This window comes from Bufo gargarizans, chromosome 2 (assembly GCF_014858855.1).
Source record: "Bufo gargarizans isolate SCDJY-AF-19 chromosome 2, ASM1485885v1, whole genome shotgun sequence".
Classification (NCBI taxonomy): Eukaryota; Metazoa; Chordata; class Amphibia; order Anura; family Bufonidae; genus Bufo; species Bufo gargarizans.
Window position 1 is genome coordinate 530,284,592 of NC_058081.1, and position 128,973 is coordinate 530,413,564.

Genomic DNA, 128,973 nt, shown 5'->3' on the forward strand with positions numbered 1-128,973 from the left:
ACTTGCATTTTTCCTTCCCATGTGCATAACTTTACATTTATCAGTGTTAAACCCCATCTGCCACTTATCTGCCCAAGCCTCCAATCTATCCAGATCCCTCTGTAGTAGTATACTGTCCTCATCAGTGTAAATTACTTTACACAGTTTAGTGTCATCTGCGAAAATTGATACTTTACTATGCAAGCCTTCTACAAGATCATTAATAAATATATTGAAGAGAATAGGGCCCAATACTGACCCCTGAGGTACCCCACTAGTGACAGTGACCCAATCTGAGCGTGTACAGTTAATAACCACCCTCTGTTTTCTATCACTGAGCCAGTTACTTACCCACATACAGACATTTTCTGTCCGAGTATTCTCATTTTATATACTAACCTTTTATGTGGTACAGTGTCAAATGCTTTGGAGAAGTCCAGATATACGACATCCATTGATTCACCGCTGTCAAGTCTAGAACTTACCTCCTCCTAGAAACTGAATAAATTAGTCTGACATGACCGATCCCTCACGAAGCCATGCTGATATGGCGTTATTTGCTTATTTCTGTTGAGATGCTCTAACATAGCATCTCTCAGAAAACCTTCAAACAGTTTACCCACAACAGATGTTAAACTTACCGGCCTATAGTTTCCAGGCTCTGTTTTTAGCCCCTTTTTGAATATTGGCACCACATATGCCATGCGCCAATCCTGTGGGACATTCCCTGTCAATATAGAATCTGCAAATATCAGAAATAATGGTCTGGCTATGACATTACTTAATTCCCTTAGGATACGGGGGTGTATGTCATCCGGTCCTGGCGATTTGTCTATTTTAATCTTTTTAAGTCGCTGATGTACTTCTTCCTGCGTCAGACAGGACACTTTTAATGGGGAATTTATTTTTGCATTCTGCATGTCATCTGACAATTTTTTTTCCTCAGTGAATACATTGGAGAAAAAAATATTTAACAGCTTTGCTTTCTCCTCATCGCTCTCTGCGACTTCCCCCTCATTACTCTTTAAAGGGCCGACACCTTCAGATTTATACTTTTTAACATTTATATAATTGAAGAACATTTTAGGGTTAGTTTTTCTCTCTATGGCAATTAATCTCTCGGTCTCTAGTTTGGCCACTTTTATTTGTTTTTTACATGTTCTATTTTTTTCCTTATAGTTTTTCAGTGCTTCCGTGCTCCCCTCCTGTTTCAGTGAATGATATGCTTTCTGCAAAATCTTTAGTAATTTGTCAAAATCGTCTGGTCAATAATGGCATTGGCACTTTCTGCCAATGAAGCAACCATAGCCCTAGTTGTGCTGCTACGCAGTTAAAATTTATATAGTTTAATTGGTTGAACCATTCATATATTCTATATTTAGTCATATTCTCCCATCTAGTGGTCGTTTTTGGTATTGCATTTGTTTTTCTGTTATATCTGTGATATATGTCATTCATTTCATTGCTCCACCCCTTCTTCTGTGTACATCACTTCCTGTATATTTATTCTGCTCCAGGGATTCAACAGGTACACATGTATTCTCATGCAAGCTTGCAAAAGCATCATCTTTTGACCGCACAATATCGGAATCTACCTGTTCTGCTGTACTCTGTTATCTGGCTTACAGAATAAAGCAACTTACACAGGATAAACTCGGTGTTGGTGAGTTCAAGCTATCTGATAAGGATTGTCCGCAGTGATTATATCTGCTTATACAGGCCAGGCATAGAGGTCTCACTAGGGATAAATCGCTATTACAACAATCTGAGTCAGAATAGTCAAAAGATGCATAGAATTACTACAGCCTGCTGTGTATATGTGTGTGCCTAGTCGGCAATCAAGCTCAGTGCCATCCGCCATCTTGTGAAAGCACATGGCCGCACAAGCTTACTGCACTTTAAGTGAATGTTCAAAACGGTTTCTCTACATTGCACTGTGTTACCAAACCTGTCTAAGCCACTGTTAGTCTTCCTAAAGAGACAGTACTATTTTTTGCAAAACCGTAAAAAAATGTCTAGACAAGGCTCTGAACACTCTTTTATGGCTGAACCAAAGCAGATACATCATGCCTCTAAACCGGCAGACGTACAGGGAGCAGATTCTGCATATATTACCGAACAGAGTGTAAGAACCAAACGTACAATAAAACCAACACAGAAACTCAGAGAAAACTATCAAGCCACTAGAGATGAATTCTCCAGTAATCTGTCAGACCTCTGGGACAGAACCTCACACTGCATGTCAGTTTTGTCACACGCTAATGATCAACCAGCTGAAATAAGAGACTCTATAAATCACCTATTTGCTGTGTATGTACGCTACCAGCAGCTGTCTGCAAAATACTCAGCCTTCTTGCAGGACTCTAATATAGAGGATTCTTCAGCAGAATTGACCAGGACTGATGCACTGAACCAACAAAGGGATCTCGCAGTGCAAAATGCTAAGCTTAAGGCAGAACTCCGCATTACTCAACTGCAGGAGACCAGATCTCACAGATCCACCACAACCAAGCGCACTGCACTTTCTTCCAGATCCTCTCGTTCCAGAAGATCAATATTAAGCGACAACAGAGGCCCGCGCTGATGCCGAATCAAAAAAAGCGCAAAGCTCCTTTACCAGAAAGCAAGCAGAGATGGAAGCTCAAATGGCAGCTCAACAAGCCGAGATGGCAGCTCGCCAAGCCGAGGTGGCAGCTTGTCAAGCAGAGATGGCAGCTCATCAAGCCAAGATGGAAGCTCAAAGCAAAGCTCTCCAAGCAGAGGCAGATTCACAAATAAAGATTCTGCAAATGGAAGGGGAGGAAGCAGCTTCCATAGCAAGGCTGAAAGTCCGTGAACAAGCAATGGGACAAAGTACTAATTCAGACTGCCTTATCCTAGTAGAACTGGAAGATCCAGCTGAATGCACCAGTGAATACGAGTCATCTCCTGTACCTCCTACTAACAACACTGTTCTGACTCCCAACGCAGAGACCTCTCAGCTCTATATGTCTGAGCCTCTTCAAGTCTACAACGCAAGTACATCTATGCAGCAAACCGGATCAACTCATGTCAACAACAAGAAGAAGCCTCACTCTCAACAACAAGAAGCCTCACCCTCTTAAAAAATGTCGTGGGCTTAGAGCAAAGACTTTACAAGAGCGCAGGGAGATTCTCCAGAAACTTGGCATATGCTGCAAGTGCTGTGCTTATTATAGCCATTTTGATAAAGACTGTAAAGTTGTCATTAAGTGCACGGAATGCGGTAGCGGCAGACATGTTACAGTCATGCATCCTACGCCACTTCCAGACAAACCACAACTTCCCAACGTCCTACCTCCACTCCCGTCTTAAATCATGGCGGGGAGCGACAAGGTCATGCTCCAACCAAAGATAATGTCTCTTCTTCATGTACAGAAGTCTGTGGAGAAGGCAAGGACCACAAATGCCTTGCCAAGATTATGCCTAGTCAAGATATAAGGGATTATCCTGAGAAAGCTGCTAGGATGTATGCCATAATAGATGAACAGAGCAACAGATCCCTAGTTAAACCTAAATTATTTGAGATCTTTGCCATAGAAGGTCACGCAACACCATATACTCTCAGAACCTGTTCTGGTCGTGTAGACACCTTCGGCAGAAGGGTTGATGGATTCATGATCTCTCATGTCAATGAGGAAGAGGGCATACCCCTACCAATGTTAGTCGAAGGCGACCAGATACCAGACGAAAGGGAAGAGATTCCTACTCCAGAAGCTGCGTATCAACATCTTCATTTAAGGCGCCTTGTTGATGAGATTCCTGCAATGGACAAGAGTTCTGAAATCTTAGTCCTGTTAGGAAGGGACATTCTCAGAGTACATAAAGTATGCGACCAGTGCGATGGGCCTGACAATGCCCCTTATGCACAAAGACATGACCTAGGCTGGGTAATAGTGGGTGATGTATGCTTGGACAGGATGTGTACGCCATCTGAGATCCACTCCTTCAAGACTTACGTGTTGGGAAACGGACATGCATCCCACTTTAAACAGTGCCCTCACCATTATGAAGTAAAGGAGAAGCTTCTTGACATCATCCAAGTACCTGATGTTACTCCTGTCCTTTGTGATGACAACCTAGGTACCACAGTGGTTTGTACAAATGAGGACAACAAAATAGCCTTGTCAGTTGAAGACAGAGAATTCATCAAAATAATGGATAAGGAATTCTTTCAGGATGAGTCTAACAGTTGGGTTGCACCATTACCTCTTCGTGCTACAAGGGCCAAACTCCCAACCAATCGTGAACAGGCTTTATCCAGATTCAAAAAATGCGAAAGGACGGCTCTGGATGCGTATAAAGATCCTCTAAAACTTCTCCTTTATTTGTAGATAATGATAACAGCAAACATATCCACCAGTACACAAGTTCAGTTGACGCGTTTCGGAACTATGTCCTTAGTCGTGGTTGTTACGACTAAGGACATAGTTCCGAAACGCGTCAACTGAACTTGTATACTGGTGGATATGTTTGCTGTTATCATTATCTACAAATAAAGGAGAAGTTTTAGAGGATCTCTATACGCATCCAGAGCCGTCCTTTTGCATTTTTCTAATTGCAGCGGGTTCACACCCCTAGGCTCTTGGAACCGGGTCTACATGTATCGACCAAAGAGGTGAGCTGGAACAAGTTTGTGTGTTTATCCAGATTCAACTCACTTCAACGAACACTAAGGAACATACCTGAATTGAAGGACCATTTCATCGCCTTTATGAAAAGGATCTTTGACAATGATCACGCCGAACCAGTGCCACCACTTTAAAGACACGATGAGTGCTGGTATCTGCCTTTCTTTGGAGTGTATCATTCACATAAACCAAAACAAATCAGGATAGTATTTGATTCCAGTGCCAAGCATCAAGGTGTATCCCTAAACGATGTTCTCACTGGTTCGAATCTAACCAACAACCTTGTAGGTGTACTTATGAGATTTAGAAAAGAACCAGTTGCCATAACTGCTGATATTGAACAGATGTTTCATTGCTTCATTGTACGTGAAGACCATAGGAACTTCCTAAGGTTTCTGTGGTACCGTGATAACATGGACAATGAGATTATTGAATACCGCATGAAAGTACATGTTTTCGAAAATAGTCCCTCACCCGATGTTGCAACATACGGTTTACGAAGGACTGGCATTTATGGAGAAAAGGAGTATGCGCGGATGCTCGACACTTCGTTGAGAGACTTTTATGTTGACGATGGACTTAAGTCTTTACCTACAGATGAAGAAGCCACAGACCTGCTCCAAAGGACACAAGGTATGCTTTCTGAGGCTAACCTCAGACTACACAAAATTGCCTCAAATAGTGTTGCTGTTATGAAAGCCTTTCAACCTGGCCATCATGCCACAGGGTTTTAGGACTTAAATCTGGGAATGGACATGCCACCTATACAAAGTCTGGGCCTACGGTGGGACTTAATAAAGGACACTTTCAGCTTTCAAGTCAGCTCTACAGACAAGCCATTTACCAATCGTGGTGTTCTGTCAGTGGTAAACAACCTATACGATCCAATGGGATTTGTGTCTCCCATTACCATACAAGGTAAAGCCTTACTTAGACAGCTCTCAGAGTCTATTAAAGATTGGGATGCTCCACTGCCATCTGACAAGCTTTTAAAGTGGGAGTCCTGGAAGCAATATCTACACGCCTTAGATGGAATCCATATACCACACTACTACACCTTAGCTTCCCTTGCTACGAGCCAGAGAAAAGAGCTTCACATCTTCTCAGACGCGTCTACTGAGGTCATTGCGGCTGTTGCCTACTTCAAGGTGAGAGACTCTTCTAATCAATCCCACATAGAGTTTCTGTTTGGGAAAGCTAAATTAGCACCTAAGCCTGAGCAGACAATTCCTAGGCTTGAACTTTGTGGGACTGTGCTAGCTGTAGAAATCGCAGATTTCATATTACGCAAGCTAGACATTCAGATAGATGACACCAAATTCTACACAGACAGTAAGGTTGTTCTGGGCTACATATACAACCAGACTAAACGTTTCTATGTCTACGTCAGCAACCATTTAGAAATAATCAGGAAATCATCTAAATCTGAACAATGGCATTATGTCCCATCTGAAATTAATCCTTCAGATCATGCTACTAGGCCAATGTATGCAAGTGTATATGCAAATTCTTCCTGGTTAACAGGTCCGGAATTCCTGCTGGATCACACAGAAGAGACCACTGCTGACGTCTTCGGTCTTCTAGAACCTGACAAAGATCCAGAGACCCCAACTATCCTTACCCCAGCTACCCTGCTTACCCAGAAGCTTGGGTCCGTTCCTGTTCCACCTGGAAACTTTAAAGACGGAAATCTGTGCTATGATCAATGGAAGCGAGTACAAAACCTTATATGGAAAACTCAGCGGCTCAACCTCTCACCGTATGGAAAAGGTGCTCACCTACAAGTCCCACCCTAAGGACCAAAGTGAAAACGTGGATAGCAAAAGCAAAGAAGAGGCACACTCAAAAGGGCGCACTTGAAAGAATAAAGATGCACAATTTATTCAACCTAAAAACATATACTCCCCTAAAAATAGATATACATAAAATGCAGGCTCTATACGGATTTATGACCTCTAAGTAGATAGGAATGAGTCCCGTATATAAATCAATGCGCTAGTTCCAGGGTGATTCCTATAGCATGTATGCCAGCTGTATAAAGTTGAAATGAAGCCCGTGCTGATGAATAGAAAAGATGGTACATATATATAGCACTGGGAATGTAGCACCTGCGTTAGTATACCGCAGCCAGATATATGTCAATGGAAATACAACACGTGTACAGGTGTAATGGTGAAGGCTGTGTAGCGCTTAATACCAATGGTTAAGTCCAATTCATATATGCGGCAATATTCATAGTTGGTAATACAGCATCACACAGCTTTACCCGGTCTCCGAGGCAACCAGGTCACGTGGGACGCCACGCTGAGGTCTAGCAAACCACGTGGGACGCCGCTGGTGTGCGGCTTCCAGAAATCAGTGCTGCAAAGAGGCAGTGAAGACGGGTAAGACCCAGTTCCTGGGGAGCACCCATTATGGTATATATATTGCTGCATATATGAATTGGACTTTAACTGGGAACAACAAGAAGTCATTGGTATTAAGCGCTACACAGCCTTCACCATTACACCTGTACACGTGTTGTATTTCCATTGACATATATCTGGCTGCGGTATACTGACGCACGTGCTACATTCCCAGTGCTATATATATGTACCATCTTTTCTATTCATCAGCACAGGCTTCATTTCAACTGTATACAGCTGGCATACATGCTAAAGGAATCACCCTGGGACTGGCGCATTGATATTTATACGGGACTCATTCCTATTTACTTAGAGGTCATATATCCGTATAGAACCTGCATTTTATGTATATCTATTTTTAGGGGAGTATATGTTTTTAGGTTGAATAAATTGTGCATCTTTGTTCTTTCAAGTGCGCCCTTTTGAGTGTGCCCCTTTTTTGCTTTTGCTATCTACGAGTACAAAACCTTGCCAACCGCTTCTGGAATCGTTGGAAGATGGAGTATCTTTCCACTCTGCAAGGACGCAGGAAAGGTCAACGACAGTACCCTAACACACAAGTTGGAGATCTCGTTCTGCTCAAGGACCAGCAAGCCGAAAGAATTGAGTGGCCTATGGGAATTATTCTGAAGAGCGTTCCTAGTGATGATGGTAAGGTACGCAAGGTGGAGTTTAACGTTGCAAGGCAAGGGACTGTAAAGACTTTCATCAGGCCTATCACAGAACTTATTCTGCTCTTGCCCTTTAGAGAATGAACTTATTGCCTAGGCTGCTGAATCCTACTTGAAACTTCAAGGAAGAAGTGTTTGAACTTTACTTGATACACTTAGGCCTTACATTTAGTTGTTGCATTATATGCATATTCTCTTATGTTTTTCAGGTCCTCGAACATCAAGCAAATTGCAATTGTTTATTTGCAATTTTATAACTACCGTTATGGTTTAAATAGTGACATTTTCAATGCCAGACGGGGAGTGTGCTGCTACGCAGTTAAAATGTATATATAGTTTAATTCGTTGAACCATTCATATATTCTATATTTGGTCATATTCTCCCATCCAGTGGTCGTTTTTGGTATTGCATTCGTTTTTCTGTTATATCTGTGATATATGTCATTAATTTCATTGCTCCACCCCTTCTTCTGTGTACATCACTTCCTGTATATTCATTCTGCTCCAGGGATTCAACAGGTACACATGTATTCTCATGCAAGCTTGCAAAAGAATCATCTTTTGACCACACAATATCGGAATCTACCTGTTCTGCTGTACTCTGTTATCTGGCTTACAGAATAAAGCAACTTACACGGATAAAGTCAGTGTTGGTGAGTTCAAGCTATCTGATAAGGATTGTCTGCAGTGATTATATCTGCTTATACAGGCCAGGCATAGAGGTCTCACTAGGGATAAATCGCTATTACAACAATCTAAGTCAGAATACTAGTAGAACTGGCGCACCGCTCATATGCCCTCCGTTCCTTCCTATTTCTATTTTCGGAAGTCCCATTGAAATGAATGGGAGGTGCACCGCCCAAGCGCAGCCACCGCTCCATTCACTCGTATGAGGCTGACAGAAATGGCTAAGCCAGTGCTCAGCTATTTTTTGGCTTTTCCATAGGAATGAATGAAGGGCAGCTGTGCAAGCAGTGCGTCCTCCAGGACTGCAGACTCCATTTGAAGTATAGGTGCGGGTCACAGAGGAGGAACACTCACTTATCAGACATTGAGGGCATATCCTGGCGCTATGCCCCCAATGTCTGAGATGGGAATACCCCATCTGTAGGCCTCCTTGATTGTTTCTTTAACCCATAGAGCAACTTGCGATATTCACAGCCTGACTGAATTCATCAGACCTGGCGCTGCAAGTATAATGGAGTCTGCCAGACATTCTGTCTGCATCTGGCTAGCGAGTGTAGAACTTGCCAGACACAAACCGATGTATGCTGCTGTTTTTGTCAGGCCGATCCTCCGCTTGCCTGCTTAAACAGCCTGCTGGACGGTTACTACTTCTGGAGTGAAGGTAGCCTAACTTTTTTTATTTTTCTGTTCACATAGCCTTATGATGGTTTCTTTTTTTGGGGGACAAGTTGTATTTTCTAATGGCACCGTTTAATGTTCCATATCATGTAGTGGGATGCTGGAAAAAAAAATCCAAATGGGGTGGAATTGGAAACAAAAAACTAATGCAATTCTGCCAGTTTCCCTAGAAAGAAAAACCTTGAAAAAAAGTTTTTTTCTTCACATCGCCATATTCTGACACCTATAACTTTTTTGTAGTTATCTGTATACAGTGCTCATATTTTGCAGTGTGATCTGTGCTTTTCATTGATGCCATCTTGACGTGTGTGTGACTTTTTCATCACTTTTTATTAAGTTTATTTTGTTTTGGGGGTGGTGACAAAAAATGTCGAATGCCATTTTGAACTTTTTTTTTTTTTACAATACACCATTTGCAGTATTGCTATATTTTAATAGTATGGGCATTTTTGTGGCGATGCCTGTAATTTTTTTTAATTATTGTTTATTTTGTTTTTAAGGAAAGGGGGTGATTTGAATTATTATTTTTTTTTAATATTTTTTTTGTCATCCTTGGTAACTATAATTGGCAATCAGATATCCATCCATCCAAGAGAACACAATTTATTATATACCAGTAGAGTGCTACCACCTTCTGGCCTGTATTGGTATATACCAGTGATGTGTATAGGAGCCTGCTTGAGGCGAGGAGCCATCACTGGGATATTACAGCTTCCCCCTCTCTCAGCTGGGGAGTGCTGTTACAGGCATGGCCCCCACGTCTGCACCGTTCAGATGACATGTACCCATTTGACCATGGCATCTGAGGAGTTAAATGTATGCAATGAACCTTATGGCTGATTGCAAACATTCACCGCGGGCCTCTGCTGTTTTAAACAGCAGAAATGCAGAGGCTATGGTGAGCGGGCGCTACCTTAAGCCGTACATGTACAGCGGAGGTCGCCAAGGGGTTAATCCTTCTGGCCAGCATCTGTTTAGAGACTTCCCTTTGTTTCTACCTCCATATTTGATGAAGAGATTTGAGTCTCCTCCAGGATTCTGTAGTTTTTAGAAACTTCAACACAATTCTCCTTCCATCCAGATAGTAAAACAGTTGCTCCTGCTGATTTCTGGAGGAAGCACAAAAAGGAGGTAGCATTATCTCCTGTTCTTGATAAGAAGAGGAAGCTACTTTTGGTAGAAATGCTGGATCAATTCTTGGAACAATTCTGTCCTCTAGGACTCTCAGGTGTAAGGTTCCTTAATTGAAAAGGCATGTAAAAGCCACCCAAAATTAGTTTTTAGGGACAAGTATTTTAAAGATATTTTTCTAAAGGTTCAAAGTGGGGATTACAAGGAGCATTTAGGACTAAAGCTGGATTTACACAGGCCTACTAAGTGGCCGATTGTCGGGAAGGAAGCTTTCCTTCCAGACAGTCTGCAACTTGCTTGGTGAAGGAGACTGTATGATGATGAGGCATAGCTATTGTGATCCCTGGTCCTCATACAGAATCATTGTTTCTGAGCAGCACGACAGGATCACCTGATGAACGAGAGCTTAACTCATTCCTCGCATGATCAGTGGCACATTTACATGGCCAAATTATCGGGAATGACCGTTCACATCGGTCGTTCCTGATAATCTGCCCCATTCTCGGGCTGTGTAAATGTACCTTAAAGTGAGATTCCAAGAAGGAGCTGTTTATTTTATAGTTGGTCTCATTCACAATACTGTATTGGAGAATCTTTTGATTCACCTATGCAAGGCTAATGGGAAGTCTAAAATGACTCAGAGCTGAAATCCGCACTTTCAAAGTACTGGATCTTAGTCCTTTGTTCAACCCCATCTGGAGAAAATCCAGAATATCTGCAATACCTGGGGAAAGATGATCTGGATGTTTATATTTTATCTAGGTACTTTGCTATTTACTTTATGAGAAAATCTGGAAAAGTAACTGGTTTATGGCTACACTGTAAAGTAGATATTACTTTATCTGAAAGACCTTGCCTTCTTAGGATTTGCTTTCAGGATCTAGGCAGTTAAATACAACTTCTAGATGTCTGAGAGGTTCCTGGAGAAGAAGGTCCTCTCTCCGCGGTAGTATTATTGGATTCTCCAGAAATTAGGACTTCAGGTCGGGAAACCAGCTTCTGTTTGGCCATGGTGATGTAATCAAAAGCATTATCGCTGAGCTTAAACACATTTTTTCTAGCTTAAACTGGCTAGAATTATTCTTTGTAAGTTACGGGAATGGAATTGAGCCCATGGGATGATTTGAATGCACAAGGTCATTATGCAGTATGCGCATTGCTACTCTTCTTTCTGGACATGTCAGAATCTTCTCCTGTTCGACAAGTGGGAGGAATAACATCTCATTCTCTGAATCGAGAAGGATACCTAGAAAAACCTTCCTGGTACTTGGGAGGAGATTTGGAAATCCTATTTTTATGTAATTGGCAATCAAAATGAGTGCTATTTCTAAATAATTCTAGAGCAGCTGGTCTAATTTTGCTACTAGGAGAAAGTCGCATGAGTCCGGTACTATTACACTGATTTTCCTTAAAAAGGCCATTATTTCCACCACTAGTTTGGTAGACCCTCGATGTGCTGAGGAGATTCCAAATGGCAGACACAAATTAATAATGATGAATCTTTTCTCCTACTCTCCTAATCTTTACTCTATCGCTTATAGGAGAGTCAACCCCACAATGCGAGTCCTCCATCCCAGGACTGCAGAATGACCACTGTTGGTCACACTTAACTACGGATGCCGATACAGGCACTTCCAGCATCCCACTGTTGTACCGCAAGTCACGTCACTGCTCCAGAACCTTTGCATGAGGAATATGATGGAACCGCATAGCCCAAAACCCCTGGAGGGGAAGCATTATCAGCGCCCAGAGACCGCACCTACAAAAAGAGAAGGCCACATCTTAACAGAGAGGTTCTAGCTAGGACCTTAAGGAGCTGGGAGTAGAGGCCAAACCCAGCCCTGGCCTGATGCAAAACCCCCAAGTGGTATCCTTTATCTCATGCATGGACTCTCTGCAACTGTCCTCTGTAGGGATAGGAGGAACACTGGAGAGGGGCTTTTTAATCTAAGTTCCTGTCCCTGCAGACAGGCCTAGAAGAGCAGCTTCCTGTGGTGCTGTAACGGGGGACGTCCTGGAATTATTGTGTTGCATACGCAGCACACGGATGATTGTTAATATGCAGTCACCTGTGGTCTTCAGGTTTGTGTTCCAAGAGACTCTGATCAGAACAGTGCATGCGTGAATGCAACTGCATACAGCTGTAAATTATGTCTGTATTATTAAGGCCTGATTTTAAGTCATCTCATCCACACGCTAAAAAAATAATTAAAAAAAAATAACAAATCAGAAGAATGTCAATTTATCTTACAGATATCCACCACAGGTTTCCCCCTTTGGAAAGAATCGGTTGAAATCTATAGCAGAAACACATCTAATCCACTCCGTATAGCTGTACCCTGTAGCTGGCAATACATAGTAGATGAATGAAAGCTGGACCTGCCAATGGTCTAATGTATATGGGGCTGTTGGATGTTGGCATGCCCAATCCTTTGTCGAGGGAGTTAAGCTGTCGCTAGAGGTATCTGGAGGAGACAGGTGTCTTGCAGCTGCTTACTCCCCTCTTCGTTGAGGTCACATGCATGCAAGTGATTTTCTGTCAATCTGTTTCACAAACCATTGGTCCATTTAGAGAAAATCGCAGAATGCTCAATTCTGGTTCTTTTTTCCCACTAAATTAGTCTATTCAAATCAATCTATGAAAAAATAGCTGACAGCACAGGGATGCCATCAGGGAGCGGGTGTGTGCTCTTCAAATTTTTTTTTTTTTGCTGGATGTGAAAAACAGATGACATACAGATTCCATGTAAATAGAAAAAAAAAACAGATAAACACAGGCGGAGACAATCCTGTTTAAACACGGAAGGAAAGTAGTCCGTTTTTTTAGCAGGCAGAACATGAACAGGTTTTTACATTGCTCATAAGATTTAGCCCTAATGCCAGTTTCACACCATCTTATCCAGTCCAGGAAACATGCTGTGTGTGATGGCTTTATTTCAGGAATTAAAGGGGTTGTCTGGGATTAAACACAAAACACTTTTTTAAACATGCAATATCACCTTGTCTAGCAGTTTCAATGTCCCCCTGTTTGTTTTCAATATTTTCAGCACTTCTCCAGTGCTACTACGGTCCCCCATGTAATGTTTACATTTCTGAAACTGGGTTATGTAATTTCCAGCCGCACTGCCTTGTGGGTCCCATCGCGCTGCCAGGCTATATGTCACAGCAGTCTCCACTACTCAATGTATCCCTCCCCCTCATTGCCATTTCGCCTCCTGCCACTTATATGTAATGTAGATGGGAGGTGTGGACTATGCTAAATAGCATAGTTCTCTGCCTCCTTCAGAGGATAATGCCCCTGAATGCCCGGTGATGTCACCGGCCCAGAGGGGCGTTACCTAGCGCTGCCAGTTACCACCTACTAACCTCCCTCCCTGCAGAACACCCTTGTGTGCCTGTGACATCACCGGGCATCTTGCAAAGCGAAAGAAGAGGCTTCACTCTCCACAAAGGAGCCTAGTACGTCACTCACATTTAGAAAATCCTCACTTCCGGCTAGCAATTTGGATCTGAAGAATCGGGGAATAACAATAGAAAAAAAGTAACACACAGATATATATACACTTAAGGTGACTTTGGCGCTAGTAAACAAATATCACCAATCCCGGAAAACTGCTTTAACGCTGCTCCTCTTACTTTTCACAGCATCATAATGATTTATGACACTGTGTGTTCCCGTCTCACCACGGCTCTACAGAACCGTAATCACTGCTTTATGTGAGTATAGGCAGGAACACACAGCATAATAAATCACTATTATCTTGTGTGTTTGGTCAGAAGAGCAATGTTCAGTCTGGCAAATACAGCGTGTTTCCTGGACTGGATATGCTCGTGTGAAACAGACCTAAAAGTACCTAATGTGACAGCTTGAGAAAGAGAGATACCTAACCGTATGACCAACATTTATAACTTACAAGAGGGATATGTAAAGAGACTTAAAAGGCCATGTACACCTTTGGGGGCATTTTTTTTCTTATTATTGCATTGTACTTATTATTAGGTAAAAATTTCTTCAATTGGTCTTTATTAAAAATATAGATTCCTTTTCTCTGTACAGAGCTGAGATGGTCTATTAGCAGGATCTGTATTTTCTCTCTCTTCCATCAGGCAGGGAGCTGACGGGCTCCTTATCGCTGACCTTCTAAACACTCATTAACACTCATTCCCATCCTCAAAAAGCCTTCACTTGACCCATCTGCTTTGTCCAGTTATCGCCCCATAACACTGCTTCCATTTGCCTCAAAGCTACTTGAGCAACATGTCCATTCTGAACTGTCCTCTCACCTCTCTTCCCTCTTTGACCGCCTACAAACTGGCTTCCGACCCCACCACTCAACTGAGACTGCCCTTACCAAAGTCACCAATGACCTATTAACAGCTAAAACCATAAAATATTACTCTGTCCTTCTTCGCCTTGATCTTTCCTGTGCCAGTGACACTGTCGACCACTCCCTTCTGTTACAAATTCTCATCTCTTGGCATCACTGACCTGGCCCTCTCCTGGATCATACCAGAGCGGACATTTAGCATCTCCCACTCTCACACCACCTCCTTGTCTCATTCCCTCTCTGTTGGTGTCCCGCAAGGCTCTGTCCTAGGACCCCTGCTCTTCTCTATCTACACTTTTGGCCTTCTCCTCTCGCTTTCTAAAATTTAACATGGATAAAACAGAATTCATTATCTTTCCCCCATCCTGCTGAACCCCTCCAACAGACTTATCACAATTAATGACTGCACACTCTCCCCGGTCAACCAAGTCCGCTGGAGTGACCTTGGATTCTGCCCTCTCCTTCCGACCACACATCCAAGCCCTTTCCACCACCTGCCGCCTCCAACTCAAAAACATCCCCCGCATCCACGCTTTCATCAACTTTGAGTCTGCGAAACTAATTGCACATGCTCTCATCATCTCCCGCCTAGACTACAACATTCTCCTCTGTGGCCTTCCATCTAGCACTCTCGCATCCCTCCAATCTATCCTTAACTCTGCTGCACAACTAATCCACCTCTCACCCTGTTACTCTGCCTCTCCTCTCCGCCAATCCCTTCACTGGCTCCCCATTGCCCAACAAATTCAGTTAAAAATACTAACAAATACATACAAGGCTGTCCACAACCTGTCCCCCCTGCCTACATCTCTGAGCTACTTTCCTGATACATCCCCACACGCAATCTCCGATCCTCACAAGACCTCCTTCTCTCCTATCCTCTTATCACCTCTTCTCACAAACGCCTCCAAGATTTCTACCATGCATCCCCCATTCTCTTGAACTCGCTACCTCAACATATCAGACTCTTACCTACATTGGAATCCTTCAAAAGAAACCTAAAAACCCACTTCTTCAGACAAGCCTACAACCAGTGACCTTGCTGCCATGACCAGCTTCACCCTCACCTACTGTGTCCTTCTCCCATACCATGTAGATTGCAAGCCCTCACGGGCAGGGCCCTCTCTCCTTCTGTACCGGTTTGTAACTCGTCTTGTTCATGCTTAGCGCAACTGTATTATGTATGTATACCCCTTTTTATATGTACAGCGTTTGGAATGAATGGCGCTTTAATAATAAATAATAATATTCCTTATCTTACTGATAAGAATGTGGCTTAACCGCTACAGGACCGCCGTACGCAGGATTGCGTCCTGCCGGCGGCCCTGCTCTTCTGGGTGGACGCATATACGCGTCCTCCCGCGATTTCCTGTGAACTCGCGCGCACACAGGAACGGAAGGTAAGCGAGTGGATCTCCAGCCTGCCAGCGGCAATCGCTCGCTGGCAGGCTGGAGATCCGATTTTTTTAACCCCTAACAGGTATATTAGACGCTGTTTTGATAACAGCGTCTAATATACCTGCTACCTGGTCCTCTGGTGGTCCCATTTGTTAGGATCGACCACCAGAGGACACAGGTAGCTCAGTAAAGTCGCACCAAACACCACACTACACTACCCCCCCCCCCCCGTCACTTATTAACCCCTTATGAACCCCTGATCACCCATGGTCACCCCATATAAACTCCCTGATCACCCCCCTGTCATTGATCACCCCCCTGTCAGGCTCCGTTCAGACATCCGTATGATTTTTACGGATCCACGGATACATGGATCGGATCCGCAAAACACATACGGACGTCTGAATGGAGCCTTACAGGAGGGTGATCAATGACAGGCGGGTGATCACCCATATAGATTCCCTGATACCCCCGTCATTGATCACCCCCCTGTAAGGCTCCATTCAGACGTCCGTATGATTTTTACGGATCCATGGATCGGATCCGCAAAACACATGCGGACGTCTGAATGGAGCCTTACAGGGGGGTTATCACCCATATACACTCCCTGATAACCCCCTGTCATTGATCACCCCCCTGTAAGGCTCCATTCAGACGTCCGCATGTGTTTTGCGGATCCAATCCATGTATCCATGGATCCGTAAAAATCATACAGACGTCTGAATGGAGCCTTACAGTGGGGTGATCAATGACAGGGGGGTGATCACCCATATACACTCCCTGATCACCCCCTGTCATTGATCACCCCCCTGTAAGGCTCCATTCAGACGTCCGCATGTGTTTTGCGGATCCAATCCATGTATCCATGGATCCGTAAAAATCATACAGACGTCTGAATGGAGCCTTACAGTGGGGTGATCAATGACAGGGGGGTGATCACCCATATACACTCCCTGATCACCCCCTGTCATTGATCACCCCCCTGTAAGGCTCCATTCAGATGTCCGCATGTGTTTTGCGGATCCGATCCATGTATCCATGGATCCGTAAAAAAAACCAAAGGACGTCTGAATGGAGCCTTACAGTGGGGTGATCAATGACAGGGGGGTGATCACCCATATACACTCCCTGATCACCCCCCTGTAAGGCTCCATTCAGACGTCCGCATGTGTTTTGCGGATCCGGTCCATGTATCCATGGATCCGATCCATGGATCCGTAAAAATCATACGGACGTCAGAATGTAGCCTTACCAGGGGGATGATCAATGACAGGGGGTGATCAGGGAGTGTATATGGGTGATCACCCCCCTGTCATTGATCACCCCCTGTCATTGATCACCCCCCTGTCATTGATCACCCCCCCTGTAAGGCTCCATTCAGACATTTTTTTGGCCCAAGTTAGCGGAAATATATATATTTTTTTGTTTGTTTTTTCTTACTAAGTCTCATATTCCACTAACTTGTGTCAAAAAATAAAATCTCACATGAACTCACCATACCCCTCACGGAATCAAAATGCGTAACATTTTTAGACATTTATATTCCAGACTTCTTCTCACGCTTTAGGGCCCCTAAAAAGCCAGGGCAGTATAAATACCCCACATGTGACCCCAGTTCGGAAAGAAGACACCCCAAGGTATTCCGTGAGGGGCATATTGAGTCCATGAAAGATTGAAATTTTTGTCCTAAGTTAGCGGAAAGTGAGACTTTGTGAGAAAAAAAATAAATAAATCAATTTCCGCTAACTTATGCAAAAAAAAAAAAAATTCTATGAACTCGCCATGCCCCTCATTGAATACCTTGGGGTGTCTTCTTTCCAAAGTGGGGTCACATGTGGGGTATTTATACTGCCCTGGCTTTTTAGGGGCCCAAAAGTGTGAGAAGTCTGGGATCCAAATGTCTAAAAATGCCCTCCTAAAAGGAATTTGGGCACCTTTGCGCATCTAGGCTGCAAAAAAGTGTCACACATGTGGTATCGCCGTACTCAGGAGAAGTTGGGGAATGTGTTTTGGGGTGTCATTTTACATATACCCATGCTGGTACATATCGGCAGAAAATAGCGGGGAGGGACTGGGAGGAGGAGCTGGGGGCCGGTGCGTTCACTGTGCTCCGGCCCCCAGCTCCAGTAGTTATAAAATGTGTACAATTAATAAGGATTCTATTCATGAGGCCCCCTCTGCAGTAGAACATTCAATATAGCCACATCCTACTCACAGGGCTGTTATCTTAATGCTGGCCGGCCGGGCAGACGAGCGGCAGCGTCACGACTGACGTCATGTGCCCGGCCTACTTTCTGAATGAAGGAGGCGGCGCAGGCATGCGACGTCAGTCGTGACGCTGCCGCTCGTCTGCCCGGCCGGCCAGCATTAAGATAACAGCCCTGTGAGTAGGATGTGGCTATATTGAATGTTCTACTGCAGAGTGGGCCTCATGAATAGAATCCTTATTAATTGTACACATTTTATAACTAGTCTGTACTGGAGCGGCAATGGGGGGGGGGGGGGGGGGGTCTGTGGATGGCACTGTTATGGGGTGGGTGGGGGTCTGTGGATGGCACTGTTATGGGGTGGGTGGGGGTCTGTGGATGGCACTGTTATGAGGTGGGGGGGTCTGTGGATGGCACTGTTATGGGGTGGGGGGTCTGTGGATGGCACTGTTATGGGGTGGGTGGGGGTCTGTGGATGGCACTGTTATGGGGTGGGTGGGGGTCTGTGGATGGCACTGTTATGAGGTGGGTGGGGGTCTGTGGATGGCACTGTTATGAGGTGGGTGGGGGTCTGTGGATGGCACTGTTATGAGGTGGGGGGTCTGTGGATGGCACTGTTATGGGGTGGGGGGGTCTGTGGATGGCACTGTTATGAGGTGAGGGGGGTCTGTGGATGGCACTTTTATAAATATCATTAAAAAAAAGTATTTTAAAAGTATTTGGGCAAAAAGGCAGTTTCGGTTTCGGTTTTCGGTCAAGGGCATCCTGAATTTACGGTTTCGGACCAGAATTTTCATTTCGGTGCACCCCTAGTTTTACCACAATACAAACATATTCTCTATCCACAGTCTTTTACAGACTGCAACCTAAAACCCACTTATTTATCGCAAAATGCTAACAGGGCAATTTAACCTGAATACCAATATAGTATACCCATACGGATGGTCAAAGAGGGACACATGGTTCATTAAGTGAAAGATCCATTTTTCCTGCATAATTATACACTTTAATAGTTTTCTTAGCGCACAATAGCGCAAAAATTATCTTTGTATAGAAATTTCTAAAATCCAAGGCAGGGTCTAATATATAGATAGGGACCAGATAAAAACTTTCTGGAGCAATATTGTACATGTAATATGGAAATCTATACCTCAGATCAAAAAGAGGGACATTTAAGGGGGAAAGAGAGACTTGGGTCAAAAAAGGGACTGCCCCTTAAAAAGTGGGACACTTGGGAGGTCTGATATATCTTCTATGTACTTTATCATTTAGCTATGATGGCCGGCCTACATTTAAACGTGCTGCCTGTGCTGCTCATAGTCCGTCCTGCGCTGATAATTGGCAGGAAAAGTCTATTGGTACACCATAGACTTTTTCCAGGGTGCGGGTGCCCACAGAAAGGGCTCAGAGTGCCATATGTTCGCCACCACTGGTCTACAGGATAAGTATCTGATTGGTGAGGGTCTGACTGCTGGGACTGTCACTGTGGGAGGCTGCCTTGATCCCCCAAATGAATGGAGTAGTAGGTCAAGCATGCACTGTAGCGCTGTACTCAGCTATGTCCAAAGTCCCAATAGACAGCGAATGGAGCGTTCTCATGATTGGTGGGAGTCACAGTTGGCAGAACCCCCAAGCTATCAGATTCTTATCCCCTATACTTTGAATAGACGGTAAGTTTGTATTGTGAGAAAACCCCTTTAACACGTTAAACACAAAGAAAACTTTAAACTGACACTTAAACGGAATCCTCCCGCTATAAAGTGATCATTACTCACCTGGCAGGGCCCGCACTGCTTCTCCAATTCTCCCAGACGGGATCTGTTTAACCAGCTGCAGAGGGGATGTCACAACAATATGCGACCGTTGCAGTTATTACAGGTCATCGACGTGTAACTGCTGCAGCCAGGTGAACAAGAGAGGTGGCATGCTATCTGCCAGGTAAATAATGATCTTTCCTTTGTGGCAGGGGATAAATGAGATAACCAGAATACCCCCTTAACACGTATTCAGTATAAAAGGTAGAGAATGTTACATCTGCTGGATCCTGTCTCTTCAGCAGAAATGGAATTCTTCATTTTCTGATAATCTCCTGTTTGGAAATACCAGACTATCAGACATGAAATGGCGAACTAATAGTTTACACTGGTCGGACTTGCTCAGATTTTAGGAGCAGAAGGCGACTGTAGGTTCTATTCACATAGTCATCCTCACAAAGTTAATGAGCGAACATGGGACAGATTGCTTGGGGGTGATATCATCCCTCCCTCAAAGACATAGTAGGCAGGGTTAAACAACATTGACATTTATTTGACATGTTATAAAAGGCATGAGCTCCGGCCGTCTCCTGAATATACAATGAACATAATTACATTTATACAGCTCGTTATTGCTGGACGCCCCTGGAAGAATCGCAGAAAACATGGCGGCGAGGGTGAGAGTGCAGAGAAGAGTGGGGGATGTGTGGCAGGAACCTCCTCTACCCCTCCACTCTACCTCTTCATGTGCAAGTAGAATGTAGCAGCAAGCGGGAATCCAAGTCACACAGGAGCGCCATTCCGGATTTGGTTATAAACTGTACAGTAACGACCATCCTCCATCCTACAGGACAAGAAAACAGAGGGCAACACTGAGTGTAAGGGCACATTCACACGACAGAGCCGTGTTTTGCAGTCCACAAAACATCGATGCCGCCTGTGTGGGTTCCTCAACGGAACGAGCGGTTCATTATAAAAAATACTTATTTTTGTCCGCAACACGGACAAGAATAGGACATGTTCTATCTTTTATGCTGGATGGAGCATCTTTTGCGGCCACACTGAAATGAGTTGTGTGAATGAGCCCTAAGGGGCATCCAGTCCCAACTAGTTCTGCAGCAAATTATAAGGGCAAGTTCTTTCACTCAAATTTTGTTCCTCCCTGCTTTTCACGCTGTGTTTGCTGTCAGTGAATGGAGATACATTCTCACTTTCCAGTACTGAGATCCGTCATAGGGGCTCATTACAGGAAAAAATAATGCTTCCGTTTTGTCCCCATTCATTGTCAATAGGGACAAAACGTAACTGAACAGAACGGAATGCTCCAAAATGCATTCCATTCCGTTTGGTTGCGTTCCCATACCGGAGAGAAAACTGCAGCATGCTGTGGTTTTCTTTCCGTCATGAGGTGCAGAGCAAGATGGATCCGGCATGACCCACAATGCAAGTCAATAGGGACGGATCCGTTTTCTCTGCCACAATAGAAAACTGATCCGTCCCCCATCGATTTTCAGTGGAGTTCATGACGGATCCGTCTTGGCTATGTTAAAGCTAATACAACCGGATCCGTTCATAACGGATGCAGGCGGTTGTATTATCAGTAACGGAAGCGTTTTTACTGAGCCCTGCCGGATCCAGCAAAAACGCTAGTGTGAAAGTAGCCTTAGACGTTGTGAGAATTGAATGAAAATCATAACATCGTTCGCAAAAGAGCGATCTTTGCTCTGTGACATTTTCCTGCAATCGCAAAATTGTTAGATTCTCGGTGATCGTGAACTTTTAGGATGCTTAGAAATTCTCATTCATCGAATGCATATCTGAGTGTGTAATAAGTCGTCACCCGCTTTCTTTGTGTGTAATATATGCATTGACAAACAGTTAGCGAGCTTATGATTGAATTACACATTACTAGAGCAACCATTGCTTTGTACAATGTGAGCACTTCTGAACCGCTAGCAAACTGCTAACTATTCCATCGCCATGGGTATAAAATCTACTTGTTAATACAGCCCTCATCCCGCTCATGCAGCTGAGAGCGATTCAGCTTAGACTCCAGGACAGAGATTTGTGCTGCTGCTGTGTTCAGCTCACAGAGGATTGTCTATACTGATAACACTGTAACAAACCCTATGTTGTGTAAGCCAGACAAACTCAGTCTGAAGAATGTAATCACTATTTGTATTCACTGGCAGCAAATAGAAGATGGTGAGGGGGATGAACGTTTCAGAACTTGACATGACACTGATGAATCTGTATACAATGGAGACTGCGCTGGCCCTTCATCTGCATCTGGTTTGGCGCCTCCTGATCTCACATGTAAAAACTAATCCGGGATGCCCTCTTTGGGATCTAGAATACTGGGGTAGGTACCTTCATTATATACAGGACCTGTCATGTCATCAGATGGGCAGAGCTCTCAAAGACCTGACGCAGGAACAGAAACACTCACCAGAGAAGACTCTTCTCCAGCTACACACACATAAAGTGTGAGCCTTCTGTCAGCTGCGGCTGCACCGGTAACTCCTGCGCTTCAGGAAGGGAAGGAAGATTTCCAGCTGAAAGATGAGGAAAAATCCTGTAATTAAGCGTAAAACTGCCGTAATTTGCCATCACTAGGAGCTGCCAGGTGCTGGCTTATCAGATATACGATTAATACTGATGGTGTCTGAGCTGCACCTACCGTCTAACACAGTCTGTCTCCTCAGAGTATCCGCAGAGAAGTCGTAGGAGAAGAGGATGCCGCTGCACTCCGCCTCTCTCGCCGTGCTGCTGACACTCTCACCGCTCTCAGATTTGTGTTTTGGAACAGAGGCCAAAACTTGTAAACTAAGAAACAGAAACTTCTATCATTCAGGGCAAGAATACTGCCAATGAGAAGGCCTCCTGACTATACAAAAAAGCATCCCCCATGGCCTCCAACAATATAACCTGTCCTGACCTGGTCCTGGTCACCCAGCTGAGCTTTCAACATGGACTCCATGGACTTTTCTTCAGCTCATAGGGGTTTGTCTACATGGGTACATTATTATGGACCCGCAGCTGTGTGAAGTATTAGGACAGGATAGGTGTGATGTAAACTGGGAATTTCTCTGTTTACGGACAGCAGAATTTTTGGAGAAGAACAGAAGCACAAACTCATAGTATGTCCTCCAGGGATGTATTTTGCAGCAGAAAAGCTTTGCAGTTACAGGCAGATTTTCCTGCAGATTTCCCTTTATGCATTGTTTGAAAACAGAATGTGTCGGCAGATAAGAACCATTTGGCCCATCTAGTCTGCCCAATATACTGAATACTATGGATAGCCCCTGGCCCTATCTTATATGAAGGATGGCCTTATGCCTATCCCATGCATGCTTAAACTCCTCCACTGTATTTTGAACATTTTGTTTTCATTTTGTAATTCTGGGGTATTGAGTGCAGAATAAAGAGGAAAAATTTAAATTTTTTTATATTATTTTTACACCAGGCTGAAACGTGAAAAAAGTGAAAGGGTCTGAAGACTTTCCAAATGCACTTTATATATCCATACATTAACCACCCAGAAATTTTAAAGAGATATTCCAGGATTTGGATGACCTATTCTCAGTACAGTCCATCAATATCACAAAGGCAGGAGTCTGACAACTTCACAGATCTACTGATCAGCTGTTTTAGACTGGCTCTGGAGCTGGTAACTGCAGCAGTGCTCCCAATGAAGTGAATGTGGGGAGAGCTTCAGTTTTCAGTGCCTTCGACTATTTAGAGGACGGAGCTGTGCAGCTCTGGCTATAGAGTTACTCGTTATAAGTTCTCTCCAAAATGATATTGGTGGCCTATCCTAAATATAGGTCAATACTGAAATTCTCAATTACCCTTTTAAAGGGAATCTGTCACTGCGATCTTGGACTATTATCACAGTAATACATGAGTAGTAGTACTGCAGATATGGAGTCCCGATTTCCCTACTGCCTCCTGTTCCTCTGCAGTCAGCTTTTAAAGCTGCACTGAAATACACTGTTAGGATTGCTTAGCATGTGCACACGAGTCCTCTCCATTATGTTAGCACAGAAGTCCAGACCATGTATTTCAGTGCAGCTTTCAAATCTGACTGCAGAGGAACAAGGAGCAAAGTGGTGATCTTGACTCCTTATCTTCAGTACAACTCATGTATTACTACAGATAATAGCCGTGGTTTGGGAGGTTACTCTCTCTCATTGGGGAGAGCGAGCGCCTTAATCGGCGCGAAGAGACTTATAGGCCATTCATGCTCCTGGGAGAGAAGGGACGCAAATGAGCTCTTAACAAGCTCTGCCTCTAACGCCACCAGATGTAAGGCAGCTATCCTAAAAGTCAGTGTTCAGCTCTTTAAATAAGCCTTGAAACATCTCATCTGCAGACAGCTGTTTCAGGGTGATTGCCCCTCATGAGCGCAGAGCAGAGAGTACTGGCTTAACTGGGTGAGAGGCCTGTCAGGATTTTGGGGGGGGGGGGCTTATTTAAAGAGCTGAACATAGACTTATAGGATAGCTGCCTTACATCTGGTTGCATTAGAGGCAGAGCTTGTGAAGAGTTCATTTGCATCCTTTTCTTCCCAGAATTCCAGAGGAGCATGAATGGCCTACATGTCTCCTCATGCCAATAAAGGCACTCTCTCTCTAAGGAGAGATGGTAGCCCCCAAATCCTGTCAGGCCTATCACCCCAAAACAGCTGTCTGCAGATGAGGTGCTGCCTTATTTAATATTCCAGTCATGTCTCTAGGCTTCTTTAAAGAGCATTGACTTTTAGGATAGCTGCCTTACATCTGGTGGCATTAGAGGCAGAGCTTGCAAAGAGCTCATTTGCATCCCTTTCTTCCAAGAATCGTGGTGGAAGATTTCTTTTAAGCCCCCCAAGCTTTGCTGTGAATGCCCTTAAAGAAGCCTGAAAAGTTCCCTTTTTATGCACATTTGAACACATCACTCCCTTGTGCATTCTGGTTGTGTTTGTTTCTGTGTGCAATGCATGTGAGTTATATAGTTCTCCGCTTCCATAGCAGATAGCAGTGCACTGACCCCCCACCTATGTGGCAGCCATACTGTGGAATCTCGGAGGGTGTCACTGCAGGTTCTCCAGTCGGGTGCTCACCAGTTTCCGAGGGTTTCTGGCGTTGTATTTGAAGTTTCTGCTCTATCATCTTTGGCTTCATGTGCAGGAGACTTCTCAGTAGTGACCACATCTCCTGACTGCAAAGAGAGAGGACAAGAACTGTACAGCATGGTGTCCAGCAGTCAACCACCTTCCTCACTGTACCCTGCTCGGTTGCTTATTGATGTTTGTCACCTATATATCACTAACCATTAACCAGCGACACCTATCACTGATTGCTCTACTCCACTCTTTCACTAATTGCCATGCCCCTTGGACCTGTCCGTTACTTATTACTCCATCCTTCAGTATGACTGAATGCCTGCCTCCATCCTTTCCCAAGAAACTAATTTCTTTATCATTAATCACTCCACTCCTTCCCCTAAATCTGCCCCTCCACTATCCTTTCCTGAGGCACCCAACTCCTTCCCATGGATTTCCACCCCTCGCCATCACCGATTACTTCCCTTACTCCACCCATCTCCCACCATCCTTTCCTGAGACACTCACTTCTTTATCACAGATTGCTGGAGAGCTCTGTAATTCAGTCACCTCCTTCAGTCTTGAGACGTCTTGAGCTGATGATTCAGCGTTTCTTTCCTGCACAACATTCTCCATATCTTTGATGTTACTGAAGATTTTTTCCTCCTTCTTCTGGAGCTGGAAATAGCAGAGCTGTGTTAGCTGGGGTCAACCGGACCAGCGTCGGGGTAAGAATAATTTTTAACCCCTGTACCTGCACCAGTTTTACAGAATTTTCCCCGGAGAAGGAGGGACTCCTTGACGGAGATTGGTCTGAGGAACCCAGGAAACTAAACCCTTTCTTCTTTTCCTTCAGACATGCAGCCTGATGTCTGCGCATCCTCTCCAACTGCTCCTCCAGTGTCATGCGTGGTCGTGGGCTTTCAGTTAAGCAGAGATGTTCCACAGCACTCCGTGGCCGCTCCTTACAACCAGAGGAAGGAATAAATTGGAATTAGCACAACTGTCTAAAGATCCAAGTATCACAGACCCCATGTAAAGGTGCAGTGAATGAGCTCCACTGGACAGAACCAGGACCCCAAAACTGGCCCCAAAGTAAAGATCTTGTCCCCAGCTCATGGCCATGAGATACAAAGCTCATGTACCGATTTGGTGTCCAGCTTCTTGTTCTTGCGTAAGGTGACATAGGATGCAATAGTACTGGATTCCATCTGTGGAGATTTGGTCCTTGGGGGTACAACTCCCACCGGAAAGTGTGAACCTGAAGAATATCACAGAGGGATTATTACCATACATTGTACTCTATAGGATCTACACTATAAGCAGCCACCATAGTCCCTATATGAGAGGCAGGAACCTTTGTTGGCTGCAGCCTCCATGTCCAGCATCAATTCAGCCTTGTCTTCACCATTGGACTCATCCACCTCAGCCACGGTGGTCAGCTCGGGCTCGCTCTTGTACAATCTGTAATCGGGTCCCTGAAACACAGTAATGATGAGGAGGATTATACAAAGAAACTCGTAAAGGAACCAGGACATGGAAGGAGATGTTACACTAGGAATGAGCAAGATGAAGCACTAATCTAATGACCCGGACCCTCAAAATGCCTGCAGAGGGCAAGAACCCCCAACAACTAATCCACAATCACAGGAGTATGGTGAATTACATTCAACCCACAGATCCTCCTGAGGTTATCATCAACTGGGGTTCATCCCACTTAAGTCCTTGAAGCCCTGCAGCCCGTGTGGTCTTCCCAACTGAATGTCAGGTCACAACCTTTGCTACATAACCACAACCCCCAGAGTGGGGTGATGAAATGCAAATGATGAGACAGACAAGGATGAAGGTCAGCACTCTCCCTTACAGAATAAGATCCGTTTCTTTGATAGATCTGGACGTGATGGGTGCTCTTGTCGTCAGGAAGGTGGACGGGGCCCCTGCTGTAACACAGCAAGGACGAGCTGCTATCACTTGGTAAATGGGGAAGAGAGGGAGCTGCATCAGCAATGTCATAGGAGCGAGGGAGCGGAGGACGCGGAGGAACTAGCTCCTCTTCCTGGAGATTACAGAAACGCATGGAGGCGTCATACATTCATCTTAAATGCTGCATCCACCGGACTGGTCAGAATCTACAACATGGGTCCTACAGGTTCTTATATTTCTATGTGCTCTGCTGAACATTATTTCTTTTGTATCTAAATAAGTCCAAACTTCAGATATCATTCACATTAGCGCCTGCAGAGACCATAGAGCAGTCAGTCATATGATCATAGCATGTAACCGCTGATGTCAGAATTTGCTCCCATACCATACAGTGTCATCATTATCCAGAATGCTGCACTACAAATATATGTGGCATGTCAGTAACTTCTCAACCTCAATAATAAAGAAATCCGAACCTGGAGAACCCTAATAAATGACTACAATGATGTCCCCACAAACCCCCAAATTATCACAAAGCTCTGATGTTTCAAGACAGATCATATCTCTGGTTTCCATCTGTCTCAAGCGCTGAAAGGGGGATAAAGACAGACAAGAGCCCGCAATGGCAGCCAGTATTGTGCAGAACCGGATCAATGAGAAGTGTCCGGGGTCAGAGACATAACCATTATATGGTCTCTGCTGCATGAATGACATTTCTAATGCACAAGGGGATGACATTTCCCAGCATGTACCATGAGGAGAAGGGTTCATCCTGCTCGGCCATCCCCCAGTGTATCATTCAGAGGAGATGATTACAGCTCTGGCTCCTGCAGAGTCATGCTCTGAAGCAGGATGGAAACCTCCCGTTATCAGGACTAAAAGACATGGACGGAGTGCAGACATCACTCACCTCACCCGGACTCATTCCTGAAGACAGCAGCTTGGGGTCAGAGTTATCTGAAAAGCAGAATATAAATGACATGTGATGACTTTCTTCTACATTCTGGATTCTCCAGTTTCACCTTCAGTCTGTAGTTTATCTCTGCTCCACCAGGACATAGCCATTGTCAGCGACTCCAGCTCAGCTGCATTGTCTGTTGGAATCAGCGCTAGTTGCAAATCTACATCCTGCCTTGCTAGAGGCATAAGCACTTCTCCATACTTTACAACACAGCTATGCTCCATTAGGGCACATCTGTAATAAGTGACTCCAGCTCAGCTGCATTGTCTGTTAGGCCTCTTTCACACAAGCAATACGGAACGTGTCAGGATCTGTGCAGGAAAAAAACTGGTGGTTTTGCACGCAAGTTCAATCCGCATTTTCTGCAATTGCGTTCAGTGTGAGCGTTCCTGACTGCATGCGTTTTTCACACATGTGAAGAAAAATAATCTACATCTCCCAGCAACCACTAGTGAAAAACGCATTGCATTCGGATGCCTTCCGTTTTTCATGCAAGCCCCATTCACTTGTATGGACCCAGAGCTGTCAAAAACTAATATAGAACACGCTGGCTGTTTTCCTAAATGCAAAGATAATATGTAAAAAAAAACTCATGTACACAGACCTACTGCAATGAATGGGTCAGGATTCAGTCTGGATGCTATGCGTTCACAACAAGCATTGCATGCGGATGGAAAACTTGCTCGTGTGAAAGAGCCTTTAGGGTCTGACGTAGTCATCAGTGACTTAAGCTTCTAATATGTCCTTTCCCAAGCTTCACACTGTAAAGGTCCCTTTACACAGGCCGATATTACAGCAGATAGTAAGGAGGGAAGTGTTCCTTCCTTCCCGACAATCTGCTGATCGCTGGTGGAGGAGACCTCTGCATTTCCATGCAGCGATCTCCTTCAGAGTACGGGGAGCAGTGATCGCTAATGATATCGTTCTTCCCCATACTGACTCGTTGTTTGCGGGCAAGAGATGCTGTTTACACAGCACAATCTGCTGCCGGTAAATGATCATTTTTGCATGCGCATAAACGATCGGCGGCACATTTACACCAACTGATCATGGCTAACGAGCGTTACTATAACGCTCGTTAGTAATAAATCAGTACGATTCTTGGCTTTTGTAAAGGGCCCTTAAAGGGGTTTTCTCATCACAGACAATGGGGGCATATCGCTAGGATATGCCCCCATTGTATTACAGGTGCAAGTCCCAGCACCTATATCAGGAACGGCGCCCCACAAGGTGGTGGCTGGAGGACTCCGATCCGGCCACCACCAAGCCGGCTCCCCATAGAAGTGAATGGGTGCGCACCGCTCAAGACCGGGCACCGCTCCTATTCACTTCAATGGGCTCAACGGAAATAGCCAGGCCAGCGCTTGGCTATTTTCGCCTTTCCCATAGAAAATGAATGGAGTGCGGCTGCGTATGCACAGTGTGCCCTCCTTCACTTTCGGGGCTCCATTCTCTTTATAGGTGCGGGTCCCAGTGGTGGGACTCGCACCTATAAGACAATGGGGCATATCCTAGTGATATGTCCCCTTTGTCTATGATGAGACAACCCCTTTAAGTAGTTTCCATTAGCACACAGCCATGAGCTGATTTCCTTCACATGCTTATAAACAAGATACTAAATCCCCAGTGAAAATACAGTAGATCGTGAAGTATCTACGGTATATAGAAGAAGTGGAGGTCACACCATATCTCACCTGTCTGTGGCCTCTGCTGCTTGTGTTTACTAAGTCCTTCCACCACATCTTGAATCCTCCAGATCTCTTTCTGCATTTGTGCCCGCTGGATTCCAGCTGACTCCGTCTGAACATACAGAAGACAATATGAGAATCTGGCCTTGTGGCACTGAACGGCACGCTATGCATGTGCCCTGCACCAAATGGGCTGTGACATCAGGGACTGCAAGTGACAGTCATGCAGCAAAGCTATTCAGTGATAAATGATCGCTCTGCAGTTCTATGGATGCAGCCAGCAGTGCCCGATTCTGGAGTGGCTGATATCTTGTTTTTGAGTGGAGGATGATGACCCTGTAGAGAAGCAGTGAATGTGACGGCTGTACATCTTACCTGGACCTCCCCCAGTCTTTCTAAACGCTCCCGCATCTGGTTTCTTGCTGTGGTGACATCTCTCTCTAACTTGTCGTACTCTCTCCAGGATCTTTCTAATTCCTGCATTAAAGGGAACAACAAGAGTATGTTCCAGCAATGAACTATGCACTAAAATGTGATTTATGGGGACAATATGATTATTATTATTATTAAAGCACCATTCATTCCATGTACATATGAGAAGAGGTATATATATAATACAGACAATTGCACTAATCATAAACAAGACGAGTTACAAACTGGTACAGAAGGAGAGAGGGCCCTGCCCGTAAGGGCTTACAATCTACATGATATCTGAATAAACCTGCAGCAGGAATCCTACTTAGTCATAACATTTTGCTGCCTGCTCGTACACGGCACCGATGCCCTGCTGCTTTTGACATACAGCTGCTGCCACCACTAGGGGGTGATACACCTGAACAGAAGTGACAAATAGTGGTGGCAGCAGGAAAACCTGCAGGGAGGTATATCATTTTTAAGAAAATGATCACTGATCCTTAGAAGTCCTTACCGCTGTGGCCCGGGACACTTCTCGACAAGTACTGAGCAGCCCGCTCTGCAGCTCATCCCTCTGTAGAACTACACTCTGAACAGTGGCTGGATTGTCTGTATTCATCTCTATCTCCTGACTGGCGGAGAGCAGAGCTTGTTCCAGGGTGTACTGCAGGGACAAAACACAAGTCAGTGATTCAGATGGACAGGGAGGTTGTGAAGAGGAGGACCGCCACTGAGGGGAAGGGGGTGATCTTACCTTCTCCTTGTGCAGCTGCTGCAGCTTCTGCTCCAAGGCCTGCACCGCTTTGTCTTGCTCACATAATCTGCTCAGCTTGGCCTGGGGGAGATGGAGAGAGAGAAGAGAGAGAGAGAGAGAGAGAGAGAGAGAGACTGTCAGCAAGGAGGATAGCACAGAGCGTATTGCAAATCACTGCATCATATAGGGGACAAATCATCTCTGAGCAGAGCAGAAGCCAAAAGGCATGGCTGCAGTAGCACACAGGACCCTGTGCTTGCGGATGTTAGGTTGGACAGATGGGAACTGGAAGAACAGTGAGAGTCAGGGAGCTGGAACTTGCCAAGTTGAACATGGTGTCTGAGCTGCAGGAAGCAAGTTATAGAGCAGGAGGAGCTGAGCAGAAATATGTATAGTTTTATAGGAAAAGATTCAGTAAAACCTGTAATTTATACATTTAAATTCCTGCTCGTTCTGAGCTATGAAGTCAAGGAGGTGTCCTATTAGTGATTGAGAGCTTTCCATCTATGACAGTATACACAGATAGCTGTCAATGGCTGATAAGACGCCTCCTTGACCTCAAAGCCAAGAATCTGCAGGAATTTAAATGAATGATATACACTGACTTTTCCCATAAAACTATCAATCTGCTCAGCTCTTCTTGCTCTATAACATGTTTTCTGCAGATTAATTAGCATTTTCAATGTGACAGATTCCCTTTAAAGATCAACCTCATTTTGGCAGTGATGTTTTCATTTTTTTGTCCCACCTTCCAAGAACCATAACTTTTTAATTTTTCTGTCAACATAGCCATATGAGGGATAGCTTTTTGTGGAACAAGTTCCCATATAATGCATTTAGAAACTGTAAAGGAATATGTGTGCAATTAAATGTTTTTCGGGTTTCGTTCCCATAGCCTGGGAGATGTTGGTGCAGAGTTTTGACTTTTAGGGCAGGGGCGGCACTTTCCTCCATACGGACAGACTAACCCCTATTACTGCAAAAACAGCAGCTTGTGTACTCACATCAATGTCCAGCTCTTCAGTCCGGTGTTTGTACACCGTCGTCCTGCAGTCATCCTGAGTCATCTAAGAAGGAAACGACACAGTTACACCACACATAATTATGTCCAGGCTGATGGTGTGAAAATGGCGGTTGGTGGCAACGAGAGACAACCCCTGGAGCCCAGAGGAGCGGCTCATAACACCCAAAGTCCATCAATGCTCCCCTCCCGACACCTGCATCCACTCTTCGTATAGAGCGATCCACAGCACAGAGCGACGTTGTGGAGATTCTGTCATAACCCTGGACAGGGACGGCTGCATTACATGTATAGGACGGTGCCGGACATTGAAGGGACTGAAGCTCCAGTCTTTCATGGTCTTCTTTTAACTCACTTCATTATAATCAACCTGTATTAGGAGAATCCTGACAGATGCATGATGGGAATGTGTCCTATATCTAATGGCAGGGAAGTTCAGCTTCCACCTTATCTCCAGTCTTCAGGGTATGCTGACCTGGGAAGCCCCCTCCTGTCATAAATGTAGACATTCCACATTTCCATGCACATATCCAATAAATGAAGCAATTACACAGAGGAGGGTGTGCAGCCAGGACACACAGTGCCGCCACATCATGCAGAGGCTGGCAGACAGCCCAAAAGGACATGTCACCAAATGTGCTGTATGTGCAGTATGACAGACGCATGGACTGGGACCATGCACAGAGATACACACTGACCCAATAACCAGCACAAGATCCCATAGTGGCGTATGAGCGGTTCCCGACGCTCCAGTCTTCCCTGTCTTGGTCAACGTGACAACACTTTCTGCTCCAATGTTCTAGCATCATCATAGGGGCACTGGTGCTCGTGGCACTCAATCCACAGTTTATCATTTATTTCAGCACAGGTAATAGAAGAGGAGACAGATTGATCATTAGGAGGCCCCCTGATCTGCCAGGGCACAGGCTCAGGAAGGTGTTATCATGGGCACAAAACACAAAGCCTAGGAGGCCTGTAACTATTAAGAACATGACAGCTCTTCCGCAGGCAGCATCTTATAGCAAAATGAGCTGAGCAGATTGATATGTAGTTTCTAGAAGTCATGTCTCGTGTTGATTCCTACTCTTCCTATGCTTAGGAGCCCAGTGGTAGTTCCTATTCACTGACTGATAACCTTCCTTGTATAAAGGGGTTCTCTCACTTCAGCAAATGGCATTTATCATGTAGAGAAAGTTAATATAAGCCACTTACTAATGTATTGTGATTGTCCATATTGCCTCCTTTGCTGGCTGGATTCATTTTTCAATCACATTACACACTGCGGTGGACATGCTTGTACACTATAGGAAAAGGCGCTAGCTTCTCTAGTGGCCGGGATGTTGGGGGGCTGGATTGGTTGTTATAGTGTGCAAGCACAGCCACCGCTGACGGATTGCAGGGTGGTTGCAACAATGGAAACGAGCAGTGTAAGATGTGATGGAAAAATGAATCAAGCCAGCAAAGGAGGCAATATGGACAATAACAATACATTAGGAAGCGCTTTGTAGTAACATTCTCTAAATGATAAATGTCATTTGCGGACATCAGACAACCCCTTTAAGCATAGAAAGATTAGGAATTAAAATTGAAAAATGAAAAGTTATACTGAATATAGACAATATATCAGCCTGCTCAGCTCCTCCAGCTCTATAACCTGCAGATGAGACACCAAGTTAAATGTGACAGGTTCCTTTTAAAGGGGCAGTAACATTCTAAAATATTCAAGTTTTAATGGTACAACTAAAAAACACATGAAGCCCCTTACAAACAGAAACAGACAGACACGCGTGGGACCCCACGAACACGTGAACCGCCGAATAGGCGGATTGCGGCAGATGAGGCCCCTCGGGCTGACCCTTATTAACGTAGAGTGAGCCCCAAGGGTCAAGGGGAGTCACACTAGGTGGTGAGAATAAACAAAATGTCCTGAGTTCCGGGAAAGGGACACCAGGACAATGCCTAATAATGGTAAGAAGACAGTGGGTGGATCTTACCGGAACCAAGTTGATAGGTGCGTTTATTCGGCAAGTTCAGGAGATCACCGGAAATGATGGTCCTTTCTCGGCGCCTTAAGTGGTGTCCTTTGGGATAGGGTTGTTTTGGACAGGGTCATGTGTTTGTGGAGTACTGCAGGGAGTAGATCTATCCCTGTTGCACCCTACTTGGCCTAGTATGACCCTGATAACCTAACACGGGATCCGTGCCCCGCAAGGGGTGGTCCCGTCCGGAACCTCGCCCTGGTCTAAGGTCCCTGTAAGACCCTGCCGGGGTGATGAGGAGGACACCTAGTAAAGTGAAAAATAAGAAACGTGGGTACCAAGAGTAGGGTATGTTCACCTGTCCCTACGCGTTTCTTCGGTGGAACATACTGTAAGGTAATTATAATAAACCCCTCGAATCATCAGGGGACGGGGGTTTAGTACAAGTGGTAGTTGTCCTTGGTAGCACGGTGGCAAAGTTATTGCTGGGCGTGATAGAAAGGGCAAACTAAGTTAAACCACTCGTGGTACATGGTGTATTAACACTAGGATTAGCCTCAACTGCATCTAGTATGAGGATAATGATAGGCAGTTGCGGTGAAAAAAGCGCAGACTTGCTCTAACCACTAGTTGATGTGCGGTGAGGTAACTATATACCCAGAATGCATGTGGCAAAAAGGGGTCCAGGTATACCTGTAACACACAAACACAAACAAGGGAGCGCCCGCTAGACACGTCTCTAATGATGAAGAAGCATGCCGATCCCCTAACACAGGTAAGGACCGGCAGGCAAAACACTAATATGCATCTAAGTATACAAATAGCAGAGAGTGTCGTTACTTACATGCAGCCTGGGGTGCGTATGGCAAACTTCCGGCTGGGCCCGCATCAAACAGTTAGTGTGAGGTCGGGTCTGTGGCGTCTGGCAGCGCTATGTGAGGCGCTGATGCTGTTTTGAAGTGAAGGGGGGCGGAGATTTAATCCGCGCATGCGCGCACGGGACGCGGTCGCATTGTGATGACGAGGTATCACATGTTGCGTCGCGCGTCACGTGAGTGCGCGTCATTGCTTGTTTGAGCGCTGAGGCTGACCCATTCAGTGCCTTATGTGGGCGGACACGCTGGAGAACCGTGGGCGGACACATCGGGTGGGCACGTGATGGGCAGATGCAGCGATTCGCTCAAAGGATAAGTGGGTGGAGCGAGGCAGAGATACACTGTCCGGCTACTACAGACCACTTTAATAGGATGTGTGTGGAGGGTCATGATCACAGATCCTACAATAAGGACAACACAGTGGACATTAAGGGGCAGGGAAAAACCATGGTAACCGAGAATGGGACAATAGTGGAAGTGGGATGAGTAACGTTACATTCTCCCAGACCTCGTTTAGAGAGACTGATGGAGGGAATATTGTAACATAGAGCATATACTGGACTGAGGGCCTATCAGAGAAAACATCCAAACTGTAATTGGTCGTTGAGGCCATGGGGATTGGTGGTTTTAAGTTTAAAAATCCACCAACACTCACGTTGCAATATGCGTTTGTCCCAGTCACCCCCACGTAGAGGTTTCTGGACGTGTTCGATGCCCATAAAGGTCACGGCTGAGGTGCGTCCGCCGTGGTCAGTGTGGACATGTCTGGCCACCGGCGTATCTCTATCGTTGCGGATATCTCCGATATGCTCCCCCATCCGCTTACGCAGTTCCCTACTGGTTTTACCTACATACCTCTTGCCGCATTCACAGGTGAGAAGATAGATAACACCCGTGGTGCGGCAATTGATGAAATCACGTATGTGGTAAGACTGACCCGCGGGGTCCGGCGCAAAGGATTTACCCTGGGTGAGATAGGAGCAGAAGCTACAGTGTCCGCATTTATGACAGCCCTTGACCGGGCTATCTAGCCATGTACGTTGTTTCTCTGGTGGGCTATAGTGGCTATTGACCAACCTATCTCTTAGGTTGGTTCCTCTCCTGAAAGTAACAGAAGGTTGGGGGCTCAGGACTGCAGCTAAATCTGGGTCCATGAGGAGAGTGCCCCAGTTCCGACTTAAGATTTCCCTTATTCTTGTAGCTGCTGAGTCGAAGGTCCCCACAACCCGTATCAACTTTTGAGGGACTGTGTTAGAGTTTTTAGTAGGGTGTAAAAGGGTAGTACGCGTCTCGGCACATGCTCTTTGATAGGCCTTTTTAAGTGCCCTATCGGGGTAACCCCGTTCCTGAAAGCGTCTTCTCAGGTCGTTCGCCTGACGCTTGAATTCACCTTTTTCCGAGCAGTTACGTTTGAGCCGCAAGTATTGCCCAACTGGTATACCGAGCTTCAAAGGGGTGGGATGGCAGCTATCCCACCTAAGGAGGGAATTCGTGGATGTGGACTTACGGTAAATGGTGGTCTGTAGGCCGCCATTGTCGCCCCTGGATATGGAAATATCCAAAAACGGGAGGTGATCCCGCACGATGGTGGAAGTAAATCTAAGGTTAAGACTGTTGTGGTTGAGGTTATTAACAAATTCCGTAAATGCGTCCTCTGGCCCGCTCCACAAGATGAAAATATCATCTATGTAGCGGGACCAGAGGGCGACGTGCTCCGAGTGTCGTCTTGGTGTGTCACCGAAGACCACAGTCTCCTCCCACCAGCCCAGGAGCAAATTCGCGTAGGATGGCGCGCATGAACTGCCCATCGCGGTGCCCCTGAGCTGGTGGTAGGTACGGCCGTCGAAGAGGAAGAAATTGCTACGGAGAACGTAATTAAGTAGATTCAAGACCAGGTTATTATGTGCAATAAACTGTAGGCCCCTTGCTCTCAGATAATGTGCCGCAGCCTCGAGCCCTTTGTCATGCGGGATGGACGAATATAGGGCCTCAACATCGATTGATGCCATGAACCAGTGTGGTTCAATCTCTATATTCTCCAGTTTCGTGAGGAGATCTCCTGTGTCCTTCACATATGAGGGCAGTGATTGTACAAAGGGGCAGAGGATGTGATCTACATAAATGCCTACGTTCTGTGACAGGTTCCCCACCCCTGAGACGATAGGACGCCCTTTGATAGGACGAGTCTCCTTATGGACTTTTGGCAAGCAATAGAACGTTGCTATTACTGGGTGGAGGGGATAGAGGAACTCAAATTCGTCAGCACTAATGAGCTTGTCAATTTTCGCCTTTGTAAGTATTTCCAGCAACTCTTTTTGGAATCTGGGGGTGGGATTACAGGTCAAGACTTCGTACCCCTGGCTGTCCTGGAGGATCGCTAGACATATCTCCTTGTAACTTGGGGTGTCCATAACAACCACGTTGCCCCCCTTATCTGAGGGTTTGATCGTTACTTGTTTGTCTTTTTCCAGGACCCGGAGTGCACTCCTCTCTTCTTTACTACAATTGAACCTCATATAGATGGGGTCCATGGTAGAGAGTTCAGAGAGGGTATGTTTCAAGAAGACATCAATGCACGAAATATCCCCTATTGGTGGCATTTTAGTGCTTCGGTTTTTGAGGCCCGTAAAGGGACCTATGCCCTCTAGGTTGCTGGGTATATTGTCCAAATTATACAGAAAGCGGACGTCACCAAGGATCTCCACCGGTATCCCTAGTTCTCGGCTTTCTTTTTTATCTTTTAGCTGGAAGTGCTTGTGCCACTTTAATTTCCGGGCAAACAGGTGGAGATCCTTGGTCCAACGGAATGAGTCAAAACCTGTGGTAGGCACAAACGATCGGCCTATCGTTTGTGCCTACCACAGGTTTTGACTCATTCCGTTGGACCAAGGATCTCCACCTGTTTGCCCGGAAATTAAAGTGGCACAAGCACTTCCAGCTAAAAGATAAAAAAGAAAGCCGAGAACTAGGGATACCGGTGGAGATCCTTGGTGACGTCCGCTTTCTGTATAATTTGGACAATATACCCAGCAACCTAGAGGGCATAGGTCCCTTTACGGGCCTCAAAAACCGAAGCACTAAAATGCCACCAATAGGGGATATTTCGTGCATTGATGTCTTCTTGAAACATACCCTCTCTGAACTCTCTACCATGGACCCCATCTATATGAGGTTCAATTGTAGTAAAGAAGAGAGGAGTGCACTCCGGGTCCTGGAAAAAGACAAACAAGTAACGATCAAACCCTCAGATAAGGGGGGCAACGTGGTTGTTATGGACACCCCAAGTTACAAGGAGATATGTCTAGCGATCCTCCAGGACAGCCAGGGGTACGAAGTCTTGACCTGTAATCCCACCCCCAGATTCCAAAAAGAGTTGCTGGAAATACTTACAAAGGCGAAAATTGACAAGCTCATTAGTGCTGACGAATTTGAGTTCCTCTATCCCCTCCACCCAGTAATAGCAACGTTCTATTGCTTGCCAAAAGTCCATAAGGAGACTCGTCCTATCAAAGGGCGTCCTATCGTCTCAGGGGTGGGGAACCTGTCACAGAACGTAGGCATTTATGTAGATCACATCCTCTGCCCCTTTGTACAATCACTGCCCTCATATGTGAAGGACACAGGAGATCTCCTCACGAAACTGGAGAATATAGAGATTGAACCACACTGGTTCATGGCATCAATCGATGTTGAGGCCCTATATTCGTCCATCCCGCATGACAAAGGGCTCGAGGCTGCGGCACATTATCTGAGAGCAAGGGGCCTACAGTTTATTGCACATAATAACCTGGTCTTGAATCTACTTAATTACGTTCTCCGTAGCAATTTCTTCCTCTTCGACGGCCGTACCTACCACCAGCTCAGGGGCACCGCGATGGGCAGTTCATGCGCGCCATCCTACGCGAATTTGCTCCTGGGCTGGTGGGAGGAGACTGTGGTCTTCGGTGACACACCAAGACGACACTCGGAGCACGTCGCCCTCTGGTCCCGCTACATAGATGATATTTTCATCTTGTGGAGCGGGCCAGAGGACGCATTTACGGAATTTGTTAATAACCTCAACCACAACAGTCTTAACCTTAGATTTACTTCCACCATCGTGCGGGATCACCTCCCGTTTTTGGATATTTCCATATCCAGGGGCGACAATGGCGGCCTACAGACCACCATTTACCGTAAGTCCACATCCACGAATTCCCTCCTTAGGTGGGATAGCTGCCATCCCACCCCTTTGAAGCTCGGTATACCAGTTGGGCAATACTTGCGGCTCAAACGTAACTGCTCGGAAAAAGGTGAATTCAAGCGTCAGGCGAACGACCTGAGAAGACGCTTTCAGGAACGGGGTTACCCCGATAGGGCACTTAAAAAGGCCTATCAAAGAGCATGTGCCGAGACGCGTACTACCCTTTTACACCCTACTAAAAACTCTAACACAGTCCCTCAAAAGTTGATACGGGTTGTGGGGACCTTCGACTCAGCAGCTACAAGAATAAGGGAAATCTTAAGTCGGAACTGGGGCACTCTCCTCATGGACCCAGATTTAGCTGCAGTCCTGAGCCCCCAACCTTCTGTTACTTTCAGGAGAGGAACCAACCTAAGAGATAGGTTGGTCAATAGCCACTATAGCCCACCAGAGAAACAACGTACATGGCTAGATAGCCCGGTCAAGGGCTGTCATAAATGCGGACACTGTAGCTTCTGCTCCTATCTCACCCAGGGTAAATCCTTTGCGCCGGACCCCGCGGGTCAGTCTTACCACATACGTGATTTCATCAATTGCCGCACCACGGGTGTTATCTATCTTCTCACCTGTGAATGCGGCAAGAGGTATGTAGGTAAAACCAGTAGGGAACTGCGTAAGCGGATGGGGGAGCATATCGGAGATATCCGCAACGATAGAGATACGCCGGTGGCCAGACATGTCCACACTGACCACGGCGGACGCACCTCAGCCGTGACCTTTATGGGCATCGAACACGTCCAGAAACCTCTACGTGGGGGTGACTGGGACAAACGCATATTGCAACGTGAGTGTTGGTGGATTTTTAAACTTAAAACCACCAATCCCCATGGCCTCAACGACCAATTACAGTTTGGATGTTTTCTCTGATAGGCCCTCAGTCCAGTATATGCTCTATGTTACAATATTCCCTCCATCAGTCTCTCTAAACGAGGTCTGGGAGAATGTAACGTTACTCATCCCACTTCCACTATTGTCCCATTCTCGGTTACCATGGTTTTTCCCTGCCCCTTAATGTCCACTGTGTTGTCCTTATTGTAGGATCTGTGATCATGACCCTCCACACACATCCTATTAAAGTGGTCTGTAGTAGCCGGACAGTGTATCTCTGCCTCGCTCCACCCACTTATCCTTTGAGCGAATCGCTGCATCTGCCCATCACGTGCCCACCCGATGTGTCCGCCCACGGTTCTCCAGCGTGTCCGCCCACATAAGGCACTGAATGGGTCAGCCTCAGCGCTCAAACAAGCAATGACGCGCACTCATGTGACGCGCGACGCAACATGTGATACCTCGTCATCACAATGCGACCGCGTCCCGTGCGCGCATGCGCGGATTAAATCTCCGCCCCCCTTCACTTCAAAACAGCATCAGCGCCTCACATAGCGCTGCCAGACGCCACAGACCCGACCTCACACTAACTGTTTGATGCGGGCCCAGCCGGAAGTTTGCCATACGCACCCCAGGCTGCATGTAAGTAACGACACTCTCTGCTATTTGTATACTTAGATGCATATTAGTGTTTTGCCTGCCGGTCCTTACCTGTGTTAGGGGATCGGCATGCTTCTTCATCATTAGAGACGTGTCTAGCGGGCGCTCCCTTGTTTGTGTTTGTGTGTTACAGGTATACCTGGACCCCTTTTTGCCACATGCATTCTGGGTATATAGTTACCTCACCGCACATCAACTAGTGGTTAGAGCAAGTCTGCGCTTTTTTCACCGCAACTGCCTATCATTATCCTCATACTAGATGCAGTTGAGGCTAATCCTAGTGTTAATACACCATGTACCACGAGTGGTTTAACTTAGTTTGCCCTTTCTATCACGCCCAGCAATAACTTTGCCACCGTGCTACCAAGGACAACTACCACTTGTACTAAACCCCCGTCCCCTGATGATTCGAGGGGTTTATTATAATTACCTTACAGTATGTTCCACCGAAGAAACGCGTAGGGACAGGTGAACATACCCTACTCTTGGTACCCACGTTTCTTATTTTTCACTTTACTAGGTGTCCTCCTCATCACCCCGGCAGGGTCTTACAGGGACCTTAGACCAGGGCGAGGTTCCGGACGGGACCACCCCTTGCGGGGCACGGATCCCGTGTTAGGTTATCAGGGTCATACTAGGCCAAGTAGGGTGCAACAGGGATAGATCTACTCCCTGCAGTACTCCACAAACACATGACCCTGTCCAAAACAACCCTATCCCAAAGGACACCACTTAAGGCGCCGAGAAAGGACCATCATTTCCGGTGATCTCCTGAACTTGCCGAATAAACGCACCTATCAACTTGGTTCCGGTAAGATCCACCCACTGTCTTCTTACCATTATTAGGCATTGTCCTGGTGTCCCTTTCCCGGAACTCAGGACATTTTGTTTATTCTCACCACCTAGTGTGACTCCCCTTGACCCTTGGGGCTCACTCTACGTTAATAAGGGTCAGCCCGAGGGGCCTCATCTGCCGCAATCCGCCTATTCGGCGGCTCACGTGTTCGTGGGGTCCCACGCGTGTCTGTCTGTTTCTGTTTGTAAGGGGCTTCATGTGTTTTTTAGTTGTACCATTAAAACTTGAATATTTTAGAATGTTACTGCCCCTTTAATTTTCAAATAATACGTTTTTCAGCAGTATCCAGGTGAGAGGTGCGGAAGCACCATTCTCCCTTGAAGGGACAACCCTTCCCTCTTTTTGCATTTTTGACAGGTTCCTTTTAAGTCAGATCCTTCTTATGCAGCTGGAGGGACTGTGCTAAATCTTGTCCTACAGTATTCAGCAAACCCATGTTCTGCATTCATGTCCAATTCCTTCAGAATCAGCTCTAAAAGCATTTAAACTATGTCATGCTGCATTCCTGCTGGACCCCAAAAATTGTGATCTTGATCACCCACCCAATCTCTTTCAGAAGACTGGCCACTGGTGACAAACAACTTGGGGTTTCAAGATATGCCACTTGGTTCAGCTGTCATCAGAAGTCTGGGGTAAGAGCTATGACCCTAACCCTGTTGGTCTACAGAAGGAGCAGACGATAAATCAGTGGTCACACACAACTAGCACACAGTGCAGGGTTTCCATCCAGTACTGGAGCAGATACATAGAGGAAGGGTAGTGATCATGGACAGCCCAACACACAAAGCAGCACAGTGAGGCTCGCATACGATGTTGCAGGGGGAAGAGCACTTTGCATATGAAGTCACTAAGGGAGGAACACTTTACATATGATATTGCAAGGGAAGGAGCACTTTGCATATGATGTCACTGTGGGAGGATCACTTCACATATGATGTCGTAAGCGGGTGCAGACTCTGCATATGAAGTGGCCAGGGTGACAATTGCAGATGAGGACGTTGTCCTGTGGCTTACTTGCTGGTATAGCTGTGGTCTAAGCGCCAAGTTCTCAATCATAGTGTGAACCATGCTGATTAACGGCTCATTGTCTTTCATCTATGTCAAACACGGAGGAGCACAAGGTTTAGTAGACAGCTGCAGCTGAAAGATGACAATCACAGCTACATAAACCATTTAACCCCCGAAAGCATCAGCTGTTGCTTCACCACCCTAGGGGGACACCATCATTACTCCTTATAGAGTCCACGCCAACCCTGGAAGGACAATGCACTGCGAAACACTAGGAACCCTGGGCTGATGTTACACTACCAGTGATAGAACAAAATCAAGGAATTTTGTATTATATCACAGATGACACAAGGGCTGGAGGAGCGCCAAGTATAATGCCCCAAGTGTGTCTTACTACCGCATGATGCAAATATGATCGGTGATGACCCAGCGGTGTGAGGGGATGACCCAGCGGTGTGAGGGGATGACCCAGCGGTGTGAGGGGATGACCCAGCGGTGTGAGGGGATGACCCAGCGGTGTGAGGGGATGACCCAGCGGTGTGAGGGGATGACCCAGCGGTCTGAGGGGATGACCCAGCGGTCTGAGGGGATGACCCAGCGGTCTGAGGGGATGACCCAGCGGTCTGAGGGGATGACCCAGCGGTCTGAGGGGATGACCCAGCGGTCTGAGGGGATGACCCAGCGGTCTGAGGGGATGACCCAGCGGTCTGAGGGGATGACCCAGCGGTCTGAGGGGATGACCCAGCGGTCTGAGGGGATGACCCAGCGGTCTGAGGGGATGACCCAGCGGTCTGAGGGGATGACCCAGCGGTCTGAGGGGATGACCCAGCGGTCTGAGGGGATGACCCAGCGGTGTGAGGGGATGATCCAGCGGTGTGAGGGGATGATCCAGCGGTGTGAGGGAGAACTGAGTTGATGACCATGAGAACTGAGTTGATGACCATGAGAACTGAGTTGATGACCATGAGAACTGAGTTGATGACCATGAGAACTGAGTTGATGACCATGAGAACTGAGTTGATGACCATGAGAACTGAGTTGATGACCATGAGAACTGAGTTGATGACCATGAGAACTGAGTTGATGACCATGAGAACTGAGTTGATGACCATGAGAACTGAGTTGATGACCAGGACAGTCATGAAAAGGCACACTAGCTAGTAGGTCCCCTTACACTTATTAACCATGTCCTCATGCAGAGACTCTAGATCCTCCCCTCCTGAATCTACCCTGAGAGTCTTCTCTTTAATGACTGCACCAGGTTAGAGCATGCACCACTAGGCTTACAGGTGGCTAATTAATAAGCAAATAAAAAAAGATAAAAAGCTGAATCTACAGAACAGGATTAACGATATCAGAATTCTGCTCAGGCACAGACATGGTTCAGCTCCAGTTCACAGAATGGAATCTAAACTTCACAAATACAAAGAAAAACCACCCAAATCCCACCTGGTGATCCACATAGATGAGGTTCCTTTGAAGATGATGTGAGAGAATCTCATTCTAGCAGCAACGGAGGGAGCATTAAAGAGTAGAGAAAGGACAGAGCAAGTTTACATCAAGACTAGACATCAGCAGGAAAACCAATACCTAGTATCAGCATGCATAGTAACTTCTACATGACGAATCACACATACTATCACACATGACAAACATAATATCAACCCCCTAAGACATAATACATAGTATCATCACCTTCACGTGACATACTATGCATCGTCTTTGAAAGCAATACATTTTTTGTTTCTGTTCGGTTATGTAAATAATTTTTCCTTTTAGGGCTTTATTTTTATATAGTATTTATTTTAGCTTGTCTTTTTTTCATACCCAGGAGTTTTCTGACTTTAACATAGATATCTGAGATCCCTGCTGATCAGGCCTTCTCTCCACCTCTCCTAGGCCAGTGATGACACGTTCATCGGTCACATGGCCTAGGCGCAGCTCAGTCTCATTCAAGTAAACGGGGCTGAGCTACGATAGCAGGCACAGCTACTGTACAATGTGTGACACTGGGAGGAGGCTGCAGCACCAAAGGAGCTCTGGTGGCCGCTGCGGCTTCCTCAATCAGCTGTTAAGTGGAAGTCCCAGTTTGTCAGACAACCCCCCCCCCCCCCTTGATCAGATAATGATGACCTATCCAGAGAATGGGTCATCAGTATAAAAAAAAAAAAAAAAAAAAAAAAAAAATCATAAAAACCCTTTAGTAAGAAAATACTTGTTTATGTATGTCCCCTTCCATAATAGGCATTTTGATATAGGGGAGATATGGGTTGTGTTTTCAATTTTAATTATTTATTTTACAATTTGTGTCTCCCCTTAAGATCATACAAGATTTTTGGGGGACATTACTGTTACTGCTGATATCTCCTGTAACTGGGGCCGACATAGAGAGGTTTTACAGCAGAATACTATGCTTTACAGCCTCACTGCAGGGCTGATCTGGGTCTTTTAAAGGGATTGTCCGGGTTCAGAGCTGAACCCGGACATCCCTCCATTTTCACCCAGGCAGCCCCCTGACTTGAGCATCGGAGCAGTTCATGCTCCGATGCTCTGCTTTGCCCTGCGCTAAATCGCGCAGGGCAAAGGCATTTTTTGGAGATCCGGTGACGTACCGGGGCTGCCAGGAAGCCAGATGATGTCACCGGCACTGATGGGCGGGATATAGTAAAGTAAAACAGCTAGGGCAGCGCTAAAGCGTGCAGCCACCCAACCTCTAGGACCCCAATTTTCTAGGACTGGAGCAGAAAGCTGCATTGCCACTTTCTGATCTGTATACACAGCGCAAAAAAAAAAAAAAGTATCTATGGCTTCTCTGTGGGTAATCCTGCTGTCACTTAGAGGAGACCCCCCCCACTCCTGCAGCTGCGAACTCTACAAGGAAGTTCAGAAAATCCCTTGCAGAGATAAGTGCCGACCGTCTAGACGAATATAGTTAATGGATAGTCAGCAAGCGGTTATAAAAAAATAAATAAAAAATAAAAATAAAAAAAAGGATATAGTCAAAAACACACACAAACTGGGGAATAAAAATGGCACTAGAAAAAATGCATGTGTCTTATTTTTCCCAATTTAGGTGAATCAATAAAACACTCCAACCGTGTGCAAGATACCCGTTAAAAAAATGCTAAAGTTATGAAAAACGCCCGATCACTCCATTCTTAAGCCTCATTCACACGTCCATGCTCAAATCCGTGAGCAGGTGGTCAGTGATGCATCAGTGAAGGATCTGTGTTGGGTTAGTGTGTCTGTGTTTTGCTGTCCGTGTTGCATCCGTGTTTCACTGACACTGAACAGCTGAAAAATAATTTTCAAAACATCTCTTCCTAATGATCTGTGATACGCGGTTGCAACACGGATGGTATCCATGTTGCATCCCTGGTTTTCACAGACCCATAGACTATAATGGACGTGAGGGATCCGTGAACACGGACAAAACAGAGCATGTATCCGTGCTAAAAACACTGACCCACGGACTGTGCTAAAACACTGATGTCTGAATACACACATTAAAATGAATGGGGACGTGTGCTGTTCATGGAGAACATGTACAGCACACGTCCGTGAGACACTGACGTGTGAACGAGGCTTTATGGAGAAGACTTCAACACCTATGATGAAGTTGTCTTCCCCCACAATGGAGAGAGACACCTCGAGCTGATCTCCTTGGATCTCCCAGACACACCACCTTCAGTCCCTTTGAACTGATGGACACTGTTCTGGTGTCTTACCACATCTTCTGATTCTGTATTATCTTGTAATGGATGATCTGACTAGGAAAAAGCTCTGCGCTAAAGTCCTGGCAGCCATGGTAAAGTGTAGTGGGGAGCAGTATACTTACCGTCCGTGCGGCTCCCGGGGCGCTCCAGAGTGACGGCAGGGTGCCCCATGCGCATGGAGCGCTCTGACGTCATTCTGGAGCGCCCCGGGAGCAGCACGGACTGTAAGTATACCGCTCCCCACTACTACTATGGCAACCAGGACTTTAATAGCGTCCTGGCTGCCATAGTAACACTGAACGCATTTTAAAGACGGATCCATCTTCAAATGCTTTCAGTACACTTGCGTTTTTCCGGATCCGGCGTGTAATTCCGGCAAGTGGAGTACACGCCGGATCCGGACAACGCAAGTGTGAAAGAGGCCTAAGGTTTCCAGCAGCCCCAAGTGACTGGCTCAGAGGTGGACTACCCTTTAAATAAAGAAAACTTCTGCACAGTCCTGTATATGAGCTGCAAGAAACCATGAAACATGTCCCCCAGGAGTCCAGTGCAAGGGGTGCATCACACAGTCACACTCCAGGGCATACTCCCCCAGCCCCCTATCTCGCAGATGACACACTAGAATATGGAGTCACTACATGCAGGATGGTGGAACGTGTTGAGCTGCCATTGTTAATGCTGACCTTTGGGCTACAAGCCTGCTTTAAATGCAAGAGCTGGGTTAAGGTGTGTTCCCGGATACTGCTCAGCTCCGCTTGCTGTCTCCGCAGTTTGATTAATAAGATTGTCAGCTCCTCAGGCTGGAGTGCAGCATAAAGAAGGGAAGAGATGTTAATCTCAGTGTCCGACATCTCCCACACAGCTCAGAAGAAAAATGCATCACTGAAGAGAAATACAACTATCTAGATGCTACAACTGGAGCAGAAACTGGCGGAGCTACGTAGAGTGCCTCTTCCCAACCATGTAACACCAAGTACTAGCGTCCCTCAGGACGCACTAGGTGTGAAGTGCAGCAGATGTGTCCGTGCTCTCCTCCTACAAAACACCTGCAGATCCTGATCACCGTTTCCAACAACAAGACAAGACATTTTATTCTTACAAGTGATCATGTCCTGGAGGAATTCAACAGATCTCCCAGGAGCTTATCAGAGAGATATACCGCCTAAGTTCTCTTATCTGGGAGTTGTATATTTGGAATGACCCTCATCTTTATTTTGAAGATATACCTCTAGTTCTTTATCTGGGGCTGTTTATCTGGGGCATGTAGCCCCTCGTTCTCTATCTGGGGCATGTAGCCCCTCGTTCTCTATCTGGGCTGTATATCTGGGACATGTACCCCCTAGTTCGCTACCTGGGGCTGTTTATCTGGGGCATGTACCCCCTAGTTCGCTACCTGGGGCTGTTTATCTGGGGCATGTACCCCCTAGTTCTCTACCTGGGGCTGTTTATCTGGGGCATGTACCCCCTAGTTCTCTACCTGGGGCATGTACCCCCTAGTTCTCCATCTTGGGCTGTGTATTGGGAATGAACCTCAGAGAGGTAGTTCTCTTATCTGGGAAGCTATGTATTGGTAATGTCCCCCCTCTTGACTACACTGTGACTGGGAGATGTGTATGGGGAATTACCCCCAGCTGGTTAACTGAGAGATGTACCCTCTAGCTCTATATCTGTGGAGGCTGTGTATCAAGGGATGTTCCCCCACCGATTCTCTGGGAGATGTACCCCTAGTTGCCTATCTTGGGGCTGTGTATAAAGCTTGTACTCCCCCTCCCATTTATCTGGGAAATGTACATTTGGTGGTGTCCCCTTTGTGTATCTGAGGTGCAGGTCATTACTCTGGAGCAGCTACCGAAATACATGGCCCCCTGTGTTGACAGCAGCTGGACCCCAGACCAGCTGTCATGCTTGTATTATTTCCAGGAGTCGGGGCAGATTGTGTATGGTAGCGGAGCTGGGAGTAAACGCTGCTATTACAGATAAATGCACCACTCACAGTTTTGCCTTGAAGACCCTGTGGTGTAATGGGCTGTACAGACAATCCTGCCGGCACTGACCTTCTCTCAGCAGCAAAGGCGAGCTGTAGAAACACAAGGTATTCTCATCAACCTGACCGCAAGCGCCATACATACACAAGAGCCAGGAGACAAGGGGTACAGGACCACTTTAGAGATTATCACTGCAGGGAAACAGAGTCCGCAAGATGTCCTAACAAACTACGGGATGGGAAATATATATATATAGCTGCTTCACTATACAGGTTATATAAGGGGGTATAGTGCTGTCCAGTGATCCATATACAGTATCCAGGAAATATTATACTACCCCGTATATAGGATATCATATACTACTTGCCATATATATTACATTACATGGTACGTATGGATTATTATACAGGACATGAGATCACTGCTCTCCGGGCGTAAGTTATATTATGCAGCAATGACATCTCCTTTTTCAGATATCAGTTATATGAAATGTGAAATAACTTCAGATATAGTTACACAACAGCGGGCATCACTGCTCTTCAGATATAAGCTGTATTATACAAGCAGTGACATAGATAAAACATCACATAAAAAGAGGTGCTGCTTACACAGCCTGTCACCAATGGCATCGGACCACAGTGATGATATTATCTATAGAAGTTCCACAGTAATATGTCCCACCGATCAGCTGTTTGAGAAGGGGCTGAGCTGTACCTAGGCCACGTGACTGAAGGTCGTGATGTCGGTGGCCTAGGGTAAGCAGCAAGAAGGCCACAGCACTCACAGGAGCACCAGTGCCCTCTCAAACAGCTGATCAGCAGGGGTCCCAGGTGTGGGACTCCCACCGATCAGATGCCGATAACCTATCCAGAGGACAGGTCATCATTTACAAAGAGTTGGCTTAAGGCTGAAGACCACGGATACACTAAAATGATGCAAATAATGCTGATATGAATTAACTTGTTCAAAAGGAGAACTCAGCAGCCTCTCTTTAGGTGACTTTTTATGTCTTGTGATATTTTATCCATATTTTTATTTATTTTGACATGTTCTATTTATTATAAAGGAGACAAACATCACCATTCTGCAGATATATAATATTATACAGGTGGTGACATCACTGCTCTTCAGATATAAGTTGTGTTATGCAGCAAAGACATCAACTTTCTCCAGATGTAATTTATATTATACAGAAGGTGACATCACTAGTCCAGATACAAGTTACATTATAAAGGATGCAATCATCACCACTCTTACTGTACAGCAGCGACATAACCTCTCCAGATATATTATATTCTACAACAGTGACATCACTACTCTCCAGATATATACTGTACAGCAGCGACATCACCTCTCCAGATATATTATATTCTACAACAGTGACATCACCACTCTCCAGATATATACTGTACAGCAGTGACATCACCTCTACATAAAATGACGGCACCATTCTCCAGATGTTATATTATACTGTATGGCAGTGACATCACCACTCTCCAGATGTTATATTCTACAAAGGTGATAGCACCACCCTCCAGAAATGTTATATTATACTGTAAGGCAGTGACATCACCGCTCTCCAGATATTATATTCTACAGTAGTGACATCACCACCCTTCAGAAATGTTATATTATACTGTACGGCAGTGACATCACCGCTCTCCAGATATGTTATATTCCACAGCAGTGACATTATTGCTCTCCAGATGTGTTATACTATACTATACAACAGTGACTTCATCACTCTCCAGATACAAGTTATATTATGCAGCAGTGACATCACTGCTCTCCAGATATTCCAGTAAGTTATATTCCACAGCAGTGACGTCACCACTCTCCAGATATGTTATAATCTATAGTAGTGACATCATCGCTCTCCAGATACGTTCTATTATATGGGAGGTGACATCAATGCTCTCCAAATCTATAAGTTACACTCTACAGCACTTACATCACTCCTCTCCAGATATTCCGGTAAGTTATATTATACAGCTGTGACATCACTGCTCTCCAGATATAAGTTACTGTATATTATATAACAGTGAGATCTCAGTCTCCAAAGTTAAGTTATAAAGCAGTGACATCACTGCTCTTCAGGTATTATACACGTGGTGACATCACAACACTCTAAAAAGAAGTTATAAAGATGGTGACATAACCAGTCTCCAGATTTAAGTTATATTATACAGCAAATATATATTTAGTGCTGTATAGAGATGCAGTTCTCACCTTATTGGACTGTGGCTTCTGTCTGCGTTCTATAGTCAGGTCACCCCTCTGCACCGGCGAGGACACTTCTGATCGGTAGGCTCGGTGAGGGGAATATGTGTGGTAGCCAGAGATGGAGCCATGAGATGGTGACATAGGGATGGAGTGAATGGTCTGATCAGAGATATGAACCATGGTCTTGGGACTGGTCAGAGAAGAGTGTCGCCGCAGAGTGCTCTGTTTATTGTAAAACTGCCTTTGTTGCCATTCATACAGCTGCCACATGGTATCATCCCGCACTGACCTCCGCTTCTCCTCCAGCGGGGCCGTTACCGGGACCAATGTCCGTTCATATAGCATGCCAGTGGTGCTGCAGACACTGTCTGGTCGTGTCTTGAGATTCCGCGGCAGCGTCTTGTATCCCTCAGGGTAACGTGGCACCACCGGAGCCCGGTAGCTTGGCATATTCCGGGGTAATGTCTGATAGGACATGACACTGTGTGAAAATAGAAAACCATGAGATACAAGACGTCAGTGGTATTATACAAGCCAAGACGACCCCCTAACTCACCCGCCAGTATCCTCCTCTGGACTCTTCTCTCTCTGCGTTCGGATCCACTGCTCAAGCTGCAGCATGGAGTTGGTTCGCTGGATGGCTCTGTCAGTCTCAACCTGCTGGGACACAACACTTCTCTGGTGACCCCTGAAGTCCATCTCTGAGAGGTGACCCTGCCCATCGTGTAATCTGCTCTCTGGGCCATTCACGTGGGTTGCTCTGTACTGTGCAGTGTTTGCCGCCAGGAAGTCATAGTCAGATATGTAGGAGTGATGCTTCACGCTGCTTATCTTGGTTAGAGGGCGCTCCTGGCCATCCTTCTGGAATCCATACTTCTCAGCTTCTCGAAACACTTTTTCCTCCCCTCTGTTGATCATCATCTCTTGATTCTTCTGGTTGTTGTTGGTCTCTGGTCGGATCAATAGTCTTTGGTTGGCCACATGGTTGATTTCTTGTGGGGGAGGGTGATCAAGTTTAGTGATATCCGTTCTGAAGAGAAACATGGGTTAATATGACTGCCCTGGAAAAATCACAAAAAAACGCCCATCCTGCCACTCTGCAGCCTCAGCACATGAGAAACCCCAAGATGCCTGTGGGAAATACCTGTGGTCACTTCCCGAAATGATTCCTATACTCACATCATCTGTAATCATCATGTGGTGGATCCCAAAATATTCAGCCTATAGTACATGATTCCAGAACATCCTATGCTAATACTGACTTGGGTATACTCCTGCCCCAAGTATACACACTGTATACAGCAGGCTACACATACCGTTTTGCAGGCTCAGAGTGTAAGAGGGAGGCCGCAGTCATCACCCTCATCCATATGTCCATCTCTTTACTGGTGTCACAGCAGAAATAATAGGTCCTCATGTTTGAGTGCGCTGCCTGATGGAAGGGATAGGGGAGTGATAGAAACAGTTATATCTCTGGAAAAAAAAGAAAAGACACAATCAGTGGGCAATCTATGATAGCCCTGCAGATGGCATTGGGTGCATCACTCATTATTTGTCTAGGGAGAGGAAGTCTCTTAACATGACAGGACTAAACCGAGGCAGCAGGGTCTACTGCAGGTCACGTTGACCTCTTATGTAGGGAGCAGTTTGTGGGCCTCTGTGCTGTTAGTAGGCGGTCAGGCTGGGTTGTAGGGCTCCTGTACCATTATTTTGAGGGTCCGGTGGTGGCGCCCCTTTGCTGTTAGGGAATCAGCATATGAGGCCCCTTTGCCATTATGTACGGTATCAGGTTTGTGGGGACCCTGTGTCATTACATACATTATCAGCTTGTGGGGCCTCTCTGCAGTTATGTAAGGGGTCAGCTTCTGAAGCCCCTGTGAATTTGAACTCACCATGACAAAGTGATGCAGAGATCTTCTTTTTCCTCATGAGACTTGTAACTCATATCAAACCCCAAGGAAAGAAGAGACAGAGATCCTTAATATATAGAGACATAGTCTATAGTCAGACATGAATGATTGTATTACTACTCCCATTATTCCACCTCTGACTTCACCTATGAACAGGCTCTGCAGAGGCTGCACACTAAGAAACCCCCCAAGAGGGCGATAACATCCTTCTACATGAGGTACAGCCTAGAGACACTCTCACCTTGAAGGCATGAGCGCGGTTAATATGGTCATCTGCAGTTACCAGTGATATCTGGAAGCTGGGAAGTAAGATACTGCCAAGGACACCTTCCTCCTTATCATCTGCAGAAACAAAATAGGCAGTCACCTCCAGACCCCCTCTCAGGGTGACAATCCAACAACTTACCACCTTTCCTCCAGTTACCAGAGGCTTCGATATTGAAAACGTGTGGAGACTGGAGACAAAACATTGGAAACATGGCCACAAACCCACAGATCATTCAGTGTGTGAATAGTCCAGGTGCAGACATACATGGACTGTCAAGTGGATCAATGTCATTTATCAACAGGATAAGTAATTAATGTATGATCACCCAAAATTTGACCATGCTAATCCCACTTAAAACAATGGGAGCCCCTAAGTCCGTTTGGGGATAGAACAGTAGTGCACATGCACACGACCACCACTCCAATGGTTTATTTAGCACAGTTTTTATTTTAAATTTTTCACGGTGTTCATCTGAGGGGTTAGGTCATGAGATATTTTTATAAAGCTGGTCGATACGGACGTGGCGATACCTAATATGTATACTTTTTTTTATTTATGTAAGTTTTACACAATAATATCATTTTTGAAACAAAAATAAATAAATGATGTTTTAGTGTCTCCATGTCTGAGAGCCATAGTTTTTTCAGTTTTTGGACGATTATCTTAGGTAGGGTCTCATTTTTTTGCGGGATGAGATGACGGTTTGATTGGCACTATTTTGGGGTGCATATGACTTTTTGATCGCTTGCTATTACACTTTTTGTGATGCAAGGTGACAAAAAATGGTTTATTTAGCACAGTTTTATTTTTGTTAATTTTTTTACGGTGTTCATCTGAGGGGTTAGGTCATGTGATATGTTTATAGAGCCGGACGATACGAATGCAGTGATACCAAATATGTATACTTTTTATTTATTTATGTAAGTTTTACACAATAACAGCTTTTTTCAAACAAAAAAAAAAATGAGGTTTTAGTGTCTCCATATTCTGAGCCATAGTTTTTGAATTTTTTGGGCGATTGTCTCAGGTAGGGGCTCATTTTTTGCGGGATGAGGCGACGGTTAGATTGGTACTATTTTGGTGGGAAAACGCCTTTTTGATCGCTTGCTGTTGTACTTTTTGTGATGTAAGGTGACAATTTTATTTTTAATTTAGCACAGTTTTTATTTTTTACAGTGTTTATCTGAGGGGTTAGGTCATTTTATATGTTTATAGAGCCGGTCGATACGGACGCGGAGATACCTAATAGGTATACTTATTTTATTATAAAAAAAATTATTCCCTATTTTTTTTTTTACTTTATTTGGGAAAAATGAAGTTTGTTTACTTTTACTTGAAACTTAATTTTTTTTGGGGGGGGACTTTATTTTTTCAACTTTTTTGGGATTTCAACTTTTGGGGGTCTAATCCCTTTTACAATGCATTCCAATACTTCTGTATTGGAATGCATTGGCTGTATGAGTAATACTGTGTGTATTACTCAAACAGCTTTCGGGGCCTGTGAGATCCAGGGGGCTGGATCTCACAGGCACGTCACCGGAAGGCAGCGCAATGCCTTCTTTAGACATTGCGCTGCCTTCCATGCCATCGGGTCCCCCCTATAGCCGCATGGGGACCCGATGGCACCGCCCGCCGCCGCAACTTAGAAAAGCCGCAAACCGCAGGTCTGAATTGACATGGGGGGAAGTGGGTGTCACGGGACCCCCCCGGGCATTTAGCCGAGGTGCCTGCTCAATTATTTGAGCAGGCACCAGCTTACGCCCTGGTACGCCCTGTGTCCTTAAGTACCAGGACATAAGGGCATACCTGTACGCTCTGTGTCCTGAAGAGGTTAAAGACCGGAGTAGATGCTTTCCACCACATTTATTAAGTGATTATACACAAGGGTCACGGCTTAGCAGGAAAGGACTGGGGCTTTATCAGAAATGGCTCGGCTTAATATGCACCAAAATTGTACAAAAACTTTGGCCCAAAATTCTACTGCAATAAAAGCCAGCCTAATTGTTAGTATAAAGTTACACATATGTAAAGATAAACCAAATTCAGATTGAAGATCAGTAGCCCACTGCAGCAACACTGCCATTTCCATCAGCAACGCCATGTCCACTACCATCATCCACAAGTAAGATGCCTATGGTCACAATTCCATGGCAACGTCCTTGCAACCGCAGTGGTCATGTCACTCACTGGAGCCAGAAAGAGCTATGACAAATGCTAAGACAAGTAAACAGGTAATATCCCTTTAACCGTTCTCCCTATTAGGGTATAGATTATTTTAAAGCTGGGCCAGGGGCTTACCTCTGTAATAGAAGAGACACAGGTCCGAAAGCACAAACCAGCGCTTCTTCCATAACTTCATCCCCGAATTGGCCTGCAAAAAAACATCACAAGGAGCTTATTAGAGAGAAAGCTTGTCCTGTAAAGTGGAGCGAGTGTCCAGATTAGGAGGGAAAAGCTTCATCCACCTTTGGTGATTGTGGTTCTGCTACCACTTTAGGTAGCACCAGAGCGAAGGGTGACAAACACATCAAGTCCCAGGTCCTCTCATCAATGGCCTAGAGCTGGAGATGTACTGCAGCTGTGATGCATGCTGGCAGTGACGGGGTTACAGAGAAGCTTCTACAACCTCTGGTAATTAGCGCTTCGCACAGGTTCAGCAGCAGGTGTTGCTGACACGTTGTGTGAACACCATCCCTACAGTGACGCTGCCAGATTAACCCCTCTGTTGTCAGTCTACTGTCACCCCAACAGAATCAGCACTCGTCAACATTGAAAAATGACAACACCAAGAAGGACAAGCTGTAAGAACAAACAAATAAAAAAAGTAGCAGGTGTCGCTAAGAACTGTAAATTATATAAAAAAATTTTTTTAGCAGGTAGCTCCAATCTGTGGCATGTGGGAGGAGCATAAAATGCAAATTGAAAGCAAAGGTTTTTTAGTCACATGAAACCTCCAAAATGGGATCACGTAGTGTGGGATGATTGTGCGATGCCTCCTGTTCATCTATGTGCCAGCCATCACTTGTCCCAATCTGGGAGGGACCGAATCCTTGAACCGAGACACCTTGGTTTATTACTCTGGTAGATCGTTACATGCCTAGGCCGAGATGTCAGCACTGTTCTATGCTGTGTATACCATGGTTGGGATAACAATGACAAACTGGAACGCCAGCAAGAGGTGCACAGAGGTGAACTTCTGCACAGATTGATCATCTGCTTGGAGGAATGGAGCACAGTGATCTATTCTGTACTGCAAGTGAAATTGGACGTCACATCCCAAGCCCAGGGCGGCAAACAGTGTCTACACAAACCATCAGAAGCCGCTTGCACAACATTGGGCTGCGATCCAGACAGCCAGCTACAGATGTTCCATCTACCTTACACTGCCGCTGTCAAAGGCTATCATGGCGCACAGCAAGATGGCACTAGAGGCTGGAATGGAGATCTAACCTCTTCAGTGACATGTCCTGCTTTGGTCTCAGGTGCAATGATAGCTGGAGATTGTTCTGGAGGCCATGTAGGCAATGCCATGAAGAGGCCTTTACAAGGGTCCTAATCCCAGGATTATGATGTGGGGTGGCATAATGTATAATTAGCTAGACCCCTCTAGTCTTCATTTTAGCTATACTAACAGCTCAGCATTACATGGATTTAATTGTGGAACCAATCTTGATGATTTGTGTGCCCAAGTGCTTTCAGTGTGGCAGAACATTTATCAGAAAACCATTAATAACCTCATTGATAGCATGCCAAGGCGTGTAAGTGCATGTATTTCTGCATGTTGTGCTCATACTCTATACTGAATAAATAGAGAGGTTTTGAATATTTTGATTCAATTTTTTTATCTTTTGCATATGATTAACATGTCTATACATCCTGTGATTTCCATAATTCCATGACTTTTCCTTCTTGGTTTAAACGTTGAGTGTATTATTACATGGCTGATGCAGAACAAGCACATATCATTGACCACCAATCTGTGTGGAGCTAAAAGTACTGACAGATGGGTAAATATAACACTTGTGACATACCTTTTTATACAGCCAGCCATGCATCGTCACAGGGGCATTGGGGTTTCTCTTTATGGAATTTGATCTTTTCCCAAAGTTGTGAAGCTTCCCGGAGGATCTCGAGGGCTGAGGAGAAGAACCAAGTGTAAGAAATATCCTAGGCATAAACCCTGGTTATAGTGCCCCACACGTCATACACTGACCCACACATGCAGCAGAACAGCAAAAGGACACGGACACTACAGATGAGAGCGAGCGTGTCACCCTAGATAGGGGGCTGGTGGGGAGGAAACTCACCCTGGATACAGGGCTAGTGGGGTTTGCAGTGGGCATAGTGTTGCAGTTGGAGTGGTCACTCGTCATGCTGACCGTTCTGTCCTTTGTCTCCTGAGACGTCATCGCTGATGGCCTTAAAAAAAAACAAAAAAAAAAAACACTTTCATCGGATCATAGAGATTCATCATATAACTTTAGCTAACCATCCCCTCCTATAGGTGGCATACGAGGTGCTGAGGAAAGGGGGGCTTCACAGTGGGGTGATTAGTCCAGAGACTCCAAAACATAATAAAACCGTCTAGTGGGTCAGAAAAATAAAGGATGAAGAGTTAATACTCACTGGTCATTCACCACAAAGATGCAGTTGTCCTGGGAGGGTTGGCCGCTCACCGGGTGCTTACAGGTCACTTTCCGCTCATTGTGGCTGCAAGAAAACACCAGAAACTTTAAGAGAGAAGGAATCCAATATGGAGCATGAGTACAGGAAGCGGGGTGTCTGCAGCCACATAACGAAACTATGGCGCCAAAGAGGAACGAAAACTATATGTTGTGCAACGGCCTTACTACTGGCAACAAAACAGAAAGTCACAAGCACCATGTAGGACATGATCATAATATATTTCAAATATACTGAATGAAGCGTCAGATGACCAAATGTCTGCGTGTTTCTGACATGGTGGAGGTTACGGCGTTATAATCCAATTATTTTTACTTCTGTGCTCATCAACACATTACCAGAACAGAGGACCACGCTACCCTGACCATTTACAGATGTAGGATAGGATGTACCGTGTACGGCTGTAGGACATGCAGGGTGTGTGGAAAGCTGGGTGACAGTAAAAGCGAGGTCTAGTGGTCCTGGTCCTGTGCTGATCATTTCACTTCCTGGAAACTTGAGAACCCACCAGACCAAAGTCCCATACATGGCTGTCTTATCATGACATATTAAACGCGGGATGCAACACAACTTCACCGACATCTGAGGAGAAGGATAAGGATGAGGGTAGTAGTACACCTAACAAACCAGATGGCCGTAAAAAGGGGAGCAGACGGCCTCTGGATTATAATGACAGAATGCTGCCTCATGTCTCAAGGTTTGGCAGAGATTTCATAGAACTTCTTGGTTAAATCGGCGCCGGCAAAGAACCCACAAAGAATCTGTAGGCAGAAAATCCGCCAACACCAATAAAACCCCACACAAAATAAATTCGGTCCACACAGCAGCAGCAGCAACGCACAATGAAATATCACTGTCACATTGTGTCTTATACTCTAGTCACATTCAGAGCTGCAGTTGCTAGTCTGTATCATACTCAAGTCTCATCTAAGGTGCAGTTACAATTATGCGGTTACATCATGTCTTACACTCCAGAGCTGCATTTACAATTCTTCTGCGGCATAATGTCATACTCCAGTCCCATCCACAGCTGCATTCACAATTCTGCTTACATAATGTCTTAGGTTTTCCTTGCTGACAGTCAACTGCTCGTTCAGTGAAGGAGACATTTACATGCAGCGATCTCCTTCACTGTCCCTCGTCCTCATACAGAACTATGGTTTTTGGGCAGCAGAACATTGTTTAGACAGCAAAATCTGCTGCCCATGAACTGATTGGTGGTGCCTGCACGAACCACAATCACCTGATGAATGAGTGTTTCACTCACTCATTGGGTGATCGGCAGCACATTTACACGGGCAGATTGTCGGGAAGGAGCGTTTGCAGGAATAATCATTCCCAATAACTGGCTTGTGTAAATCTCCCTTATACCCCAGTCATATCCCCAGCTGCATTCACAATACCAGCAGTGGACAAAGCTAATTTATCTCTGGGAGAATTAAGATCTTAATCAGGTAAATGAACTATACAGTTAACGGAAGGAAGTCAATTACTAACCTGGAGGACACTTTGGCGCCAATTACATGGCACACTCTCCAAAATTAATTAGCATCTATTTTACATTCAGGAACCGATGAAGGGAGAAAGCAGCAGAAAGATTGGAGATCACACCTGTAATGGTGGCCATCAGCAGTGAGAGCTCAAACAGGTCAATCCTCAGAATAAGACTACTCGGGAGGGCGGTGTGTTTAGGGAGATTTTATATTTTAGGGAGAAATGCTCATCAGTCACACTATAATTAGGGGCGGTCAACGTGGTGGTACAAAAATGACTGGGTAATAGCGTTAGCAAGTAGTGGTGGCATATAAATGGCTAGGTAATCGTGTTGGTACATCGATGGTTGAGTAACAGCATCAGCAGCGGTGGTATATATATATGGTTGAGTAACAGCATCAGCAGGGGTGGTATATATATATATATGGTTGGGTAATGGTGGTGGTATATATATATATATATGGTTGGGTAATGGTGGTGGTGGTGGTATATATATATATATATATATATATGGTTGGGTAATGGTGGTGGTATATATATATATATATATATATATATATATATATATATATATATATATATATATATATATATATATATGGTTGGGTAATGGTGGTGGTATATATATACACAGGTCCTTCTAAAAAAATTAGCATATTGTGATAAAGTTCATTATTTTCTGTAATGTACTGATAAACATTAGACTTTCATATATTTTAGATTCATTACACACCAACTGAAGTAGTTCAAGCCTTTTGTTGTTTTAATATTGATGATTTTGGCATACAGCTCATGAAAACCCCAAATTCCTATCTAAAAAAATTAGCATATCATGAAAAGGTTCTCTAAACGAGCGATTAACCTAATCATCTGAATCAACCAATTAACTCTAAACACCTGCAAAAGATTCCTGAGGCTTTTAAAAACTCCCAGCCTGGTTCATTACTCAAAACCGCAATCATGGGTAAGACTGCCGACCTGACTGCTGTCCAGAAGGCCATCATTGACACCCTCAAGCAAGAGGGTAAGACACAGAAAGAAATTTCTGAACGAATAGGCTGTTCCCAGAGTGCTGTATCAAGGCACCTCAGTGGGAAGTCTGTGGGAAGGAAAAGGTGTGGCAGAAAACGCTGCACAACGCGAAGAGGTGACCGGACCCTGAGGAAGATTGTGGAGAAGGACCAATTCCAGACCTTGGGGGACCTGCGGAAGCAGTGGATTGAGTCTGGAGTAGAAACATCCAGAGCCACCGTGTACAGGCGTGCGCAGGAAATGGGCTACAGGTGCCGCATTCCCCAGGTCAAGCCACTTTTGAACCAGAAACAGCGGCAGAAGCGCCTGACCTGGGCTACAGAGAAGCAGCCCTGGACTGTTGCTCAGTGGTCCAAAGTACTTTTTTCGGATGAAAGCAAATTTTGCATGTCATTCACAAATCAAGGTGCCAGAGTCTGGAGGAAGACTGGGGAGAGGGAAATGCCAAAATGCCTGAAGTCCAGTGTCAAGTACCCACAGTCAGTGATGGTCTGGGGTGCCATGTCAGCTGCTGGTGTTGGTCCACTGTGTTTTATCAAGGGCAGGGTCAATGCAGCTAGCTATCAGGAGATTTTGGAGCACTTCATGCTTCTATTTGCTGAAAAGCTTTATGGAGATGAAGATTTCATTTTTCAGGACGACCTGGCACCTGCTCACAGTGCCAAAACCACTGGTAAATGGTTTACTGACCATGGTATTACTGTGCTCAATTGGCCTGCCAACTCTCCTGACCTGAACCCCATAGAGAATCTGTGGGATATTGGGAAGAGAAAGTTGAGAGATGCAAGACCCAACACTCTGGATGAGCTTAAGGCCGCTATCGAAGCATCCTGGGCCTCCATAACACCTCAGCAGTGCCACAGGCTGATTGCCTCCATGCCACGCCGCATTGAAGCAGTCATTTCTGCAAAAGGATTCCCAACCAAGTATTGAGTGCATAACTGAACATAATTATTTGAAGGTTGACTTTTTTTGTATTAAAAACACTTTTCTTTTATTGGTCGGATGAAATATGCTAATTTTTTTAGATAGGAAATTTGGGTTTTCATGAGCTGTATGCCAAAATCATCAATATTAAAACAATAAAAGGCTTGAACTACTTCAGTTGGTATGTAATGAATCTAAAATATATGAAAGTCTAATGTATATCAGTACATTACAGAAAATAATGAACTTTATCACAATATGCAATTTTTTTTTAGAAGGACCTGTATATGGTTGGGTAATGGTGGTGGTATATATATATATATGGGTGGGTAATGGTGGTGGTATATATATATGGGTGGGTAATGGTGGTGGTATATATATATATATATATATATATATATATATATATGGTTGGGTAATGGTGGTGGTAGTCTTTAAATGGTTTGGTAATGGTGGTGGTCTTTAAATGGTTGGGCAATGGTGGTGGTCTTTAAATGGTTGGGCAATGGTGGTGGTGGTGGTATATAAATGTTTGGGCAATGGTGGTGGTGGTGGTCTTTAAATGGTTGGGCAATGGTGGTGGTGGTGGTATATAAATGTTTGGGCAATGGTGGTGGTGGTGGTCTTTAAATGGTTGGGCGGTGGTGGTGGTATATAAATGGTTGGGCAATGGTGGTGGTGGTATATAAATGTTTGGGCAATGGTGGTGGTGGTATATAAATGGTTGGGCAATGGTGGTGGTGGTATATAAATGGTTGGGCAATGGTGGTGGTGGTATATAAATGGTTGGGCAATGGTGGTGGTGGTATATAAATGGTTGGGCAATGGTGGTGGTGGTATATAAATGGTTGGGCAATGGTGGTGGTGGTATATAAATGGTTGGGCAATAGTGGTGGTGGTATATAAATGGTTGAGCAATGGTGGTGGTGGTATATAAATGGTTGAGCAATGGTGGTAGTATATAAATGGTTGGGCAATGGTGGTATATAAATGGTTGGGTAATGGTGGTATATAAATGGTTGGGTAATGGTGGTGGTGGTAAATAGATGGTTAGGTAATAGTGTTAATATATGTTTCGCGAGGTAACAGTGCTGCCATTGGTGGTTAGGTAATAGTGCTGACGATGGAGTTATACAGAGCTGGAGGACAGTGGTAGATAGAGCTAGCTGGTGTTAAAGGAGGTACATATTGTAAGGTTTGGTTATTGTGTCAGTGGTGTATAGGGTCGGGTGTATGGTGGTGGCATATAGGATTGGGTGGCAGTGGTAAACAGCGTGGGCTGCAGGGTAACCACTGTGTCCAGGGAGGTCACAATATGTTCTGTGTCTGGATTTAGAAAAAACATGGAAAATCTTTGACAGAACAGACAAACAATTGAGAATTTTCCGCACAAGACGTCCATTCAGAACAAGAACAGTGCACCATTCACAGCCTCCGCCCATATAATGCACATTCCTATAGACAGACCACTGTCCTGACTATATACGGTACATTATAATATATATATATCCTATATAAAGACAAACAAAAGCATGCCATGCACCTCGAGGAGAAGCTGCGCTCCTGGCGTTATCACATAGACCATCTCTAGTGTTTGGGTTACCGATAAGACAAGCATGTGAGACATTTCAGGTATGTGAAGGGAAGGTGTCCTCCTGCACGTACAGACATCAGGGAGGTCACCCAGCTTTCCTGGACACAGACATATGTAAGGACGGACTTTTCTGCTAAATTCTGTAGTGCAGGCGTTATTCAGGATATGGCTCTTATGTAACGTCATGAATCAGAGGTTTGTCTTTATACAGGATCAGAGCTCTCAATATAACAATCCTGCTGTTCTGAGTGCTGAAGGAGTGGAGAATATCAATCACCAGAAACCCACTGCCACTTGGCATTATAGGAAACACCGTGTCACTCCACTCACACACTGGAGTACCTAGGGGACAACAGACATGATGACATAGGGCGTAAGCGGTTTTCACAATGAGTTAGTGGCCTGCGTCCGGGGCTACCATGGGGAAATCCTTTGGCACGTGTTTAAACAGATTTCACTCAGTGGCCTCCGGCACCAATAGGTGCCCATCAGTATACAATAGTGCAGTTCCATGCAGTAAAATTTCGGAAACCCCAGCAGATACCGAGGGGCCTATGGGACCATTTAATGAATGTACGAATGCATACAGTAAATGTACACTGAAGACCCTTACTAAAATGACCAGCATCCAACATCATGAAGAATTCTACAACTTTCTAACAGATTTTTCATCATTTTCAAGATCTCTGTTTCGGCTCTTTGAACGGTAACAGACCAAAACCTTCTGTGACCTAGTACTGCTAACACAGCTGAGGGCTTGTTACAATGTAGCAGTGCAGTGCAGGTAAGGCCACTTTCACAGTCACCGATTACCACCAATGACTGATCAAAACCAGGTGCGGGACAAACACAGAACAGGAGCAGATCATCTTTCCCTTATATCTTCTCTTTGGCGGCTCCGTTCCTGGTTTTGGCTCAAGTCACTGATGGAAATCACTGATCAAACACTGACTGTGTGAAAGCCGCCTAAGGTCAATTTCACATGAGCGCACTCAGTGCGAGAAATACGCTCCGTGTGTCAGAGGTATTTCCTGTCCTGAATGCTGCTTCTATGGCATGGACCCACAGCGTTATAATGACTTACAATGCTGTGTGTTCCTGCCCGACCTCAACTCTAATGATTTGTACTCCCATAATGCTGTCAGTACAAATCTGGCAGTAACACACAGCATTATAAATCATTATAATGCCACTTGTCCATGTCATAGGAGCAGCATTCAGGGCGGGTAATACCTCTGACAAACGGGGGTCTTTTACGAAGATTTTTACATCCGTTTTTGGCATAAAAACTGTCACAAGAACCATTTATGCAACTTTTTAAACGCTGGTGCTACAATGTTTTGCCACATAGGCGGTTTTATGCCATGTTCACCACTTGAGAGTGGCGAGGGAATGGCGTGGGCCAAATTTACTAGCTTTGATGCCAGGCATAAGAGAGGCGCAAAAACTACTCCAGTCAGGGAGTTGGTTTCACTCCAGGAGCACGTCTCATCATAAATCAGGCGAAACGTACGGCAGCGTGGGAAACAAAGACCGACGTTTTTTGTAAAGCTGATCTCTGTAAATGACCCGCACGGAGTGTATTCCTCACAATGAATACGCTCGTGTGAAATAGGCCATGGAGTGCAGGACAGGGGAGAGATTTGTGCTGCAGGTGCGTTTAGGGAACAGAGAATTTTGTGCACCTGATACACTGCAACAAACCCAAAGCTGTGCAAGCAGGACCAGGTCAGGACAGGTTGAGTGTTCCCATACAGCATGATGTGACATCCTGTCTGTATTACAGTGCGGGGCTTCTATGTATCACAGGCAGCCGCACACTGACCCTGTGACTCCCTGAACAAAAGCCACTTATAGCAGATTAGGCAATAATCAATATTACTACATCTACATGTCACAAGACACCTACAATATGTACAGATCACAAGAAAAAGGGCTCCAACGCTGCACTCGGATCTTCAATGTAGTCATGCACCCACATCGCAAACCAATAATGCCCCCAGGGTAGGCAGTGTTTGGAGGCTTTTTCCGGTTTAGTCAGCTTCACCTCAATTCCAGAACACAGCTCGGTGCAGAACCAGACGTGCACCTCCCCCCCTCTCCCCCCACCAACACTGTCACTTCAGCAAAATGAACAGGGGGGGAAAAAAAGATAATAATCTAAATTAGCAATGCACACCCCTCAAAGTCACTGCACAAGAGAGCCCCCTGAAATCACCACATCTTCAATGTTCATCAAGAACTCCTTACATCCTATAGCACTCCAACTCTGCCCATGAGGGTGTGCCAGCCACTTACCTCAGTAAGGGTTAAACCACCCACTTGTAAAGAGACAGAAAGAAGACACTCACCAGACGGACAAGCGCTGCACAATGATTATCTGTCCACTGAGGACCCCAAGTATGAGGAGAAGCTGTGAGCCCACCCGCCACTGCTGATGTCATCAAAGCCAACCTACCACCTCATCACATTACACTGAGCTGAACACTTAGGGCTGCAGTAAACAATTATTTCATTTCGAGTATTCTATGGATTATTTTTTACGATGAATCGAGTAATCTAATAAAAAAAATGAATTAATAGACTGTTTTCCTTTAAAGAAACTCATTAGACCACCTGTCCAACACCCTTTGTTCCCTTCTGTGCGATCAGCCCAAGTGCATCAGCTGCCCCCCCCCAGTGGCATGGGTTAACATTTTTTATAAATTTATAAAAAAATCTGTGTGCCGTGTATTTATAATCAGTCCCCTGTACTCCGATACCTCTAAATAAAATCCAGTGTGATGTATTACCTTCAGAAGACACCTAATTAAAAGATAGAGTCCACCTGTGTGCAATTTATTCTCAGTATAACTATAGCTGTTCTGTGAAGGCCTCAGTTGTTTGTTAGAGAACATTAGTGATCAAACAGCATCATGCCAAGGAACACACCAGACAGGTCAGGAATAAAGTTGTGGAGAAGTGTAAAGTAGGGTTAGGTTATAAAAAAATATCCCAAGCTCTGAACATCCCGCAGAGCACCGTTCAATCCATCATCTGAAAAAGAAAGGAGTATGGCACAACTGCAAACCTACCAAGACATGGCCGTCCAGCTAAACTGACAGCCCAGGCAAGGAGAGCACTACTTAGAGAAGCAGCCAAGAGGACCATGGTCACTCTGGAGGAGCTGCAGAGATCCAAAGCGCAGATAGAAGAATCTGTCCACAGGACAACTGTTAGTCATGAACAATGATGAGAGAAGCGAGCTTCGGATCCTAGATCAGATTAAATGCGATATGGAGATCCATCTTTGGATTAATGCTGTACGGCCATCCATCTCTGTACAGCATTAAAAAGTAAGGCCTCCAATAAGGTGAAGTGAGTCATTTGAAAAAAGTCTCGGGAGACTTCATTGAATAACTTCGGTATTTGATTTTTAAAGTGGAAAATCACTTACAAAAATGGATCTGAACTCCACTTCAGTTCTAAGGTACCAGTCAATTAGTGATAAATCTGGTGACCAGGCAGGCCAATGAAGTGAGGGAACGCCTTGCTGTGTGTGGACAAGCATTATCCTGCTGAAAAATGCCAGTTAGAAGCCCTGCACTGAGAGAACATAAGTGGCGAGTTATTAGTGTCCCTCGTATCACTACTAGGAGTAACCTATGTGTCATATGTAGTGGCTCCCCAGATCATCACACCAGCAGATAGGGCAATGTATCAACACAGCAAAGGCAGCGTTAAGGCACTTACCACGAGGCCCCCAAACTCAAACCCGACAGTCTTCATACATGGACCACTGCCTCAAACAAAATAATATACTGCACCCCCCCCCCCCCCCCCCTTTGTACTTCACTGCCCTGGCTCAATATAAAGTATCCCAAACTATACACCTACCCAGACCCTTTACCTCCTATATATACACACAGACACCACTGCCACAACCCTATATACTGCTCCCCATTTCTTAACCCCTGCCCGACCCAATATACTGTAGCCCAAACATATACACCTACTAGAGATGAGCGAATTTCATATTTTAAAATTCGTTCATGCTTAGTTTGGTGGTAAAAGCAGAACTGCGCTATGGATACCGTTACCACAAACCATAACGCAATTCTATGACGGAATGCATAACGGAATGCCTTTAGGGGCATTCCGTTATTCATTCGGTCTTAATAGAAGTCTATGGGCTGCAAAACGGATCTCTCCTGTTTCCGTTATGCAACTCAGACTTCTATTATGACGGAATGAATAACGGAGTGCCTCTAAAGGCATTCCGTCAAAGAGTTGCATTATGGTTCGTGGTAACGGAATCCATAACGCAATTCTGCTTTTACCACCAAACGAAGTGTGAACGAATTTCATAACATGAAATTGGCTCATCTCTAACATCTACCTCAGGGTGGACTGGCCAATGCCCAGAAAGCCGCCTAAGCCCTCCTCAAGGCTGCCAGCTAAAGTAGTAACGGTCTGATGCTCAGACAGTTAATTAAAACTGGGAGCACTCAAGTACTTGGCCGGTGACTGCATGCTCCCTCCCAGACTCCTGAATTTAACTGTACTGCCATCCTGAGGCAAATGGAGTAGGAGGACGGAATGTAGCAGCTGGCGCTGACCACCACAGAGGGGCAGAATCTTTGGAGGTATTTTGTGCTTCTTCAGCATTATTTTGTGATGCACTATAGTATTTAGTTCTGTTGAATCAGTATTTTGTGCCGCTACATGGTATTGCTGGCCCAGACTACATGTGTTGGCCCTGCCTTCTGTCAAGTTGGATCCATCTACAACTTGAGGCCACTTTTTTTTTTCCAGCGCCACTTTAAAGGGACACTGACAGGCCCAATTAGCATATTTAGGTGTATATATATATATATATATATATATATATATATATATATATATATATATATATATATATATATATATATGTCAGTACAGGTCTTCTAAAGTCTATTAAAATCATCTAAGTAGCCCCCCTGTCCACCTTATAAATACCGAAATATAAAGTTTTATAACCTGCTTGTCCGGTCACCAATCTGCCCAAGGGGCGGCGTTTCATGTCAAAATGCGCCCAGCCAGCCGCTCCCAACTGCCGTTCTGAAGCCCCGCCCAGCTCATCAATATTCACTTAGCTGGGAGGCGGCTACAACTCTCCCGACTCAAGTGCCCGGCGCATGCGCATAAAGCAGAAACTGCAGCGCTCTGTACGCAGGCGCGATGTGACCCAGGCCGGGCGCATGCGCTGAAGATTGGACGGAGGACGTGCCCAGAGGATTGAATGGGCCATGCGCAGGATCGTGAGTCGGGAGAGTTGTAGCCGCCGCCCAGCTAAGTGAATATTGATGAGCTGGGCAGGGCTTCAGAACGGCAGTTGGGAGCGGCTGGCTGGGCGCATTTTGACATGAAACGCCACCCCTTGGGCAGATTGGTGACCGGACAAGCAGGTTATAAAACTTTATATTTCGGTATTTATAAGGTGGACAGGGGGGCTACTTAGATGATTTTAATAGACTTTAGAAGACCTGTACTGACATATATATACCTAAATATGCTAATTGGGCCTGTCAGTGTCCCTTTAAATTCACAGTCTGCCCCTGACCCTATATATTATACTATACATATGGTACCCCCTATAAATTTTCTTATATAGCATAGTAAAACAGAATAGCAAGGTGGTCAAAAGAGCACAAAAATTTGATAACTGAGCAAAAAGGAAAAACATTGTTCAGGCGAATCCAGATTTCAGATGCACCATCTTGTCAGGTGTCAACAAGTTCAGGCTGGTGGAGGTGGAGTAATGTTGTGGGGGATATTTTCTTGTCACACTCTGGGCCATCTGATACACACACCCCTATATACACTACTCACAAAAAGTTAAGGATATTTGGCTTATGGGTGAAATTTCAAGACAAGCCTAAAATGCACCCTAACCTTTACAGATGAACTTAATGTAACCTTCTCTAAACTTTTGAATGCACATGTCCAACTGTTCAATGTTTCAGTACTTTTTGCACAACTTGCTGTTCTCTAACAAGGAGCTTAACAACTAAATTTACAACAGGTGTTTGATCCATGAATCGCCCAATAACTTTCCTGGTTGAATTAGAATTCGTATTTAAACAGTCCTCCTCATCATGGTGTTCACAATTTGACACCATGAGACCAAGACGACACAAATTATTAACAGTACCTTGCCATTGCGAGGCTTTAAACAGGATGTTCTCAGACGAAAGTGGCTACTGAGCTTAGAGAGTCACAAAGTGTCATCAGCAGGTTACAACAGAGATACATAGAGACTGGAAGAGTCACAGAAAGGCAGAGAAGTGGACGTCCTTTGGTCACATCCCACACATTGTGAATAATGTCCTGCAGAACTGGCTGATGAATGCCACACAACTATGGGCACATTTAAGGGAGGTGAGAGGCACCCAAGCGTCACGTCAGACCATTCAAAACAGTTTACGTCAGCGTGGTCTACGTGCTAGACGACCTGCAAGGGTACCTGACCACAGGCGCCCTCATCTTGCATGGTTCAGGGAGCATCTACGCTGGACGAGGGACCAGTGGGCCTCAGGGCTGTTCAGTGATGAAAATCGATTCAACAGAAATTATGGCTGCCATTGATGTTGGAGACATCAAGGAGAGCGTTATGGTGGTGGTGCTACAGTGTGGGAAGGTGTGTCTAGTCAATCCAAAACTGCCCTACACTTTGTGAATGGTACAGTGACAAGCCCATACTACTTAATCATTAATCCAGTCATTGTGCCTCTGCATGAACAACACAGGTCTGATTTGATCTTCATGGGTGACAATGCACCAGCTTACTGAGGTCACATCATTAGGGAACGGCTGCTGGAGACTGGGGGTACATGAAATAGAGTGGCCTGCACTTTCTCCAGACTTGACTCCCATTGAAAACCTATGGGATCAGCTGAGTTGCCATGAAGAGGCTCAAAACTCTGTACCCCAGAACCTCAAGCTTTATCCGATGCTCAAAGCCACAAGACAAGTTTTTGAGACATAGACATTTTTTGTAGGGGTGTACCCACCACTGTTTTTGGCCTTTGTTGCAATACATTGTTTGAGTTGAAGAAATCACCATTGCATGCTTCTACTTAAATGCCTTACTTTCATTATATAATATTACTGTAGCGGGAACTTTAAGTTTTCCATAAATTTCACCCGAAAGCCAAATATCTATTTTTGTCAGTAGTGTGTATAGGTGCCTAGTGTCTGTATATACATCACACAGAGGTCGAGATTGAATACTGTGTATGATCTCTGCCATATGATGACCAGCTGATGTGGCCCCAGGCTCCTATTATACGCTACATAGAACTTTACAGTTCAGGGTGGAGACCAGTGGTCACATTGCTGAGGCATGTAATGTGTTGGTATGGGGCCCCAGCTCCACACTGCATAGTAATGTGTACACTCTATATAGTAATGTGCACACATAGGGCCATAGCTCCACCCTGGATCGTAATGTGTTGGTATGGGGCCCCAGCCCTACCCTGGATACTAATGTGTGGATGTGAGGCCTCAACTCCACTCAACTGTATAAATGTAATGTGCAGATATAGGGGCCCAGCTCTACTCTGTATAGTACTGTGTAAGTATGGGGCCCCAGCTCTGTGCTGCACTCTGAGAACACACACAGCACGGCTGCTTAATGTGATGTTAAGGAATTTTTGTGATGGTAATTAGCAGTGCGTATCGGTATGTAGGTCAGCGCTGCGCACACTGTCCACTGGCCCCCAGGCTGGAGCTTCATTCTGATTGGACCATAATTAAGCACAAGTGAAAATAAGTGATTAGAGCAGTAATGTGTAGACATGGGTGTTAAAAAAGACGCAAAAAACTGTGTCCTGAGAGTTTGTCTGCTGTAACGTCCGTTGTAAATGACCCCCTGAGCTTTTTTCGTCCATGCAGAAATTGAACTGCCATGCAGATTTTGAAATCTGGAGTATGTCAATTCGTTTTTTTATTCTCTGAAAGGGACATGAAGAAAACCGTAGTGCAGGTAATCTTCTTACCAGTGACTGTAAGTTACAACCTCCCTTCTGATCCTCAGCTGTGTCATGTGACCAACACTCTGATTTCCAGCTGAGACAGGACAGGAAGTCAGTTACTTCTCTATTCATTCCTATGAGAGTAACATTGAGGCTCCCATAGGAATACATAGGAGAAACTGACTTCCTGTCCACACATAAGATGCTGTGTTATTTGAAGAGTCAGAGTGTTGGTCACATGAGACAGCTGAGGATCAGTAGGAAGGGGATAACTGACAAATACAGTCATTGGTAAGAAGATTACCTTCACTACAGATTACATCATGTACCTTTCTGAGGAATTAGGTGTCATGACACAATTCTGAAACTTTACGTATTGGAAATGTCTGACCTTTTATTCTAGGGTGTCCGAGGGGCCTCACACTATATATCTCAGAGGCCCATCAGCATTTGTGTTACTTCTGCCACCACTAAAACTGGCATCCGATCTTGCATCAACCCCAGGATTCCAGTCTGGATAGGAGAGAGTTAAAGGTGCAATGCTCAGCGAGCGCTTGTATGAAAAACACCAGCTGCTGAGGACGTGATGAGTGGGAGACTCCCGAAGAGATGAGCGACATATGCGCCTCGTTACCTTGTATCGCTGCATAATTAACATGTCATCCACAGAGTGCAGGAACATGCAACCCAAAAGTAACTACAACACCCACAGCAGCCAGATCATCCACCGTTATACCATAGGAGCCAGAAGGGGGCCAAGAAAACACTACTATACTGCCTCCCTGCATCAGTCTGCTCACACACCTCACAGGAGCCACTAGGGGGCAATACAACCACCACTATACTGCCTCCCTGCAGCAGTCTGCTCACACACCTCCTCACAGGAGCCACTAGGGGGCAATACAACCACCACTATACTGCCTCCCTGCAACAGCCTGTTCACACACCTCCTCACAGGAGCCACTAGGGGGCAATATAACCACCACTATACTGCCTCCCTGCAACAGCCTGTTCACACACCTCCTCACAGGAGCCACTAGGGGGCAATATAACCACCACTATACTGCCTCCCTGCAACAGTCTGTTCACACACCTCCTCACAGAAGCCAATAGGGGGCAATACAACCACCACTATACTGCCTCCCTGCAGCGGTCTGCTCACACACCTCCTCACAGGAGCCACTAGGGGGCAATATAACCACCACTATACTGCCTCCATCCCTGCAACAGTCTGTTCACACACCTCCTCACAGGAGCCACTAGGGGGCAATATAACCACCACTATACTGCCTCCATCCCTGCAACAGTCTGTTCACACACCTCATCACAGAAGCCACTAGGGGGTCTGCACACACGCCTCATTATCACAGGAGCCACTAGGGGGAAACATAACCACCACTATACTGCCTCCCTACAGAATCAGTCTGCACACACAACTCATCACAGGAGCCACTAGGGGGGGGGGGGGTGCAATATAACTACCACTATACTGCATCCCTGCATCAGTCTGCACACACGCCTCATTATCACATGAGCCACTAGGGGGCAATATAACCACCACTATACTGCCTCCCTGCAGCAGTCTGCTCACAGACCTCATTATCACAGGGGCACTAATGGGCAAGCTTTAGCACTGCCCTAGCCTGTAAAACGGCTAGGGCAGCGCTAAAGTCTGCCCACCAGATCCGGTGAAGTCACAGGAAACACTCCTAGGCAGAAGCCTCCACCAAGCAGTGTAATAATATAAACAAGAAAAGCCCTTGTCCTGTGCGATTCAGAACAGGGCAGGGGAGAGCTTCAGAGCATGACATTTTCTGATACTCATATCAGGGGGGCTGGAGGGGTGAAGATGGGCATATGGCCGGTTCAGTTCTGAACCTAGACAACCACTTTAAACTTCAGCTTCCAGGACGTCTGATTGTACAGTTAAAGGTGATCTCTGGAAATTAAGAAAATAAAATTACAGAAAAGACTTAAATATTACTCTATTATAAACCTATTCCCAAATACCTTACATTCGGTATAATGGCTCGTTTTGTCTGGGGAGCAATCATCAGGAGAAAAAAAATACAGCCGATATGATATTCAGCTGAATCTCTGTAGGAATAGAGTTCATAAGGAGACATGAAGTACAGAGAGAATGGACAGGACAGACTGTGGTAATGGAGACTGCATACAAGTCCTGCCACTCATTACCCACACACCCTCCCTCGGTGTTGTGAAGTAACTTGTCCTGCTGTGTGATTAGGACAGGTTTTGTGTGTACTAATAGGACGGCGGCCATTTTGTTACTTCTAATGATTTCTCCCCAAATAAAACGAGCAATTATAACTAATGAAAGGTATTTTGAATTCTATTTATAATAAAGTAATATTTAAGTATTTTGAGTTATTTTATTTTCTTAATTCCCAGAGAACCCCTTTAAGGGGTTGGCATGAGATAATTGGACAGTCATCCCTGAAAGGAAAAAGTAGTTGGAGCCCCGCTACACAGAGCAACAGATCATTGAGGAGATTACTACATCCTGCATACCCATGTGAACACACCCGATACTAAACCTGTATGCAGAAAGCTCCTTCTAGAGGTGGCTGCAGCCAGAGAGACAGGATAAGAAAACATGGCAGATTTATCACAGTGCCACAACTGCCCACAGGTTGTGTATGGTATTGCAACCCTTGGAGCTGGAAGAACACGCCATGTTTTGCTAAATCTGGACAACTCCTTTTAGATAATGCTTCAGGAAAAACAGGCCAGTATGAGACCTGATTCTCAATTTGGCATTCTTTGAAACCCTGTGTCATGCTCCGCCTCCAAAGGGAAGTAGATCAGTTATGCTTGTATAGTTTCTTCAACACTGGGTCAGCCTTGCCCAACCATAAACAGGTTTCCTGGAACTTTACTATTGACCACGTATCCTTAGAATGGATCTTGAAGATCAGATCAGAAAGGATTCGGCTCCCAACGGCTTTCAGGAGCTGCTGTGGCTGAAACAAGAAGTACACAGCTCTGTACACCATCTGGTGGCCATGTCTGGTTACTGCAGCATATAGTATCATTTAGTATTGGTGCCTCGTTACAGCCACCAGAAACCAGGTAATTGGTGGGGATGCCGGTAATCGGAAAACCCTTCTATTTTGATATTGATGACCAGAGGTGCACCACCAATGAGGCCAGGTGAAGCGAACGCCTCAGGCAGCACCAGGTAGGGGCAGCGGAAGGGCCATGGGGAATGAGCGCTTTCATTGTAGCATAGAGGTTAGGTTAAGAAATTGGCATTGGAGGGACGCAAGTGCCGCTTCAGTTTTTGCCTCAGGCAGCATAAAGGCTAGGTGCACCCCTGTTGATGACCTATCCCAAGGATCAGACATTGATAATAAGGTCCCCTACCCCACCCAAAACAAAAATTATAAAAAAAACTCTTAAAACTATACCTCTCACCCTATTCAGGAGCCCCACAATCCAAGCCTCAGAAGCAGCACTGCTACTGATGACAGGACTTCAAGAGGTGAAAAGACCACAATCATAACCCTAACCCTTCTGAAACCGGGCACGACTCAATCCTTTGGGCAGATTAACCATGCCATCACTAAGCACCGTCCTTAACTCTTCCATCACCAGGCAGCACTCTTTACCTTCCACTCACAGCCCTAAAGCCCTTCATCCTCAGGTAAAACATCTAGGACGCGGTACAACCAGGACTCCTTCCATTAACCCATCTAACTCCAGGAATCGAGAAATGATATTGACTGCCGAGTGCAGACAGCAGTGCCGTGGCTCCCCTAATAACGGTATAAGAGTGGCCAGGCCTCCCCTGCGCCCACACAAGCTGCCCCCATGTACGTGGCTCAGGGGGATCACTCACCAGAGAGGAGAGGCGCTGGAACATGAGAATCGGCGACTGCCTCTGCTGAATGACAGATGGAGCGGTGTGTGAAGAGAATGAAGGAAGAGGCTGGGAGCAGAGCATGCTCACTGCACACAGCTCAACATGTGATGGCCTCATTCCAGGCACACAGAGCTTCCTTCTCCAGCAGCACCTTCCACCTGGAAGACACCCGGCCCGGGGCACTACGGATGGCAGCAGAGCCCAACAGTAAGCGGCACATCATCACAGAGCGTGTCCCCCTCAAAGACAGAGTGGTCGTCTAGTGTGCGCTCTTCTGTTTTTCTATTCCGGGATGTCTCCGTTGTCAGAGTGACAGACGCAGAACGACGACCATTCTGGCTGCCATTAGACCGCCCATAGGGGCTGCCACGCTGCTCACTGGTCACTGACTGGTGTAGAAATCTTCAGTGCTATAACAAATTCACCATCTACTACTGACCTACTCTTGTGCCAGTCTTCCCTGTGGTTATGTCATTCTGTTAGTGAACTGGGCAGCTCTGGACGAACACAAGCACAGGACAGTAGAGCCGGGGAGCCAGGAGGACCCAGACTACAGATGATGAGAAGAATCCATGATATATAACAACTCTGCATGGACTGTTTGTACAAGGGGAGGTTAATGCCAGGCTGACCTTAGATCAGACGCTGGCACAGGCAGACCATGAATGGTTAATAGTCTTCAAGTTTCGAGACTTTAGTCTCATTACACTATCTGCAGACTACTTCCACGTTTTCATGGCGGATCTCATTTACAGCGCGGATGACGCGCAGCAGATTTACTGGACTAATTAGTTTCAGTGCCGAGAGACTGAAAACGGACATCGCCATAAACAAGTCATGTGACGGGCAACCTATAAATAGCCAGCACCGGGGCATCATGCCGCTGAGGCCTGGCACACAGGGACGTGTAAACTTCTGCAGCAAGCACAGATCTGGTTGCCATGACTCCATGGTCGGGAGATGAACATAACAATCAGGAAGGTGTGGGTGGTGGCGGAGAACCGGAGTATATAATCAGGAACATTTTAAAGTGACAGGATCATAAGTGGGGACTGTGCACGGGTTCTAGTGGGAGTAAGGTGGGGTTCTGGCTGCTCACAGGGAATAACAGACCATGGAGTTTCTGTGTCCTCCCGCACATACTGATGGGGTGGGCAGTTAGCGGTGGCCGTCTATGTACACTGCTGCGGAACGGAACAGATACATGAGGAGAACAGACTGCAGGGCCGGGGCCCTTTAATGCTATGCTGCTGCAGTGGGACTGCGTTATCCTGATGATGGGTTCACGCTGGGAAACAATCTTTACAAGAACCATCCAGCAGAGCTCAGGATCCGCGGTACACTGGATGCACGCAGTGTGGACGCCCCCTACTGGCTCTGAGTAAAAAACTCATTGTTTCACGCAGTATCAGCAACCAGAGAGGAAGGAAAAGTAGGTCAGAGCCCCTCCATAAGGATAACCCCTCTCTATAGAGCCCCAGGCAGTGCACCTCCGATGACTGAACACAGCAGAGAACCAGCCAGGAGACTACTTTCTAATAGACGCTGGGTTTCATTCTTCCCTACCTTTAAAGATATCTGCTTGCTGTCAGAGAATGGAAACACACACTATTTACAGAGAATGAAATCCCATCCAGACCTCTTCCTGCTCACAGGGGAGATCTGTTACAACCGTCTGTGACATAACTTTCTATTTTCTCCTGGGCTTTAAGCTGATGGCTCTTACCTGCCCTGGCACATTGTAACGCATGTCTCCAGCTCCTTTCATCTCTATGGGACTGCTGGAGACAGCTCAGTACAAGCACCCAGCTATCTCAGGCAGTCTCACAGCGGAAAAAGGGAGAGGCGCATGCCCCCCCCGCCGATGAGATACTTATCCTATATTCAGAAAATAGACAATATATTTTTTCACAATACAACAACTATTCTGTGTTTTTCCACACACACCTGGCTTTGCCTGACAGTAACTGATCAAAATAATCACCAAATAACTGAAGTGTTAACTCAACAGGCAGTTAGCTGTGGCAGAGATGGGAGCGTTCACAAAGCCCCCAGGCTGCTATAGCACTCAACTGTAACCCCAGCGATTTTGCCATGGGGCTTCGATCAGAGAACAGACAGTGCCCCCTCCCTCAGTCTGACCCTTTCTGCCAGCACAGCCACATATGGAGTGGGCTCAGCTCATGAGCCCGCTCCATGCATCTCTTTAATGCTAATTATGTACATGTATGTGATTTTGCATTAACCACCCCAGGACCGCATAACGCACGGATGCGTCCTGGAGGCGGTCAATTCATTCATCCTGGACGCATCCGTGCGTCATCTCGCGAGAGGCGAGATTTCCTGTGAATGCGCGCACACAGGTGCGCGTTCACAGGATCGGAAGGTAAGAGACTGGATCTACAGCCTGCCAGCGGCGATCATTCGCCGGCAGGCTGTAGATGCGATTTTTTTTTAACCCCTAACAGGTAATTTAGATGCTGTTTTGATAACAGCGTCTAATATACCTGCTACCCGGTCCTCTGGTGGTCGATCCAAGCAAAAGGGACCACCAGAGGACACGGGCAGCTCAGTAAAGTAGCACCAAACACCACTACACTACACCCCCCCTGTCACTTATTAACCCCTTATGAACCCCTGATCACCCCATATACACACACTCCCTGATCACCCCCTGTCATTGATCACCCCCCTGTAAGGCTCCGCTAACTTGTGCCCAAAAAAAAAAAAAATTCTATAAACTCGCCATGCCCCTCATTAAATACCTTGGGGTGTCTTCTTTCCAAAGTGGGGTCACATGTGGGGTATTTATACTGCCCTGGCTTTTTAGGGGCCCTAAAGCGTGAGAAGAAGTCTTGGATCCAAATGTCTAAAAATGCCCTCCTAAAAAGGAATTTGGGCCCCTTTGCGCATCTAGGCTGCAAAAAAGTGTCACACATGTGGTATCGCTGTACTCAGGAGAAGTTGCGGAATGTGTTTTGGGGTGTCATTTTACATATACCCATGCTGGGTGTGAGAAATATGTTGGTAAAATGCCAACTTAGTATTAAAAAAAAAAAAAAAAAAAAAAGGGAAAAGTTGTCTTTTGTCGAGATATTTCTCTCACCCAGCATGGGTATATGTAAAAAGACACCCCAAAACACATTCCCCAATTTCATTGCTGCTGACATTTTAACTTTTTTTTGATATTAATCGAAATTGACCAAAATTTTTGCCAATAAATGACATTTTTCACTTTGTTGTAAATGTTTTCAAATAAAACTACATTTCTATATACATTTTTCTTGAAATGTATTGTTCTACATGTCGTTGATAAAAAAAAAATGCAATAAGTGTATATTTATTGGTTTGGGTAAAAGTTATAGCGTTTACAAACTATGGTGCAAAAAAAAAAAAAATTTACGCACTTTTACTTTCTGAGCACCTGTCATGTTTCCTGAGGTTCTACAATGCCCAGATAGTAGAAACACCCCACAAATGACCCAATTTCGGAAAGTAGACACCCTAAGGTATTTGCTGATGGGAATAGTGAGTACATGGAAGTAGGGGTGCACCGAAATGAAAATTCTGGTCCGAAACCAAAAATTCAGGATACCCCTTGACCGAAACCGCCTTTTTGCCCAAATACTTTTAAAATACTTTTTTTTTTAAATGATTTTATTAATAATTCTTTTTCATGAATTTAATAAATCATATTACCCACCCACCCCATAACAGTGCCATCCACAGACCCCCCCACCTCATAACAGTGCCATCCACAGACCCCCACCCACCCCATAACAGTGCCATCCACAGACCCCCACCCACCCCATAACAGTGCCATCCACAGACCCCCACCCACCCCATAACAGTGCCATCCACCCACCCCCATAACAGTGCCACCCACAGAACCCCCCCCCCCCCCCCCCCATTGTCGCTCCAGTACAGACTAGTTATTATAAAATGTGTACAATTAATAGAAAATAGCGGGGAGGGACTGGGAGGAGGAGCTGGGGGCCGGTGCGTTCACTGTTCTCCGGCCCCCAGCTCCAGTAGTTATAAAATGTGTGCAATTAATAAGCATTCTATTCATGAGGCCCCCTCTGCAGTAGAACATTCAATATAGCCACATCCTACTCACAGGGCTGTCATCTTAATGCTGGCCGGCCGGGCAGACGAGCGGCAGCGTCACGACTGACGTCAAATGCCTGCGCCACCTCCTTCATTCAGAAAGTAGGCCGGGCACATGACGTCAGTTGTGACGCTGCCGCTCGTCTGCCCGGCCGGCCAGCATTAAGATAACAGCCCTGTAAGTAGGATGTGGCTATATTGAATGTTCTACTGCAGAGGGGGCCTCATGAATAGAATGCTTATTAATTGCACACATTTTATAACTACTGGAGCTGGGGGCCGGAGAACAGTGAACGCACCGGCCCCCAGCTCCTCCTCCCAGTCCCTCCCCGCTATTTTCGGCCAATATGTACAAATATCGGCAGAAATGGATTAGGTGCATTTTCGGACGATATTTTCGGTGGCCGAAATTTCGGTGCACCCCTACATGGAAGTTTTTATTTTTTGTCACAAGTTAGCGGAAAAAGATTTTTTTTTATATATTTTTTTCTTACAAAGTGTCATATTCCACTAAATTGTGACAAAATATAAAATTTTACATGAACTCACCATACCCCTCACGGAATACTTTGGGGTGTCTTCTTTCCAAAATGGGGTCATATGTGGGGTATTTATACTGCCCTTGCATTTTAGGGGCCCTAAAGCATGAGAAGTAGTGGGCCCACATTCCAAAGAGCACGTTTCGGATTTCACAGGGCATTTTTTTTTTTACAGATTTTGATTTCAAACTACTTCTCACGCATTTGGGCCCCCTAAAATGCCAGGGCAGTATAACTACCCCACAAGTGACCCCATTTTGGAAAGAAGACACCCCAAGGTATTCCGTGAGGGGCATGGCGAGTTCCTAGAATTTTTTATTTTTTGTCACAAGTTAGCAGAAAATGATTTTTTATTTTTTTTTCCTTACAAAGTCTCATATTCCACTAACTTGTGACAAAAAATAAAAACTTCCATGAACTCACTATGCCCATCACAAAATACCTTGGGGTGTCTTCTTTCCAAAATGGGGTCACTTGTGGGGTAGTTATACTGCCCTGGCATTTTAGGGGCCCAAATGCGTGAAAAGTAGTTTGAAATCAAAATCTGTAAAAAATGGCCGGTGAAATCCGAAAGGCGCTCTTTGGAATGTGGGCCCCTTTGCCCACCTAGGCTGAAAATAAGTGTCACACATGTAGTATCGCCGTACTCAGGAGAAGTTGGGGAATGTGTTTTGGGGTGTCATTTTACATATACCCATGCTGGGTGAGAGAAATATCTCGGCAAAAGACACCTTTTCCCATTTTTTTTTTTTATACAAAGTTGGCATTTGACCAAGATATTTATCTCACCTTATTTTTTTACATCATCCATGCCATGACCCATTATAATGCTTAAAGGGGTTGGCCCATTTCATACATTGAGAGTATATTAATTTCTATGGGACTTCCGAAAATAGAGAGCGCCGCTTGGCTATTTTCGGCACTCTCATAGGAATGACCGGAGGACAACGACATATGTGTAGTCCACGCTACTTCATTTGCAGGCTCCGTTCTAGAGATGGGTGCAGGTCCCATCTCTAGGACCCGCACCTATCAGACATTGAGGGGCATATCCTAGCAATATGTCCCCAATGTATGAGATGGGCCACCCCATTAAATACCAAGGCAATACATGGTAGACTCTAAAGAATCTGTAATTTCCACATACTTAGACTGTACCATCTTAAAGCAATGCATTTACGAGCTATGAATAAGGATCTACAGGGAACAATTAGCAAGTAACGATCCCATGTCTCTTTGTCCAACAAACTTCAGGTGTACATGGAACCAGAACCGATACTAATGTGGACAGAAAATGAGTAACCCATGCCCAGGTCCAAATCATGTGCCAGCAGTCTGTGTCCAATTCCAGATACCTGGGGCACACGGTGATGGGCACTCTGCCCGTTCTGTACAGCCTGGTCAGGGCGAGATACGTATAAGGTCGAATGCACACTCGTATAGTGTATTACTGTAGTCCAGCGGCTGCATGAAGCGCACGGCGTCATAGCAACCAATGACGCCGTGCGCTCCTGCTTGCAACAGGATGCCAAGCCGTGTTACCATGGACCGCTCTTGGCCGCGGACACGGCCATGTGCATTCGGCTCAAGCGAGTTGCTAATAAATCCTCTATGAAGGACTCCGTTGGTATTCATGATTGCAGTTTACCTAGCACTTTTGAGTTTAGGGTACTTTCACACTAGCGTTTCAGTTTTCCGGTATTGAGTTCCGTCCTAGGGGCTCAATACCGGAAAAAAAAAAACTGATCAGTTTTATCCTAATGCATTCTGAATGGACAGCAATCCGTTCAGGATGCATCAGTTCAGTCCCCCTTACGTTTTTTGGGCAGAGAAAATACCGCAGCATGCTGCAGTTTTCTCTCCGGCCAAAAATACTGAACTCTTACTGGAATCATTAATTTACACTGAAGTGTATTAGTGCCAGATCCGGCATTAAGTGTTCCAGCAAAACAGATCCGCATACCTTTAAAAATGCAAAAAATAAATAAAATTAATACCGGATCCATTTTTCCAGATGACACCGGAGAGACGGATCCGGTATTTCAATGCATCTGTCAGACAAATGCCATCAGTTTGAGTCCGGATTGCCGGATTGTTTCGGCGACTGAACTGCCTGCCGGAATCCTCTGCCGCAAGTGTGAAAGTACCCTTACTTTGAAGTACGTGCGTGTAAACAACTTATACTAGTCCTCTTGGACCCTGAGATTTAAAAAAGGCAATCAAAAAGTAGCATGAAAAGAGCCGGAAGCACCGAAAATTGGACCGCGGGGGCACACCGTAACTTTAAATAGGCAGTGGGAGCAGAGGGGAAGGTATTCCGATATTTACCCCATCACGTCAGTAAAAGACATTAGCACATCCGCTTTAAGCTTGGTGATGCTGGTGAACTTTTTAGCATCACTCCAAACCACTTGGGCAATCGGAAGCAAAGAAAACTGTTAGGAAATGGAGCAGATTGCTCTAAAAGTGGCCACAGAGTCTGAAGATCCAGCAATGTATGTACACTGACTGCACCAACAGAATAGTGAGGGCAGCTCTGAAGTGTAATACAGGATGTAACTCAGGATCAGTACAGGATAAGTGATGTATGTGCACAGTGACTGCACCAACAGAATAGTGAGCGCAGCTCTGGAGTGTAATACAGGATGTAACTCAGGATCAGTACAGGATAAGTGATGTATGTGCACAGTGACTGCACCAACAGAATAGTGAGCGCAGCTTTGAAGTGTAATACAGGATGTAACTCAGGATCAGTACAGGATAAGTAATGTATGTACACTGACTGCACCAACAGAATAGTGAGGGCAGCTCTGAAGTATAATACAGGGTGCAACTCAGGATCAGTACAGGATAAGTGATGTATGTACACAGTGACTGCACCAACAGAATAGTGAGGGCAGCTCTGAAGTGTAATACAGGATGTAACTCAGGATCAGTACAGGATAAGTAATGTATGTGCACAGTGACTGCACCAACAGAATAGTGAGCGCAGCTCTGAAGCATAATACAGGATGTAACTCAAGATCAGTACAGGATAAGTAATGTATGTACACAGTGACTCCACCAGCAGAATAGTGCAGGCAGCTCTGGAGTGTAATACAGGATGTAACTCAGGATCATTACAGGATAAGTAATGTATGTACACAGTGACTCCACCAGCAGAATAGTGCAGGCAGCTCTGGAGTGTAATACAGGATGTAACTCAGGATCATTACAGGATAAGTAATGTATGTACACAGTGACTCCACCAGCAGAATAGTGAGGGCAGCTCTGGAGTGTAATACAAGATGTAACTCAGGATCATTACAGGATAAGTGATGTATGTGCACAGTGACCTTGCCAGCAGAATAGTGAGCGCAGGTCTGGAGTGTAATACAGGATGTAACTTTAATGGGAGATTCAGCATGGATTCTGCCTCAAGACAGATTATGTTTTGTTTTTTTTTTTTTTTTTTTTTTTTTACACGTGTAAAGAAAATGAAAATACAAATAAAAAATGTAAAAAAGTGTTGTTTCCCATTGAAATGAATGAGGAATTAATTTTTTTGGGGAGTTGATTTATAGGCAGAAATGCTCCAAAATCAGCGTAAAAAAACCCGGTGTGAACTGGCCCTAAGGGGGTCATGCACACAGCCGTTGTGCGGCCGTTCCGTGCATTGGTGACTGCAATTTGCGGTCCCCAATGCACGGGTAACATCCGTGCGGCGGCCAGGACGGATCGAGACCCATTCAACTGAATGGGTGCCCGTATATTGTGGACACGCTGTATGTGGGCTGGACAACGGCAGTGTGCATGAGCCCTAACTCTGGATTGAAGGCCTCAATTCATGTAAAGGTCATTATTGACTGCTGCACCTTCATTAACAAACAGCATAAGTCTACTGCCCCCCCTCAAGACATGTGGGAAGTTGTAGTTGGAGCTACAGGTTGGGTAATATTACTACATCAATCAGAAGTGCACTTGACTGTTGCAATACTGCTCAGCCTCCTGTAGATGGAGCTATTGCTAATCATATCCTAGATGTAAGACTTCACCGCAGAAGAGACCTCATCCTGAGGATGATCGGAGGCCTGGTCTCATTGTCAGAGGCAGACAAAGAAATACAGCCCAGGTTCTGACCAGTGCCAGACAATTGCCGAGTTTCACTCACTTTATATTTATCAACATGCAGCAGTCACACCATGTATCACATACCAATATACAAGAAGTGGTACCACAAATCCCAGCAGTCACATCACAATATCCCCTTATGGTAAATGAAGCTAGAATGAGAGATTGTAATATCCAGATATGAGCACAAAGCTCATGGACTACACTACTGCCTGCAGGTGGAACAGTGACATCTACAGCCGCAGTACCACAAGAAACCTGTAGGTGGAGCAGTGACACCTGCAGTTGCAGCACCACTGAGAATCTGTAGGTGGAGCAGTGACCTTTCAAGTGATTTTTCTTTTTAGAATAAGCTGTCAAGCAAGGTATGTACACAAGGACCAACCCTACATCTGACCGTTATAGAACTTGTACCCTGCATTTATCAGAACAGGCTCCATCTGTAAGGCTTCATGTACTCTGCCATCTTTTTCATACGTGTGCTAGCCGCATTTTTTAAGGATAGGACACTGGCCCATTCATTTCTAATGGCCACACACAGAATACACACTGAATGTGTCCATATTTTGTGGATTTTTTATTTGCAGAATAAAATACAGATACAGCCCTAGGTGAGGCCTGTCCGTTTTACTGGAGATACAGGATGGAGACTGTGGGGCAGATCTATCAAAGCCCGGTGGTGTACGCTGGGCTACGATAACCGGGCACGCTGCTGGATGCTGCTCCTGATTTATGACGAGGCGCAACATCCAGCAGTCTGTGTGACTGAACTGAAATCTACGCCAACTTATGATAAAGGTGCCTGGCATATAAAACAGCCCTCCCCCTTCCAGTTAGCTACTTTTCCCACTGCAGAGCACACAGGTATCCTGCTCCTGTTTATCTACTGCACACCCACAGGAGTAACTGCAGCAATGAGAAACATTAGCAGAACTGCCGCAAAAAAGAAAGAGAATCCTTTGGAACTCCCTGGATTTGTGCATCGATTGCTAATAGTGTGGGGTCTGACTGTAAGGGTCCATTCACACGTCCGCAATTTCGTTCCGCAAGGAATTGCTGACCCATTCATTCCTATGGTCCGCAATTCCATTCCCGAAAAAAATAGAACATGTCCTATTCTTGTCCGCAATTGCGGACAAGAATAGGCATATTCTATAGTGCCGGCAATGTGCGGTCTGCAAAATGCGGAACGCACATTGCCGCTGTCCGTGTTTTGCGGCTTCGCAAAACACGTTGCAGATGTGTGACTGGACCCTTAGCCAAATCATTAAAGGGGTTGGATAACCCCTTTAATGTGACAGGAGCAGGCTAATGATTCCACTGTGGGATCGCCTGTGCTGTAAATGATACTGGTTTCCACTTGTGGAATTCTGGACGACGAGCAATGATTTGGGGTCTACATCAGCGATTGCAAGAACGACAAACTAAACAATTGTTGTTTGTCATTCAATCGATCAACGCTTTTACACTAATACATAACAAATCACTTCTCGATTATATATATTTAATATATATATATATATATATATATATATATATATATATTAAAGTGATTATCTAGTCAGAATAGGTCATCACTAGCAGATCGGCAGGGGCCCGACTGCCAGCACTCGTACAAGCGATGTGTTCTCTTCTCCATTTACCTGCCCAATGTCGGCATTGCAATTACATCTCCACCGCCCCTATTCACTTCAATGGGACTATTAAAGTGACTAGGAAGGAGCGTCAAATTGAAGTGAATAGGGGCGGTGAAGATGTAAAACATCCGCGAGGTCTCGAGCAATCTTCAGATGGGCAGCAGTGCATTTTTTTGGACAGACTCTTTGGTGCTCATGGGAGGATGGCACGATTCTTGTCCAGTAGTTTTCTATTAGTGGACACGTCAATGCAGGTTTTTGCAGTTTGTAGAGTCTTGAGTAGCTCTTTTGGGGTCATCTTTGCATACCTCCCAAGTGTCCCTCTTTACTCCTTAAATATCTCCCTTTTTGATCTGATGTATAGATTTGCATTAATACATCTAAAATATTGATCCAGAAAGTGTTTAGTTCAGCTCTGTATATTAGAGTCTTGTATAATATTTCATTATTTGATGCACTAGTGTAAAAGGAAAACCATTGAGGTGCATGAATACACAGGGAAAATTGATCTTTCATACAGTGAACGAGGGGTGGGCGAAATGGCCTACAATTTATATTGCGATATAATTTGAAGCATATACGATATATATCGCAATATATTATATTCTTCTGTATGTATACAAAAAATACAAATTACAAAACTGCCATCAGACATGTCCCTAAGAGCCAGTGCCATCAGACATGTCCTTGTCCCCCAGAGCCAGTGCCATCAGCCCCAAGTCCATCCTTTGCAAATAGAACCCCCCCCCCCCCCCCCCGATCCGCCAGCCTTCCCCCCAGAATAATCTCCATACTTAACTTTCCTGCAGGGCGCTCGGCAGTCCGCAGGTATTGCGTCTTCCTCCCAGCATGCATTGTGGGCGGGACCTGACATCACACACGGCGTCAGCCAGCTGGCCAATCCAGCACAGCGCGGTGCGGACTGCCGAGTCAGGAGCCGGAGCCACGGAGCGGTGAGAAGCTTCTTCAATTTACTACCGCTCCGTGGTCATATCGCGGTACGGCGATATGGACAAAATCTGTATCGTTGCACAGATTCATATCGTGCATATCGCATATATCGCCCACCCCTACAGTGAACCATAAGTGTCTTTCTTTGACTGTCCAAAAACTTGGGAGGTGTGATCTTTAGGTTTCCTCACACCTTTTTTCAATGTTTGTTCATTGTGCTCTTGGAGTGATTTTAACAGCATCTCCAGGTCTAGGGAGAGTAGCAACTGTCCCAAATCTTCTCCATTTGGAGGTAATTTGTCTAACCATGGACTGATGTAGGGCTGGGCGATATGGCCTAAAATCTATATCACAATATAATTTGAACCATGTGCAATATAACGATATCGTGATATATTTTCTTCTGTATGTATACAAATGACATGGCCATCATCATCCATGTCCCCCAGCCAGTGCCAACAACCCCATGCCATTGCCACCATCATCATGTCCCCCAGCCAGCGCCATCAGCCCCATGCCATTACCACCATCATCATGCCCCACACCCAGCATGCACTGGGAGGGACCTGACGTCACATACAGCGCCAGTCAGTGCGCAAAGAGTCGGGAGGCCACAGAGCGGCGAGTGAGAAGCTTCTTCAATTCACTACCGCTTTGTGGTCAAACTAACTAAAATCTATATTGTGGCCGGAATATCGTAAATCGCCAACCCCTAGACTGATGTACATCCAGGTCTTTTGGAATGTGTTCAGACATTGCAGGTGCATAGCACAGGGTGCCGTTCTTGCTATGGTTGTTCCAAAGGTCTTATGTCAAAGCACAGCTGGTAAACACAGCCTTGGCAATGCTACAGCAGCCTTTTTGGGCTTCATGTCATTCTACAAGGTATCCTGTGAGGTCTTTTAAAAGTGGGATCCACATGCGGATTGTTTCCAATACCTGGTACAGGCCTCGCCCAGCAACCAGCAGTAAGCGGCACACAGATCCCACAGCCGGACCAGCGGCAGCCATGGGCAACCTGTGTGTCTTTATTTCATGGGCAAATAACGTATAAAGCTCACACTTCCAATGTTATCTCCTTAAGGCACCTTTCCTACAAGCGAGTTTTCCACGTGAGTGCGATACATGACGTGAACGCATAACACCCGCACTGAATCCTGACCCATTCATTTCAATGGGTCTGTGTACATTAGCGTTTTTTTTTTTTCACGCATCAGTTCTGCGTTGCATGAAAATCGCAGCATATTTTATATTCTGCATTTTTCACGTTGCCCTGGCCCCATAGAAAAAAAGGGGCTTCAGTGAAAAACGCATTGTAATAAGGACGCAGTCTGGGGGCAGGTTGCTAGGAGACTTATTTGTAAACCTTCATTTTTTTTATCACGAGCGTGAAAAGCGCATCAAAACGCTTTGCACTGGCGCTGAGAAAACTGAACAACTACCGCAATCGCAGACAAAACTGAATGAACTTGCTTGCATAATTGTGCGAGTTTCACTGAACGCATCCGGACCTAATCCATATCGTTCCTAATTCAAACCCCTTTAGACATGTAGCTCATGGAGACGTCATAGGTTCACTTACTTTTTCTCCCTGCACTGTGGATGTTTCTCAGTGGGATCAATAAAATACATGAACGGTACAACTGCGCGTAAATTGTGTTAGTCAATAATAGTGACCACAATATATTAAGAATCAACGCACAAATCCAGGAAATTACAAAGGGTTCACTTACGTTTTCTTGCAACTGTGTAGCTGTGACATCCACACAGCCCTAATAAAGTAAATGGTATAATTCACACTTCTCTTTATTGGCATAGCATGCACCACGCGTTTTCCGTTTTCCATTCAATATTCACATAATAAAAAAAAAAAATGGAATACCATACAGACGTCCAGGTAAGTCCATGTTTTAGGGACGGAAATCAGGCCATACTAAGTTACTATCAATCAGCACCATGTCTGGGTATCTTTCTGCTTCTGTCTCTCCAGTATCTCCTCCCTCACCCCTTCTCCATAGATTTCTATGGGCTGCAGATGTAATCTGATCCCTCAGTGAGGTGCTAACTTGATGGACTTGCACACTAAGTAAGGCTACTACTTTCACACTGGCGTTTTGGCTCTCCGCTTCCGAGATCTGTTTAGGGCTCTCACAAGCGGTCCAAAATGGATCAGTTTTGCCCTAATGCATTCTGAATGGAAAAGGATCCACTCAGGGGCGTAGCTAAAGGCCCATGGGCCCTGGTGCAAGAGTTCAGCTTGGGCCTCCTACTTTGTGGCAAGGGACGCGGAAACACATCGCCTTCGTGCCACCTGAGGCAAAAATTGAAATAGCTTCCCCCCTCAATCCAAATTCTTGACCTAACCCCTTCCCTTCAGCCAGAGGTGTAACTTGACCAGCATGTACTTTCTATAATACCAGTGTCTTCTTATATGGCACAAGGGTCTTTGGGCGACTGCTACCTCTGCACCCCCTATAGCTACGCCCCTGGATCCGCCCAGAAAGCACCAGTTTGCCTCTGATCAGTTACCATTCCGCTCTGGAGGCTGCTTGCAGCGTTTTGGTGTCCGTCTGACGAAACTGAGCCAAACGGATCCGTCCTGGCACACAATGTAAGTCAATGGGGACGGATCCGTTTTCTCTGACACAATCTGGCACAATAGAAAACGGATCCGTCCCCCATTGGCTTTCAATGGTGTTCAAGACGGATCAGTCATGGCTATAGAAGACATAATACAACCAGATACGTTCATGACTGATGCATGCGGTTGTATTATTGTAACAGAAGCGTTTTTGCAGATCCACGACGGATCCGCAAAAAACCGCTAGTGTGAAAGTAGCCTTAGTAAAGCAGGGGGAAATGTAGAAGTGTCTGATCAGTGGAGAAAGAAGAAGCTTTATTCTGCTGGAAGATACACCCTGTTAAAGGGAGTCTGTCACCACATTTGAGCATATTAGACTGATCAAATAGCGTTATATGTGCCACCGAGAACTTAAAAACTGTATCTTTGTTGGACCTAATGGAGTTGTCTTTCAGCCAAAAATGAACTTTTAAGATTCTGTAAATGCGCCCTCTCAAGTGCCCAGGGCGGTGTCTCAATCGTCCGAGCCCCAGGCAGCACCTCCTCAACGGCTCATAACCCCTCCCTCCGTGTGCCTCTGCCCGCCCGTTTACTCTCCTTTTCCACTGCGGCTGCACGGTCAAATTCGTAGCGGGCGCAGTGGAAAAGGAGAGAGGAGGAGAGTAAACGGGCGGGCAGAGGCACACGGAGGGCAGGGTTATGAGCCGTTGAGGAGGTGCTGCCTGGGGCTCGGATGATTGAGACGACGCCCTGGGCACTTAGAGGGCGCATTTACAGAATCTTAAAAGTTCATTTTTGGCTGAAAGAAAACTCCATTAGGTCCAACAAAGGTACCGTTTTTAAGTTCTCGGTGGCACATATAACGCTATTTGATCAGTCTAATATGCTCAAATGTGGTGACAGACTCCCTTTAAGAGGGAGGCGCAGTGACCACAACACAGACAGTCACCATCGGACAGAGAGGGGACAGCTTCACTCCAGGCCAAACTCCTCTTCTGTGTCTCCAATGCTCTCAGGCCTCCTGCCCCTTCTCTCTCTGCCGCCTTCCCAGCCTGCTGCCCCTGCACCACCCTCCCATCGTCTACATCCAATATTTGCAGATCACTTCCCCTTTAATTACTGACTTGATCCCGGGAACAAAGAGAAGGAAAGCTCAGGCTGAAAACTCATCCAACCGGTTGTACAGAACGTGCTGCAGACGTTCACACACTGTAAAGGATCCTCACACCACAAACCACCGATTACAGGTCACCCTGAGAGCTGACAAGCCCAGAGAGCATCTTGTGTGCGGTTTTATTTTAACCTTCTGTCACAGTCGGTGGGTGACAACCACTAGAGGCCCCCATTACACTGTTCACATTAGGAGTCAACCAGCTTTCCACAAACCATACATGGCATAGAGACCCACACTGCCATGAAGGGTTACATTTCTTCTGTACTTCCACCAACTGCAGTTCTAGCATTCTATCCAGGAAGCAGGAGGCTCAGGATGAACCAAACTGTAGGTCCCATAGAGTGCAGCAGAGTGGGGGACACAAGAGAATGACTATGACAGAAAATGAGAACACGACCAGTTACAAGGCTGTGTCTGCAGCACGATATATATGGGGGCCCTTATGCAGCAGCGAGGGGTTGGGGTACAGGCGTTACAGGGAAAAATTGTGAATATATAGAGGCCTCAAGTGTCACCTGCTGTAATATGTGACATGACTTCAGACTATACAGGATCTGTAGACCAGGGAGTCCTCAATCTACGGGAGCCCCAAAATCTAGAATACAAAGATGTCTGTGCGCCCCCAGTAAAACACAAATGGCGACCCTTCCTTGGGTGATGGAGAGGAGCAGCAGCTGCATCAGTAGGGGCATCCGCTTATCCCTCCAAACTGCCTCCTCCATTGCACAAACCTCACAAGTGATCAGATGATAGGTCACGGTCGGCCCACCACTGGAACATCTCTAGAACTGCCTCTACTTGGAGCCTCCACCTGATGCTATGGACATCCTGAGAGGAACAACGGCTGCACCCATGATCATGCGACGCCAGCTAACCTCCAAACACAATGACGCATTACACCTGCAAGTGCACGCACTCCCTATGACGACTCTCCAACAGTTACCAGCAATAAGGGCTGGATTACACTGCCCAATATTCAGGCAATGCGAGCGCACATCCACTGCCACTTGTTGGCACCTGCCTGATGCAAACTGAATGTGGGAGGAAATATTGCTGTGATGGCTAAAACTACAACTCCCAAGATGTACACTCGCTTGGCTGTTCTCAGAACGCCATAGAAATGAATGGAGAATGCTGGGAGTCGTAGTTTCACCACCGCTGTAGTGCCGGAGGCTAGCCATCACAGAAATACTGCTGCCGCAGTCCTGCCTCCCGTGTTCAGTTCAGCATCACATCTCTGATTACACAGGAATGTGCTGCCGATAATTGGGCTTCTTTCATCCTGATATAAGATAGCCATGAACGGTACGCTGAGCACTCGCTCCTGATAACTGGCCTGAAAATCACGCAATTTACACACGCTGACTAAGCAGGCAAGTATCAGAAAGGGGCAGTTCTGCCGCACCTTTACAACTAATGGGAATGAGCGTTCGTTCCCGATAATCGGCCTTAACTCTGTGCAGGCAGAACCCCACCACCGTCGTCACAACTAGAGGGGAACAGAGCTCCCCAAGAGTCAACATGTGAACAGGCTGCCATAAAAGCCTCTGCCTGGACTTCAGTGACTACATGCTCCGACACTGCAAGATGGCTGCTGTAACTGAGCTTGGGCCAAGAAGGAGAGGCTGATCCAGAAAGAAGACAGCAAACAGAAAGTCATACAAGGTGAGAATACAGCTCTAGATAAATATAACAAGTGTTGGGCGCTCACACCGCGACAGCAAAGAACGCAGTGTGGAGGTGTAAGCATGATGTCTCCCACATCAGCTCCCGAGGTTATATTCTGTCCTGCAGGTTCTTAGCAACATCCCTTCCTGGGAAAGCTGGGTACCAAGCAATATGGCCACCGAGGCTGCTCTCCCTGGGACTGCCACCCTGCTTTCCCATCTCCAGGTCTACAGTGATGGGGCATCAGCAAGACATCTATTACATAAGGATCTCCCTGCCTGGGCCACACTGGAAGGAGCGGATAGACCAGACCGACGTCAGTCGTCTTTAACTACACCCCCCAATATCACCATAACACATGATCAGTCTGCTCCAGTCAATGCTAAATAAGGCTGCAGTGTCAGTAGAGAGTAGCCACCCTCCATCAGTGCACACACCACCTCCTCTCCACTGCTCTGCAGAAATGCCGGAGGTCGGGAGCAAGCAGACACCATTCCCCCTTTAGAAAGAAGATGCCCCCCTCCCAGACACAACAGAGCAATGCAGCACAAGACAAAAGAGAGCAACAACATCCCACCCCAACACAGAGCAACGAGACGTCCAACAATCACAAGAGAGCAAAGACTCCCCACATTCACCACAACAGAATCAGTAACACACTGACTAAAGGGGTACTGAACTGGCAGTGCTTGCCAGTTGTCTAAACCCCCCCACATGGGACCGCCAGCTCCCTACGTTACCATTCCCCTGCCTTTGGCAACACGAGCAGGTACAACACTATGACAGCAGAGCACAGAGTGGAGCACCATTACTGTGTGGGTGGCATCACTCCGTGGATGGCACTTAAGTGGGCATCACTTGCATCATTGTAACCATAAGATAGGACGCAAAAGAGCAGGTCACTGCTGCGGTCAGTGACTGGCTGCAGCGGCATTAAACCAGAAGTTTACATCCAGGGACCTGAGTGGAGCAGCAGAGGGCGGGTAGAGCAGGAGCCGGGAGCCCGCATCAGGAAGCAGGTAAATAAGCTTCCCTTCACAGGTTTGCCAAGGTTTGTTGGGAGCCGCTTAAGGAGGCATCACTGTGAGCAGGGCACTTAGGGGATCACTATATGGAGGTTGCATAAAGGGGCCTCACTCGGTGAGGGGGCACTTAAGGGGCCATCACATTGTGTGGAGGCAGTTAAGGGGGCCATATTCTTTGTGGGGGCATTAAGCAGGCAACATACTCTGGGGGCACAATTATTATTGTAAAGCATCACTAAGGAGACATTCTTAATACATTGGGGCACTAAGATGGCTTCATTATGGTGTGGGAGGCACAAAGGTGATTGGGTGGGATTAGAGGCATGGTTTAGGCTCCATTCACACGTCCACAATTTTCCTTACGGTCCGTTTTTTTTTTGCGGATCTGTGTTTCCGTAAAAACCTTCCTTTTTTTTACAAAAGTGCATCCACATCCGTTCCGTGTTTCCACAGAAATAAAAAAGGAAGGAGGAATACATGCTGCTAGGGTAATGCGGATGACATTTGGTGTCTTTCCGCATGTCATCCGCTTTTTTGCGGACCCATTGAGTACAATGGGGCCGCGGACCGCAATTTGCGGCCAAAAGTAGGACATGCTTCATTTTTTTTGCGGAACCGCATCACGGAAGTGCTGATGCGGACAGCAATTACTCCCCCATTGAAATGAATGGATCCGCACCTGTTCCGTAAAATTGCGGAACAGATGCGGAAGAAAAATTGCGGACGTGTGAATGGAGCCTAATTGTAGAGAAAAAAAAAAATGATTGCAGCAAGCTATACAACTCTGGTGTCTACCTCCTTACTATTTTTTTGCAGACCCAGGTACCTGGACCTTTACAAAAAGTACTTGAGTACCCCCTGCCTAGCTCATCACAGCAGAGAGCAATGAAACATCCCACCCATCACAACAGAGAGCAAAAGGACCCCTACTCATGACAACTGAGAGCAACGAAACCCTCACTCAACAAAGAGAGCAACGCAGGACCCCGCAACAAAACAAAGTGTAATGGGGTCCTCTTCATCATTATTAAAGTCCTGTGAGGCCTGGACTTCTGGTTATTCTGGATGAAGTCCAGATGTGGAGAACCTTCTACTCTGCCAATAATGACAACAAAGTAAGATGTGACCTGGAGTAATACTGAGTAATCAACCTAAGGCCCCTTTTACACAAGAGAGTATTCCGCGCGGGCGCAATGCGTGATGCAAGCGCATTGCGCCCGCACTGAATCTGGACCCATTCAATTCAATGGGTCTGTGTACATGAGCGTTGGTTTTCTCGCATCAGTTCTGCGTTCGTTGCGTCAAAAATCGCAGCATGTTCTATATTCTGTGTTTTTCACGCTGGCCCCATAGAAGTGAATGGGGCTGCGTGAAAATCGCATTGCATCTGCAAGCAAGTGCGGATGCAATGCGTTTTTCACGGATGGTTGCTAGATGTTGTTTGTAAACCTTCAGTTTTTTTATCACGAGCAAAAAAAAACGCATCAAAACACATTGCACCCGGTTGATAAAAACTGAACGCGATCGCAGACAAAACTGAATGAACTTGCTTGCGAAATCGTGCATTTTTCACTGAATGCATCCGCAACGCATCTGGACCTAATCCGTTCACGCTCGTTTACAGGGTGTGGCACACGATGACACTGTCACCACTACCATCATTAATGCTATACTGGTCTGCATAGTGGCATCACTAGCAAAACTGCATCTGACCATAAAAGTCCAGGTCCAGCATAGTGGGTCAGCTCCTGGCCCAGAACCTTTTAATACAGTGTCCCAAGCTTCTTCTCAGCTTTCTATAGGCTGTTAATGCACTGTTATATAGACTAATCTTCCGCTAGATATGGGTCTTCACTGCAGTTCGGGTCTTCTATTCATGAACTAGAAGGATCTGGGTGGACAGAGCACTACGGCCCTATGTATGCAGGCTGCAGAGCAGGGGATTGTGAAATGAAAAGAAAGGTGAGAAAACTTCTGATGATTCCTGTCCATGTGCGACGGCTTCTGCAGGAGATGGTGAACAAAGTTTGTTGAAGTCGATAACCTTTGGCCGGCAACCTATGGACAGTGCTTTTGGCGATACTGTACCAGCCACCCGTCTCGGAAAGTCTAAAGAGGTCAGCCCAGCAGTAAGATGGAAGGAGCCTGGAGAAGCTGATGTCCTTCATCGTCCTCCTGCAGCACATTAATAGTCTGAATGCATTTTAAGTCTCATTACAGCACAGCAAATACTAATATGATGAGAGCGCTGTGGACGCCGCCACCGACTAACAAAACTTATTTCACTAAACGAGGCAGGATTTAGCCGATCAATGCTTGGAGCGTGAGCAACTGACACCTGAAAATAACCTTCACAGCCCCCAGCTAGGCCAAGGACACCAATAGTACAGCAGATCACCTTTTATCACCTAGTCGTTCTTAGGTCCAGCACCATATGCCGATTACTGTTCTTTTCATATATCCTTATAGTGGTCAAATATGTTTTTTTGATACAGAGCTCCTTATCCCCTAGATGGACAGTTACACAATGCAATCCTGATACCCACAACTACCACTGGGGGGGGGCCTTACTGCGTACTGTTTATATGTAGCAGTCAATAATACCAACCTATGCAGTGAGCTTCCTCTAGTGGAGGCTGATAGCAGCAGTAAAATGGTGTTCAAGGTTGGACATTGGCTTTAAAGGGGTTGCCTATCCTAAGGCACCCCGCACTCCCACCCATCAGCTGTTTTGCAGTAGTTTAGGCACTGTAACTACATAACTCTGTACTTTGTGCAGTGGATGGAGCCCATAACTGAAGTTCGGCTCCCACTTCACTGGGAGCACCACTGCAGTAAACCGCTCCTTCTTCTACACAATGGATTGAGCTGTCCGATTCTGGCACCTACTTTCAGGGTCAGAGTTACAGCAACCCCACCAATCTGATATTGAGCATAGGGCATCCCTTTATGGTGGGTCTACACGACAACAATCATCGTTACGATTCATTACGTTTAGAGATCTTCATATCCAAGATTAATCATTGAGCAAAACTGATCTTCATTCCCCGGTGTTCAGAAATGTAAATGTGGAGCGAGTACCATTTCAAGTGTCACTACGATCAAAGTTGTAATAGTAAATGGTGACGTATATAGCAGGATTACACTGAAGGACATGTCCATCACATACTTGGAATGCTCCATGTAAGTGGCCATAACACATCCACACTTACTCTGAATTCATGGAGCGGTCAGGGTCCAGGGTGGTCATCTATCAGTCAAAGCAGAGAGCAGTTGCTAAGTGTCTCTGGAGGACCCATCATCATTACACAGATACACCATGGATTTTGTGAGGATTGTGCAATGCTTCATTTTCCATGTGGTGGCGCTGCTGGGACATTCAGCAATCGCCACTGGTCCCCCAGAGAATCCAGTATCCGGAGCACGTGATATCACATGATAAGCTTAGAGATATTGCCTGCAGTGGAGCATCCCTTAAGGCGTCACAGTGGGTTATCATTATACACTGATCGTGCCAATAGACCTTCAATAGATATTGGCAGAACATTCCTCATACAGATATGTGCTCTGTTCAACCAGTAGGGAGAGAGGGGAAACCCACAGCCAGAAAACTCTGTGGTCAGCTTATCTCCCGAGGACACAAAAGGATCAGGAGAAAAAAAAAATCCAGTTCACCCGATCCTCCTCTCATCATGTATCGGGGAAAGTCTGAAGCTCATATACACATTACATATGGCTGGTCCTGCCAACAATACACTAATGTGTATGAGGGCCTGTGCAGCATTATATCATTGATGGTTTCTAATGCTGTAATGTGTGCACACTGCGCCATATGACCCCAGACATACCCTTGGACTCCAAAGTGCCCGGAGCACTTCTGCTGGCACCTGGCTGTGTGCTACACATGTGAATACAAGCGTTCTCCAGTCTATCCTATAGAAATCTTTGTAGGATTATAAAAAACTAAAATGGATCGTATGGTGCCCACATGTCACTGACAGGGGGCTCATAAACCATTAGGCAGTCACGGCAGATGTCCACATCAGGAGATGACAAGTTCCTGCAGCTTCACAACACCGCACCGGATCAGAAGCAGGAGACGCTACGTTGTACAAGCAGACGGTGGTGGAGGTGTCAGGGAGCCATGAATGAGAACAACGCTGTATAAAACACTGATTATCCAATCTGGTAATGGACTAATGGTGCTCATGATACTATCAAATCATTCATGGAGAAAAATGTACCTCCCCTAAAAAAATCATGATGTTCTAGTGGAGCACAACTACCCCCCTCTCACAGTTAGGCCGAATGCACACGGGCTAGAGCGGTCCGTGGAACCACAGCCTGGATTCCTGCTGAGAGCAGGAGCGCACGGCGTCATTGGTTGCTATGACGCCGTGCGCTTCCTGCTGCCACCGCAATACAGTAATACACTGGTATAGATCATACCAGTATACTACTGTATTGTGGCGGCAACAGGAAACGCACGCGTCATAGCAACCAATGACGCTGTGCGCTCCTGCTCTCAGCAGGAATCCAGGCTGTGGTTCCACGGACCGCTCACGGCCGTGTGCATTCGGCCTAACTCTCACCGTTACAATTCATAGGCAAGCAGTGACTACACATGAACCCATCAGCAGCGACTTACAATTCAGGTGACCACACTAGAAAACCCAGGTATAGGTAATGTGTACTAGAAATGGTGACTACCCCTGCTCCAGAACTCACCAGACCCTGGACCATACTGGTCACACACAGTGGCATCAGATGTAGCTTCCATCCATGCTGACCATACAAATCACCCCTAGTGGTACACTGTGACCTCACAGACACAGATCCAATCCATACTGATCCCACCTAACACGGCTCACCGACATCACAGACGTAGACGCTATCCATACTGACTACACACAGCGCCCCCCAGAGAATTCCTATATCATCATTAACACCCACAAATTACCGTAGGCTCGTTTCTGCAATATTTAAACATGAAGGTTTAGGTAACTAATGCTGAAGGCCATTATCACCATTTTAACCTCCTATGTATGAAGCCCACGACATGGAGAAGAAGCGATAGAGGATGAGGACAAGGCAGGTTCCCGGACACCGGATCTGCCAGCCCAACAATGGACAAGCTTCATGTATTCATCTATGGCAAAGAACAGGCATCTAAGCCAGGGGTGCACAACGTTTTCTGGTTGGGGGCCACATTGCCAGACTGAACCAATGACGAGGGCCGAAATAAAAATTTAAAGGTGTATTAACAACTGAAATATTGTACTTATGGCATATTGGACACACATTATATACCATTAATATCGAGTTACACTTCCAGGACTCCCATCTAATGGGAGAAATACATGAAAAATACATGTGAGCAGCCACAAGACATAGGCATTCATGTCTGTTACCAGATGGTTGGGGGGCCGCACAGAATGGTTTTAAGGGCCGCATGTGGCCCCCGGGCCGCAGGTTGTGCACCCCTGATCTAAGCAGTCCAAATAATTCTCTATGGTTATCCTTGTCTATGGGATTAAAAATGACCAATTCTGATCATGTTCAAGTCAGTCAGAGGTGCCTCAGGTTCTCTATACACGGGGTGAGAGTAGAGGATGGAATTTTGGATCAGCAAAGAGGCAAACTATTTAAAGGCAAACTACAGGAAAAGGGGATGCACTAGCACTAATGCATGAGTTCTGCTTAGTGCAATGCCTGGGTGGGTGGGGCATGACAAAGAGACTCAAAAACTAAACTCACGTCATGTCCTCTTCAGGCTCTGCACCAAGATTATCACAGCGCATTAAATTTTTCTGTAGGGTTACTTTAAGAAAATAAGGAAGAAAAATCACAACTCGACAAGCGCAGACCTCAATTTACACTCATCTGTGAGCACAGGGAGCGTGAGATAATCATACTGAAGGACAGCCCCCTCGTGGGAGCACCCGTCCTGTGAGATATCAGCACGTTGTATGTGACATGACAGGGCCTGGGAAAGCAGAATGTGACAAACAGGATGTAAGTATAAAAATATGAAGAATCCCAAATAAAGCCAGATGTCCCGAGTCCGAGAGAGGAGACAGTGGGTACAGCAGTGGGGGAGGGGGTGTAATGTACTGTCACTACAGAAGATATGTTATATGAGGAATGGTCTCTAACTATGGATACAGCACTGAGGAGGGGGCTACATATAACTTGTGTCTCCCTACAGCAGACACAAGTTATATGAGAAATAGTCTATAACTACGGATATTGCACTAAGGGGGGCTCTCAGAGTTAAGGGTCACTACATAAGACATTTCATATGAGGAGTGGTCTATAACTAAGGACACAGCACTTTAGGGATTACAGCTGGCATAGTTCAGCGGCACACAGCCGGCAGCCTACTCCTTCTTCCTCTTCAGGTAAGTGTAGCCTCTCGGCAGATGTTTGACATGTAGAAACATGAAGTGATTGCTCACAGAGATTTTAGCAGGAGCATCCCTGAGTCACGGCTTCCTCCCAGGAGGTGAGTACGACCAGCAAGCGCAGTGAGCACCAGGTGTCAGAGAAAACAGGAAGAACAGGAGAAACCTGTGCCACAGACCTCAACATCTTACTCCAGGACCATATTCACAACTAATAGAGAGAAACATTAATGGAGAGGACTGGGGGGGGCAGGTGAACAATATAAACAGGTGACCAAGGGAGGGAAGCGATACAGACTGGGACAGAACAGAAGGGCCAGCGATACAGGTGGGGACAGGAGAGTAGAGGGGCCAGCGATACAGGTGGGGACAGGAGAGTAGAGGAGGCAGCGATACAGGTGGGGACAGGAGAGTAGAGGAGGCAGCGATACAGGTGGGGACAGGAGAGTAGAGGAGGCAGCGATACAGGTGGGGACAGGAGAGTAGAGGAGGCAGCGATACAGGTGGGGACAGGAGAGTAGAGGAGGCAGCGATACAGGTGGGGACAGGAGAGTAGAGGAGGCAGCGATACAGGTGGGGACAGGAGAGTAGAGGAGGCAGCGATACAGGTGGGGACAGGAGAGTAGAGGAGGCAGCGATACAGGTGGGGACAGGAGAGTAGAGGAGGCAGCGATACAGGTGGGGACAGGAGAGTAGAGGAGGCAGCGATACAGGTGGGGACAGGAGAGTAGAGGAGGCAGCGATACAGGTGGGGACAGGAGAGTAGAGGAGGCAGCGATACAGGTGGGGACAGGAGAGTAGAGGAGGCAGCGATACAGGTGGGGACAGGAGAGTAGAGGAGGCAGCGATACAGGTGGGGACAGGAGAGTAGAGGAGGCAGCGATACAGGTGGGGACAGGAGAGTAGAGGAGGCAGCGATACAGGTGGGGACAGGAGAGTAGAGGAGGCAGCGATACAGGTGGGGACAGGAGAGTAGAGGAGGCAGCGATACAGGTGGGGACAGGAGAGTAGAGGAGGCAGCGATACAGGTGGGGACAGGAGAGTAGAGGAGGCAGCGATACAGGTGGGGACAGGAGAGTAGAGGAGCAAGCGATACAGGTGGGGACAGGAGAGTAGAGGAGCAAGCGATACAGGTGGGGACAGGAGAGTAGAGGAGCAAGCGATACAGATGGGGACAGAAGAATAGAGGGGCCAGTTATACAGATGGGAACAGAGTACAGGGGGCAGCGCTGCTATAATTGTCTGCAGCGGTCATGTGTCGAAACGAGCCACCCCGCAGGCACGGGGCACTGATCGGCTACCATAACAGCCTGGGGCCTCTGAAGGTTCCCAGGCCTGTCATGGTTAAATGCCTATAAAGCCGCGCTCGAGGCATGGCTCAACAGCCAGTGTCTGAGAATTCTATAGACTGCAATAGTATTCTTTTGCAGTGTATGGGATAAGTCCAGTCCCCTAAAAGTAGTAAAAAGGAAAAAAAAAAAAAAAAAAAAAAGTTAAATATATAACAAATTCAAATCGCCCCTTTCCGAATCTTACATATATATATATATATATATAAAAAAAAAAATTATCAAAAAAAATTTATACAGGAATCCCAAAATGCTCAAAAGATTAAAATATACAAATATTTTTCCTGCTGCCGAAGCAATAAAAAAAAAAATCTATGATTCACCATTTTTTGTTCACCCCCCAAAAAAACTAATAAAAGTGATCAAAAAGCCAAATGGCACCAATAAAAAACTAAAGATTGCCCCGCCCAAAAAAGTTATGACTGTCAGAAAATGGCGGCGTAAAGATATATATTTTTTTAAGTATTAAAACAAAATAAAAACTATACAAATTTGCTTTCGCCATACTTTTATTGAACCGCAGAATAAGGAGGTCATGTCATTTTTAGCGCACAGGGAACACTATAATATGAATACATTTCTTAATTTTTTTTATTTAGAGACATTTACAAATGTTAATTTATTTTATGAAATATTATTCATATATTTTATGTTCTATCAATTTAAGGTCTATTGTTATCAAAATAATAAGAAGGGGGTCCATTTGGCAACTGTATTGCATCTTTTTTTTTGCGGATCCATTGCAACAATGCCTATCCTTGTCCACAAAACGAGCAAGAATAGGGCATGTTCTATTTTTTTGCGGGGCTACGGAACGGACATACGGATGTTAATAGTACACGGTGTGCTGTTCGCATTTTTTGTGGACCCATTGAAAGGAATGGTTCCACATCCTATCCGTAATAAAACCAGAACGGACATGGAAACAAAATACGTTTGTGCACGTGAGGCCTTATATTTGGTATCTTCATGCTGCCTCAAGGCCGTTTACTACATTGCCTGAAACAGAACAGGAACACAGTATTAAAGGTGCTGTCCGGCGAATTAGTATTTTTTCAGAGCAGCCTGCATCTGCTATGGAAAGATTCCTACCTGCCCACTCTCCACAGCTCTGGTCCTGCCTGCCGGCTCCCGAGTGTTCATCACCCGGTCCGCGGCTCGTTTAATTCTTCCCTGGCAGGTGCTTAATCATCTGTTCTGCTGCAGCCAGTAACTGTCTTCATCAGTGACGTGTCTCTTGTGGACACATCACCACCGATTCCAGTCACTGGCTGAGATGATCAACCCAATGCCCGAGAGGAAGTAAAGAAGCCATGGGCCGGAAGATGGAGAAACAGGAGCCAATAGCGGGTAAGAATTCATCTTTCCATAGCGGAGGCAGGCTGCGGGCACCTGTGAAGTTAGTTCTTTCCAGACAACCCCTTTAAGGCAAGTACTGATTATAGTAGTTACACTATTTAAAGAGGACCTTTCACTAGAATAAAAAATCTAAAAACTAACTATACAGACATGGAGAGCGGCGCCCAGGGATCTCCCTGCACTTACTGTTATCCCTGGGCGCCGCTCCGTTCTCCCGGTATAGCCTCCGGTATCTTCATATGTTAGGCTCCGCCCAGTTGAACCTGCCGGCGTCTCCTACTCCCAGGCTGTAGCGCTGGCCAATCGCAGCGCTCAGCTCATAGCCTGAGAGAAAAAAAAGCCCCTCAGGCTATGAGATGAGCACTGCGATTGGCCAGCGCTGCAGCCTGGGAGAAGGAGACGCCGGCAGGTTCAACTGGGTGGAGCCTAACTATGAAGATAACGGAGGCTATACCGGGAGAACGGAGCGGAGCCCAGGTATAATAATAAGTGCAGGGAGATCCCTGGGCGCTGCTCTCCATGTCTGTATAGTTAGTTTAGATTTTTTATTCTAGTGAAAGGTCCTCTTTAAAGGTTTCTTTTTATTCCCATATAGACTTGCAAATGGCTCTCTGCGTCTCCAGGACATACATATATAGCTTTTCTATCTTTGAGGACAAATTCATGCATTTCTTAAAATTATTAAGTGTATAACAGTGCTTCTAGTCACTAAGTGGATAGCACATTGCCTATTGACTTACAGGAGTTTAGAAAACTTCAAGAATTTCAGAAATCCCATTCCAATAAATATTGTTCAAGTTCTAAGCAGCCTGATTACTTACATGATAGTAAGTAAAAAGCCCAATATTAGCATTTCACTACAGTAAACTTATTATTGGCCATTTATGAAGGAGCTGGAGTCGGAGTATGATAAAATGCCAGTCAGAATTTGGGCTTACCATCTGCACAGCCATGATTCAGTTGATTGGACATAACTTGGAAAGATACACTCCTGTCTATATGAGGTCTCACAACGGAAAATGCATATCAGAGCAAAAACCAAGCCATGAGAGGAAAGAACTGCCTGTAGAGCTCAGAGACAGGATTGTGTGGATGCACAGATCTGGAGAAGGGTTTAAAAACATTTTTGTGGCACTCAAAGTTCCCAAAAGCATAGAGGCCTCCATAATTCTTAAAGAGGACCTTTCATGGGTCCAAACATTATAAACCATCAGGATACGTAGGGCATAGTGCAGGGATCTAACTGCACTTACTATTTTTTCTGGGTGGCGATCTGTTCGCCCGCTGTGGCCCCCGTTGTATTCTCCCGCCTGGTATGCTAATTTTAGCATTGGGGCAATGAGGAGGAGACTGAGTCTTTCTATGTGGGAGAAAAAAAATAAAAAAATAAAACTCACCTTCTCCCTAGCTGTGACGCTCTCCGGAACAGGTACGGACCTATTCATTTTCAATGGGGCCAGAATGTACTGTCCACATTTGTGTATCCGCACTACTGTTCCGCAAAAAAAATAAAATAGAAAGTCCTATTCTTGTCTGTGATTTCGGACAAGAAAAGGCATTTTCTATGAAAGTGCCTGTGATGTGCGGTCCGCAAAATGCGTAATGCACATTGCTGGTGTCCGTGTTTTGCGGATCCGCAAAACACATGTGATGTGTGAATGGACCCTAAGGATTCTCAGACTGTGTTCAACCAGATCCCCTGGTCATGCTGGGGGGGGCCTGGGACAAGGAGACTGGGTCTGAATACTTGTTTTTCCTTTTCAATAAATTAGGAAGGATTTTGAACATTCTGTTTTGTACTTTGTCATAATGGGGTAACCACTTCAGAATGATGGGGAAAACTCTTAATTTTATTTAGCACAAGGGCGAAACATAAAATGTGAAAAACTTTAAGGATCTGAAAAGTTTCCAATGCATAAAGCATTAGCTGAACAACTTCCCTTCTTTCCAGCATCTCAGCACATCCAGCGCTGACCTGTCATAGGAGTGCGACCGCCACAGATCTGCTGCTAACTGCGCCCAGATGAATCACAGCTGGCACCGTATTTTAGGACACTGTCCAGATGTCATAAAAGCACCGTCAGGCCCTGACAACAAGCGACGGATTTACTGCAACATGGCAAGAACCTTAAAGGGCCAGCCCCATCATTTAAGCATAATCACAGTGTAACACATACTGCAATTAGTAGTTTGTGCTTCAATGTTTAAGAATTTCCACGCTTGCTGTCAGTAAACAAGGCTGCAATCATATCCTATGAAGCCCTGTTTATAAGGGCGCATGAACGTATGTATTTTGCGGTCTGCAAATTATATGGATGACATCCTTGTGACATATGTGTTGTATCCCTTTTTTTTCTTCTGCGGATCAATTGTAACAATGCATATTCTTGTGCGCAAAATGGACAAGAATAGGACATATTCTATCTTTTTTGTGGAACGGATGTACGGATGCGGACAGCATATGGTGTGCTATTCAGATTCTTTGCGGACCCATTGAAATGAATAGGTCTGCATCCAATTCGCAAAAAAAATGCAGATCGGATGCAGACCAAATGAATGGAGCCTAATGCTAAGGTACTCTAAAGTACAGAAGATGATACAATCTGGATACACTACTGGAATAGCAAATAACAGCCCTCAGCTGTAAGGCCACATGCACATTAGTGTATGGTCGACCAAAGCCGCCGTTTTCAGTAGGACCAGCCAACCATCTAATGTATATGGAGAGCTCCCAACTACCGATAGACGATGTCGGAGGAGACAAGAAATGGGAACATTTTTCTGCCAGATCCTTATTTTCCCAGGAAATAAGCCACCACCGGAGGTGTCTAGCAGAGGTTTTTTCCTTTCTCCCCCATTGAAAACCACATACAAGTCAAACCAAAGGTGGATGTGGACTGGGAGACAACTGTCGGGCAACTTTAAAGCAGGGCCTGGTCAAAGTAAATGGTGAGGTGACTATTCCCAACATGTGCTTGTGCCTGAAAACTCGCAAGTCAACCAGTGGGTGGTACATAAGTCAGACAGTCTAAATGTCCACCAGATATATGATCCAGCATCAGCCACTGTCTGTAAGGTGCTGAACGGACAGCACCAGGACTGAAAACTGACCCATTAGGCGGGTTTCACATGGCCGTGTGCGGTCAGTTCAGCTCAAAAGGATAGCAGATGGTCTGGGATAAGTGACCATACTTGGCCACCATCCATGTACAGTTCGTTTGTGACTGATGCTTCGCTAGGAGATGCTAGGTGTGAATTAATTCTTCAGTTTTATTCACTGACATGAAAGAAGGATGACATACCAATGTGACAAAGATGGTAAAGGCAGATAAACTGAACACAGTCAAAGACTATCCAGATTCAGCGAGGTAGGAAAATCATCAGTTTTCCACGGACAGAGCTTGGGCCAGTTTTACATCGTTTGTCTAAATAAGACGGGATTAGCAAAATCTGCCCCACAGTCTATTAGAAAGTTTCAAAACTAAACAAAGAAGACACCGGCCCTTTAAATAAACCACTACAGACAGCACTCACTTGATGTAGTATCGGGCACCTTCAAACGTGTACGCCTCCTCCCAGCCGGTAGGTAAATCTGAAAAAGAATACAGAGACTATCAGCGGGATGTTCTGGGGTCTGGAGTACGCAGGACTAAAACTGTGGAATGTGGGGGTATGGTCAGCCCCCTGAGGCTGTGCACCCCTAGAATCACAGATCTGCCTCTTGCTGGTTTCCTGCACTGGCAGCTCCTTGTTATTTATAGTGGAGGCAAACGTGCCATCTGGATCACCAACAAACACTATCCACAGAGATATGAGCAAGCAGACAGGGGCCAATGGTGCTGGCAGACTGCGCCAGTCTACACAGACAGCTCATTCCCACACTGTAACAGACAGTGCGATGCTCACATTGGCAAGAAACCCGGACAGGCCCAGCGGAGAGCGTGAGCCGAGACCTGGAGCTCAGCCAGACAGAAGGATCCTGCAGAACATCGCAGAACCCAGTAAATATTTACAACGGTCTGTGTGAGGGCACAGGGGCCTGCACAACATCACATTCACCACCACTACTGTATACACAGCCACCATCTCTTTCCTGGGGGGTCCACACATCACATTTCCCTACATGGGCCTCACGTATCAAACCAGCCAATCACATCGCTGCTCTCATTAGACAACTGGAAAAGTAAAAGCTACAGTCCTATTGCTTGCTTCCGCCACACGTTCGAAGCTGAGGACCACCTAGTGAAAATTCGGAGTATATAGCAGTGACACAAAGGTAAGGCTACTTTTACATCTGCACTTTCCCTTTCCGCTATTGAGATGCGTCATAGGATCTCAATAGCGGAGACAAACGCTTCAGTTTTGTCCCCATTCATTGTCAATGGGGACAAAACGGAACTGAACGAAACGGAGTGCTCCAGAACGCGTTCCGTTCCGTTTGGCTGCATCCCCATTGCGGACAGAATAACGCTGCAAGCAGAGTTTTTCTGTACGCAATGTGGTGCGGAGCAAAACACACAATGTAAGTCAATGGTGGCAGATCCGTTTTCTGAGACACAAAAGAAAACGGATCTGTTCCCCACTGACTTAGTGGTTTTAGAGACGGATCCGTCATGGCTATTTTAGAGTTAATACAACCGGATCCGTTCAGAACGGATGCAGACGGTTGTATTATCAGAACGAAGCGTTTCCGCTGATAGATGACGGATCCAGCGAAAACGCTGGTGTGAAAGTAGCCTAAGAGGCAGACACGTTAGTTTTGATCCAAAGAGTAAAGGAACAACCACGAAGACAGCATGCAACCCCCGTCCACCAGCGTATTACAGAGCGGGAGCGCATCTGCACAGTAGATAGAAAAAATAAATCTCTAAAAAGGTACCCAAGCGCCATCAAGGCCCAATCCGTTCTAAATGACTGTATATATATTATGTAATCAGTGTGCAGCATACAGCAGCATTATTACTACTCCGTCCGTGGTAAAGTAACAAATAACATTGTACTGGGTTAGCCAGTAAATAGGAGATTCCTGCAAGCTTTCCATACACAGGCCTGAGGACCAGAGCAGCGGTCTCAGGAGCGAGCCATCTTGGCATCTTTCAGTTAGCCATTAAAAGGTATCAACCCCCTAGTAATCTCATCACTGGTGATATTACTATTCATAGATTGTAAGCTCTTGCGAGCAGGGCCCTCCTTCCTCTTATTGACTGGTCTGTTGCCATGTTATTTATGACTGTGTATACATGAACCCCTGAACTATAAAAAGCGCTGCGGAATATGTTGGCGCTATTATTATTCCATCAGAGCACAACACTATTAGTCAGTGGACGTCACTAATAATAATATCCCGTCAGTGTACGAAACTACTAGTACTATTCCATCAGTGGACGTCACCAATAATATTCAGTCAGCATATGTCACTATTAGTATTATTCAGTCAGTGTACGACATTATTAGTACTATTCCGTCACTGTACATCACTATAAGTACCATTCCTTCAGTTTACAACACTGCTAGTAATACTCCTTCAGTGTACTTCATTATTAATATTCCATCAGTTTACATCACTCTCAGTACTGCTTACGCTGGGTTCAGACCTGAGCATTCGCGATGGAGCGCTCTGTATGCGCAATTGTACCGGCGTTTGCAATCACGCATACAGAGACAAGCGAACGCCCATTGTCGCGCGTTCCCGAAAGTCTATGTACGGGAACGCGCGACAAGACGCCCCAAAGAAGCTCATGTATTTCTTGGGGCGTCGGGCGTTTTACAGCGCGATCGTACGCGCTGTAAAACGCCCAGGTGAGAACCATGCCGATAGGGAAGCATTGGTTTCTCCTTGTTGAGCGTTTTACAACGCGTAGGAACGAGCTGTAAAACGCTCAGGTGTGAACCCAGCCTTAGTCAGTGTGCGACCTTATTAGTATTATTACATCAGCATACGTCATATCAGTACTGTTCCATCAGTGTACAATACTATTAGTACTATTCCTTCAGTCTACGTCACTATTAGAATTGTTCCGTCAATGTATGACACTATTCGTGCTATTCTGTAAGCACATAACACTATTCACATTGTTCTGTCAGTGTAGAACACTATTAGTACCATTCAGTCAGTATGTGTTATTATTAGTACTGTTCCGTCAGTGTATAACACTATTAGCACTATTCCTTCAGTGTACATCACTATTAAGCCTCGTACAGACGTCCGTGGAACACAGTCTGTGAGGTACCGGACTGGCATTGCAGGAGCGCACGGCATCATAGCAACCAATGATTGTGTGCTCTCCTGCAATGTCAGTCCGGTATCTCAAGGCTGCATGAGGCTTTAGTACTGTTCCGTCAGTGTACAACGCTATTTGTACTGTTCCGTCAGTGTACAGCACTTTTAGTACTATTCCTTCAGTATATGTCACTATTAGTATTGTTCCGTCAGTGTACGACACTATTAGTACTATTCTATTAGGCTACTTTCACACTTGTGTTGTTAATTGAGATCCGGCTGGAATTAAACAGATCTGTGTTGATTTTGCACATCTGTTCCGTTAGCATGCGGTTGTGTGAAATCAAAAAGGAAAAAAACGGATCCGTCACTATAAGTATGCTTTCACACTAGCATTTCTATTTTCCGGTATTGAGATCCATTTTAGGGGCTCAACACCAGAGAAAAACACTTCCGTTTTGTCCCCATTCATTGTCAATGGGGACAAAACTGAACTGTACAGAACGGAGTGCTCCAAAATGCATTTTGCTCCGTTTGGTTGTGTTCCCAGACCAGACAGCAAATCACAGCTTGCTGGGATGCGGAGCAAGACGGATCCGGCATGACCCACAATACAAGTCAATGGTGACACAATAGAAAACAGATCCATCCCCCATTGACTTTCAATGGAGTTCATGACGGATCCGTCTTGGCTATGTTAAAGATAATACAACCAGATCCGTTCATAACGGATGCAGACGGTTGTATTATCAGTAACGGAAGCGTTGTTACTGAGCCCTGCCGGATCCGGCAGAAACGCTAGTGTAAAAGTAGCCTTATTCCGTCAGTGGAAGTCACTGCATGGCGGTATAATACTAGGATCACATGTGCGGTGTAATTACTGTTTATCTGTTCCAGTTTAGGAACAGAAAAAAGAAATTTGAAGTATGGCTACAGCGTGTACATGTATGAGGCCTGTATTCTGTACACCGTAAAGACACAACTGGCTGGTACATATAATAGAGTATATATACAGCACATATTAATATAGACAACTGCATTATGGGTGTACACAGTATATACACATGTGCGGGGGCACACAGTTATATAGAGAGCTGTACTATGACTGTACACAGTATATACACACGTGAGGGGGCACACAGTTATATAGAGAGCTGTACTATGACTGTACACAGTATATACACATGTGCGGGGGCACACAGTTATATATAGAGCTGTACTATGACTGTACACAGTATATACACATGTGCGGGGGCACACAGTTATATAGAGAGCTGTACTATGACTGTACACAGTATATACACACGTGAGGGGGCACACAGTTATATAGAGAGCTGTACTATGACTGTACACAGTATATACACACGTGAGGGGGCACACAGTTATATAGAGAGCTTTACTATGACTGTACACAGTATATACACACGTGCGGGGGCACACAGTTATATAGAGAGCTGTACTATGACTGTACACAGTATATACACATGTGAGGGGCACACAGTTATATAGAGAGCTGTACTATGACTGTACACAGTATATACACACGTGCGGGGGCACACAGTTATATAGAGAGCTCTACTATGACTGTACACAGTATATACACACGTGAGGGGGCACACAGTTATATAGAGAGCTGTACTATGACTGTACACAGTATATACACATGTGAGGGGCACACAGTTATATAGAGAGCTGTACTATGACTGTACACAGTATATACACATGTGAGGGGCACACAGTTATATAGAGAGCTGTACTATGACTGTACACAGTATATACACATGTGAGGGGGCACACAGTTATATAGAGAGCTCTACTATGACTGTACACAGTATATACACACGTGAGGGGGCACACAGTTATATAGAGAGCTTTACTATGACTGTACACAGTATATACACACGTGCGGGGGCACACAGTTATATAGAGAGCTGTACTATGACTGTACACAGTATATACACACGTGAGGGGGCACAGTTATATAGAGAGCTGTACTATGACTGTACACAGTAGATATACATTGGGGGGCAAACATACACACAGTAGTAATATGACTGCACACAGTAATATACATTAGAGGGGGCACTAATTTACATACACCAGTAATACGACTGCACACAGTAATATACATTAGAGGGGGCACACATTCACACACAGTAATATACATTAGAGGGGGGCACACATTCACACACAGTAATATACATTAGAGGGGGGCACACATTCACACACAGTAATATACATTAGAGGGGGGCACACATTCACACACAGTAATATACATTAGAGGGGGGCACACATTCACACACAGTAATATACATTAGAGGGGGGCACACATTCACACACAGTAATATACATTAGAGGGGGGCACACATTCACACACAGTAATATACATTAGAGGGGGGCACACATTCACACAGTAATATACATTAGAGGGGGGCACACATTCACACAGTAATATACATTAGAGGGGGGCACACATTCGCACACAGTAGTAATATGACTGCACACAGTAATATACATAGAGGGGCACACATTAATATACATAGGGGGGCACAAATTTGCACACAGTAATATACATAGAGGGGCACAGTAGTAATATGATTGCACACAGGAATATACATTAGAGGGGGCACACATTCACACACAGTAATATACATTAGAGGGGGGCACACATTCACACACAGTAATATACATTAGAGGGGGGCACACATTCACACACAGTAATATACATTAGAGGGGGGCACACATTCACACACAGTAATATACATTAGAGGGGGGCACACAGTAGTAATATGACTGCACACAGTAATATACATAGGGGTGCACACAGTAGTAATATGACTGCACACAGTAATATACATAGGGGGCACACAGTAGTAATATGACTGCACACAGTAATATACATAGGGGTGCACACAGTAGTAATATGACTGCACACAGTAATATACATAGGGGTGCACACAGTAGTAATATGACTGCACACAGTAATATACATAGGGGGCACACAGTAGTAATATGACTGCACACAGTAATATACATTAGAGGGGGGCACACATTCACACAGTAATATACATTAGAGGGGGCACACATTCACACACAGTAATATACATTAGAGGGGGGCACACATTCACACAGTAATATACATTAGAGGGGGGCACACATTCACACAGTAATATACATTAGAGGGGGGCACACATTCACACAGTAATATACATTAGAGGGGGGCACACATTCACGCAGTAATATACATTAGAGGGGGGCACACATTCACACAGTAATATACATTAGAGGGGGGCACACATTCACACAGTAATATACATTAGAGGGGGGCACACATTCACACAGTAATATACATTAGAGGGGGGCACACATTCACACAGTAATATACATTAGAGGGGGGCACACATTCACACAGTAATATACATTAGAGGGGGGCACACATTCACGCAGTAATATACATTAGAGGGGGGCACACATTCACACAGTAATATACATTAGAGGGGGGCACACATTCACACAGTAATATACATTAGAGGGGGGCACACATTCACACAGTAATATACATTAGAGGGGGGCACACATTCACACAGTAATATACATTAGAGGGGGGCACACAGTAGTAATATGACTGCACGCAGCAGTTACACGTACTGTAGATGGGGTGTGCATACATAATGGCAGGGGTGTGAGGATTTCTCATGTGTGCCACCTGCAGATGCACTGACCTGGGGTCTTCCTGTGTCCGGTCAGCACGGTCTCCCCGGTCACCGGGTGCAGCCAGGTTGTGCTCTTGGCTTCCTCACTGTGGGGAGAGCAGACACATGGATATGAGACAGACGTGACATTTTTGTGAGATGTGTGTGACACAGGTGTGGCCCCCCCCAGGCCCCGCGGTTACTTGATAAAGAAGACTCGGCCGGCCGCGGTGATCCCGTAGCCCCACGCCCAGGGCAGGGAGCTGACCCAGTCCAAGCTCGGATCCGCCGCCATGTCTGTCACGGAGCGGGCACGCGCACAGCCTGCTGGGATGAACCGCGCCGCGCGCTCCTGCTCACTGGCAGTAGCCAGCCAATCACAGAGCAGCGTCGCGAGGGCGAGCACCGTAACCACTCCCCCATCGAGTGCCCACCTTCCCGCTATCCTGAGGTGACAGATCCGTGAGAGGAGGGTGCGGGGGTCGTGATGTGACTCTTTGATAGCACCCGCACTTCAGTCCAGGTGGCAGTGCTGTGAGTGGGAATAAGGGGGCTGTGATTGACCCGGATACCAGTCACGTCAGTGTAAAAGTCCTGAGGTGGCGCGGGGGCCGTGTTCTGAGCCCCACGTCACCCACTCCCGACTATTCATATGATGGAGGCCGGTCCTTGGCAGAGGTAGACAGGTGGAGTGGTCTCATACCTCAGTATTGTCCTTGTGTACCACACCAGGTGCATTTAGCCTCCTCAGCACCAGGAGTCCCAAGTGTCACCCCCTAATACCAGGAGCAGAGTCCCTTCATGGCACCTCCTAATACCAGGAGCAGAGTCCCTTCATGGCACCCCCTAATACCAGGAGCAGAGTCCCTTCATGGCACCCCCTAATACCAGGAGCAGAGTCCCTTCATGGCAGCCCCTAATACCAGGAGCAGAGTCCCTTCATGTCATCCCCTAATACCAGGAGCAGAGTCCCTTCATGTCATCCCCTAATACCAGGAGCAGAGTCCCTTCATGTCACCCCCTAATACCAGGAGCAGAGTCCCTTCATGGCACCCCCTAATACCAGGAGCAGAGTCCCTTCATGGCACCCCCTAATACCAGGAGCAGAGTCCCTTCATGTCACCCCCTAATACCAGGAGCAGAGTCCCTTCATGGCACCCCCTAATACCAGGAGCAGAGTCCCTTCATGTCATCCCCTAATACCAGGAGCAGAGTCCCTTCATGTCATCCCCTAATACCAGGAGCAGAGTCCCTTCATGTCATCCCCTAATACCAGGAGCAGAGTCCCTTCATGGCACCCCCTAATACCAGGAGCAGAGTCCCTTCATGGCACCCCCTAATACCAAGAGCAGAGTCTCTTCATGGCACCCCCTAATACCAGGGGCAGAGTCCCTTCATGTCACTCCCTAATACCAGGAGCAGAGTCCCTTCACGTCACCCCCTAATACCAGGACCAGAGTCGCTTCATGTCACCCCCTAATACCAGGAGCAGAGTCCCTTCATGGCACCCCCTAATACCAGGAGCAGTGCCTCCTCTTTTTACCACCAGGAGCAGGGCCCCTTCACGTCACCCCCTAATACCAGGACCAGAGTCCCTTCATGTCACCCCCTAATACCAGGAGCAGGGTTCCTTCACGTCACTTCCTAATACCAGGAGCAGAGTCCCTTCATGTCACCCCCTAATACCAGGAGCAGGGTCCCTTCATGTCACCTCCTAATACCAGGAGCAGGGTCCCTTCATGTCACCTCCTAATACCAGGAGCAGGGTCCCTTCATGTCACCCCCTAATACCAGGAGCAGGGTCCCTTCATGTCACCCCCTAATAATAGGAGCAGGGTTGCTTACTTCACCCCCTAATAATAGGAGCAGGGTCGCTTACTTCACCCCCTAATACTCGGAGCAGGGTCGCTTACTTCACCCCCTAATACTCATGTCACCCCCTAATACTAGGACCAGAGTCCCTTCACATCACCCCCTAATACCAGGAGCAGTGCCTCCTCTTCTTACCACCAGGAGCAGGGTCCCTTCACGTCATCCCCTAATACCAGGAGCAGGGTCCCTTCACGTCACCCCCTAATACCAGGAGCAGGGTCCCTTCACGTCACCCCCTAATACCAGGAGCAGGGTCCCTTCACGTCACCCCCTAATACCAGGAGCAGGGTCCCTTTACGTCACCCCCTAATAATCGGAGCAGGGTCCCTTCATGTGACCCCCTAATACCAGGAGCAGTGCCTCCTCTTCTCACCACCAGGAGTAGAGCTTTTTAGGTTGCCTAGAATACTAGAAGAGCCCCTAAACACCTCCAGTATCAGAAGCAGAGCCCTCTCATGTCACCCCTAATACCATCAATAGCCCACATGATGCCACCCTCTGTACCAGGAACAGAGTCCCCTACTGTCACACCAATATCAGAATCAGAGCCACATGTCACCCCCTCCAGTACTAGAGCCTGCTAACGTCACCCATAAAACCTGAGGGGGAGCCATCTCATGTCACCCGCAATATTAGAAACAGTCAACCTACTTGTCCCCCCCAAATGCCAGAATCTGCATTCTCCTCATGTCATCCCCAGTGCCAGGAGCAGAGCCTCCTGATGTCTCCCCTACATCAGGTGTCCTGTTTCAAGCATACCTCTGGACTCTCGGTTTGGATTTTTCTCTAAAGATTTTGAAGGTTTTATTTCTGTGAAGAGAGCTGGAGGGTTTGAGGAAGATGGAAATGGCTGAAGGCTTTAGTTTTGACATTTCTACCCTGACCTCCATGACCACTCTCCACCTCCTCTCGCTGATGACTACAAGTACAAACCATCTCTCCTCCCATAGACATTATACACCTCTAGTCCCGTGTGGGTTCAAACTGACAGAAGACGGCCAAAACAAGTAGGCGGGGCCACAATATTGTAGTGCAGTGCAGAATACCGCCCCAGCGAATACCGCAGGACAGCACGAAATACTGCTGCCCTCACCACAGTATTCAGCTGTATCGCCATCATTAGGACAGTAATACAGTTGAGTTCAGGAGGGCACCTGCGGCCGCTTAGCACCAGATCATTATGTACCTGGCCCTGTACCCGTCAGATCCTCCTTCTCCCCATATTGAATGAATATGAAATTGACTGCGATGGGCAATCCCTGCTGTATGTACCAACGACAAAGGCTTCACACACAATGTATCACACCCACCATCCCTGTCCCCAGGAACTTACAATCTAATCTTCCTATCTCACACACTGTGGCTCTGATTACCACTATGTTTGCACTTTGACTTTGGCAAAAAAAAATGTGGCACAAAACTGTAAAAGACAAATGCATTGTTGCCTATAGAAACCAATCACAGCAGAGCTTTTATTTGTCACGGGCACAATATGGGCCCATTCACATGGTAAAATCTGCCATCAGAATTTCGGCTTGGCATCTGCCTCCCATTGTTTTCAGTGAGCAGCAGCGCTGCAGTTTGCTGGCTGACACTTTAAAGCTGAGACCACACCAAGAAGGGCAAGTCCCCCCTTGGCGTGGTGTGCGGGCAGCTGTCACTTGGAGCCGTGGCAGATGTCCACTCAGCTCCACTCAGTGGAGATAAGATGCAAGTGGGTCAACTTCAGAAACTGTGGCAGGTTCTGCTTCTGTATACGCAGCAGAATTATCTGCCATGTGAACAAGCCCTAAGAAATGTAAGGCTACTTTCACACTCGCGTTTGGTGCGGATCCGTCATGGATCTGCACAAATGCTTCTGTTGAGATAATACAACCGTCTGCATCCGTTCAGTATGGATCCGTTTTTATTTTCTGTAACATAGCCAAGACGGATCAGTCATGAACTCCATTGAAAGTCAATGGAGGACGGATCCGTTTTTTTATTGTGTCAGTGAAAACGGATCAGTCCTCATTGACTTACATAATGTGCCAGGACGGATCCATTTGGCTCAGTTTCATCAGACGGACACCAAAACTGCTGCAAGCAGTGTTTTGTTGTCCGCCTCCAAGGCGGAATGGAGACTGATCGGAGGCAAACTGATGCATTCTGAGCGGATCCTTTTCCATTCTGAATGCATTAGTGCAAAACTGATCCGTATTGGACCGCTTGTGAGAGCCCTGAACAGATCTCATAAATGGAAAGCCAAAACACCAGTGTGAAAGTAGCCTAAACTGTGCTGTAATCAGTTACTATTGGCAGCAAAAACAATTTTTTTTGAGAGATTTCATTTGTTTTCCCCCGGTTTTCTCACCGTGCTCAGCAAAGAGGCTTGGCTTAGCTGAAAAGGAAGCGTGGGCTGAAATGTGACTTTTTGCGCCGAGTCAGACAGGGTAAGATATCCCGACAGGAGCCGGTAAATGTGCCAAAATGATTGTAGTGGCTCAGGTTGTATGATACGTCTGGCGGTTTTAAAGGGGTTGGCCACTTTCTGGCTACTGTCGACCAATGTATTTGTAAGAGGATTATATGGCATTTAGTAACATAACCTTTGTTGAAATTATCTGTCATTTTTTGTTTGCCAAGTCTTTCAGACTACTTTCACACTGACGTTTTGGCTTTCCGTTTGCGAGATCCGTTCAGGGCTCTTACAAGCGGTCTAAAACGGATCCGTTTTGCCCTAATTCATTCTGAATGGAAAAGGATCCGCTCAGAATGCATCGGTTTGACTCTGATCAGTCACTATTCCGCTTGACGAAACTGAGCCGTCCCCATTGACTTACATTGTGTGTTAGGACGGATCAGTTTTCTCTGACATAATCTGGCACAATACAAAACGGATCCGTCTCCCATTGACTTTCAATGGAGTTCATGACGGATCTGTCTTGGCTATCTTACAGATAATACAAATGGATCCGTTCATGACGGATGCAGGCGGTTGTATTATTGTAACAGGTTTGTTTTTGCAGATCCACGACGGATCCGCCCAAAACGTGAGTGTGAAAGTAGCCTTATGTTGCCCTCACAGAGGTCTTGTCCATAAAATGGCTGCTAATGGGAAATCATGTAACCAGGCAAATCACCTCCATGGGATGTCTTTGTTTTAATACATGGCATTTGCCAAATTGAGAGTTTAGTGCAGGTGCAATCTGAATAAAGGAGGCTGTGTCATGTGTCTGGTCACATGACCCTCCATCAACGGCCATCTTATGGACAGGACATCTATGTGGACAGCACAGAAGATTTGCCTAACAAGCATTAGAATAGAGCGAACAACACAGATTATCAACAAAGGCTGTATTGGTAAGTGTAATATAGTCATCTTACAGCAACCAGAAAGTGGCCAACCCCTTTAAAAGTTTAAAGCGGTTGTCCACTTTCTGCTGTAGATATTGATGAGTGATGACCTATCCTCCAGATCGGCCATCAGTATCGGAGATTAGCTGTTTGCAGGACCTGCCATGGATGGAGCCAGAAGCAGAAAGATTCCATCCACTGTGTAGTGGCCGTAGAAGACATTAGGTTATCAATATCTTAAAGGTGGTCAACTCCTTTAAGCCATTTCTTTTACTTGTTTTACTTATCTTTAGATTTTTTTTTTTCATTTCATCCCATGCATCCATGTGAAACATGATGAAAAAAAACGGTGTAAAACACTAGATGCTACTTTATAGTAAATCTGGGCCACCATGTATTACTCCTGCTATTCTTACTCTCACTGGCCTTGCTTGGCTCCATTCCTGTTTTTGAATGACAGTTATTAGTGCACACTGTCACAGCAAAAACACTTGGATATTGTATATATACAGTCATGAGAAAAACGTAGTACACCCTCTTTGAATTCCATAGTTTTATGTACAGGACATAATGTAAAAAAAATAACAGTTCCTTAGAAGGTGTTAAATCGGGTAAATACAACCTAAGATGAACAACAACACTTGACAAAGTACACTGTGACATTACTTAACAGAAACTAGGCCAAAATGCACAAGCTGTGTGTGAAAAGGGTAAGTAGCAGCCAAATGCTGCTAATCAAATGTTCATCAGCAAGTGTGAACACCTGTATAAAAACAGACATTTTGGCAGTTTGTTGGTCTGGAGCATTCGGCCATGTGTTAACACAATGGCAAGGAGGAAACGCATCAACAATAATATTATATAATCAATTGTTGCTGCTCATCAATCTGGGAAGGGTTATAAGGCCATTTCTAAAAATTTGAAGTCCATATTTTTACAGTGATGAAGCTTATTCTCAACTGCAAAACATTCAGGACAGTTGACAATGTTCCCAGGAATGGACATCCCAGCAAATTCACCCTAAAGTCAGTACATGCAATGCTAAGAGAAATTGCAAAATACCCAAGATCTACATCTGAGACTATACAGGCCTCAGTTGGCATGATAAATTTTTACGTTTATGACAGTACAGTAAGAAAAGACTAAACAAGTGTGGATTATTTGGAAGGGTTGACAGAGGGAAACCTCTTTCTAGAAAGAACATGGCAGCACGGCTTAGGTTTGCAAAGTTGCATCTCAACAAACCACAAAACTTCTGGAACCATGAGGGAATTTCTCATTACTCCAATACCAGTTTTCTGGCGGGAAAAAAAATAGCAATTTTTTCACAAGTGCCCTTGCTACACCACTCTCGCCACTTTCAAAGAAAAAGGTGGGGTCAGCAGGTCTGGTACATTTATTTTCTTTTATGCCACTTTTCTGGCATAAATGGACTCTGAAATGAAGTTTAAATTTTGCTCTGAGGGCCTATCATTTCTCTTAATCATCTTTGAGATCTTTATACACCTAGATTGGAGTCCACCTGTGGTAAATTCAAACTGTGAGGAGGAAAGAACTGCCTGTAGAGCTCAGTGGCAGGATTGTGTGAAGGTCACAAAAAATTCTGCTCCACTGAAAGTGAAAAACAAAAAAATTTTGTGGCAATTCTGGAGGAGCTGCTCAGCCCATGACACTGTAGCGTGTCTTTAGTTAGGGGAGCAGCCCGACCGCATGTGGACCGCAGTAATCGACTAACCCCAGCAAAATATGCATGCAATGGAGGATATCGACGCGGTCCACATGCACCACAAGAGCAAACTACACAGAATGTAGCAATCATAGAGAACACACAGAGAGAATGCACCAAACAGATAAAACACTGACTATGCTGGCAAGACATAAGTAAAGGTATTAAAAGCTGAGACTTTTGCCAATATGTTCCAGTCATGGAGATATCGGAGCCCACATGCACCACGTCACAGTTTCTCAGCATAGCAAGGGGTCCTAACCACTGCTCTGACTATGGTGTGAACACGGTCTGGGGATGATATAATTCAGCTCACAGCCAAGCTCCCCACAATTGCCCAGCATAAATGCTGTGGTTGTACAATGTGGATGATTGCCACTAAAAAATTTTTTGTTTTTCATTTTCTGTCTTGATAGATTTGAGTGTGTTTGCCTTTATTTGGCACTCTAGCACTTTTTTGCACCTGGTAACCTCCCTCACATGGTCTGGTGTGGGTGTGGCTCACGGCCTGGCTTCATCCACATTGTACAACCACAGCATTTATGCTGGGCAATTGTGGGGAGCTTGGCTGTGAGCTGAATTATATCATCCCCAGACCGTGTTCACACCATAGTCAGAGCAGTGGTTAGGACCCCTTGCTATGCTGAGAAACCGTGACGTGGTGCATGTGGGCTCCGATATCTCCATGACTGGAACATATTGGCAAAAGTCTCAGCTTTTAATACCTTTACTTATGTCTTGCCAGCATAGTCAGTGTTTTATCTGTTTGGTGCATTCTCTCTGTGTGTTCTCCACTGAAAGTACCCAAGAGTACAATGGTGTAACGGTCGCGTACACGCACACACAGGGGGGAGGGAAGTGACCACTGCGCTCCACCCTTACCCCTGGCCCTGCCTACTTGCCTCACGAGTCCTAATGACAGGGGACAACTGGACGGCAATCCCTAGCTTGAGCTTAGTGCAGTGATGACAGACAGACAAACAACAGAACGTGAACGGACAGAGTCAATACCAGAAAAGCTACAAAGTGCAAATGGAGCAAGCAGAGAATAGTCAGGAGAAGCCGGGGTCATAAATACCAGGAGAGTCGTGAAGTACCAAAGGAGTAAGCAGAGGATCGTCAGGAGGAGGCCGGGGTCAGAATACCAGGAGAGCAGGAAAGTACACAAGGAGCAAGCAGAGGATCGCCAGGAAACAGCAGGAGGTAAGTACGCCAGGAAATACAACATCACAGGTGGAACCTAAATTAACAGGCAACCTGTGGCCAGCAGGCTGCCTGTATTTATAGTAGGGAGTGAGGGTCATGTGACGTGGCCAGCGTCACATGACCGACGGACCAACCAGTCGAGCACCGAGTGATCAGCTCGGCGCTCAAGGCAGACTTAGGAGCAGGGAACCTCCCAGCTAGCAAAACCGCCCTGGGAACAAGGTCAAGTACAGATCGTCGCTCCCGAAGCTAAGCAGCAGGTCTGCGGCTAATGGGAGACCGAGTGCACCTTCGGAACCCCGTTACAGTACCCCCCCTTTTACGAGGGCCACCGGACCCAAGACTGCAGGCGATGGCCTTTCAGGGTGTTCTAAATGAAATTTTCAAACAAGTCTAGGAGCATGAATCTCCCTGGCAGGTACCCAAGATCTCTCTTCAGGTCCATACCCCTTCCAGTGAATCAGGTACTGCAAGGAATCATGCACCTTCCTGACATCCACTATTTTAGACACCACATACTCGATAGCATCATTAACAAGAACCGGTGGAGGCGAGGCTTTCAATGGTACTACCGGTTCAACATATTTTTTAAGTAGAGATTTATGGAACACATTATGAATGTGGAATGACTCGGGCAGCTCCAACCTAAATGATACCGGGTTAATCACCTCTGTGATCTTATATGGTCCAATAAAACGAGGAGCAAACTTTTTAGAATCTACCTTAAGAGAGAGATTCTTGGAGGGCAACCATACCTTATCCCCAATCTGAAAATTCACCCCCCTATCGGCCTTGAGTTTCTGAGAACTTTGAGCCTTTTCTAAGTTCGATTGAACCCGGGCCCAAACTGTGCACAGTTCAGAGGAGAGCCTATCCGCCTCAGGGTTAGAGGAGGAGGCTGATGACCCAGAATGAAAACGGGGATGGAAACCATGGTTACAAAAGAAAGGTAAAACCCCAGCAGAATTGACACGGTTATTCAAAGCAAATTCAGCCAGTGGAAGAAATTTCACCCATAATTGCTGGTCATCAGCCACATACAACCTCAAGAATTGTTCCACAGACTGATTAAGTCGTTCAGTCTGCCCATTACTCTCAGGGTGGTAGGCAGAAGAAAAAGACAATGAAATTTGATATTTTTTACAGAAGGCCCTCCAGAATTTGGACACAAACTGCACACCCCTGTCAGAAACAATATTTTCTGGGATACCATGCAATCAAACAATTTCTTTAAAAAAAATAGATGCCAGGGTTTTGGCATTAGGAAGTTTAGCCAGGGGAATGAAATGGACCATCTTGCTAAACCTATCGACCACTACCCAAACTACAGTCTTACCCTCCGCCGGCGGTAGGTCAGTTATAAAGTCCATCGAGATATGGGACCAGGGTCTACTGGGAATGGGTAGGGGTCGTAGGTTACCAGCAGGGCGAGTCCTAGGTGTCTTGGACCTGGCACAAACCTCACAGGCTGACACGTAGGACTTGACATCCCTAGTTAGAGTGGGCCACCAATAAGATCTAGAAACCAGATCCTTAGTGCCCCCAACACTCGGATGTCCACAAAAGGCAGAATCATCATACTCACCCAACAGCTGGAGACTAAATTGTACGGGAACAAACAACTTATCTGTTGGGGTGGATACCGGTGCCAGATGTTGTTCAGACCTAATGCGAGCCGAGATATCCTGGGTTAGAGCTGCTATGAAGATTTTTGCTGGTAGGATGGATTTGGGTGGTACCTCAGTAGGTTGAAAAGCATGGAAGCTCCGAGATAATGCGTCCGCCTTCACATTTTTACTTCCCGGCCTGAACGTAATGGAAAAATCAAAACGAGTAAAAAACAGAGCCCATCTGGCTTGACGGGGATTCAACCTCTTAGCAGACTCAAGAAACATAAGGTTTTTATGGTCAGTGACAACAGTTACACAATGCCTTGCCCCCTCCAGAAAATGCCTCCACTCCTCAAATGCCCATTTAATGGCAAGCAGCTCCCTATTCCCTATGTCGTAGTTTCTCTCCGTGGGAGAGAATTTCCTGGAGAAGAAGGCACATGGTCTCAGGTTAGTGAGGCTAGCAGGACCTTGTTAAAGGACTGCTCCTGCGCCGTCCTCGGACGCATCCACCTCCACAATAAAAGGTCTCTCCTGATCAGGCTGGATCAGAATGGGAGCGCTACTGAATAATTTTTCAAATGAAGAAATTGCCTCAATAGACCAATTCTCCAAATCCGCCCCTTTCTTAGTAAGGTCGGTCAACTGTTTAGCAATTACGGAAAAATTCATAATAAATTTACGATAATAATTGGCGAAACCTGAGAATCGTAACGCCTTTAAGGATGAAGGTCTTACCCATTCCTTAATTGCTAGCACCTTACCAGGATCCATCTTGAAGGCGTGAGGAGTCAGAACATGCCCTAGAAACAGAATCTCCTGTACACCAAAGACACATTTCTCTTGCTTAGCGGATAGCTGATTCTCCCTCAACACCTCTAATACTTGTTTAACATGAGACACATGGGATTTGAAGTCAGGAGAGAATATCAAAATGTCGTCAAGATAGACAATAACAAATTTACCTAAGAACTCCCTAAGAATGTCGTTCATGAAGTTTTGGAACACAGCTGGGGCATTGCTGAGTCCAAAAGGCATCACCTGATATTTAAAGTGTCCTACCGGAGTATTGAACGCCGTCTTCCATTCGTCTCCCTCCTTGATTCAGATAAGATTGTATGCCCCTTTCAGGTCAATTTTGGAAAACCAGGTTGCCCCCAGAACCTGGTTAATAAATCCGGAATCAATGGGAGGAAGTATCTATTCTGGACAGTGATTTTATTTAATCTCCGGTAATCGATACATGGCCTAAGACCACCATCTTTTTTCTTAACGAATAAAAACCCCGCCCCTATAGGAGAGACAGAAGGTCTAATATGCCCTTTACTAAGGCCCTCCTTAATATAATCTTCCATGGCCTTGCGTTCGGGCTTAGAAAGATTATAAATTCGCCCCTTAGGAAACTTGGCCCCCTCTACTAGCTCTATAGTACAATCATAAGGTCTATGGGGGGGTAGAACCTCCGGGGTTGGTGAAGAGAAGACATCAGAATACTCCCTAACAACAGTGGGTAAAGTATCTGACTTTACTGAGACCCCAGCCTGTACCACGGACAAGCATGAGTCACACTTAGGCCCCCATCTCACCAACTCCCCATTGGACCAATCTATAGTGGGGTTATGTAGTCGGAGCCAAGGCAACCTAATACCACCTCAGCCGGTAGGTATTCAGGACAAAAAGGGAACATCTCACGGTTAGAGAAATCTCTGAGGTACATGAGCTCACCTTACCAACAATAAGAGAAGTAGCATCAATAGCCATGACATGGCTAGGAGTTGGTAAAGCAAACATTGGAATACCCAATCTTACAGCATACTCAGAGTCAATAGAGCTGGCCGCTGAGCCAGAATCGATAAAGGCCTTACCCGGCCATTTATATACTCCCAGAGAAATCGTAATGGGTACCAAAAGCTTATATTTAGAAAAATCAGGGTGTACCTGGCTAACTATAAAATTACATTCACCCCCTAGCTATCTAACTGTTGACGGATAGCTTCTGTTAAGATAGCTTACCTACTGGTTTTGATTCCAGTATCTGTTTGATTTGCTGATTGTTACTTCCTTTTACTTCTTCTCCTCTCTCTCCCCTTTTTCTTTCCCTCTTTCTTTTCTTTTTATTATTTATCTTTCTCAACCTCTCCAACCAACCCTCTACCTGACCCCCCCCCTCTTGACACACACGTCAGTTCCATAAAGAGTCTTATAAACAGCCCAAACAGAATTTATCTTCAGCCTAGAAACAAACAAGACACGCCCAAAGATGACAGACATAAAGGTCGCAACATTCAATGTTAAGGGTCTGAATTCACCTCAGAAACGCAGCCAAGTTATGCTTGCTCTTAGGAAGATGGGTTCCCAAATAGTATTTCTGCAGGAAACTCACCTGCGCCAAAAGAAAATGCCAAGGATGCCAAAACGTCCGTTTGCACATTGGTTTCACAGTGTCCAACCTGTTTCTGCTTCCAAAGGAGTAGCTATTGCGATCCATCAGTCTATTCCCTTTACCATGATACAACAACACGCAGATGCGGATGGTCGCCTCTTATTAGTCAAAGGCTTACTAGCAGATCAAAAATTCACCTTAGCTAACTTTTATGTCCCAAACAAGTCCCCTGTACAATGGCTCCTACAAGCCTTAGACACTCTTAAACTCTTTGCTGAAGGGCAGGTTATCTTAGGGGCTGATTTAAACCTAGTGCTAGATCCAGCCATCGACTCATCCTCAACTAAATTCCGAGTGACACAAAGACTTCTTAGTAGACTTCACAAGAAACTCCAGGATTTGCGCTTAATTGATGTCTGGAGAAGTCTTCATCCCACAGATAGGGACTTCTCCTTCTACTCGATTCCACATGGGACGTACCAACGTCTGGATCATATACTAACTTCTTCATCTCTTCTTCCCTATTTCAGAGCGGCGGACATTGGTAATATCACCATATCGGATCATGCTCCATGCCTGGCGTCCTTCACCCTCACTTCCCTACCGAAAAGAGACTGGTGCTGGAAGCTAAATGAATCTCTCCTGTACAACCAACTCCATGCGGACCAGGTCAGGACTCAACTAATTGAGTACTTTGCACTTAACTCCTCCACGCACAGCTCGCAACCCATTGTATGGGAGGCCCACAAAGCGTTTGTTAGAGGCTGTTTTATCTCCCTAGGCACTAAAGTGAAAAGGGAACAACAAAAAGAGGTGGATACACTTCTAGCAGATATAGCAGCAATCGAGAGGAAGCATAAAGCCTCACTACGAAAAGAACACCAAAACACATTAATAGAGCTTAGGATTAAACTCCGAAATCTCCTTAGTCAGAGAGTAGCTAAACAAATGATAAATTTCCAGCATAGGGTCTATGCGCATGATTATAAAGGAGGAAAGTTGATGTCATCCTTACTAAAGAAAGTTAAGAATGTCACGCACATCTCCTCAATTAAGCAGCCGAGCGGCAATCTGACCAGAGACACCCCAGAAATAGCTAAAGCCTTCAAAGAGTTTTATTCAACACTTTACAATTTACACCAGAAAGGTTCCGTTGATGAGGAGCTCCAAAGAGAGAACCGCATCATAAACTTCCTAAACTCCCTTCATCTCCCGACTATCACACCAGAGGACTCAAATTGCCTCGTCGGCCCGATATCGGCTGAGGAGGTAATTGGTACACTCAAAACCTTCCCCCCCGGAAAAAGCCCGGGTCCGGACGGTCTCCCCCTACTTTACTATAAAAAGTTTCAGGACATACTCATTCCTAGGTTTACCGAAGTGTGCAATGCACTCATGCAAGGGAACTCTCTTCCTAAACAGACGCTCGAATCTCATGTCACTCTGATACCCAAAGAGGGTAAGGACCCCCTGGATTGTGGCAGCTATCGTCCGATTTCCCTCCTGAACTTGGATTTAAAACTATGGGCCAAGATTCTGGCCGGAAGACTAAGTAAGTTCCTGCCAGCTTTGATTGGCAATGAATAATCTGGCTTTATCCAGGGTCGGGAGGGAAAAGATAACTCTCACAGGGTATTCCATGCTATCCACATGGCACGCAGAAAGGGGCTTCCATTAGCCTTACTAAGCATTGATGCCGAAAAGGCATTTGATCGAGTCAATTGGCTATTCATGAAATTAACTCTCCAACGTTTTGCCTTCCCAGATGCATTTATTGGAGCAATATTTACTCTCTATCAAAACCCATATGCTAGGCTGAAAGTGAATGGCACGCTCTCGCCATCCTTTGACATAACGAACGGGACTAGGCAGGGCTGTCCCTTGTCCCCCTCATTGTTTATTTTAGTTGTGGAGTCGCTCCTGCAATTAGTTAGACAATCCCCAGAAATCTCGGGTGTTAAATATGGGGACAGGGAACTGAAATGCACTGCATTCGCTGATGATTTACTGTTCCTGATAATGGACCCGGAGAAAGGATTAGATCCACTAGTTGGGAAAATAGCCGAGTACAGCTCCCTATCAGACTTCAAAGTCAATCATTCTAAATCAGAGATACTGAATATCTCCCTTCCCGAATCCAAAACTACTTCATTGAGGGCCAGGCTCCCGTTCCACTGGACCAAAGGTCCAATTAAATATTTAGGGATACTGATCCCTAGGAATATCAACGACCTATACCAACAAAATTACGCCCCTCTCTTGGGGGATATTCAGCGTCTGTTACAATCATACAATCTCCCTTATCTCTCTTGGATGGGGAGAAAGAATGTCCTGAAGGCATATGTTTTACCAAAAGTCCTTTATACCATGCAGTTGGTCCCGATATGGCTTCCCAAATCATTCTTTCTGAATATGAAAAGTCTGTTTTCTAAATTTCTATGGAACGGCAAGAAACCCAGGATATCACATGAAATCCTAGTCAGAAGCATAGAAAAGGGAGGACTAGGCCTACCAGATGTTGCTAAGTACTATAAAGCGGCACAGCTTAATAGATGGATTGAAATGGCGGAGCCAAAAAGACGTCCAGATGTTCAAGCCATTTGCAGACACAGCGTAGGGATAGATTTTCAAAAACATCTCTGGCTCCCAGAAAGGAGCATTCTAAATGACATGAATTTAGACCCATTGTTTAGAGGTCTTTGTGGAGTGTGGAGAGAAATGAAGGGACAACTGGCACCTGACCCATCACCTCTACTACCACTGAGCCTCTTACCAGACTTGATATACCAGGGCAACTTAGATAAATCGCATATATGGAACCTACTTATGCCAGTGAAATTCGGAGACATTGCCCCGAATTTTGAAGACTCCATACTAAAAAAGCTACCGAGCTCGGTCACTGAATCCCCAGGTTTCTTTATAGTCAAGCCGCATATTAAAGCTGTGTGTGGGGAGATGACAGCAAAGTACCCTCTCCAAAGGTCCTTGACTGAATTCGAAAAAAGTATCTTGTCATCAGTCTCTGCGGTTAGAAAAGTGTCAAGTCTCTACCCGGTGGTGGGAAGTGAGGGTGAAGCTTTGAAGCCGGTGTACATCAGGGAATGGGAAAAAGAGTTAGATAAGGTTCTGACGACTTCTGAAACAAAACAGATATTAAGAGGTTCTCATGGTTTCTCTAGATGTACACGTTTACAGGAGAACCATTTCAAACTCCTATCAAGGTGGTATAAAACCCCTGACTTTCTGTACAAAAGAGGCCTATCGCCCAATAGGGAATGCTGGAGATGTGGAGAAGGCGTAGGGTCTCTGTCGCACATCTGGTGGAACTGCACACTGATCCAGCCCTATTGGAGAGATGTAGAGGCCCTGATTAGGAAACTCGCAACCCCTGAATTTAAGCTCACTTTGGAATCAGTAGTACTTGCACTCCCAACGCCGCAATACTCCCCCTCAAAAAAGAACTTAGTTTCGCATATCATAGCAGCAGCAAAAACATTAATTCCCCTTCACTGGCTAGATACCAACCCTCCATCCGTACATGAAATGTCAGCTAAGGTGACTCAAATTTGCAAATTTGAGGAAATTTCTAGCTGGATCAATAGGACGCATGATAAATTCACACGAACATGGAGTCCTTGGAGATCTTTGGCGCAGATGGGTTCTAGCGATTCGGACATAGCAGGATGAGGCCCTTGGTATAAACATTGAAAGGCCCCTCACCTCCCCCCCCCTCCCCCTCCCTTCCTCCCCCCTCCTCTTTCTTTTCTTTACTTCACCTCTATTCTTTTTCCTTTCCCTCTTTCGATTCTATCTCTCTTGTTTGTACAAACATTATTTGGCGTTATTGTTCATGGCTGGACTGAGAATAACATTAGTACATCGGAGGAAACAAGAAAAGAATATATACCCTCCCCTCCTCTGGACTTAAAATCTCATTCGCCATGTTTTTTAAGTTATACGTTGGGTCACATGTATGTAATCTATGTAACTCCAATTATCTGCTATTACTTGATACATGTATATGTACTTTAACTGCTAATGGTGTTATGTCAATCCATTGCAACCTGACTGATTGAATATTTGAATATTTGAAAAAATGAAAATAAAGAATTGATAAAAAAAAAAAAGAAAAATCAGGGTGTACCTGGTCCTTAGGTTGCCTTGCCTTAGGAGACTTGACAGAGAGGACCTTCTTAGGACATTGGTTGATCCAATGGTCAGGATCTCCACAGTAAAAGCATTCTCCACGTCTGCGGCAAAGATTCCCTCGGGTCATTCCAACCTGCATGGGTTCCTCGGTGGAGACCTCAGCATTGTCTCTGGGATAGGCCTCTGGCTGGACCACCATCTGGAAAGAAAACTGTTGTTCCTGTCCTCTCTCTCTAACCCGTCAGTCAAGTCGGATAACAAGGGTCATCATCTCCTCTAAGGTCTCTGGAGGTTGATAACTGATCAGCAGATCCTTTAAATTATCAGACAGACCTGACCTGAACTGAATCTTCAGGGCTGGTTCGTTCCACCCTGAGGGGACACACCACCTGAATTGGGTGCAATAATCCTCCGCAGGTAGATTGCCCTGAACCAGTGCCTTTAGAGCCGTCTCGGCTATTAGAGCCCTGTCTGGTTCATCATAGAGGGTACCCAGGGCCTGAAAGAACCCCTCCACAGAAGATAAACAACTGGCGCCAGCAGGTAAAGAGAACGCCCAGTCCTGGGGATCACCCTGTAGTCGGGAAATGATAATGCCCACGCGTTGACTCTCGGGGCCAGAGGACACGGGGCGCAAACGGAAGTAAAGTTTGCAACTCTCCTTAAAGGAGAGAAACTTCCTCCGGTCTCCAGAAAAGGGTTCTGGGAGCTTAATCTGGGGCTCAAAATGCGGAGTGGAGGCCTGAGGAGTGGAAGAACCTTGCCCTAACTCAAAAGAACAGAGTTTTTCCCCTAACTCCTGCACCATCTGCGTCAGATTAGAGACATGGTCAGTCAGGGTCACCAGAGGATTCATAATACAGTGGTTATTGGGCCTGTTAATCTGTAACAGTCGCGTACACACACACAGGGGGGAGGGAAGTGACCACTGCGCTCCACCCTTACCTCTGGCCCTGCCTACTTGCCTTACGAGTCCTAATGACAGGGGACAACTGGACGGCAATCCCTAGCTTGAACTAAGTGCAGGGATGACAGACAGACAAACAACAGAACGTGAACGGACCGAGTCAATACCAGGAAAGCTAGGGGTCAGAATACCAGCAGAGCAGCAAAGTACACAAGGAGCAGGCAGAGGATCGTCAGGAAACAGCAGGAGGTAAGTACGCCAGGAAATACAACATCACAGGTGGAACCTAAATTACAGGCAATCTGTGGCCAGCAGGCTGCCTGTATTTATAGTGGGGAGTGAGGGTCATGTGACGTGGCCAGCGTCACATGACCGACAGACCAACCAGTCGAGCACCGAGTGATCAGCTCGGCGCTCAAGGCAAACTTAGGAGCAGGGAACCTCCCAGCTAGCAAAGCTGCCCTGGGAACGAGGTCAAGCACAGATCCTCGCTCCCGAAGCTAAGCAGCAGGTCTGCGGCTAATGGGAGACCGAGTGCACCTTCAGAACCCTGTTACAAATGGACTTCATAATTCTTAAATGGAAGAAGTTTGGAACAACCAGGACTCTTCCTATCGCTGGCAACCCCTCCAAACTAAGTAATGGAGGAGAAGGGCAGTAGTAAGAAAGGTGACCATGAGCGCAATGGTCACTCTGTCTGAGCTCCAAAGAACCTGATTGCAGATACGAGAAACTTGGGCAGAAGGTTCACCTTGCAACAAGACAATGACCCTCAGCACTCAGCCAAAACAAAACAGGAGTGGCCCAGGCCCAGCAAGAGCCCTGACTTGAACCTAATTGAACATCTCTGGAGAGACCTGAAAATGGTTGTCCACTGACAGAGGATCTGTAGAAAGGAATGGCAGACAATCCCAAAATCCACTTGTGCAAACCTTGTGGCATCATACCCAAGACAACTAAAGGCTGTAATTGATGCCAAAGATGCTTCAACTAAATACTAAGTAAAGGGTCCGAATACTTATGTCAGTGCAAGATTTAGGTTTTTCCTTTTTTTAATATATTGGCAAAGT

At 45.7% G+C, this 128,973-nt stretch overlaps 1 protein-coding gene across 10 annotated transcripts; it reads right to left on the reverse strand.

Annotated features, from left to right (window-relative positions):
- Positions 1–20,419: 20,419 nt before the first annotated feature.
- On the reverse strand, positions 20,420–111,055 carry PLEKHA5 (pleckstrin homology domain containing A5). 10 transcript variants are annotated; one of them, XM_044281503.1, is made up of 30 exons: positions 110,918–111,055; positions 110,745–110,821; positions 104,337–104,394; positions 56,912–56,995; positions 56,593–56,704; positions 56,317–56,421; positions 54,584–54,656; positions 52,259–52,359; positions 51,424–51,539; positions 50,664–51,137; positions 50,114–50,588; positions 47,893–47,976; positions 46,583–46,699; positions 43,633–43,686; positions 42,190–42,270; positions 31,718–31,780; positions 30,714–30,794; positions 30,474–30,623; positions 29,921–30,022; positions 29,552–29,657; positions 27,807–27,853; positions 26,838–27,029; positions 26,331–26,451; positions 26,119–26,234; positions 25,728–25,937; positions 25,502–25,651; positions 24,992–25,089; positions 22,568–22,713; positions 22,337–22,442; positions 20,420–20,731 (listed from the first exon to the last, which is right to left on the reverse strand). In XM_044281503.1, the coding sequence occupies exons 1-29, from the start codon at positions 111,007–111,009 to the stop codon at positions 22,357–22,359; spliced, it is 3,771 nt and encodes a 1,256-aa protein (XP_044137438.1). In that variant the 5' UTR covers positions 111,010–111,055; the 3' UTR covers positions 20,420–20,731; positions 22,337–22,356. The 10 variants fall into 10 exon arrangements, with proteins under 10 accessions (XP_044137438.1, XP_044137427.1, XP_044137429.1 ...); XM_044281492.1 differs by lacking the exon at positions 42,190–42,270; XM_044281494.1 differs by lacking the exons at positions 42,190–42,270; positions 46,583–46,699.
- Between the last annotated feature and the right edge of the window lie 17,918 nt (positions 111,056–128,973).

Coding starts and splice junctions, on each gene's coding strand:
- PLEKHA5 (XM_044281503.1), bottom strand. CDS start 111,009: ATGGCGGCGGATCCGAGCTTGGACTGGGTCAGCTCCCTGCCCTGGGCG. Junction 110,822..110,917: donor GGCCGAGTCTTCTTTATCAA/GTAACCGCGGGG, acceptor CTCTCCCCACAG/TGAGGAAGCCAAGAGCACAA. Junction 51,138..51,423: donor CACTCTGAGCCTGCAAAACG/GTATGTGTAGCC, acceptor GTTTCTCTTCAG/AACGGATATCACTAAACTTG.